Source organism: Amborella trichopoda, chromosome 1 (genome assembly GCF_054954075.1).
Source record: "Amborella trichopoda isolate Santa Cruz 75 chromosome 1, AtrichopodaSantaCruz75HAP2 v2.0, whole genome shotgun sequence".
NCBI classification, from domain to species: Eukaryota; Viridiplantae; Streptophyta; class Magnoliopsida; order Amborellales; family Amborellaceae; genus Amborella; species Amborella trichopoda.
The window spans coordinates 30,322,360-30,466,538 of record NC_142336.1 but is presented as its reverse complement, the minus strand read 5'-3'; the positions used below and the strand labels follow the sequence as shown (position 1 = coordinate 30,466,538).

At 37.7% G+C, this 144,179-nt stretch overlaps 2 protein-coding genes, 1 long non-coding RNA gene and 1 pseudogene across 28 annotated transcripts; 2 read left to right on the top strand and 2 right to left on the bottom strand.

The window, feature by feature from the left end:
* Positions 1-31,873: 31,873 nt before the first annotated feature.
* On the bottom strand, positions 31,874-45,015 carry LOC110007519 (uncharacterized). Of its 20 annotated transcripts, XR_016052113.1 has the most exons (8): positions 44,712-44,962; positions 43,698-44,521; positions 42,411-42,513; positions 42,173-42,290; positions 41,838-42,031; positions 40,976-41,049; positions 40,693-40,765; positions 38,951-39,530 (listed from the first exon to the last, which is right to left on the bottom strand). It is a non-coding gene; the product is annotated as an uncharacterized LOC110007519 (long non-coding RNA). The 20 variants fall into 20 exon arrangements; XR_016052112.1 differs by lacking the exons at positions 38,951-39,530; positions 41,838-42,031 and adding an exon at positions 31,874-32,082; XR_016052122.1 differs by lacking the exon at positions 43,698-44,521 and having other exon boundaries at positions 44,712-44,987.
* LOC110007520 (bidirectional sugar transporter SWEET3-like) lies at positions 35,942-40,535 on the top strand. 3 transcript variants are annotated; one of them, XM_088862030.1, is made up of 4 exons: positions 35,942-36,033; positions 36,378-36,436; positions 39,135-39,251; positions 39,983-40,535. In XM_088862030.1, exons 1-4 carry the CDS (start codon positions 35,997-35,999, stop codon positions 40,226-40,228), a joined length of 459 nt encoding a protein of 152 aa, XP_088718156.1. In that variant the 5' UTR covers positions 35,942-35,996; the 3' UTR covers positions 40,229-40,535. The 3 variants fall into 3 exon arrangements, 1 of the variants encoding a protein (XP_088718156.1); XR_002281412.2 differs by lacking the exon at positions 36,378-36,436; XR_016052088.1 differs by lacking the exons at positions 36,378-36,436; positions 39,135-39,251.
* Positions 45,016-58,261: 13,246 nt separating the features above from the next.
* LOC105420882 (uncharacterized) lies at positions 58,262-132,958 on the bottom strand (annotated as a pseudogene).
* On the top strand, positions 97,210-104,944 carry LOC148783774 (uncharacterized). Of its 5 annotated transcripts, XM_088854502.1 has the most exons (5): positions 97,349-97,546; positions 98,085-98,658; positions 99,699-99,755; positions 100,012-100,090; positions 104,585-104,944. In XM_088854502.1, exons 2-5 carry the CDS (start codon positions 98,626-98,628, stop codon positions 104,740-104,742), a joined length of 327 nt encoding a protein of 108 aa, XP_088710628.1. In that variant the 5' UTR covers positions 97,349-97,546; positions 98,085-98,625; the 3' UTR covers positions 104,743-104,944. The 5 variants fall into 5 exon arrangements, 1 of the variants encoding a protein (XP_088710628.1); XR_016046482.1 differs by lacking the exons at positions 98,085-98,658; positions 104,585-104,944 and having other exon boundaries at positions 100,012-100,273; XR_016046476.1 differs by lacking the exons at positions 99,699-99,755; positions 104,585-104,944 and having other exon boundaries at positions 97,210-98,658; positions 100,012-100,273.
* Positions 132,959-144,179: the final 11,221 nt, after the last annotated feature.

Genomic DNA, 144,179 nt, shown 5'->3' with positions numbered 1-144,179 from the left:
GTTCTAATGCCTGGTTGATCATAAGATGATTGTTTTCTTGTAAGGCTCGACGTGGCGATCAATGTGATATCAACTTTGAGCCATGGATTGTGCTTTTGGTGCATGATCATGTGACTTGAAGTTTGAGTTGATCATGAAACTTCAAATCGATAGTGTGCATTCTTAACATTTTCCTATGTTTTCTTCGTCGAATGACATTGAGCATGCTGCTACGATCACGGGGCACCAAACACAGCTTGATTATGTAGCCAAACAAAGATTTGCAAGTTTGGAATTTTGGCTGGATTCAAGGATTTTGGCGATGGAATTTGCAGCTTGTTTTTCGGCTTTGTGTGCAGAATCTGAACGTTCATCATGTACGGGGTTTAGGTCCGAGATGGCCCGAGACCTTACTCCCGTAATGAAACTAGTCGCGCATCGATCGGGCTCGTGAACGGCGTAATTTGGCCATTCGAGTGAGGCATTACGTTGCTAAATTTTGTGCACTTTCTTCACGGATCAGCAACTTCTTTCTAGCTTTTCTTCGCGCTCGGGTATAGTCACGGGGTGTGCCATGTATCGAATTGCTCGTCTTCACCAGACGAACATGCTCACCAAATTTGAACATGATCCGATGTGGGACGGTCGAGATAGGAGCATCAAAAGTCACTGATCGTGATTGTCCCTTTAGTGGTGTAGTGCTGCAGGGTGGCCGCACGGGAATAGCCTGCGAGTCCTCCTGTTTCACTCTTTCACTTGTAACTTCTTCCTAGAGTGTCCATTTGGGTTGAAACTTGACCCCTGGGGGTTTTCAACCGTAGCAGATCCAATGGTGGTGGTCCCACATAAAATTGAGATGCTGAAAATGTAGCTCTAGTTATAGGGGTCTGTTTTAGACTGCTAGAGACCGATTCTGCCAGAACTGTTTCTCAATCAGCACTGCCTTAGACATGTCAGAATACGATGAAACTTGGCAGGAGACTTTTGAGAGACCTCATGAAGATCTTGGCCAGTTTTGGGCCTGTTTTGAGACTTTCAAAATTTCCACAACTTGCTAGGCCTTTATTGATCGGGGGCCTTATGTTGATGAAAAATACCTTCCAACAATGAGTGCTATCCATTTGGCTAAGAACTCGTTTCACCACAAGAGGTCAAGGTATATATTGGTCTAATATCATTATATCCATCAAGTTGTTGAAGATGGAAGAGTTCGATTGGTCAAAATCATGACCGAAGACAACCTAACAGATATGCTTACGAAGCCCATCCATGTAGAGAAGTTAGAATGGAGTCTAAGCTCTTTAGGTTTCAAGAAAGAAATGAAGTGATGGATTGGCATGGCAAGGGTGTGATTTCACATCAAGGTAGAGATTATTGTGGCGTGATGCTAAATCACCCCCCATGTGGCATTTTCCCTCTTTATGAGTGGCAAATTTCGTTGTTTCGTTGAGACCCTTTAAAAGAGGTTATAAAGAGAGAGAGAGAGAGAGAGAGAGAGAGAGAGAGAGAGAGAGAGAGAGAGAGAGAGAGAGAGAGAGAGAGAGAGAGAGAGAGCCACATGGATGAGTTGAGAAGTAAAAGGAGGCATGCGGGCGTGAAGAAGAAAGAAGCGCGCAAGAGAGAAAAAAGGTGCGCGGGCGTGAGTAAAAAGGGGAAGAAAAAGAGGCTCATTGATGAGTGAGTAAAAGAGGAAGCCCGCGTGCGTGAGATTATAAAAAAGAAAAGGAAAGGGCGAAAAGATAGATATAGCGAGAGAGGTTTTGGGATGAAAACAGAGAAAGCAATTTGGGGTTGTTACTGTGAAACCTTAGCGCCACCATTGGGGTTCATCTTGAGCCATTTTGTTGGCATTTCTTCGCGGCTGCAGTGAATCGAAGAAAGGGATCGACTGTAGGTGGTTTTATGGTTGGAAGTTCTTTGTTTGAGCATTCCTTGAGATTGTATGAGGTAACTCTGTATAACCCCAATCCTATAATTTTTCCTCTTGATAGTGAATACACCTTTGTCGTCTTGCCCATGGACGTAGCCCATCTTGGGTGAACCATGTATTTGTGCGTGTCCCTCTCTATTTTAATTTGTGTTGTGCTAGGATGATTTCCCATATTGCTTATTTTATTGTTCTTATGTTTTTTTCATTTATATTGCACTTGTTATTGCATCTTGGGCATTTTATTTGAGTGGTGAAAGTGGGATTTGAGTTATCCCAATTTGCTCAAAGTGGAGATTGGGTTATCCCCATTTTACAACACTGCAAACCCGAACAAAATTTTATTGAAATTGTATGTGAAGAAACATAAGCATCATGAAAAAGGTGAAAATTCAAAAGCAATGGCAAGAAATGAAATAATATCGAAGAAGGTTAAATATTCATGAAAATTTTCAAAAAACATTTTTAACAGAGAGAGATTTAACACTAACACTGGGAACAGGGGAAACTGAGATGAACCAGAAAACCCTAGAGAGAGAGACCCCTGTGAGGCCGAAAGATAGACAGAAAACCCCTAGGCGAGAGAGACAGAGAGAGAGAGCCATGTGGGGGTGAGAGAGATGGAAAGAGAGAGCTGTGTTGGGGGAGAGAGAGGTATAGAATAGCTGATTTAGAGAGAGAGAAAGTGAGCTGAGAATAGATGAGAGAGAGAACGAGAGAGATTGAGAGGGAGGGGGTTAACTGGTTTTAGAGAGTGAGGTGAGCTGAGAATGACGAGAGAGAGAAGGCACGAGTGGTTCTAGAGATAGAGGGTGAGCTGAGAATGGGTGGGTGGGATAGAGAAAGAGAGAGATGGAGAGAGAGGGGCATTGAACGAGAGAGGTGTGTCAGATCTACTGCTGACATGGAGGAATTAAAAAAAGGCAGGAATTCAAATCTCACCTTGAGATTTCGATCGAAATTGATGGTGATGAGTTGGGGTCCCATGCTTGTAGGTGTGGGAGGATCATATAAGATCATTACTCTTACATAATATAGATTATATTATCTTATAGGATGTATTACTTTTCAATACTACATTAAAAGACAAGTCAAATCTACGTCGTAGATGGTGTAAAGCATCCTAACCTTACTTCTGAAAGTTAGGTTGCCACCTTATACTAGCCGTATTCATTAAAAAATTGAAAGAAAGTAACAAATAAAGTTATAGAGAGACTAATATTATTACCGATAATGAAGATATTTGAAAATATTAATTCGGTATACCATCATGGCATACACGAGTGAGGCTAGATCTAATCATTACTCTCCACCAAGGTGAGCACATCGATGCTCAGGGAGTAGGCATTTTACAACATTTTGATTAGTTTTTCATTTTGGTTTGTTTTGTGTAGTTGAATAAAGCTTGTTCTCTAAGTAGGAGAACGCTTTGTGGCGCTTGGTGGATTTAAGGACTAGAGTATTATTTCCAATGTTCTTAAGACTAGACCAGTATTTACGATGAAAATATGACAGATCTTCCGATGAAGATCCCTCGTTCTTAACACTTTAAACTAATGAAAATGAAATAAATAAAGTGGAACGAATCGAATTCAGATCTGAGGCCAAATCTTGCCCGGGAACAAGCAAATCTACTCTCAAATTTATGGCAGAGCCAGCATGATCCAAGACACTAAAATATGATTTTTAAAACAAATTAATAGATAAAAATAAACAAAATAGAATCAAAACAGTAAAAGAAGAAAAAATAAAGGAGAAGAAACAATACCAAACTGGGCTAGATTGGTCGGGACTCTCGAGCTTTCTAGGGCTCAGCCGTATCAACACCGGCGTCCTCTTTGCCTTTCTGATTCGAATGTTGATCAGTAGATCTCTCATGTACAAGGTTAGATCTAGGGTTGTTGTGCCCTAAGTCTAGTTCTGATCTAGGGTTGTTGTGCCCTAGGTCTGGGTTTCTTTAGGCTTTAGGGTTAGGGTTTCAGGAGGCTAGGGTTTTTTGAAGCTATCTATAGAGTTTCTGATTTCTATCAGGGTTTTGATCTCTGTCCCCATCAAATGGCCATGAAAAGAGGCTTGATAAGGGTCAAAATCCGCTAGGGAGGATATACTCACGTAATAAACTCATCCCCATCCAAAAAAATGAATTTTGAGGCTCACATATCTAGGCGACACGAGCCATGTCACCCAAATCTGGGTGACACTAGGCGTGTCACCCAATTCAGGCTGGGCAACACGGCTAGTGTTGCCCAACTCAAAAGTGATCTGAATTAAAATATTCCTTTTCAGGTGTGTTCCTCAGCCTCTTGTGAAGCTCTCAAAGAAAATTTGGGTCAAAATATATTTTTTTTATTATTTTTAATGATTGTTTTTGTAAAACAGGGCATTTACAAGAATCTAGGTCAAAACAGGGTTCCGAGCAGGCAAACTGATTTCCTAAGAATTTTTATAGGTCTAGGAAAAGAGAGGATAATGGAGACATTGAAAATTTGTTCCTGATGTCCCGTGGTTAGAGGGAACACTAACTATCCCTCCAAGTCATTGCGCTCACCGAGCTCACCCACCTAAGGAATTTTTCCTCCTACGTATTTTGACGTGAGATGTCGGTGAGTTACACAAGCTTGAAACTTGAATTAGATTTTCTAGCCATTGTTTGAGCGTAAGTTTCAGCACCTTGGTCATTGATTAGTAATAAGCAGGAAGCATGTCAATAAAGCCTACAAAATAGTGAAAATTCCCCAACCGTCGTAGAATAGCCCCAGAATCGGTCAAGATCTTCGTCAAAACTTCAAAAGACCACCTGCCAAGTTTCATCGCGATCATACATGTCTAAGAAAATGAACACAAGGAAACAATTTCAACGAAATTAGTCTCTAGCACCTTAAAATGGACCCTGTAACTAGAGCCATACTTTTGGTGCGTCAAACAGCTATGGAACCACCGTCATTAGATCTGGTACGGTCGAAAAATCCCTATGGGTCAAGTTTGGGCTTAATCAGACACTCTAAGACAAAGTTATGGGTAAAAGACTAAAAAGGGATAGGCTGCACACTATTCCCATGTGGCATTACTGCATCTAAACACCATTAAAGGTGGCTACTTTTACAGTCACTGGCAGTCATTTTCGGGGCCTATAACGCACTCGTTCTAAGACGGATCGCTCCCAAATTTGGTGAGTGTTCTCTTCTCATTTCGATATGTGGAACGCCCTGTGACAACGTCCGAGAAGAGAGAAAAACTAAATGGAGGTGGCTGATCTGTGAAAGAAGTTACAGAAATTCAACTGCAACATGCCTCATTCGAGCAGCCAGATCACGAAGCTCACACACCCGATCGGCACAAGACTAATTACATTATGTGCATGAGGTCCGAGGCTATCTCTGGTCCAAACCTCGTGAATGATGAATGGTTGGATTTCACACACGAATGTAACAAAGCTGCTGTAAATTTTGGCCATCGAATTTCAAGATTCTGGTAAAAAACTCAATACGCATCCAGACACGAAGTCAAGTTACGTTCGTTGAGACGTGATCGTGACGACATTCTCAGTGTGATTTAATGAAAAAGTCACGAAGAAACATCAAGGAATGAGCACACAATCGATCCGAAGTTTTCAAGATTCATCCAAGATTCAAGTCTCATGATCATGGCTCGAAGTTGGTATCAAAATGATCACCATGCCAAGCCCTACAAGAAAACAATAATCTTTCGATCAAACAGGCATCAGAAGGAACTGGGTCATCCATGGAAGATCATGCAAATTCTCATGCAGTAGCAGGGACTGTCCCTAATTCCACACATTGTTAGGCAGTGGCAAAACAGTCCTTTTGCACCCATTTTTAGAATTTCTTTAAATTCATTTCAATTGAAATTATCTTCAATTCTAGGTAGTTTTTTGGTGTACACCTACGTTTTTGCCCAATTCTATATAAACAGGCAATGCCTCATTGTACAAAAAAGGGAGAAAAAAAGGATTCATTCTTCTTGGATCAATCAATAAAATTTTGATTTTTTCTTGAGCTTGTGAGTACATCTTGGAGAGAGATAGAGGAAAGAGAAGAAAAGGGTCAGTACCCTTCGAGCAGGTAACTTTTTCTCTCCTCCCCTCTTTATCTCTCTTCTTCTTATCTATATCTCTTTCTCTCTCTTCAACTCATCTCTATCCCTTTCTCTCTTCTTCTCATCTCCATCTCTTTCTTTCTCTCTTCTTCTCATCTCCATCTCTTTCTCTCTCTTCTTCTCATCTCCATCTCTTTCTCTCTCTTATTCTCATCTCTATCTATTTCTCTCTTCTTCTCATCTCTATCTCTCTCTCTTTTGTCATAACCCACGAAGCTTAGCACAGTTGATTCTCTCTCTCTTCTGTCACAATCGGTGAAGCCTAGCACCAGTTGATTCTCTCTCTTCTGTCACAACCGACGAAGCATAGTGTCGGTTGATTCTCTCTCTCTTCTGTCACAATCGATGAAGCTAACACTGGTTGATTCTCTCTCTCTTCTATAATAATCAGTAAAGCCTAGCACCGGTTGATTCTCTCTCTCTTCTGTCACAACTAATGAAGCCTAGCGCTGGTTGATTCTCTCTCTCTTCTCTCACAACTGGCGAAGCCTAGCGTCGATCGATTCTCTCTCTTCTGTCACAACCTATGAAGCCTAACACTGGTTGATTCTCTCTCTCTTCTGTCACAACTGGTTAAGCCTAGCATCAATTGATTCTCTCTCTTCTATCACAACTGATGAAGCCTAGTGTTGATTGATTCTCTCTCTTCTGTCACAACCAGTGAAGCCTAGTGCCTATTGATTCTCTCTCTTCTGTCACAACTGGTGAAGCCTAACGCCTGTTCATTCTCTCTCTCTTTGCTGTCACAACCGACGAAGCCTAGCACTGGTTGATTCTCTGTCTCTCTTTTGTCACAACTGACGAAGCCTAGTGCCAATTGATTCTCTCTCTTGTGTCACAACCGATGAAGCCTAACATCAGTTGATTCTCTCTCTCTTCTGTCACAACTGGTGAAGCCTAGCACCAGTTGATTCTCTATCTTCTATCACAACCTGCGAAGCCTAGTGTCGGTTGATTCTCTCTCTCTTTTGTCACAATTGGTGAAGCCTAACACCGGTTGATTCTCTCTCTTCTGTCACAACCGGTGAAGCCTAGCACCGGTTGATTCTCTCTCTTCTTTCACATTCGGTGAAGCCTAACGTCGGTTGATTTTCTCCCTTCCATCAATCTGAAAAGCCTAGCATCGTTTGGTTTTCTCTCTCCACTTCTATTTGCTGGAGAATCCTAACATCAGTTGGTTTTCTCTCTTCTCTTCTTTCACAGTTGGCAATGCTTAGCACCGACTGTGTCTTCGCTCTCTCTGTCTTTCATCCTCTCGTCTTTTGTCCTCTTCTCTTCCTTCATTCTCCCTTCTTTCTGTTCCCTTCTTTGCTTCTTATCCTTCCCTCACAGTCCTCATTGGCTAAGAGGGATTAAGGTTATCCCCTCATGGTAGCCCTGTCGTCTAGCCGTAATGTTATTGTGTTAGGATTACTTAGCCCACTTTATTGCCACGACAGACTGACCATCGTGTCTAACTACTCGGTATTAAGAATGACGTCTCGTAGTAATCCTGTAAGCCGGTCTTAGTTACCGAGCCCTTTTTGCTACCATGTTAAGCCAACCACTCACCAGCTTAGTCACCGCTCTGATCCTCTCGCTTAGTCGAATTCTTCTCTCCCCCATCTTTCTTCTCTCCTTCTTTTTGAATGCGCATGCTTGTGTACGTTCATCAAAAAGGAAAAGGGTGAGGTCTGACCCACCTGTCTTATAACCTTTTCCATATATGTGAATGTGATTGCAGAAAAACAAGAAGAGTACGAGCCAAGGGAGACGATTCCAAACTAGTTTTATTACTGGGGGGGCTGTCTTCGTGATCCAAGAGGGTTCCCACGCGAGTCAGCCCAAAGTAAGTCCCGAACCCACCTCAATTTCCTCTCTCACCGGTTGGTAACACTTGCCCTTGTTCTCGAACGAGGTTCCCGAGAGAGAGATCTCAAAAATGTCTCGAGTCTTCCCTTGAAACTCGAGACGCATGCCGCTCGATCCCTAAAGGATCTGGAGGGCTAATTTCTTCTTTTATTATCTGCTTTCATTATCTTTTCACATTTTATGGCTTGCGGGTTCTGTAACCCATTTATTCGGATCCGGGATTTTCTTATCCCCATATTCGACAGTGACCCTAGGGAACAAGTTCCTTCAACTTTGTTTTCAACCATCCTCTTTGAGCACAAACCCCTTGTCTAGCTCCCAGGTCTTACCTTGGACCGGTGTGAGGCGGGACCTAAAAGTCCCTCACTCCCCATCTCCTCACTATGGCGGAAACTCCAAGGCGCCCTGCATCAGTAGCAGTTCCGTTTCCTCACACTAGAAAGTCACTTATCGGATATGTTCTTGAGGTACGCCAGAAGGTTTGCCCAATCCCTTTCTGCAAGAGGCAAACAAGTTGCCAATGCTTCTGTGGGTCGCCATAAGGCTACCCCCTACATTTTTGTGCCATTAGTCTTTATCCCTGTAGGCTTAACACGCCAAGGTGGAAACCCCACGGTCGCCACCCCTCACACACACCACAAGGCTTGTGGGTTACCCACTCGAGCCACACCTCAAGGAAACCTTTCTATTACTTCGAGCCTGTGTCCAGGATCCGACCTTCTAAGGTTAGGTCTTGCGCACGCTATGCATATGCATCTCACTGCTCAGGGCAACGCTATTGCTATGCCAACCCAAGTACATAAGAGATGACCTCCTCGTCCTCTTACTTTGCACACACAAGCACACCCTGTAAGAGACAGACTTACACCTGTTATCTTGCAGACACTCGCTCACAATTCTCAGCCTCTTAAGGCTGATGCACTTGCTCGAGCCCGAGTTGACCCCCAGGTCACCCGTGGCCCTTCTTCAGGGGGTGCACACAAGTCGCCATCGTAGACACCCTCTTTCCCTAGACTCAGGCCGTCTCATGAGTCAATCTTGCTTCAGCCCACTCCTCCTTCATCGAGCAAGCACCTTCAGCCTTGGCACTCGAAGGTTTTCCCCAAGAGTAACATCCTGAACTAGCCCCGTCACTTTGGTCCTGTCTCTAGAGCTCATAGGAGAACTCGGGGTGTTGACCTGATGGAAGATCGAGTCCTTCATCCTGCTCGGCCGAAGATGATTCCAGTTCCTAGCCCTCATCCATTGCCGCATCTGATGGAGACAGCTCTCTCTTGTGCAAAACGAGCTGACTAGTTGTGACCCAGATCACAATTTTGACGTGAGGTCCATCAAAACCTCAAGGCTAAACGCGATAGAGTTCTGTAAATTTTGACTAAGGCGGTGACCAAGGCAGTCAAAACAACCAACTCTGACGGCCCTCTTCACATAAATCCCTTCTACCTCCTTCAGATGATGAACCCTGAAGAAGATCTCCATGAGCCCTGTGCTATGGTTATTGTCGTGGAAGAAGACCCATCCGCTTAGCATCCATGGTCCCAAGACCATCGAGAACTGATCCAAATGCGATCAGCATACAAGAGTCGAGTTCAATCATTACATGTTGGCCCCTGCTAATTGACCTACGACATACGACGCATCAAGTTTGGAAGCCCTCAGTTGCTGCTAATGTTGACCTCCGTGGAGAAACGGTCAGCGTAATGGTTGTAAGCGAGCCCTGTGATACACAGAAAGAGCACATGACCAAATTTGAGGATATGGTGCGTGCAATGATAGAAAAGATCGATCGCATTGACGTCGCATGCCAGTCTGCTAACCATGAGGTCAATTCTCAGCACTCTGATGGTGCACCTCCACGGCAGCCCCCTCCCTCTACATCATAGGACAATTATGTCCCTCATATGGTCTCTCAGAGAGATATTGACGCCATGGTCATCCATAGCCTAAAGAATAGGCAAATTCCAAGGATACATGGTGCGACACCTTATCAAAGGCCATACCCTTCATATATTGATCAGGTCCCGTTTCCCTCAGATTATAAGAAAGGAAAGTTTCCTTCATTCAACAGAACCACATCCTCAAACCAGCATATCACTCACGTCTAGGCAGCATGTCGAGAAATAGTTGCTGATGGGAGACTTCTTCTCCGACAGTTCGTTGAGACCCTCGATGGCCCAGCATTTCAATAGTATGCCCGACTTCCCCCAAACTTAGTCCATACATGGGAGGAGGTGGAGAAGTTGTTTTATCAATGCTTCTATGAGGTCAAGAGAGAGGTTCAAACCATCAAAGTTCTCACCCTGACTTAAGACCTTGATGAGCCCTTCGATCAGTTCATATCAAGATGGAGAAATTTGGCTTCCTGCCATCCTAATCCTATGCCTGAGAAGGAAGCAGTCCAAACTTTCATGCGGAACAGGCAACTCAAGATCGCTCTACATGTCGAGGCCTTTAATCCGACCTCTATGTCAGAGCTGATCTCTAAATCTATTTGCATAGAAAGTCTATCACGCCACCATGGTGCGACATGATAACCATCTACAAGTGCAATGAACAACCGACGCAATGGTAACTCTTGAAACAACACACGGGGTAGCCAACAGAAAGGGATAATCAGTGCAGCCGTCATGGTTGCAGATTCAAAGAAGGCTCCCTCCCAAACTTTGGACCTCTCTAAAGGGGTAAGCACAACAAAGGTAACACCTTAGGTTGGCAAGCAATAATAGTCATACAATGGGGTACCCCTACCAGCCAACCTTGATCGAGGTGATTATTTTACCAGGCATAGGAATAAGGTCTACCCCTTCGAGAAGGAGTGGGTCTCTACGTTGTTTCGGTTACTATTAGAATAGAATATGATCCAAGTTCCAGAAACCAAATTCCCTAAGCAACCTGGCCTTGACACCCAGGTGAATTATTGTGCCTACCATCGGACGATCAATCATCCCACAGATGACTGGTACACGCTGAAGGATATTATCAAGGCCCTGATTCTGAAAGGTCAAATAAAACATGAAGACTTAAAGAAGGCCTTTAGGACATCCGAGGCCTCCCAAGCTGTAACTATCCAAGAGGAAGATGAAATGCCTGATATTCTTTACGCCTTCTTGATTATAATGCTTCGGGAAGGCATAATCATACTGAGGCAGGCAAGACAACCATGTCGCCTCTCTTAGGGGACTGAGAATCGTTAGTGGCCATACCATCAAATAAGAGGCCATAACCTGTCAGAATGCATGAGTTTCCTTGATATATTGGCAAAGAAAGAGCTGGAGTATCAAGAGTTTTACAATCTCCCTGTAAGTGATCCTCAAGTCACTTCTCCATCAGGGCAAGGAGATCTCTTGAAGCAGGATCTTCCTTTCAATAACTCAGATTCTGCAGAATCCTCGATTCCCCAGCTATGGATAGTCTACCATGGCTGAAGCAGACTCAAGTCCTTAAAACGAGAAGCAATTCGCCAAGCTAGGGCTGTTCGCCAGCTCAGCGAGATGAATCACATATCACCTCAGAAAACCAGAAAGAGACGGGCACCAAGGGCTACTCGCCGAAGAAACAAGACCGCTTAACCCACCATCGAGGAGAAATTTCTCAGGTCCCTTCCTCCACTACCAACTTTAATGAACTTCATCCCTGACATAAGACTTCTTCCTTCTCCATCCTGTCAAGAAGACGACCTCGTGCCATCCCTCACTCAGCATACGTCCAATGAGGGTGGCGATGTTAAAAGCACTCCCCAATGGTCTAAGCAAGGGAAAGACCTAAAAGCCCTCCGCACCGTCCAACCCTGCTGATGATGTAAAAAAGCTGCCCAGATCGATCTGATGAGGGGAACGACCTTAAAAGTCCCCGACCTTCTAACCCTTCTCCTCCTTCTTCTCCCTCTTCTCATTCCACCTCTTCTATATCCTCTGCAGGTATGGTCTTGATATGCTTAGACTTCGAGGCTCTCGATCAAGAATTCGAAAGAATCAATAAAAGCAGGACGCAACGGAAGTGATTGCGAAAGACCCTGGCACAGGCAGCAGGATTCTTAATAGTTGTTGATGCTCTAGTTGCTAAAGTCAAGGCAAAGCCACCTTTTCAAAGAAGCACAAGAAGTCGAAGCCAAAGAAACTCCAGTGGCCCCTTGAGCAAGACTTTGAGCAGAGATTGAGAGAATCAAATGGGAAAAGCTCTCATTCTCAGGGAACTTGCCACATGGTACAAATTTAAGGAGCAATACCCACCATGGGACAGATAAATCTCAGACCAAGAAGGACGCTACAGCCTTCACCGCAGAAGTCGGGCACCCTAAAGTTCCCCAGTCTGCCACTGCCCCCTAATCCAAACACTAGTCTGCCTATCTTATAGGTCCCTGGCCTCCTTCATAATGCCAACACTTCAAACAATCCACCTATTCTTCAATTCCCTAGGACCCCTTTGATCCCATGCGCTCAGCCTCTTCCAAAACCTTAAACTTCTATCACTCAAACTAAGCCTGTTGAGTAACCACGTCAGTCAGTCGGCCAAAATAAACCTTTTCTACCCAAACTTGCTCCTCAACCCAACGTACCACCCAAATCAGTGGCAGGACCAGGAGCACAAGCTCCTCATCAAGAAAAGGTGAAATATGATGTGATAGGGAATCTACATAAACTTTCGGCTCTTCTCAGTGTCTATGATGCCCTTCTGCCCTCGAAGGATTATCAGATGGCTTTGGTTCAAGCTCTCTTTAACCTAGAAGTGCGAAACTGAAGTTGAACCCATTGAGGTGGACCCGGCGATTCTACAAGGATGTATGCCAAACACCTTTTCAGAGGACAATCTGCAGCTAGGGGAAAAGTTTCATAATCGCCCTCTCTTTGTTACTGGTGAATTACATGCATGCCCCGTCAACCGAATTATGTTAGATGGAGGATCGGTAGTCAACCTCATTCCAAGGAGGATCCTTACTAGATTAGGGTTGGGGTCTGAAGAGCTTACCCCGACCCATGTCACAGTTCAAGAGTTCAATCAATCAAGAGAGAAGTCAACAGGCACGATACACCTTTGTTTTAAGATCGGTGAGTAGAACGATTACGCCTAGTTCATGTAATCGACACCGACACTTCCTACAATATTCTCCTCGGTCGGCCATGGCTTCATGACCAGGGGGTGGTTCCATCAACATTGCATCAGTGCTTCAAATATAGTCGAGATGGGAGACAGCATACGGTCTATGCTGATAAGAGACCATTTCCTGTAGCCGAAACTCACTATGCTGATGCTAAATATTACTTCACATATCTAGCATCGCCTCAGAAGTTGAATGATGGAGGTCATAAGTTTACAATCAAGACAGTGTCCTTATCTCATGAAGATGTTGAGGATGTTGGGAGAGCATTGGTGAACATGTTCAAAGAGGAATAAAGGTAGGGCAGAATTTTTACCCCTAACCACCCTTCATTCTAACGTCCCAACCATCATCCCTCAAGAAACTCCTTCTTCGTTTGAAAAGGAGTTTTTGCCTCCTGTTTCCAGTTTTGAGCCACCTTGGCCGGAAGATGAACCAGAGATTATTCATGAGATTGAGCAAGCCATGGGGATAGAATTCCTGGCTCCAAGGATCACTTATATGTCGGACCAGCAAAAAGTCATGCATATCCCCATTGCTCTCTTGAAAGCTGAAGCAGCGCGACAACCACCGTAACATGATTTTCAAAATCCGGTTGCTATAAGTATAGAGAATGCTCCTCTGACTGGCGACCAACTGAAAATTCTACTTTTCTGTGACCTCTCAGGAGGAGAGAAGTTCGATAAAGTGCAACTTTCTTCCCCTCAAGAGCAAGATGCCCTATCAAACTTGAGAACTGAAGTTCGCAATCTCCAGAGTTAGTTGGAGGTTATGCGTATCACTTCAAAACATCTCAAGGAGTTCGTGCCAAAGACTAAGGGCTATGATGAACTTGAGGTAAATGCACCATTAAGGGAGGCTGAGGCCGCCCCTCCTGACTGGACTATCTATAGCAACCAGGCTCACCAAATCATGAGGAAAATGAACTATGAGCCCTTGGCCAATCATACATTAAGAGCAGAAAAAGCAGCAACTCCCCACTTCGAAGCTATCCAAGCCACGACTGCCCACTATGGCGCTGGGGTATTAGCCTTATGGGGCAATAAAAGTGCCCAGAGGCATTCAAAAAAGAAAAAAAAGAGAAATAATATGAGGTGCAGCAAAAGCACGAAGAGAATGAAATCATGCAGCAAAGTCAGTCAAAAGAGAGAAGAGCTTTATTCATTAGTTAAAAACTTTTACAAGTACTGACAAAAGCAAATGACATGTTTAGAAACTATTAATCATTTTATTGATCTCTGCGCTGCACACTGCAAGAGAAGTCTCAATGCCCTGGACATGCTCCTTCAACTCCGCCACCATTTGAGTCTCCTCTGTCATCGCCACAGTTTCTGACTCAATTGCGCCATTGAGTTCGAATAAATCTTCGTCCAATGAGGCCTCCATGCCTCTCCTCTAGACCATCTCCGTCTCAATGCCCACGAATTCCTGCCTCAGTATTCGCATCTCTTCTTTGATCTCGATCATTCTCCTAAAGCTTCCTTGCACCTCCCTTTTGAGATCCTGTTGTCGGCTAATTATCAGGGCCTTCTTTTCGATGCAAGCATCTATCTTCTCGTGACGGCGCAAGATCGACTCCTCCAAAGAGGCTATTCTGCTAGTTCTTCTTCATGATGTAGCACTCTCAACCACCAACTCTCTCATTTAAAGTTGCATTAAAATGAGAAAGCACTGCTGGGGCACTCCCAGCCGAAGTACTAGTAGCAAAATCCGTTAGTTTTGTCAAAGCTTCGCCCAGCTCATTAAGGGGCAGCTCCCTCAAGCCCTGAAGGCTTGCTCTAAGCATGCCTGGAATCATGCTAGAAACGCCACTAAAAACTGGCCTAGATGGTGTTGTTGAGACCACTACTACTGTAGAAACCTCGACCTCAAGGAACGGGCTTGTTGAAGTGATAGTCATCTCAACCACTGGCTCCCTTGATACAAGTTCAAAGCCTAGAGCTTCTTGCTCATCGGACTCATAGGCAGCTCTTGCCTCAACCTGCTTAGGTCCTTCAATCCCAATTTCACTGTATTGATCCTCTCCTATGAGAATCTCTACATGCCCTTCATTCCCCTGAATTGTCACCTATGCATTAGCAAGTTCAGGAACTACCTCTTCTCCTTGGCCTCTTCCACCCAATTCATCTCTAGTCGTGATTTCTTCCATTTGGCTTGCACTTTCAACAGCCAGAACCTCGGCCACAAAAAGCTTGGTCCCCTCATATTAATGATCTAGGACCATGGGGGCAGCAACCTCTTGGTGCTCAGGCACGACATTGACTTCAGGCTCTTCTCCGTGACTCATAGCCCTTGCCTCGGTCGGGGCACTGAGCTCCTGATGCAGAGAGGCTACATCAACATCAGGGCCCCTATTTGCAGCAGTTGCTTCAGGGCCTTCATCCTTGTCAGTCTTCATTCGAGCCACCTCTGGTTCATGAACTACCCCTAGACTCAAGGGCATCTCCCCAAGATCCGGAGTCACCTCCCGATCAAAAGCAATGACGATGGGCTCAAAACGGTCAGAGTCGTCCACCTCGGTTTCTGAAGAAAAAGAAAACAATTTAGAAAAAGTAGAAGATGGTCCGGTGAGCACTGACGGTAATACCAGAGTAGTTTGTAAAAGATCAGAAGAGAAAGAGCTACCTTCTGATTCTGACACCATAGGAAGCTTGACACTCTTGCGCCTCCGAGTATGCCTGACACGCTTGCGCCTCCGTGTACGCCCACTAACTGAAGGCGGGGCATGAGTATCGACAGCGTTCGAACGCTTTCGTTTCATCCCCCTGTCGAAGTATGAGTTTCTGCTTCAGATCCACCTCCCAGAGAAGGCCCTCCAGTTAATTTACTATGGGGACCACTCCTAATAAGGGAATTCAAGTCTTGTGGGGGATGCTTCTCATAACCAGGGACTTGTCGCAGCCCATCCCACTCAAAGATGGAACTAAGATTGTCAAAGACACTCCTAGTCCTTGTCTTCATTCCAAGAAATTATGGTGAGGCCTCATCAGCTGCTATCTCATGCGGAAGCCCTAAAGCTCGCTAGTTAGTGGGATACTCTAAGACAAATATCGCACTAGGAGCAAGAGCATCCTCCAGTCTCCTTTGCCGAGTATCTTGGCGCCAGTTTCCATTCACCCCTTTCCAAGGGTGATCTCTATCCCAATATCCCTTACTGGTGATTCTCCACCAATTCACATAGGCCTTGGTCATTCGAACCCTCCTGTTGAAGTGAGGTATTACATACTTGCTGGTTTCCATCATCTCTAGACACATGGACCAAGTGGTCTATATATGCTTTGGTAGCTAGCACTATCGGAGAGTTCCAAACTCTTATGCCTTCCCGTTATTCACCTTACTCGAGCACTTTTCGATAAACACCGAGAAGGGGCAGCCTTGATCAAACCCGTGCTGATGGGCGAAGTGGTGGGGAAAATACGCCTCTAACCTGGTACTGTGCGGAGTCCGAATAGACCCCGAGCTTCCCCTGGGGTATGGAAGATAGCCCTCTGGTTCATGATCCTCATCAAGAAGGGCCACAGTTTATCTCCTAAGCCCTGATGCTTGATGTAGATGTCAGGGAAATAAGCCCCTAGCCACCTGTACACGTAATTCATAGGGAATGGGGTTTTAAAATCCTCAGGAAAAGCTTCTCCTCCTACGATGTCTTTCCCTCCCTCTTTGCCCTTGTAGGCCTTTCCACAGGAGATGGCCCTTAAGCCATGGTATATGTTGCACATGACTAGTTGAGCAGAGCATACTCACGCCCTCTAGCCATGTCGCAGGGAACATACAATACCCCTGGATGAATGTCGTTCCCCTACCTAGGAAGCATGAATTTGCACAAGAATAAGGCCAGATAGGCGGCCAAGAAGACACGATCGTCTCCGGACTCAAGTTGATATATAGGAGGCGTTTCCTTTGCAATCACGTTTCCTTTCCCCTTCGGAGTACCCTGACCACCCTCAAGATAATCCCCACAAAAGAATTTCACCCCCTCTATAAAGGTGACCTTGCCATTGTTAGATCGGCTGACAATCGACTGATAGACCTCAAAGAACTTTTGAAGGCTAGCTGGCGGCTCTTCATCCCCCAAGTCAGCACCACCAAAGAAGACTGAGCTCGGGGGCACAAACTCATCATACATAGCCTCGATCATCGAGAGACCTCCAATAAAATGAAGATGTAGTAAAGAGATTCCTGCCTCCACATGCCCAAGAAGTCAGGTATTATTAACATGGCTCCATGTCTCCAGCAAGACCTTTACCGTATTGGAGCAACAATCGTAGTAGCTGCCCCGAGCATTGGACCACTGCTAATAGTGAAGCACGTTCAAGAGTGCTTCTGTATGATGCCAATACCTTGGCAGTCCAGGAAGTGTATCCCTTAAGGTATTGGTGATCCCCCTGAATCTGGAGGCCTTTTATTGATCACCGTAGTAGTCCCTTTGTCTGTACCATTTGCTTCCCTAGGGTAGGCAAGTTCTTCCCGGAAGCTATGTTCCTATGCATGCAATGAAGAAGCGCCATCCCTTCTTCAGTATTGATGTTGCCATCATTTCTCTCGTGTTCTTCGAAGCAAACGGGGTCAGTAATAAAGGTGACACTGAGGGGCCACTCAGGTTCACATACTGGCTGGGTCAACCAAATGGGCACACCCCTTGATAAAACCTCGCTTCTAAAATCATAGAAGCCAATCTCTCTCTCCCTTGGAAGCCTCTTCGCATCAAGAATTTAGTAAGAAGAACCAGACATTATAAAGGGCTTGGTGGTTTACTCCCAAATGTTGCTAACACTGGATCAATGACGACTGAGTCCACCAACAATCAGCGTCGATTGAGTTGCCAACCCAACACCGGTTGCATACAAACGACTAGTGCCGGTTGAGTCTTTCAAGACTCAGCGTTGGTTGAGCTGCCAACACTCAACGTCGGTTGCGTGCAAATGACTAGCACCAATTGAGTCTTTCAGAACTTAGCGCCGGTTGAGATTGCCAATACTCAACGTCGGTTGAGCTTGTCCAAGGCCAGCGCTGGCTGTGATCGAATCTCTCACACGTACCATGAATCTTAGTCATGACACCTCGAACTTAGTTGCGCCGACTGACAAATTTCTCCACGTCTTTCTGTGCCGCCCCACACACGAGCAAATGCCAATCGTCACCTCGTCTCCATGGTCGAGCGATTTCCAAAGGTAACCATACACTTTCCATGTGATGGTTCACCTCCATGACGGTTCACCTCCTCCAATCGTACACGTTCCACGACAGTCCACCTGCTGTGACTGTTCGTCTCCAGCCAGAACTTCTCTTACACAATCCGAAAAACTACTAAAAAAACTTTCCTGCCTGAGTTTTTCACCTGGACATCATCAGAACCTCACCAAAAACTCCTACAAAATTCCACTAAGTCCTTGGGAACCTCTGCAACACCGTTAGCAATGTCGAAAAATTACCAAAAATCACTAGGAAACCTCTTAAAAATCCCTAAAAACTCCCAAGATGTGCATAAATGTTCACTACCCCACTTCCCTCCTCTTCTACCAAAGAGAAACTGCTGTCGGAATCTCCTCCGTTTCCTAGAACACTCCCTGGAGAACTCTCCTTTCCCACTCCTTTCCCTACAACTTCGCCAAATTTGTGGCAAAGTCTGCTCGCCGAAGGCTTTCCCTACAAAACCGTTGTTGAAGTCCCACTGCTTGCCGGAACTTCAACCGACCACCCTCTCCTTATTGTTTTGCTTAAGTTTTACCCTTGGTGAAAAGTGAGGGAAAACGGGATTTTCCCCCTTTATGTAGACTACACGACCCTCAAATGCCCCTTACAAGTTGGGAATTCCAGTCTTGTCCAAGGAAGGCCAAGCGACGATGAGCCGACGCTATGACTTGAGGCCCAAGTTAACTCTCATCGATCCTCGGTTTGTGCCGGGTGTGTTTTCAAACAACCCTAGCGCCGGTTGACTTAGCGCTGGGTGATAATCTTAACAACCCTAACTCTGATTGACTTAGCCTCGGGTGAATTTCTAAACAACCCTAGTGCCGGTTGACTTAGCACCAGGTGTGTTTCCAAACAACTCTAGTGTCGGTTGACTTAGCATCTGGTGGGTTCCAAACAACCCTAGCGCTGGTTGAATTTGTGCCGAGTGTGTTCACTAAATGAATTTAGTGCCGGTTAACTTAACACCGATTGTGTTCAAACAATATCACGGGTCGTTCACAGTGCCAGCTGAATTTCTAACAACCCAACGTCGGTTGTGTTCTTGAGAACTTAGCACTAGTTGAATACTCGCAAGAAACCTCTAGCGCTACACCTGGCACCGGCCATATTTCAAGCAGCCTATTGTCACCTACTTCAAGTTGAAGTCTTGTCCGTCCTACCACTTATCCTTAGTGGGGTTGCACCCAAGTCGTGACCTATCACCCCAGTGATGTTCCACCCGGCTGTTGGTCCCAAACTCTGGCATATCATCCCTAATGGAGTCAGGAGCTATCCCTCATCCCCATAAGAGTCACACCCATACTGTAGCCCATTATCCTCAGTGGAGTTAGGGTCATTCTTACCTCTTCAATTTCCAGTGGGTCTGTTTCACACCTAGCTATCTTATTCCCAAGGAGTCGGGTTACCTGTCAAAAGCCAATTCTCTATAGAGTCTCATCTTTCACCCCAGGGAGTCACACTTGCCCCCCTAATTCCCAGTGAAGTCCGCTTCTGTTTGCCATCCTTCATCAGATCACCATTTCCATTTGAGCTCTCAATTTGTGAATGATCTTAACCATTTTATCCCCAGGGAGTCGGATTTTTCATCCACAGACCTATTCCCCATGGAGCTCCACCTACATAGCGGCACCACTGAGCTACATGACCCTAAACTGCACAGCCTCGACTCGAGCTGCATGACCCTAAACTGCATAGCCTCGGTCCATGCTGCATGACCTTAAACTGAACAACCTCGGTCTGAGCTACATGAACCAAAATTGTGCAGCCTCAGTCTGAGCTGCATGACCCTAAACTGCACAACTACGGTCTGAGCTGCATGACCCTAAACTGCACGGCCCCAGTCCATGCTACATGACCCTAAACTACAGAGCTTTGGTCTGTGCTGCATGACCCTAAACTTCACAGTCATGGTCCGAACTATATGATCTTAAACTGTAGCAGAGGTCTAGTCACACAACCTTAAACTGCATGGTCCTAGTTGTATGACTTTAAACTGCATAACTACGGTCCAGCTATATGACCTTAAAACATAGTGCACGTCCTAGCCGCATGACGATAAAAGGCTTAGTGCCATGGTCCGAACTATATGACCTTAAACTAGAGCGAAGGTTTAGTCGTACGACCTTAAACTGCACGGTCCTAGTTGTATGACTTTAAATTGCATAACCACAGTCCAGGAGTATGACCTTAAACCATAATGCACATCCTGGCTGCATGACGATAAACTATTTCGCACAGGTCCTGGAAGCATGACCTTAAACTCGCCTCTACATACGTGCACACGCCTTTTACGTGCACTTTTATGATGCCTTCCCTAACCTACCTGTTAGTGTGCGTGCGCCACCGTCATTACCTCCCCAGTGAGTTCATTCACTTCATCACCATTCCTCATTTTCTAGTGAGTCTCACCCGCGCTCAGAAAAAGACGAACCATTCTGCCATCTATATTCGTTGTAAGTTAGTGGGTCACCATCGTCTACTCACATTTCATACATCATCCATCTCTCATAGGTAGCCTAATGACATTTCCCCAAGTGAGTCAAACCACCATCATACTCACTCCATGGCCTCCATGGACTTCCATTCATCACCACCACGGTTCAACTGTAAGACCTTAAACTATAGTGCACGTCCAGGCCGCATGACATTAAATTGTTTTGCACAGGTCTCGGAGGCATGACCTTAAACATGCCTTGACAAAAAAAAAAAAAAGTGATGATGAAATAACGGGCATGGTGTATACCTAGACAAGGGAACGCCATGAGTAAAAATGACGGACAGGCATGGTCATGAGACCATGAGTAAAAGAGTTCCGTGAATAAAAAACGGGGCATGGTTAAAACCCGAAAGGGCATCATGAGTAAAAATAGATGGAAAGGGTGGAAATGACCTAAAGCTCATGGGTAAAAGAGCCCCAAAATAAAAAGATGCTGGTGAAAACCGTCTCTATGGCACCGCTTCCCAAGTTCCAGCAGAAATCCGTAAAGGACGCTTGGACCAATAAACAGGTTAATGCAGCATTCGTCTCAACAAGCGGCTTCAGCCTTCACTCAACAGAAGAAAATCCCTAGTGTCACCACACCAGGACTCCAAAAATATGAGCTTCAAGGAAAAGATTCTAACAGCCGGAGTCCAGCTACAAAAAGGACTCGAAAGACAGAAGACTCGCCAAGACAGCAAGACAAGTCTCATGAGGAAGAACATTATTCCCATGATGTTAAAAACATGCTCTAGAGAAACATACTCTAAAAATACTCCAAAGGCAAGAAACTGAGAAAGCGAGGGGAGAACCTGCCAGAGATGTCAACTTGCCTAACGGGCACGATCAGACCTTCGGGATCGGCTAATAGAGCCTGCCCTCGATTGGACTCGACAGACGAGGCCCATAGTGGTACTTTAAACGTCAAAAGAAAACTTGGTGTAGCAGCAAACAGTGCCTACCAAAGAAAACCAACAAACCCAGATCAAATGGGAACAATGCCCTTCTACATGGCACTCAATTACCAAACGGGTCTGATTCTTGCTGACGAGGTCCGTACAAAATCATCATCTTCAGAATCACCAATACTCTGCATGAGGGTGAGGACTTCGACAAGATCCTTAAAGAAAGTCTCTTCTCCCCCTAAAGTCTCCACAGACGGACCCGTAAACAATTCATCCTTACGACTGTGCAGCCTAATTACACCATTACATGAATCTCCTTAGCGTTCAAGTGGTCCTGTGGCTAGGTAGAAAAAAAGTAAAAGCCGAAGGAAATTTTCTAAATGATTGTCCTTCTCACTTCTCTTGAAGCACAACATTCGACGAGACAAGCTATTTGAACATATTTTTAAGCACCTTGGTCCCTAATTAGGAATAAGTAGGAAGCATGTCAATAAATCTTACAAAACAGTGAAAATTCCCATCAATCTCAAAATGGCCCTAGAATCGATCAAGATCTTCATCAACACTTCAAAAGATCACCTGCCAAGTTTCATCATGATCAGACATGTTTAAGGCAGTGAACACAAGGAAACAATTTCAACGAAATCAGTCTCTAGCACCTTGAAATGGACCCTGTAACTAGAGCCATACTTTTGGTACGTTAAACAGCTATGGAACCACCACCATTAGATTCGGTATGATCGAAAACCCCTATGGGTTAGGTTTTGGCTTAATCGAACACTCCAAGATAGAGTTATGGGTAAAAGACTAAAAAGAGGTAGGCCACACACTGTTCCCGTGTGGCCTCACTGCATCTAAAGACCATTAAAGGTGGCTGCTTTTACAGTCATGGGTAGTCATTTCGAGGCTTATAACTCACTCGTTCAAAGACGAATCGCTCCCAAATTTGTTGAGTGTGCTCTTCTCATCAAGACGAACAATTCGATATGTGGAACGCCCCGTGACAACATCCGAGAAGAGAGAAAAACTAAATGGAGGTCGTTGATCCATGAAAGAAGTTGCAGAAAATTCAACAGCAGCACACCTCGTTCGAGAAAGTCAGATCACGACATTCGCATACCCAATCGGCATGAAACAAATTGCATTATGTTTGTGAGGTCCGAGACTGTCTTTGGTCCAAACCTCGCAAATGATGAACGGTTGGATTTCACACACGAATGCGACAAAGCTGATATAAATTCTAGCCAACGAATTTCAAGATTTCGGTAAAAAACTCAATACAACAAAATCTTCATCCGGACACGAAGACAAGTTACGTTCATTGCAACGTGATCGTGACGATATTCTCAATGTGATTTAATGAAGAAGTCATGAAGAAACATCAAGGAACGAGCACACAATCGATCCGAACTTTTCAAGATTTATCCATGATTCAAGTCTCATGATCATGGCTAAAAAAAATGATTCATGGCTCGAAGTTGGTATCAAAATGATCGTCATGCTGAGCCCTACAAGAAAACAACAATCTTTCAATCAAACACGCATCAGAACGACCCGAGTTCAGCCATGAAAGATCACGCAAGTTCTCGGGCAGCAGCAGGGATTGTTCCGAAATTCCACACATTGTTAGGCAAGGGAAAAATAGTCCTTTTGCATCCATTTTTAGAATTTATTTAAATTCTATTAAATTGTAGTTATTTTCAATTCTATGTAGCTTTTGGGCATACACCCATGTTTTAGCCCAATTCTATATAAACAGGCAATGCCTTATTGTACAAAAAAGTGAAAAAAAAGGGATTCATTCTTCTTGAATCAATCAATAAAATTTTGATTTTTTCTTGAGCTTGTGAGTATGTCTTGGAGAGAGAGAGAGGAGAGAGAAGAAAAGGGCTGGTACCTTTCAGGTAGGTAACTTTCTCTCTCCTCTCCTCTTTCTCTATCCTCCCCTCTTTCTCTCTCCTCCTCTCTTTCTCTCTCTTTTTCTCATCTCTATCCCTTTCTCTCTCCTCTTCTCATCTATATCTCTCTCCTCTATCACAATTGGCAAAGCCTAGCACCGGTTGATTCTCTCTCTCTTCTGTCCCAACCGATGAAGCCTAGCACCGATTGACTCTCTCTCTTCTGTCACAACTAGCAAAGCCTAGCTCCAGTTGATTCTCTCTCTCTTCTATCACAACCGACAAAGCCTAGCGCCGGTCCTTCTCAGTTCCTAGGTTTATGTCAATCGTCTCTTCGACGATAGTCGTTGGGTCACCGTCGAACCTCTTCTTGAATTGCTCAATATGGGAAGTGAGTTCCTCAGGTTGAGAGATTTCTTCAAACTCTTGATCTTCGTTTTGGTCGTCCAATTCATTGTCTTGGGTATTGTGCACCATTATTGGGCTATCTTGAGTGTTCGCCGTTTTTGAAAATTCTTTTTCATTATCAGTCTTATCATGTTTTGAATTTTTAATGGATTTTGAAACATTAAAAGAGGTGTCGCATAAGGGACTCGCGAGAGAAATGTTGGGGACTGGACGCGCAGGGTGGTTAGGTGGCCACCCTACGCTTATCCATTTTTTGGCATCAGGACTTGAAGGTACCGTTAGTATGCTTCCATCGATTCTCAAGATAGGGGAGTGATTGACCAGTTCCTTTCATAGGTTTGAATAGGTCGATGAGCATGCTTCGTTGGGTTAGAGCCGATTGTGCATTCCTTCAAATCCAGCTCAACAAAAAGGTCTTCAACTCCCAGTTCTTGTGTGTGCTGAGATGTGGAAGAAGAATTATTCACTGTTGGGGATTCAAGGATCACCTTTGGCCTTTTTGACGGACGGGCATCGAGAGGGTCGAGGCTTTGAATGCCTCTAGATACAAAACCTAGATAGCATGAAGGCTTCATCCGGTTTTGAAATAGTGTGAGAGAACGCCCAAGACCTCTTCGCTCCCCATTTTTCAGTTTTGGCTTAAAGTGATTCAGAAATCGCCTCAGTTACGCCTTACCCTTGACTCCTCAAGCCTTAGCCTGGTTGGAAGCCTTGAGAGAAGAGCATGTGCCAAGCCTTGATGGACCTGAAACCGTATCGATGTTGACATTGGATAATATCATCCATCGATGCAGAAGTTTGAAAATTTTGAGGAATAAGGTCATCGGCCTCACAATTGGTTTGCTCGAAGGAAACGAGTGGGATTTCTCCAAGCTCGACCCCTATGGCTAGCTTCCCGTTATGTATACTAGGACTGAGAAAAGCAGGGGGTTCAACACACACCTTCGCAATGCCATTTTTAGTAAAAAATTTGAGGCATTGATGGAGCGTAGAGGCGACCACGAGGTTTTCATGCAGCCACGTTCTTCCTAGCAGCATGTTCAATGAAGGTTTTATGTCCAAGACAGAAAACTTTATCACTTGGATGGTAGGACTGATCTTTATTGTGAGATGCAGTATGCCTTCAGCTTGTCACTTGGTCCCATCGTATGCGACGATAGTTAGTTGGCACAGCTTGAAGTCATTTGGGGTTTTGCCTGTATGCTTCACTATTTTCATAGGGTATATGTTGAAGGATGCGCCATTATCAATAAGAACTCTTTATATCTCATATCCTTGCATAAAAAAGGTGATGTATAGAGGTTGGACATGAAAGCTATTGAAGCTGGTTGGGATGTCAACATCCGTGAACACGATTGGCGTTGGTGCCATCAGTTGGTTGATCATTCCACATAACTCTTTTGGATGTGTGTTGCTTGGGATGTGTGTCTTAGCGAGAACGCTTTCGATCTGGGCTCTGTGGGCTGGTGAGTTGGGGAATAGCTCCAAGATGGAGATTTGATCTTGGATCTTCCCGAGATGAGCCAGTAGATCACAAGTGGTTGCATATCCTTGAGTTTCTTTATTCGGCATGTGATCCGCAGCTCCTGCTGGTTGTTTGGATTTTGAGGTGTTTCCCATTCTTTCATCGAGAGTGTCGGCCATCAATTGAATGAGTTTGAACACTGGGCCTCTTCTGGTTAAGAAATCAACCTCGTCAGCCTGAAGTTCGATAAAGTCAGCCCTAGCAAGCGTAATGGGAGACTTTGGGGTGTTGGTTGGAAGGTGACACCTTTTCATTGGTTCTGACCATATCAATTTCTAAGGTATCATCTTCGCCATACTGGTCCCATTCGGGAAGGTTATCGAGGTTTGGAGATGAAGGATTTCCTCTTAGAATGCTCAAGAGATCTTTTTCGGGATCTTGAAAGTGATGGTCACAAGCCAATATGAATTGACTAAGATCGTCTTCTGCTTCGTCTCCACTCTCAACCATGTGAATGACAATGTTCTCTTTTGCGTTTTCTTGAGCTCTCGGCTTTTCGGTCCTTGTGACCATATTTTTAAGGAGAGGGTTTGTGAAGATACCCATCTTTGATTAGGCTCTTCGATAGGTTGATTTCTAGGTGCGACAGTGATGTCCCCCCTATTGATCAACCCATGAATCATCCGTTTCAAATATATGCAGTTTTGAGTATCATGAGCATGGTCCCTTGCTCTTATCAATGACTTGAAACGGTGGTTCGGATGGTGGCGTGAGGTAAACCTTGTTTCTAGCCAGGAGTAATTTCAGCACTTTTTCTAGTGGATCTTTGAGAGGGGTGAAATTATCCTCTCGCATTTAGTTATTATATTGAGCATTGGCTCAAGGTTGACCCCTTCAATTTTGTTCTGATTGTTGTGCTGAGTGGCTGAACCTTGAGCAGGTCCGTTAACAACAATAAGCTTTCCCTTTGTTATTATTTTTTCTCTTATTTTGGTGAGTCGTTATTGGCTTATTGCTAGGCCTGGTGCTGAGGAGTGTCCCTCTTGCCCTTTCATGTCACGCCACCCGCTCGATCATGGAGTCGAAGGAATAGAGAGTAAGGCGTTGGCTGAAAAAGGTCCTATATTCCAGAGCGGCATTCTTCAAGGCCATGGAAATTTTGGCTGGGTCTGTAAGTGGACATTCTATGACCGCATCGCCGCCTCATGGAATCGACCGATGAAATCCTTGAAGGATTTTCCTGGCTTTTGTTTCGTTGCGCTAGCTCGTCCAGGGAGAGAGGTCTTGGTGTCGACCGGCGGTAGTGAGAGACGAATAGGTTGGACATTTCGTCTGGAGTGATGTGTGGTCGAGCAGACATTATTCTCCAATGCTAGTTCAAGGCTTCGCCGATCAATGTTTGTGAAAATGTGGCCTTCAATTGGTTAGGTATGTCTTGTAAAGCTCGAACAGAGAGGAGGTACGCGTTGACGTGATGTCTGGATCGCTCTTCCCATTGAACTTGTTTCTAAATTCTAGGACGACATATCCTGGGGGAAGGCCCTTCATGCCTCCAAGGGTCTCTTGAACATAAGCCTTTGGGGGTAGAATTTCATGCTTGCCCATCCTTACGAGCATATCCTGTATCACTTTTAAGGTGCCTTCTTATTGAGTATTTGGCCTGATAGTAGGCCCATCGGTCGATGGGTTCCCAAGTGTAGATTGGTAAGTTGAGATTTGGGGTACATGTTGGCCTCCTTGGGTCTAAGATTGTTGAACCGCAGTCACCGAGGCAGTTTGATACATTTGTGCCTGAGGGGCGTACTGACCGATAAGTGTTGCCACCGGTTGCAGAAATTACATGATTTGTTGAACAGGCTGAACAGAGGGACCGATTGGAGAATCGGCTGACTTGGTTGTGCTAGGTTGACCTATACCACTAATTTGCTTTGGGTTCGACCCTTAAGCTAAGGCATGAACAGTGTAACCTAGGTCAACTAGACTTTTAAGGGCAGCTTGGATGCCTATTTTGCCTAACGGTTGGTCTAGATTGATACATTTGCTTCGCACAATGTTCAGGACATCATGAGTTGTACTATGGTGAATCGAGGTTGGGTTTGATCCCCTAAACTTAGGTGGGCCTGGGTTTTGAGATCGCTTCTCCCCAGAGTTATCTAAGTTCGAGTTGTAGGGATTGGCGTTAGATGCTGCACGAATTTCTTCCCTCACTCGAATTCTACTTTGGTTACTTAAAATCCTTAGTAGGATGACGTCAGGTCAGACCCCTAGACTATTCAGAGTCTTTCGGGCTGAATTAGCTTTTCGGATCACACCGATTTCAGGATTAGAGGTGGACCCATGCGATTCTGCCTCTTATTGAAGACCTGGGCATTGGATAATAGATTGGCCTGAAGTCTGTTGATAATTCTAAGGGATTGCAGCATACTGGTCCTTAGGTTTGGGCAGGTTAGGCTTAAAATCGGTCGAGGAGTGATCATCATGGTCTCCTTGAGTGACTGACATGGTTATTGCTTTGGTTGGGTTCTAGAATCTAGACATAGGTAAGAGCTAGATTCGACGACTGAGGGCAGACCTGGCTTGATCCTAGGGGCAAAACTTTAACTAAAACCTAGGCTAAGGCTAGATTGGAACCTAGACTTGCTAGACTCAATGGGTTTTGAGTTCAGACCCTAAACTAGGGTAAGCCTAGTCTAGCTCTAGCGTTAACTCTATGCTTAGACCTATGCTAGAATCTAGACAAAGATCTAAACTAGATGGGTACGAGTCTCGGCTCGGACCAAGAATGGGGTCTCGGTTCGAACCTAGGTGTGATCCTGGTTCGGACCTGGACTGAGCTAGGTGCAAGCCTGGGCTTAGACCTAGAGGGTTATGAAGATCAGACCATGTGCAAACCCAGACTGAATCAAAATGAACTAGGAACGAGCCTTCGGCTTGGACCAAGAGGGGACTTAGGTTCTGACCAAGATGGAACCTGGTTTGGACCTGGGCTAAGTTGGGTACATGCCTGGACTTAGGTCTAGAGAGTTTTGATGATCAAACCAGGTATGGGCCCAGACTGGATTAAAGATGAACTAGGAACGAGCCTTTGGCTCTGACCAAGGGGGGGCCTAAGTTCGGACCAAGACGAAACCTGGTTCGAACCTAGGCAAAGTTGGGTACAAGCCTGGACTTGGACCCAGAGGTTTCAGCTCGAACCAAAAGCAGGTCCGGACTGGGATCTAAGATTAACAAAGAGAAATAAGCAAGCAAGCACACAAAATTTTTTGATCTAGTATGATTATAGGTAGGCTTGGCTTGAGAGTGGGTTCCTAACTATTGAAATGCGGCTAGGCTGATATAGGTCCCCACATAGGTCCTAGCCTCTTGTTATAGGATGTTCACCAGGTCCTGCTATAGCGGAGTTGCTTTGACGCCAAGGATTACGGACAGGCGCTCACAGTTAAAGTTATGTGAATCCTAACCGCCTCGACTCTCAAAGCTAGGTTCCCCTCACACCGTTAACGTGGATTTTTGGAGTTTTCGAAATCTTTGTTTGTTGGTTTCCTGGGCATTCCCAGTACGGTGTGTGCTGGAGTGTGTAAGGTAGCACGCAATCAAAAATAAAGTCAAGCACACAATGCACACAAAACAAGAAAGAAAATGAATGAGCACTCGGTACTAATCGTGCCTAGTGATGCTCGCTTTGAGGCGAGACTCGCTCCAAGAACATTATAGATGAAGGGGTAGGAAACCCCTAAGAAGGTATAGTCAAGGACAATGAGGCCAGGAACAATCCGTGCTAAGTCGTGCACGGCTTGAGTCGAGGATGACTCAAACGGGACATGGTTCAGGGATGGCGTAAGCAACCCTGATGTATATTTTTTATTTTTTATTTTTTTATATTTTTAAATTTGATGAACACAGTTAAAATAAGCATTTTCAAAGCAGGGAAAACATGGTTTCGGTCAAAATTAATAAACTAAAATAAAATAAAAAAAGGTCAGAAACAACACATACCTATCTGAAGTAAAATATATTTTTTTATATTTTTAAAAAATTTACTTCAAGTTAAAAATTAGTCAAAAGGGAGCCCAAAGTCCCTGGAATATGCCTGTGGGGTCCCAAAAATTTTATGGGACACTTGCAGTTGGGCGACACGGGTGGTGTCGCCCAAGTGGCACTATTGGCGTCTGCTAATGTTGCGCAAACGATTTCCTTTTTTCTATTTATTTTTGTATGTTTATATTGTTAATATTGATTAAATAATACTACTTTAAACTTGGAATAAGAAGTAAAAAAAATTATTTATGATGAAATAAATTAAAACAGATTAAACAGAGAAAAGTAGATAGGACAAATTTGTATCAAGTAAAATATTTTTTTGGTATTTTTAAAAATTTTATTTTGCTCTAAAAGTGTATGAACAGTCACAAAAGAGACCCTAGAACAGATTTTCAAAGTTTCAGAAGATTCTAAAACGTTTGAATTTTGGCAATAAGGGAAGTGTCACCTTGGATTCGTGTGGCACTGGTGGTGTCGCCCAGGCGACACGGCTGGCGTCACCTAGAAAAATCATGATTTCGTAGCATTGAAACCTGGATCCTGGTTACTGCCGACTTTTGGGACTTGTTGTGACTGAAAACAGTGGAAAACAATAAATAAAAATTGTATTTTGACGCTTGGATCAAGCTCGAAATGCCCCACGGAGGGCGCCACGCTGTTTACGATGAAAATCTGACAGATCTTCCGGTAAAGATCCCTCGATCTTAACACCTTAAACTAGTGAAAATGAAATAAATAAAGTGGTAAACAAAGTGGGACAAATCGAATTCAAATCTGAGGCCAGATTTGCTCGGGAACGAGCAGATCTACTCTCAGATATTTGGCAGAGCCAGCATGATCCATGACACTAAAATACGATTTTTAAAGAAAATTAACAGATCAAAATAAATAAAATAAAATCAAAACAATAAAAGAAGAAAAAAGAAAGAAGAAACAATACCAAACTAGGTCGGATGGCCCGGGACTCTCGAGCCTTCTACGGCTCGGCCGTATCACCACCGACGTACTATTTGCCTCTCTGATTCGGATGTTGACCAACAGATTTCTGGTGTAAAAGGTTAGATCTAGGGTTGTTGTGCCATAGGTCTAGTTCTAATCTAGGGTTGTTGTGCCTTAGGTCCGGGTTTCTTTAGGCTTAAGGGTTAGGGTTTCAGGAGGCTAGGGTTTTTTGAAGCTATCTCTAGAGTTTCTGATTTCTATCAGGTTTTTTATCTTTGTCCCCTTGTCAAATGGCCACGAAAAGAGGCTTCATAGGGGTCAAAATCTACTGGGAGTAACAAATGCATCCCCATCCAAAAAAATGAATTTTGAGGGTCACGGATCTGAGCGACAAGGGCCGTATCGCCCAAATCTGGGTGACATTAGGTGGGCGTGTTGCCCAGTCCAGGCTGGGCGACATGGCTAGTGTTTCCTCACACAGAGTTATCCGAATTAAAATATTCTTTTTCAGGTGTGTTCCTCAGCCTTTTGTGAAGCTCTCAGAGAAATTTGGGTCAAAATGGATTTTTTTTACTATTTTTAATGATTGTTTTGGTAAAACAAGGCATGTATAGGAATCTGGGTCAAAACAGGGTTCTTGCACCGTCCCGGGCAGGCAGACTGGTTCCAGGTCACAAGATAGGTTGTGTGAACTATGGATTTGGGTTTACTAGGTTAAGTGTGATCCTAAAGGTTCAAGAAACTATAGAATTTGTTAGATTTAAAATGGGGGATCTACAACCAGTGCATGAACCGACGAAGGGATTTGTCTATTTAAAATTGTTCTGATCGCCAATCAGGCTAGCCAGATCATTTTACGTATATACAAAATAAAATTTGATTAAATTTCAAATTTTCAATAAAAATAAGAAGATTATAAGGTAAATACATGAAAAGTTGGTTGAAAATTGGAGATTTTTCAAAAACTATTGTAAAAGTGCAACTCGTGCAAAAAATTAAATATGAGACTTTAAATTTTCATAAATTACATTACTATTTATAAATAGGAAAAGTTTACATAGAGCCTAAGCTATAAACAATCAAATTAGAGCCTATCACAAAAATTTCACTAGAAGAGGTTTTTTTTTATGCTCAAATATCCTCAAATTGATCATCTTGACATCATGCATGGACTTGAGAAAAAAAATGGATTTTAAGTTTTGGAAATAGCACACCTTGTAACACATTTTTTGACCGTAAATTTTTAAGTTACTCAAGTTTCCATAGACCTGCTCGATCTACCCTATTTTTGAAGTTTTAAATTTTATAATTAAAGATTAAAATATATATTAAGGCTAGTAAAAAATTTCCAGTATTAAAACCACATTTCTTGACACTATTTGAATGTGGGCTCAAATTTGATTGTTTAGAGCCTCGGCTCGACACAAACCACACCTTTTATAAATTATCATTGTCCATGCTCCATAAACATATATATAAGAAAATAAAAGTTATTCGACTTTTTGAACTAATAAAGAATATATAATTTATATTATAAATTAATAATAATTTAAAAATCATGTCAGATTCTCATGATATTATCATCCATCAGTCATTTCTATCTTCCCCTTGGATTTATTGTGAATTGGAGCTTACTCTTCTAAATCAATTACAGTGAAATAAATCTAAATTTCCTATTTCCCATTAGCACAATCGTTATTCGTTGAAGTAGATAACTAAACTCAAGCTTCTAATCAATGTCCTGTGGCCTCCATAGAGTAGTCATCTTCAACATTTGCCCAATCATCTACATTAAGACATAGATACAGTATGATACATGAGAGAGTGTTTTTTAGATAATAAGAAAAAAAGTGCAGCAAAACAGAAAAGAAAGCATGCCAAAATGGAACAAAATAAAAAGTTGTTAGGGTGATGGTTTTTTTCCAAAATCTCAAGATTTTTTGGATCACTGATTTTGGAATTAAAATATCATGTGCAATCAAAACAGAAAAGATGAAAAAGAAAGGTAAAACATTACACCAAACAATAGCAAGAAAGGTGGGGAAAGATTGAGTCCACTCATCCAAGGGAACCGGTAAGACCTATAGTCAAACTAGTTCAACCAATCAATCACAAGTTTCGATCAGTTCTCAAAAAATCTTAATTTTTTGCTTATGCTAAACTGAACAAGGGTCCATCCGTCAGTTCAACCGGTTAGACTGCCTGTCCAGTCTGATATTCTTAATTGTGATTATAATATAAGAAATATACATAAATACAATAGGTAAAAGTACGAAGTCCATTTACCTTTGTTCAAGGACACAATCGCCTTTAGTAGATTTGAAACCGGATGTGCTGCACTACAAAGTCGAAATGATTCTTATTAATCTTGTGAGACACCCTTGAGCACCTTAGTCATCTTGTCGTATACAATCCCAATAGAATAAAGTAGCATTTTAAAAGCCGGTTGTCCGGTTCCTATGGGTTCACATAGTTCCCGAAATTATACTTTTTTATTATTATTTTGTATTTTTATGGATTAATTCTCACACAGAGAATCAAAACTATTTGTCAATCCTGATTGGCAATTCGCTGATCCCAACTGGTTACCAAATGTCGCATTCACTCGGGCAGTCGAGTTTTTTACACAGGATAAAAGCACTCTAATTGGCATTCACTTCTCCTCTCAACCGCCCATTTTGAGATTGGACGGATGGTTGGCTAGCATCCTGGAGGAAAAACATGAAGCCCTAAATAGTAGACAAACTCACAGATAAACTCATGTAAAGATTACTTCATCATCATTATCGTCAAAGCCTTTTTCCAACTAATTGGGGTCGGCTACACGAATCCTGATCTACCATTCTGCTCTATTAAAGGCTATACTCTCAGTGAGGCTATAACTCACCAGATCTTTTCTCACTACTTCCAACCATGTCCTTTTAGGCTTACCCTTTGCTCTTTTCTAGCCTTCCACTTGAACTAACTCACACCTCCTAACAGGTTTCGTCTTGGGTTTGCGCCACACATGACCAGCCCATCTAAGTCTACTCTCTCTCATCCTGTCACTTATTCATGCCAAAACTAAATTTTCCAGAGTGTATTCATTTTCACTTAGATGAAGATTACTAAATATAATGATCGAGCAAGCTTTCTATGTTTCTCCTACAATATAAACCATATATACTTCCCCTTATCCAACCGTTCATTCTGAATGGAGGGCTAAGATTACCCCAATCACAATGTCACATCTTTACACTATTTTTTTTTTTTTTTTTATAAACTATTTTGAAACCAAGTTTTGTACATGCAATCTTCTATTAAACTCACACTAGAGAAAAATATAAAAATAATATTTTCAATACAATAAAATAACAAAATATTTTTAAGGGGTATTTTCATCATTATATTTTATCAAAATTTTTTTTTTAATAATGTTTATGGGTGTGCCCCAATGAGAGTATGGCATGTACCAAATTTCATATTCATACAATTTGTATAAAAAAAGTTAAAAATAAAATACTTTGAGATATCGGATCTAAGATCACACGGTGAGTGACTCTCTTGATCAAAATTGGACGGCTGGATGGTAGGGGAAGCTTCGATCTTCTATGCTATTGTTGAATTATAGAAACCTTTTCCATAAAAATCACTAGGTGAAATAAATTAATATGGGGTGTTTGTATGCATGGAACATGGAAGCACAGATGGAAAGTGAGGATCTTCGTCCAATTTTCCTTTAAACATATCAATGCAAGTAGACGGAGGCACATATAAAAAGTCTCAAATGACTTGCCCAAAACCAAGAAGAAGAAGCACAATATTGTGAAAATCACTTGCCCAAAACCAAAGGAGAGGCACAATGTTGTGAAAGGAACAGCAGGCATCTAAACAGTTAGTCTGTCTACTCGACAAAGGCAAAGAGAATTTAAGTCGTTGTGATATGGGTGGGTACCAACCCAATGTGCACAACACAAAGGCAGACCAAGGCGACAACTTTGAGATTCTGGGCACACACATTATGGAAAGTGAAGTTTGTTTTGGATGTGTTGGGTGGGGTGGGTGTGAAGCTTTCAAACAGCTACAATTGTGTAGGCAATGGAAAAAGCATTTCTTTATCTTTTTGCAACCATTCTTTTGTTTAATATGTTTACCAACACGGATCTCAATGCGAGATTGAAGGCTAACAACACGTTTCTTACTTGTGTTTTCGCATTGAGACCTGTCTTACCTCTACCTTTGCCCAAAATAAAATATCTTCCTGCCCAAGAGCAAAAGTGTGCCAACCAATAAATATCACTCTCATACTTTATGAATTTCAATAAAAAGAACAAATAAATAAAGAATAAAAAGTATATAATGGGACCATTTATTTCAATATAAAGAGGTCACAATTATTCTTAGCCACCGGATTTCAAATCGGGGCGTTGTGAACGCATCATTGACTAGACTCAAAGTTGTTAAAAAAAAAGAAAATTTAAGTTTGTGACACACCCGAAGACATCCAATTTGAGATACAATGGCTAGTAACACTTGTGACCTCCTTGTAACAAAGAAAAAACAGTCTCATAGTACACATTCCAAAAAAAAAAAGAGAGTTGGATGAAATGAAGGGAACGTGAAAGGACGAACAAAGTGAACTACCTCCTTGTTAGGTTAGGCACACGAAGGATATGGGTTAGTTTTTCTAAAGCTTAAAAAGAATAAAAGAATGAGCACGAGGATTACCTAAGAAGCAGGAAAATAGATGAGGAAGAATTATATAACAAATGATACAAGGTAACACATGATATATTGATCTCTCTCTCTCCACAAATTATTCTCATGTTTTAGTAAATTTCCGAATATTTTTGCAGTTGCTTTTCAACAACATGACAGTAGTACGAATTAAGGCCTCATGTCTTTGGCCGAATTTTGTATAATGACAAAACGCCAGACTGTTTACTCTCAAAATATTATGGATTCGGGCTGAATTTCAGTGAAATTTCGGTGCATTTTCCTTAAATATGTTTTTTGGGGCCATCCATATTGTGTTTCAGTTAAACTCAGCCATTCAAAGCCTAATTCCATCCCCTTCTATTCCCAGTATTGGAGCTTACACTTTCAATTATTTGCTTACTCTCAACTTGTAATATTCTTTTTCATTATATTTCTTCTTTTCTTTTCCTTTTTCCTTTTCTTTTTCCATCTTTTTTGGAATAATAGTACACTGCCTTTCCTTTGCAATTCCTCATGAATTCGTATTTTTGGTACCCTTCAACATAGATTCCAAATTCCATGAATTGTTCATTTATTGGAATAAAAGCAGATTATTTGTTCCCTAGATTAGAACCCTCACTACCACAACCTTCTCTCAAGTGGAGCATTGGTGGAAGCCATATTACATATTCCTCTATGCAAATCTCCTTCTCAACTTATTATTCTGTCCCTCTCTTTTCACAAATTTTCTAAATAGAAATAAAGAAAAGGAAAATGGTTTAAAATGTTGATAAGGCTATTGCTTGTCTTAGTCTAAGCCACTAACAACTATCTTGGATTTTTGGTAAATTTCATTTTTAGTCGAAGAATTAAATGCTTTTTTTTTTCTCTTTTTTTTTGCAATATAAACTACATAAGAGAATAAAAAGGGGCTATATAAAGGGATCCAATAGCCTAACCAGAGAGCTGTGGCCTTTTTTTCTCAAGCTTTTCCTTTTGTCGCCACCACTTAGTAGGAAAACCATGGGAAGTGACTTGCGGATGGGAGTTGGAATAATTGGTATTGTGTTTTTTTTGTATAGTTTTTTATTTTTGGCCTTATGAAATAAGCATTTAATGTACTTGTTGGGATAAGGCTCGGAAGATGATGATGATATTGATTGAATTTTTTGCTCAATTATATAAGTAATGCAGCTTCTTTATTATTGTACGCAGCACGAATGTAAGTATTAGGAGAAAGACGTAAGCTTTACGTGGTGATATTAACTGTCATAGTTTATAACTAATAAAATCTTATGTATACTAATAAGAGTATAATGCTCGGTTACAAAAGAAGACCACAACTAATGTTTCTCAGTGCCAACATATCGTAGGACCATAACTTATATTTCTCTCCTTTTTCAGGGGTAGCAAAGGACCCGGACCCAACCCAGGACCTGAGGGTAGACCCGATTTGGGTCGAGGTATGGGTTTAAAAATTAGACCCGATGGGTCGGGTCAGGGTCCAAGACTTGGACCCAAACATTATTCGAGTCTGGGTTCCATATCATTTTTTGGGTTTGGGTCCTACTGGATCCAACCCGACCTGTTGCCACCCCTATCATTTTTCTTTTTGATGTCATGACAAAAATATCTTATTGTCTTTCATCATTTATTCAATAAATGGAAGTATGGTTCAAGTGAGCAAAAACACAATGGAAAAATCATTAAAAATAGGTAAGAATCAAGAAAAAGAATAAAAAAAAATGATAAACAACATAAAAAGTAATTAAATTATGATAATAAACTTCAAAAAAATAGAAAGAAACTTAGAACGGGTTAAAGATCATTTTTTAAGACAACACAAAAATATAGAAAAAAATTAGAGAAATAAAACAATTTATAGAATGTTCATAATAAGTTAATTATAATTGATTAAGTCCAAGAGTAAATCAATTATACAATTATGTGTATCCCAGATTTGGAGGGTGTTCCGGTCTCAACAAGCAGTTTAGCAAGTGACTTAGACGAGTCCAAGTTGACTCACCCCACTCGTCAAAAAATACTAGTTACAAATCCCTTTGTAGAGATAGAATTTTGCTGGTTTCTCTTTTCAGTTAAACTGATGTATCTCACTCCAAAAGTGTTTTTGAAATCTCATTACCCTTATCCAAAAAAAATAAAAAATAAAATAAAATAAAATAAATAAATAAATATATATATATATATATATATATATATATATATTATGAGACCATTTATCTTTACTATAACATTGTTACTACTAGCTATTAGATGTCAAATTAGACGGCTTAGAATATTCACAAATTTCGAGTAATTAATTTTTGAATTTCGGGTGTAGTAAATGACACACTCATAACCACATGATTGGAAATCTGAAAGACGAGAGTGATTGTGACCACCTTGCATTAAAGGTGGCAAAAATTCCCACTGCGTCCCAGACAAAATTTTTATATGGACTTTATGCCCAATCAATGATACATCCTCGACTGCCTTATTTCACATCAAATTGGTCTTATATGTGATCTTCTTGTATCAAAAGTAAATAGTATCACTATAGACATTTCCTTTAATTATCTCTTTATCTATGATGGGTCATGGATGGTAGAAAGGTAGAAATTGCATCCTCCATATAGGACCATACTCATAATAGTTATGGACCATACTAGTTAATAAATTGAAAGGTGTTTAGTTGGAAATACAACTTTTAAAAATGTGGAGACATCGTGACCCAAGAAGCCCTCTTTTTTCGTCACTTTTTCATATTATTTTCGATATGTTTATTTGGGAATGGGTCCCTGTTTATAGGTGGTCCCATGGGACCAAATGTAAAACAATGTACATTTGTTCACGTCTGTGGAACCCACCTAATTTGGGTGAGTTGTTTGACATAGAACTTCCTAAACATGTTCCTTTGAAAAATAGGAGGTAAATGAGTTTGATCACAAATTTCCAGATTTATTTTTCATATTATTTTCGATATGTTTATTTGGGAATGGGTCCCTGTTTATAGGTGGTCCCATAGGACAAAGTGTAAAACAATGTACATTTGGTCATGTCTGTGTAACCCACCTAATTTTGGTGAGTTGTTTGACATAGAACTTCCTAAACATGTTCCTTTGAAAAAATAAGAGGTAAATGAGTTTGATCACAAATTTCCCAAGATTTGGAAGTCCATAGTCAGTATTGGAGTGCATTTTCACTTGAGGCACTTTCTCATCTACAAGTTCATTTGTGGTCCATCAGGAAATTTGATAGGAAGACGACCAAATAATGCCCTCAGAGGACATGAAATCTTGAAAATCTTGAAATTTGACGGTCCAAAATTGTGTTACAAGATGCACAATTTCTAAAACTTGAATTCTATTTTTTCTCAAGTCCATGCATCTTGATGACGAGATAATCACTTTAAGGATATTTGGACATCAAAACAACCTCTTCTAGTGAAAGTTTTGAGGTGGGTTCTAATTTAATTGTTTAGAGCCTCGGCTCTATTCAAACTTTTTCCTTTAGTTTTTAGGTGAGTTCTAAGTGTTTCAAAACTCAGAATACTATTTATTTTTTCTTGTAAATACTTACTTGTTGATTATGAAATGGATACCCAAAAATTCACATTCAGTATTTCTTCTAGTTTGCAAGTGAGAGCAAGCATACAGTGTGCACTCAGTGGAGTACGCTATACAAGCCCTTAATTAAACCCCCGCGACGTCGCTCATCTTCATAACGACAAGAGTCCCTGCTATTAAATAGTTCAAATTTTTAAATTACTCTTTACCTAAACCATTGATTTGAATTGAAGTTGTATCCCTTTATGCCTATACTTTATCCAAATTATGAAAAGTGCCAAAAGGGACCAAACCACGGTTTCTAAGTTGTCATACATTTACATTTGTGTAAGGTGCTCTCTTCATACAGTAGAACTAAGGTACATCTCTAAAATATTTTTGGAGATATAATTTCTGTATCGGAAACCTTATGATAACTTGAAGTTGGTATGAATAAAGCAAATTTATAAACACTCGAAAATCTTAAAAATAAATAATCCAGATAACTTGTTACAAGATGTACTATTTTAGAACTTGAAATTCTTTTTTTTTTTTATAGTATGCTAAATTTTATAGTACACTAATTCTGCCTCATTATGTTGAATGATTACACAAGAGGGTTGTAGAGATCAAGAGTGTGAAATACATGCCTTTCTACTTGTCCCTATTCTCATTTCTCGCAAGTTTACTTCGGATGACTTACGGCTTGCTGGGCCACGACATCATCCTTGCAGTAAAATACTAAAACCCAACAACTTTGTTCTTCATTTATCATTACTTCTTATTTGATATTTCCTCATAAATTATCGATACCTTGAATATCCCCAGGTCAGCGGGAATGGGTCCTCTACCCATGGCAGGAATGAAATCCAACACGTAGGAGTGGCAAGGGTCCAGTCTGGGTCTAGGTCCAAGTCCAAGGACCTAGACCCGACCCAAAAATATACACCGGGACGAGGACCTGGACCTGGACCCTGACCCCGACCCGAATTGTTTATAATGGACTCGGACCCTAATCAAAGAGAGGAGAGAAAGAGAGATCAAAACCCTAAAGATAAAGGGTTAGTTATAAGAGGATTAATCCTTACCGTTCATTTTATAAAAGAATAATGGTGGGGATTAAGCACATATAAATGTTATAACTGTAAATATATCTATTTAAACTAAATCAATAAATTCGGATCAGGTCCACATGTATGCGGACCCAAACCCAAATAGTATCCAGACTCAAGATTTGGACCTGGACCTCACCCATCAAGTCCAAATCTTGCCCAAACATGGGTGAGGTCTACCCATCAGATCTTAGGTCTGCCAGTCGCCAACCAAGACGTCATATTGTAGCACTAGAACCCTTTTGTGTTTTATAGAAAGCCATTTTACTTTGGACTGGTGCTTAAAATACCTGGATTAAAAGACGTATCTTCCTTCTTTTTGTTTTTCACCAATCTTTGATTATTTTTGCAGGTACCAAATTTTGTTGGCTGCCCACTGGCCCTTTTGCAACTTGTGATCTTCTTCATTTATAGAAAGAATAAGGGGTACATGGTGGAATCTCAAATATCGGATGTGGAGAAGAAGGCCGATATGGGGAACCCAAACATGACAAAAACTCAAAATGTGGACTTAGAGAAGGCAATCATAGATCTAGAAATGACATTCGAGGTGCGAGCCAAAGATGGAAACACATTCAATCAACCCACTAACTGTTAGTTGATAATGACTGTGGATAAGTGAGGTACAAGGGAATTCACTGAAAGGCAATGCATTGGGCAAGTGATCCCTTGGTTTTTCATTTTTTAGTATTATGAGAAATCGGCATAAGCTAAGAATTACAAGATAGAGAATCTATATTAGGGATGCAAAGTTGTTTGAGAAAATTGAGTTATGATTTGATAATAATAGGGCAAGTTCACGTAAAATATCAGTAGTCATGGAAAATTTTGCTGCCCCATCATTAAAGAGAAATTGTAAAGAGGCTGGACTGAAGGTATCATATAAATCAAGGAAGGGTTTGACATGGAACATACTGCTATAAAGTCCTGCTTAAACCATGGAGCTACATCCATGCACTTATAGCCCTGACTATAAGTTCCCTATTCGTGGCACGAAAATTTTGTACAGATAAGTTTAATGGTGTAAATATATGGTATTGCCTTTTGCAGCAAAGAACTAACCTCTGCAAATAGGAGCTTCTTGTAATAAACTGGAAAGCCACAGCAAAGCCCAAAAGCTGGAGTGCAGTTCAATCTGGTGTAAAAATCTTCTAATCAGAATATAATCCATGAATTGAAAAATCACATAAACTTAACTGATAAAACATCATTTGATGTGATAGTTATAAAATTAAAAAATGCTAACAAACAGAACTACCATATACATTGAAAATAGATCTACCCATGAGATGCATTAATTCAGAGTGACACTATACTAAAAGTATGCAAAACTAATTAGCCTCACCTCTGAAATAGCAAGTACACCCAATCCTGTAGCAGCAGCAAGACCAAGGCAACAGAAATTGCATTTGAATCCTCCTGTTTACACCAATTTGTTATCTTGAGTCAATTGAACATTCAGATGACACAAACACCACAGAGTTGATCATAGTGAGGCCAATAAAGAATGAAAAGAGTAAACTCAATCTTCTTTTTTAGATGGTATTGTATGTTTTCCAAATTAGAATCAAATCCTCAAAATGGAACAAAGTGGTACAATAAGTGACAGCTCAAAGAAACTTGCCTCCCATGAAACAGCAGTGTCACGTATGTTCCATAAAATATGCAAATAATTTAAGGAAAGTACTATGTAGAAAGATGATTGAATGTTGTTAATAGGTTGAGATATTTGTCACCAACGGTGAAAACATTTGCAACAAAATAATAGGTTTAAAATGTGGGAGAATATATGGGAAGGAAATTTCAAGAATAAGGGTGTTGTTTAAAATACAAAGTGTGTCTATTAAACAGTGGTTGAAAAGGATTACAGAACAGGACAATTGAGAAAGATCTATCATAAGAATTCTCAAGCAAAGGGTCCTATTAAAAAATTTAAATTATGAATATTGAAATGTCAATATCAAAAAAGAATAAATGGGCTATATGGTACACATTTCAATATCAAAAAAGACTAAATGGGCTATATGGTACAGAAATTCAAACTTGCTTGCATTAAAAACAAATGCTAAAAACACAGCTACATGGTCAAAAGGGAGTATTCAAAATTTTTGCTGATCATCACCTTTAATTATGAAAAATGAAAACACATGAGAAAAAAAATTCAACTTTGGAAATGGAATACAAAAAGAAACAGTGATGTATGGCACCTGGTACACTATACTTCACTGTCCATTCCCATGATAGAGATCAACGATACACAGGTGAATCTCTGTCATTGAAAATTTCAGTTATACTCTGACTGTCATTTGCCAGACAATGGATGCCCTTGTGGTGTACCATATACCATTGGTCTATGGTGTACTTCCCTTTTTGTTCTTTTTGTTCTTCAGATACTGATCAACTGATATTTAGAATAACCTAATCAAATACTTCAAAAGAAAGGAAAACATACACCAAACCCTGGCCTAACCTCATAATACCTGTGAGAAAAAAAAACAAGAAAAAAAAGGAAAAACATAATAGTAAGGAAAGTGAAACGTACTCCAAGAGAACCGTCGAGTGTATCCTTCAAATTGCTAAAATCAATAGGAAATGATTTATTGGGAGGTCACCAAGGAAGGAAATTATTTATTGGGAGGTGACCAAGGAAGCTTACTGTTCTGCAAGAGGTAGTTAACATATCATATTACTCTAAACTTTTCAAGTAAAACGCTATGGCATATGAATTCAAAGATTCATAGGGAGAGGACTATAAAAAAAAAAGAAGGGAAAATGAAGACCAGCCATCCTCGAGATCCTTCAGCACCATCCTTTAGAGCGAATGCAGCTTTGAATCCATTGGCAGTAACCAATTCTGCTACCTGTGTTGAGTTTCCTTCGAACCTGTCTTCCAACTTAGCCACAATCAGTCTCAATATGCGAGGAAGAAATACGAATATCAAAGAAATACAATGTGCATCAGATTCCAGAAACAGGGGAGAAAATGGAATTGGACTACACATATACAGTTCAAGAAACTAGGCCAGTTTGCAAGCACCACTAATAGTGAGTCAAAGTATTGTTTCTACTAGAATAATCATTGAACGCATTAGCGAGAAATTTGGTCCACCTCAGCCTCTCAGATTGAATTTTTGAACCACGTTTACTTGAGCGCAAAATGGTGCAATTCATTACCAATTTTACTAAAACAGAAAACCTGCTTTGCTTTAGTTCTTGATTGGAAGTACTCAAGAATGCCACTTACCCAAGAACAGGTGGTCTGTCCAAACTCACTCTAGTGGTGCAAAACTTCATAGGCAAAGGAACCCAATGCAAACCAGTAGGAATTAAGTTCTCGCATCTTGTAGATATTAAATGTGCCATCGAAATGGGACTTTCTCAGAAATAGCACAAGTAGTATTTTATAAACATGAAACAAGAACAAATAATGAAGAAATCAGAAGCAGCAAGCACAAATTACAGAAAAATGAAGAGCCATGTTTGATATTGCCCCAGTCCCCAATTAGAACAGTTAGGAGTACCAATCTAGTCCTTCTCAATGAACATAAGATTAGTATTGATTGGAATTATGGAACAAAACAACATCAACCCAAAAATCGGGAGTTCTGATTGCCTAATTTCAAAGACTGCCAATTTTGCATTTTTCATTTAAAAAGAAGGTGATTCTGAAAGAGCAATAACTAAAATAAATGGATATTAGAGGAATAAAAACAAATAGCACATGGAACACGCAACCAGGAACCTCAATCCACTCATCTTGTTCACTGATACAGAAGTTTCCCAGATAATTAAATTTCCACGCATTCTATAGAACCTTTTTAAACTTTAAAGGATGAAAAGATGATATGACAGCAGAAGCAGATGAAGTAGAATAAAAAAAAAGCTTCTTTAAGATGAAGGTTTGAAGTTATGAACCATTTGGATCTCCTTTTGGAACATGGAGTGTTCATCAATTCATGGTGTGTGTGTGAAAGAGAGAGAGAGAGAGAGGGAATTCAAATTACTAAATACCAAAAGAAACATACATAGAAAACTAAAGGGAAGAAGGATCTTGTGAAGGTGTTTACTTGTCCAAAATAAACAACGTAGTGCTAGGGACCTTGAAGGGCATATGATATGAGTGCCCATTTGGTAATTTACCCCCAGAGTGTAATTTCTTCAAGCCGCAAAATAAAAAAGACGGCTTCCACAAGAAGTAGAAATGATGCTTTTTTTGGAAGCCGCTCCTATACAAAAGCATGGAAGGAGTGCTCCCCTCTCCCACAATGAAACAGGCCCTTAGCGATGTGAGCTGAGGTCATATATAGTTCGGAACATTCTCTAGGCGTCGGCATAATGTTTCAGACCTGGATTATTTTCCGGCCACACGTCACATGACCCCTGTCTACCTTGACCCAACCACATATGATAGAAAAGTTCCCAGCCACATGTAATATAAAAAACCCCGGCCCAGGCCAAGCTTCTAGGCTGTTAGGCTGGGCTTAAGGCAAAATCAGTCCAGCCCAATCCAGGCATGTTGTTGACTCTATAGAATCCAAACGGAATTTTATCTCTTTTATTTTAAAATAATCCAAACGAAATTTTATCTCATGGCAATCCTTGCCGTTCAATCTAACTCAAGGAATCACATCTCTAAGGGGAAAACACAATGGAGAATCCAAGGCCAAGACATTAGATTCCAGTTGTTTTGAGGGTGATAACCAATCGATGAATTGGGGTAAGATAATCAATCAATGAATTACTGATGGAATTAGAAGAGACAAATGGGCCCCATTCTCTACAGTGATGAGTGACGACCCTCGTTAAGTCTGAACATTTTACTTCTCTAAAGTCATGAAGACTGTAGAAGATTTTCATTTCTTGTCATGAATATCCTAGAGGATTCCAGACCCTGCAAGGAATGTGTTGAATACATCAATCTTAGGTTTACAATGTGAAGTTACTGTTGAGAGCATAACGTCAAGAGTATTCAAGGTTAGATTTTCGATGCAGTTTGGCAAATCAGCAATCCAGTCTACTGAACTGATCATTAAAAAAATTACAAATTAAAAAACTTCAAGAAAAGTGGGGCCAGGTCTGACCTGTTCCTGATAGAACCGATCATGTTACGGGAAAAATGAACTGGTTCCCCATGTTTCAAGAAAAGCGGTTCATCCCCAAATCCGATGATAGATTGGCTGGTTGTGATCCAAATCAGCTTTTTTTTTTTAAACCTTGAATCAAGACAGAACCCAACCCGGACCAACTAACGAATTGGTTGATTAGATTTTTATGTAAACCCCAAAATTACTGAAGGACTCAGTTTGGTTCTCATGTAAAGTCACCAAAAACTGCTTTCATATGAAACTGACAATTTCATACGTTTATTGTGAATAGCCAAGGAAACATAGTTCCATGTGAATTCATTTCTCCATGAATTAGCTGGAAAGCATCTACCCACCCTAGGGTAAGAAGACCTTTCCGGGAAACCCTTTCCTAATCAGACCCAAATTAGGAAATAAAATTTAGCCTAAGAGTCCTCGCTCCCAAACAAAAACCCCTTCGTACTCTCTCCGGAACCCTCCTACTGTACCAAAACCCAACGGTCCCCTCACTTAAACCCTTCTCTCTCGAAAACGAAACCCTCCTCTCTCTCAACCTTTTTTTAAAGGACCTGGACCCGGTTTCTATGCGGCCAAGCCCACATATGAAAAAATATGGGCCTCTTAATAAATCTATTTTTGACATGAATGATAAGACTTGATTTTTAAGGACATGTAATCTCTAACATGGAGATCATGAATATGAAAATAATCAATAAATTTTAAAAACTAGAACTAATAATTCTAGTAAGAAAACATTTGGACCGTTAGTTTCCATTGTTTGTAGATAAACACCTACTTGCATCCATCTTTAAGATAGATGCTTTACACTTTTTAGAAAACATATGTATGTTAACACGTATTGCCATAAGGCCTCACGTGACTTTGCCTACAATTGTGGGCTGGGAAGTGTACAATTGTGGAAGGAATCCTATGTTTATCACATTCAACGTACATATGAATCAACATCCATATGAACGCTGGATGTATATCCCTGAGATTAGGGAACCCTTGTTTTCTCAGAGACCCGTTGAGAAATATAACGGATAGCTTTTCTTCTCCCTATAGAAAGGAAAGCCTGAGAGAGGAAGAATAGAGTTAGAAAAAAAAGTTATACAGAGTTTCATTTGTAAAACACAGATCTCCTCTTTTCTCTCTTAAAAGAGCAGGAAAAATTTTAGTTATGCGATTACCAGCCTCACGACATCTCTTCTCTGATCTCGGATTGGTCTCCCATTCGAATAATTTTTGCTGACACTGGTATCAGAGCTATCATGTTCCTTATTTGACCTCTGATCTTTAATTTTATTTTCTAGTTAATAAGTGCTAAATTAAATGGAGGAGATGAATCCAAAATTCATGACCATCCATGCTCACGATTAGGTTCTTTGAAAGAAAGACCGATGTGATCTTTTGTCGAGAAAAACAATTTTTTTTTTTTTAATAATAATCACCCCTTAAAAGTTTAGCAACAAGATCACTCATAGATGTCTTATTACAAACAAAAGAAATTCTAAAAAATAAATGACACATCAATAAAATAAATCTCAACAACTTGAGGCCATTCATACAACCTAACACTATGCTTGAAAATATAAAATAAAGAACAAACAAATAAAAGAAAAGATGTCGTAGATTATCTCAACCGGATTTTTTACACCCTACACCGAGTCACCACATCCAATGGCGAGGGATCTGTGGTCTAGCTTCAATCTCGAACCGGGATAGTTGATTTTGGCCAAACTATCTAACCACCCTTAAATTCTCTACTAAACCTTAACCCCCAAAATTAACTTAGGCGTCCCTCTAATTTTTCCAACCCTTAGTTTCTTCTTAGGTCTAGAGAAAAGAGAGAGTACTACCTAGGGTTTTGGAGAGAGAAATATAGAGGAGAGAGAGTGGGGCATGCCCCTCCAAGAGAGAGAGATTAGGGGAGAGAGAGAGAGGGTGTGTAGAGATGGGGGAGAGCACCCCTATTTATAGTGAATATTTAGGTTTAGGGTTTTTTAAGGTTTTCCCATAGTTTGCGTCTTTTATGAGATTGAATCTAGACTGTTAATCACTGTGACTTATGAGGTGAGAGATCTGAGCCATTCATTCTATAGATGGGCCATCAACATTATGGAAGGTGCTTTGACCATTATCCCCCTTTCCTTAAACCATTTTCCCATCAATATATTTAAATAAAATAAATATCATGCATTCTATAAAATTGCATGTTTATTTAAATATCATGCATTCAATAAAATTGCGTGATCCATGTCACATATTCCACAAAGAACAAATAAATACTACCAAATATAAATAAAATAAGGTCAATATTTACTATCTATCGAAATTGACCATATCCCTTTAAAACAAACTTGCTATAAAATAAATAAAGCCATGGTCAATATTTCCCTTCCAACATTTGACGACATGCCACAAAAACAAAGTTACCATAACTTAAAGACTTGAACACAAAGCAAACAAAGAATCCAAAGGGGTAGGGCGTGCCACCCCTATGTGGCACATGTGGCCCCCACCCACATGCCACACGGTGGGCCCATGTGCACTTTAGGCCCCCATGGATTTTTATAAAAATTTTTAAAATTAAATAAAACAAATTAATATATATTTGAATTTTTACAACTTTGTAAAATCAATAACTGTCATAATTAAAATATTGAGAGATTCATAAAAATTCAAATAATAAAACTAAAATTATTTCAATAATAAAATGAATACAATTAAATTAATATGATGGGAAAATGATCCATATGGTTTTAGGAATTAAATCTGTAATTATAGGGTACTCCACCTTCAACTGTGGACTACAGACCACACTAACTTTATCGAACCGACCCAGTGTTTTCCATGACCCACAGTCCAAGCAGAGGCTCTTTAGCGGGTCACCAAAGTTAGGTCGATGAATCAAGGGGTTGCAATCCTAGTCTGTAGATTACAGGTCGTCCCTTAGAGACGAGTCAAGGTCACCATGACCTGATAAGATCACAACTCTATGACGCATAGGGGTATCTCTCGATTATGCATACGCTTCACCCAAAGGTGGATATCCGGCTTTCCCGAACGATTTATCGATATGCATGCCGTGTGATAGAGCATGGATGAGGTTTTGGCCCTTGTCTTAGTAGGCCTACCATCACACACAATGGTCACACAGTCCCTCGGCTCATTCATCTAGGCATAAGCTCCGACCTCATCAAGGCCTAATTCAAAACTCTCATCGGTTAATTCTTTATGCCCAAGTACCTCAGGTTTTCCAACCGAGTGGCCTAGATCAATAAACACAGTCCGGTATAAGCAAACATTATTCGCTCAATATAGTCCTCAAAAGACCGCACTCCCACTAACTTTATGTTTTCAATACACACTCAAAAAGCCTTTAAAGACTATATAAACCCAACATCTTCTTTATCATTAATATCTTTATCTTGTTTAGTGCGTTTCATCTGCTGGTTGCTAACGTGTATCTCATCATGATCACAAAGTTACTCTCTGTTATTCCTTTGTGACTATTATCCATGTCATTAAACCCATCCTCTTCTATAAGAGTTTATCGCATTATCCATATATTTTGCATCAAAGCATTTATCTCGCCCTTCTCTTTTTCACGATAGTCACTACTCTCTCTCAAGGCTTTTGCCTAAGAGAAAAGCCATTACCCAATCAGTTGGTCTCAAGCCTTTTGCCCAAGATAATCGCTACTCTCTCTCAAGCCTTGGGCAAGAATGGTAGTGGGTTTTGTCCACTAAGGATAATCTGAGCACTGTGACTTCTGAATTTTATTTTCTGGTTGGTTCTCTGCAAATCAATTTAATTTATTTGGTTTCAGGAAATATGTTGCCGGTTTTGTATATGGAGGATGAGTAAGCTTTATAACTTTTGATTTGTGGTTATTCATTTAAAAGAATGAATATGTTTGTTCATTACCTGTGAAACACAGTGTTGATTTCATTTTTTATATAGGAGATATATTTATCAGTTCTGTTCATTGATAAGTATCAAAGCTTTGTAACTTCTTATTGTACTTTAATATATAGGAAATATATTTTAATTTATTGTTTATATAATCATTGAGATTTGAACTTAATTCTGCTATAGATTAGGCGGTGTCATCAAATTTGTAAAGAAAGTTAGCATAAATTGTATGTACTTGATAATCTTGTAATTGATTCAGATCACTGGTTGGGATTATAGTTTGTTTTCATCATTTGTTTGACTGAGTGAGACTAGTTTGATTGAGTGAGACTAGCTTGAGTCACTGTAAAAAAAATAAAAAAAAGTAATAATAATAATATTGGGTTATTCTTTTGGTGGACAATTTAGCAAGTATTAATCTTATTTTACCATCCGTTAACTTTTTGTTTTTTTTGCCTGATTTTATTAAAGCCCAATTTTAGGCTCCTGTTTGGTCATATTCCTGCTAAGATTGCTCGTTTATACTGCTAATATTGCTCACACGTACTTGATGTTGCTCATGCACCCCAAATAAATTATATTATATAAAGGGAAACTTTATATTATCTTGATAATTATAGTGTTTAGTTATAGATTTGAAGATTGCCTATTTCAATTTTTTTAAGGCATCAATTAATAACTGACATTGTTTATGAAATAATTACAGCTCTCTCTGTACAAGTATTGACCACATATTAAATTTTTTGGTGGCTTGTTTAGCTTCTTTAGAACTTAGAAAGAATTAGTTTACTCATACAAAACTTTGCAAATGACTAGTAGAATTGTAATGGCTGAACTTTCTAAAGTTGAAAAATTGAATGGAAATAATTTTAGGATGTGGAAGAGGAAAATTGAATATCTTCTCATCCAAGATATAATAATATATGTACTAAGAAAATATCTACCAGAAGTTAATGATAAACCAATTGAAGAAGAAAAAAAAAGGCTAGAAAAGTTTTTAGAAGATGACCTCATAGCAAAAACATCTATGTTAACTTTTATGCAATATGACCTTATTAAGGTTTTCAAGCATCATGAAACATTTAAGAAAATGCTAGAGGCGATAAAAACTAAATACGACTCAACCTCTGAAATACACCTCCAATTGCTATTAGAGCATCATTTAAGATGAATGAGGGTAATAATGTAGTGGAACATGTTAACAAGATGCTCATTATCGCTAAGGACTTAGCCATTGTTGGGAATGAAGTCCCCGAGCACATGCAAGTTTCTACTCTCTTAAATAGTCTTCCACCTTCATAAAGAATGATAAACTTGCACTTAGGTTGAATGCAAAATCTCCTACATTAGGAGACCTACCTATGCAACTAGCCTTAGAGCAAGAGCATATGAACAAAGATTAAAGGAGTGAACTCATGCTTGCTCAAGGACCTCACAAATTTATCCAACACAAGCTTGATAATCAGAAATTTTAAGAGAAGTTTAACAAGAGGAACAACAGGTTCAAAAATAAAGGAACTAAGCCCCACAACCAAGAAATTAAACATGGACGGCCAAAATGCTTCTAATGTGGTTAGCCAAGTCACTTCAAGAACCGCTGCCCACATAATAGAAACTCGTAAAATCCAAAGAATAATGGGAATGGAAGCAAGACGGGTGAAGTTGTTTGTGTGGTCTTTGAGTGCCTGCTGGTAGACCACGACATCAAAGGATGGTGGGTGGACTCAAGCGCTAATAGGCACATCACAAGTTCAAAAAGTCTCTTTGAGGACTTTAAAGAAGAAAAAGCCGGGGAGAAGTGCATCTACATGGGGAACAACACCTATTCTGATGTATTGGTGTACGAACTTATGGGCTTTATATAGGGATAATCGATCTTGTATTAACTGATGTTTATTTTGTCCTTTGTATGAGACGAAATATTGTATATGTTCCCTTGTTTATAAGAAAGGGCTTTGAAGTCCGCTTTTGATCATTGAAAGTATCAATTAGAAAGCGTGGACAAATTTCTGCTTGGGGCACTTAGTTGATGACCACAACGTATTCCTTCTTCATGTAAATGAAAAAGTTGATAATAAAAGTTCGTCTTATTCTGGTTATATTAGTTGTGTAATGGTTATGGATGCATATACTTGGCATCTTAGGCTTTGCTACCTAAGAAAAGACAAAATAAATAGGTTAATAAAATAGGGTCTTATTCCAAATCTAAGTAATGTTGAATTCCCAATCTGTCGACACTGCTTGTCAAGAAAAATGACTTGGCACTCATTCAATAAAAGGGACAAAAGCTAATGAGATATTGAATGTGGTCCACTCAGACATTTGTAGGCTCCTCAATGTTAAAACTCATAGAGGGAGACGTGCTTCATCACTTTTATTGACGACTTTTCTAGATTTGGATATGTTTATCTAATTCATCATAAATCACAAGCTTTAAAAAAATTTAAAATATATAAAACGAAAATAGAAAGCCAATTGGGTAGGAATATCAAAGTTCTTAGAATTGATAGGGGAGGTGAAAATACATCCGAAGCTTTCAATGCTTATTGCCAAGAATATAATATTAAAAGACATACCACTATGCCTTATAGGTAACAACAAAAAGGAATAGCTGAAAGGCGTAATAGAACCCTCTTAGAAATGACTAGATCCATGATAGCTCATGTTAATCTACCCAAGACCTTTTGAAGAAAAGTTCCAATTAAGGCAATAGATTATATCCCTTATTAACTGTGGGCAGGTAGAAAACCTGATCTATCTAATTTAAAGAAGTGGGGTTTAATTACGCATGTCCTAGTTTCATATCAGCATAGAAATAAGTTAGAAAACAAAACTCTAGTTTGTAATTTTATAGGATACCCCAAAGGATCAAAGGGATATTTCATTTTATCATAAAGATAAGGAGCTCATTGAAAGTAGAGATGTTGAGTTCCTAGAAGATTTTATTGAAGAAAACCTACATGTAGTGTATAATGACTATCTACTTAATATCATAAAGGACTTAGAACCACTACCTACAGTGGATATGGATAGCTCTGATCAACAAGATGATGTTGAAGTACCCACACACTTAATGTTAAGTGGTCAAAAGAGGTCTAGAGTTCCTCCATCATACCTTGATGATTTCTATATCTATATGAGAGAGGAGGCAGATAACCTTATTGGCCTAGATGAAATCCATAACCCTTTTGACTTCAATGATGCTATGAAGTCACAAGAATCTCAAGAATGGCTTAATGTCATGAGACAAGAATTAGATTTTATAGAGAAAAATAAAGTTTGAGATCTATGTGATTTGCCATCAGATAGGAAACCTAGAGGTTCTAAATGGGCACTTAAAAAGAAATTAAAATCTGATGGATGAATTGATAAATTTAAAGCTAACCAAAGGGGGCTTTACCCAAAGAAAGGGAGTCGACTATGTCGACACTTATTCCTCAGTTGCAATGTTTATATCCATCAGAATAATTTTGGAAATCGTTACATACTATGATCTAGAACTTTACCAAATAGATGTAAAGACTGCATTCTTGAATGGTGAACTAAAGGAAAGCATCTACATAAAGCAACCTGAGGGCTTCATAATTACAGGTCAAAAAAATAAAGTATACAAATTAAATAAGTCTTTATAGTTTAAAACAATATTCAAGACAATAGTACTTAACATGTCATGATGCCATCCTACATATGGGATATGTAGTAAATAGATTAGACCATTGTGTTTATGTCTTGAAGAGTGAGAGTAAATTCACAATACTCTCATTATATGTAGATAATATCCTGATAGCTGGAAATGACTTAGAAATGATTGATAAAACTAAGTCATGGCTTTCTTTTAGGTTTTAGATGAAAGATATGGGAGAAACATCTTATGTCCCAGGCATAAAAATAACTAGAGATAGAAAATAAAAAATATTGTACTTGAGCTAAGAGAGATATCTTGACTCTATTCTTAAAAGATTTCAAATGGAAAATTGTAAGCCATTGTCTACTCCTGTTGAAAAGGGAGTAAAGTTGTCTAAGAAGGATTGTCCAGTAGAAGGACAAGAAAAACCTAATGTTCCCTATGCACAAGCTATTGATAGCTTGGTGTATGTAGTAAGATATATAAGACCAAATTTGAGTTATGTTGTAGGACTTGTTAGTAGATATCAAAGTAATCTAGACATAGCTTATTGGAAAATAATAAAAAGAATTCTAAGGTATATTAAGGGAATAAATCATTTAAAATTGTGCTTTGAAGCAGATAAACTTGAAGTTATAGGATATTTAGCTGCAGATTTTGCTGAGGCTAAGGACGATAGTAAGTCCACCTCAAGACATATTTTCCTCTTTGGAGGGTAAACTGTTTCTTGGTCTAGAAAGAAACAAGGGTGTGTAGCTAGTGTTTATGATGCAAATCTGACAGATCTTCGGATGTTGAAGATCTCTTGGATTTGACACTTTAAACTAATGATAATGAAATGGTAAAGAAAGTGGGACAAATCGAATTCAGATTTGAGGCTAGATCTTCATAGAAACAAGCAGATCTACTCTCAGATTTGTGCCAGAGCTAGCATGATCCAAGACATTATAAGATATGATTTTTAAGTAAACCATCAGATCAAAATAAATTGAAAACAATTAAAGAAAAAGAGATAAAATGGAAGAAAATGATATTGAACTGGGCCGGATGGCCCGGGACTCTCGAGCCTTTTAGGGCTCGCCCGTATCAGAACTGGTCTTCTTTTGTCTCTTTGATCTATATATTAGCTAGCAAGTCTCTTCAGTATAGGGTGGTTGTTCCCTATAGATGGTTCTAGGTGTCTTAGATTTAGGCTCTCTCAGGCTTAAAGATTGAAGTTCCAGGAGGCTGGGCGTTTCCTGAAGCTATCCCTAGGGTTTCTCATCTTTCTGAGTTTTCTATCTCTATCATTCATCCTCCTTTTCTATCCCTTAATCTTTCCCCTCTAAATACCCATGAAAAGAGGCCTCATAGGGGTCAAAGCATGTGTAGATGGATAAACTTACGTAACAAACAAATCCCCTGTCAAAAAGTGCGAAGTTTGAGCGTCACTGATCTAGGCGACACAGGCCGTGTCGCCCTGGTGACATGCCTAGTGTCACCCAAGAAAAGTGTAAAAATCATCTAAAAAGCACCAAAATTCAGTTCGGGGCAAAAGGGGCTAGACAACACGGGCCGTAATTTGGGCGACACTAGGTGTGTCACCCAGTCCAAGCTAGGCGACACTGCCCATGTCACCCAATTCAAACTTGGTCAGAATCCAAATTTTTCACTTTGAGTACATTCCTTATCCTCTTGTGAAGCTACCAGAAAGAATTTGGGTCAAAACAACTTTTTTTACTTTTTTTTATGATTTATTTGGTAAAACAGGACATTTATTAGATGACTTGGGCGACACCAGTGGTGTCGCCCAAACCAAAAGTTGTTCAAATTGATTGTTTTCAATTTGTTTGTCTTCCTCAGCCTCTTATGAAGCTCTCAAAAAACATTTGGGTCAAAAAAGAAGTCATGTGGTTAGGGGGCACACTAACTATCCCTCCAAGTCATTACGCACATCTAGCTCACCTACCTAGGGCATTTTTCCTCCTAGGGTTTTCTACGTGAGCTGTCGATGCGTTACACAAGCTTGAAACTCGAGTTGGATTTTCTGTCCATGCCACTTAACTTCAGGGGTTTTCACAATTTGGTTTCTTTTTAACCATGGCATTTTTTTTTATCTCCTTATGGTTTCCTAATGTTGTATATAAGGAAAGGCTTTCTATAGGCAGAGACTTATTTGACAGAATCCGAAGTGAGAGACGAGGCAACAACGTGGCAATCACAGAAAATGCGATAATCATCATGTACGAGTGTCCACGCTCCTTCGTTTTTAAAAGCCTTTTAGCAATTTTGAAAGTAGGGGGAGATTTGAAATAGAACCTGGAGCAGGGACAATTTACGATTTTAACAAAGAAATTAAAGTTTTGGAAAACACAAGGCATATTGTCAAAAATTTGAAAAGGGAAAGATATTTCAAAAAACAGGGTTAGCTAGCAATTTTAACTCCTGCAACCATAGAGCCCTCTAAGCAGTTTAGCGTCATGCAGCGATGGACCATACACCCGACCCTTTTACGTCAATAAGGGGATAAATGGAATACACCCCCCTTTTACGTCATACAGGGATAAACGTTTTTCTGTTAACAAGGTGGTTGTGCTCTAAACACACCCGACCTTTTGCGTCATATGGGGCTAGACGGTCCCTACCTCGACTCTTTTACGTCGCAAATGTTTGACGTTGAACTGGATACACTCGACATTTTACAATATATGGGGATAAATATTTTTCCAGAGTGGTTGTGCCTTGGATACACCCGACTTTTTACGTCATATGGGGCTAGACATTACCTGCTTGGCTCTTTTATGTCCCATGAGTATGACATTTTTCCTGTCTCGGCTCTTTACGTCACACGAGTTTGACGTTTTTCCTGTCTCGGCTCTTTTACGTCGCAGGAGTTTGACATTTTTCCATTGAATAGGGTGGTTGTGCCCTGAATTGGAATTTGGTTGGCAGTTTAGGCTGCTCATGCCACCGAGGAGCGTTTTCTTTCTTATTTTATTTTTTTGAAAATTTTATTTTTGAAAAATTGGTTGGCAGTTTAGGCTCATTACACCAAGGAGTGTTGTCTTTTTTCTTTTTTTTTTAATTTTTGAAATTTTTATTTTGTTTGGGAAAATTGGTTGGCAGTTTAGGCTCATGCAACCAAGGAGCATTTCAAAATTTTGAAAAATTAATTAAAACGTTCGAAAATATGTTTATTTTTGAAAAATTGGTTGGTAGTTACGCTCGTGCTATAGAGGAGCGATTGAAAATTTTGAAAATTAATTAATATGTTTTAAAATGGTTGTAAAAACACATGACAACACCAAGAACCATACCCGGAAGACCCTAAAATCAAGTGGGGCCATTTTTGGGAAAAACGGTTTGGGCGACACGGGTAGTGTCGCCGAAGTTTGGGCAACACGGTTGGTATCGCCTAGTCAAAAGTTTTTTTTTTTTCTTTTGATGAAGTAAAACAAGGGGGAATAAACAAAAGAAAAATTTTGGCAAAAATATATGGATGACACTAATGGTGTCGCCTAGGCGACACGAGGAGCGTCGTCCTCATAGGTAGGCGACACGGATGGTGTCGTCCATAAAATTTTTTATTTATTTTTATTATTATTTTGAGCAAAGGAATGAAACAGGGACTTTTTTCAAAAAAATGTGTGGGCGACACGGGTGGTGTCGCTCAAGTTTGAGTACGAAATTGGGTGACACGGGGCTGTCGCCCAGACCTTCGACCCTCAAAAATTTTTTTTATGATTTTTCTTGGTTTTAGGGTTATCTAAACCCGCTTTTTGTCGAAATGGATAACTTTAGGATGCATTTTGGGTCGGGTTTCTTTTTTTTTTATAAATATCATCCCCCTCCCATTTTTGTCTCATTTTTCAAACTCAATTTTCTTCCTCTCACCTTCATTTATGGAGAGAAACTACCTGAAAATTTTAGAGAGAGAAACTATCTCAAAATTTAAGTTTTAGAGAGGGAAGCATCTTAAAATTTTAAATAGAGTATCTCTATCAAATTTTAGAGTGATAAAGTACCTAAAGTTTCTTAGGGAGATATCATATTAAAATTTTTAGAGAAAACTATCTCCAATTTTAAATTTTAGATAGAGAAAGTACCTTAAAATTTTAGAGAGAGAAACTACTTAAAATTGTTTAAAAAGATAAACTATCTAAAATTGTTTAGAGAGAGAAACTATGTCAAAATTTTTATAGAGAGAAACTAAAATTTTAAGGAGAGAAACTATATCATATTTTAGAGAGAGAAATACCTAAAATTGTTTAAAAAAAAACTATCTAAATTGTTTAGAGAGAGAAACTATGTTAAAATTTTTATAGAGAGAAACTATCTCAAATTTAAGTTCTAGAGAGAAAGTATCTCAAAATTTTAGAGAGAAACTATATCAATGTTTAGAGAGAAAGTATATAAAATTTTTAGACAGAGAAACTATCTCAAAATTTTTAGAGATAAATCATTTCAAATTTAAAGTTTTTGCAAGAGAGTGTATTAAAATTTTAGAGAAAATTTTGGAGAGAGAAACTATCTCAAAATTTTTAGAAAAAGAATTTGCATTTCCAAAAAAAAGATATTCTAGACAATCCAAACAAGGAATTTACATTTTCATGATTTTTATCGGGTGCGATTCAAACAAGGAATCGACATTTCTAGGAAATCTCAATTCCTAGAAACCTCAAATCCAAGAAATCAAGAATTGACTTTTCCCAAGATTGAAAAATCCAAGAATCCAAACGGGCCCTAAAAAGATTGTCTACAATGAGACTATTTACCTTTGATACAAGGTGATCACAATTGCTTGCAACCATCTGCTGCAAAATTTGATAGCTTGGATGTATCACAAATTTCAAAAAAATTTCTTTTGAAGTTTGAGCTTGATCAATAGAATAATTGCAGCCATTGAATTTCAAGAGCAGTTATTCCTTTTAGAAGGGCAGAATAAGACTTGCAAAGGTTTTTTGTTCTACGAGATTGAAAAAGTCGATCGACGGTCAGAGGCCACCCAAAACTGATCTAAGGAATTTTAGTTTTCAATTTAACAGTAACTTCACACGAACTAAATGGCCCTAACAATGTGGGAAACCCTTCATCTCGCAGGGAAATGACCATTTACCGTGGATCAGATATTTGAGACTGTTGCTCTATCGCACAATAATCACCCATTAAATATTTGATCCAACGGTTAGAAGAGCCCATTCTTACATGGCACTTTTTTGTTTTCTTTTTTTTTGTTTAATGAAGGGCTAAATGCAATGTCCGTGTGTAAATATACATATGTGAGTGTACCCATATATGTGCATGTATGTGTCGACATATTTTTTACATTAGAATGACCCCTTCCTCTGTCTTGCCCTTTTGGGCTTTATTCTAGGCCCTCCTTCCTTTTCCCTTTTACTTTAGTATTTACTTTAATACGCCTTTACTTTTTATTCTTGTTATGCTTCTTTGAGGTTCCATGTTATGTTCAACTTCTTTCATGCGTCATAATTTGTTCTTTAATTAGTTTTTGGGCATTTTTTCTAGATATTCTAAATTTTCTTATTTAGCTCATTTGTTGGAAAACAGTGTTTTAAAATTGGATAGATGGATTGAACATGTCATCCACCGATTCCGAGCTAGCTCGCTGGTGTTCTTAGGTGTTTTTGAATGAATAAATAGAAGAATCTCATGATAATACAGGGAAAAATTGGGGGTTTTAAAACCAGGACCGATACCCTTTTTTAACACTGTTGGAAGTAGTCATTAGTGATAACTGAAAGCCAGAAAGAAAAGAATGGATGTATTCTATATGCGAGCATTTGAGTCTCAAACAGTTAGCTACAGCCTTCCATACCATTATATTTCAACCGTTTGAAGCCCATAGGCTAGCATTGAAGGAACCCAAAAGACAGATGCATTGGAAAGCGACTACAACACTTCTTTGGAGCTCATAGAAGCATCACAATGAACATCTTACTCCTGGAAATGAAGTCAAGCAAGGTGACAGACATTTTATCAGACCCAAATACAATTAGAAACATTATCACAAAAGATTAAAGAAATAGTCCAAACCTTGTCCAATCTCCCAAATTGCCAAACCAGCTCCCCAAGCTCGAGCTTCATCCAATCGCTTTGAGATTGACATCAATGATGGGTAATAAACCACATGCTAATATACGAAAAGTAATGCTCTGCAATATCTTCCTTCCAATGCAACACAGGTTTGTACTTTGACAGCAGAGACAGATACTCAATTCCAGTTATAGGCCCACCACCTAGAACAAAAGTGAAGCGATCCATGTCAACCAATCATATAGAATAAATCTTAAAACAAAATTAAATTTACAACTAAGTGGAAAGAGGACTTCTTTGATGTGCTGATGTATACGTGCAATAGTAATTTTGTTGTTTCTACAATATGACCATCATTCATTTACTCATAGTCAAAATTTTCAGGGACCTATTTGTGAAGCATCCTAGCCCTTTTGGCCCAAGTCATCAAAGCTTGACAATTAGGGAATGACATGTTCAACCAATAACTACTCCTTCAAATTGGGATTTTTACAAGTCATCTTATTGAACAAAAATACATTCAAATAATGGCCATATTAGATGGAACAAATTTCATGATAATGTTAACATGAATTTTAAATAATTATAAGGTCCAAGGTAATAATGCAAATGTTTAGATAAGCACATAGAAACTTAAAAGCCCAAAAGCGGATAGAAGTAGTGAGAAGAGATGTAGTAACTTATGATCTGGCTGAGGGTAATGGCACTAGATAGAGCGCATTTGCATAACAGAATTTGAGTAACCAACCCCAAATAGTTGAGATACGGCTTGGATGATCATGATGATGAAATAAACTCAACAATTGATATCCTGGATAGCTTTTTACTACAAATAGGACAAGAATGGTGTATATATACTTTGAGGTATGCAATGTCTTCAACTTTTAAAGTTAGTTTAAGAAAAACAAAACTTTTAAAATTTAAACTACACTCTGTTCTTGTTAACACTTATCAAAAACAAAAAAAACAAAAAACTACACTTTGTTCTTATAAAAGGATGCCTATGTCACAAATAGCATTATTGTTAAGCAATGATTAAATCATAGTATAAGGCAAATAAATTCAACATTATACTATATTCAATATATAGGAAAACACTAGAAAATACCTATAGGTGAAGTTCTACAATACTTCACCTATGACTTTATCACCATTCAAAGTTTATCACACGGTCACAGATGTCTGATAATGTTTAAGTTTTAATTTTATTTTTTACAATTCATAATGATCTGAAATTTTATAGGTGTGTGCGCCTTAGTGAGATGCATATGAATAAAATATGAAACAAATAATTTGAATGATAATAATTCGCAAAATACCCCTATAAAGTTTCAAGGGTAATATTATCATTTTATTTTATGACTATTATTTTTAATATTTTATTTTGGTGCGACTTGGTCATATGTACATACGTCCCAAATTTTAGATAAATATGATTAGTAAAATAATTATAAAAATTCGAATACTACGAAAATTGTGACCATGTGATGAACTTTGGATGGTGACGAGGTGTAAGTGAAGTACTGTAGACCTTCACCTATAGGCATTTTGTAGATGCTTCCACACACACACACACACACACACACACACACACACACAAACATATATATATATATATGGGAATGAATGCTGTCAGCCCATAGGCTGACTACTACAATGCCAGTCAATGGCCCATATTGAATCTGGGCCAATCTGATGGTCACGACCTTATGTCATATTTGAATTTTTATTTTTTTATACAAATCCAAATCACTTGAAAATTGAGACATACATTCTAATCATCAAGACACATCTAATAAAAATATTTAAAAAATAAATGGACAAAAATACCCTCAAAATGGCTTTGGGGTATTTTGGTCAATTTATGTTTTTTGAAATATTTTTGAATATTTTTATTAGATTCTATTATTTTTTAATAGTAGACGCTCAAAATTTCAATTGATTTAGCTTTGTATTAAAAAACATGAAAATTCAAATACGAAATGATATTGTGACCATCGGATTGGGCCCAGTTTCAATCTGGACCATTGCCTGACACTGTAGTTGTCAGCCTATGGGTTGATAGGATCTTTTCCATACATATATATATGGGCTGACTGGACCTGTAATTTCAAGTGATTTAGCTTTGTATATATATATATATGGGTGCGGTTTATATAGAGCCTAGGCTCTAAACAATCAAATTAGAGCCTACCTTCAAATAGTATCAAGAAATGTGGTTTCAATATTGAAAATCTTTGTGATAGCCTTAAAATATATTTTCATCTTTATTTATAAAGTTTAAAAATTCAAAAATAGTATAGATCGACAAATCTATGAAAACTAGAAACTCTTGAAAATTGACGATCCAAAAATGCATTACAAAATACACTATTTCCAAAACTTGAAATCCTTTATTTTTTGATGTCCATGAATTGTCGAGATGATCAATTTGAAGATATTTGGGTATCAAGGCAACCTCTTCTAATGAAAGTTTTTAGGTAGGCTCAAATTTGATTGTTTGGTGCCTCGGCTTTATATAAACTTTCCCCTATATGTATATAGGGTTTCTCTAGCGTTAACAACATCTCAAAATACAAAGGGTAAAGTTAGAAGGTGTTGTGATGGGTGTATTTATTCCAAAGATAATTACTTTTTGTTTAAAAAATTATTTTAATAGGTAACTTAACCATTAAGCAAATTAGAAAGTTTTACAAAAGTACAATGACTTTTTGGAAGTTAGTGTCTGAAATTTTATTTGTAGAGTACCCTTGTATTTTAGTAAAAATTTTAACTTTACCTTTTATGAAGATGACAAAAGTACCCTTTATCTTGTAATAATATTTACAAAATTGTCTTTACTTAATGATGAAGATATGACAAAAAGTAACTTTTTTTAAAAAATAAACAATAAAATTAATAAATCCACCATTCACAACTCTCTCTATCTTTAACCTTTGTAATTTGAGAGATTCTGAAGTTTAGATTATCCCATATATATATATATATATATATATATATATATATATATATATATATATATACTATTCCAAAGAAGTATTGTCCCAATTGATAGGGCAATAGAATTTGCTAACAAATTGCAAAACATTATTTTGGATAAAACAAAAATTCAAAGATTTTTAAGATGTCTGAATTATATATCATATTTTTATAAAAATCTAGTCATTGATGCAAAACCTTTATTCAAAAGGTTAAAAAAGAATCCACCACAGTGGACTGAAGAACATATAATGGCAATTAAGAAAATAAAAAGCAAAGCTAAGGAATTACCTTGCCATAATCTCTCAAATCCTAATGCTTTTAAAAAAATTGAATGTGATGCCTCTGAAATTGGATTAGGAGGAATTTTGAAACAACAAATTTCAAATAAAGAACAATTGGTTAGATTTACATCAAAAGCATGGAACAAAACTCAGCAAAATTATTCAACGGTTAAAAAAGAGATTTTAGCCATTGTTCATTGTGTTATTAAGTTCCAAAGTGATCTTCAAAATAAAAAATTGTTTCGAAATGCCTTTTATTATGGTAAAAGGTCGAAGTCAAGCCATAATACTTGGAACGCCCTTTTAAAACTTATTATATCCATTAAAATTGATAGTTCAGGAATTGAATCGAATATAGAAGGACATAACATAAAATTTGAATTTGTGGATAAACCAAAAATAAAAGAAATAAATAATGTTAAACAAACTGTAGAAAGAAAAGAAAAGTTTTTATTTTATTTAAAAGAGGAAGTGAAATATAAACTAATGGAAGAAAAACTTTATCTTCCAGAAAATATAAAAAATATTAACGAAATTAAAAAGAAAATAGAAAATGAAATATGCACTGATTTGCCAAATGCGTTTCGGAATAGAAATAAACATATAGTAAGTTTACCATATGAAGAAGATTTTAATGAAAATAAAATACCAACAAAAGCTAGGCCTATTCAAATGAATCCTAGACTTCTTGAAATATATAAAAAGGAAATTGATGAGTTGCTACAGAAACAGCTAATCAGAAAAAGTTCATCTCCTCGGAGCTGTTCAGCTTTTTACGTTGAGAAGGCCTCAGAAAAAGAAAGAGGAGCACCCAGGTTGGTAATAAATTATTAACCTCTGAATAAGGTACTTAAATGGGTAAGATATCCAATCTCGAAAAAAAAATATTTACTAGACAGACTTGTAAATGCTTGCATATTTTCTAAGTTTGAGTTAAAGTCAGGATATTGGAAAATTCAAATAGCCAAAAAAGATAGATACAAAACTGCTTTTAACGTCCCATTTGGACAATATGAATAGAACGTGATGCCTTTTAGCCTTAAAAACGCTCCTTTAGAATTTCAGAATATTATGAATGATGTCTTTAACCCTTATATAAAATTTATGATTGTCTACATAGATGATGTTTTAATATTTTCAAAAACGCTAGAGCAGCATTTCAAACATATAAATTTTTTTATAAATGCAATAAAAGCTGCAGGTTTAGTCGTATCGGCTAAGAAAATTAGCCTATGCCAAACAAAAATAAGGTTTTTGGGTCATAATATATGCCAAGGAAGAATTGTCCCAATTGATAGGGCAATAGAATTTGCTAATAAATTTCCATACATTATTTTGCATAAGAGAAAACTTCAAAGACTTTTAGGATGTTTGAATTATATATCAGATTTTTATAAAAATCTAGCCATTGATGCCAAACCTTTATTCGAAAGGTTAAAAAAGAATCCACCACAGTGGACTGAAGAACAGACTATGGCAATTAGGAAAATAAAAAGCAAGGCTAAGGAATTACTTTGCCTTACTCTCTCAAATCCTAATGCTTTTAAAATAATTGAATGTGATGCCTCTGAAATTGGATTAGGAGGAATTTTGAAACAACAAATTTCAAATAAAGAGCAATTGGTTAGATTTACATCAAAAGCATGGAACAAAACTCAGAAAAATTATTCAACGGTTAAAAAAGAGACTTTAGCCACTGTTCATTGTGTTATTAAGTACCAAAGTGATCTTCTAAATAAAAAATTTATCATACGAACAGATTGCAAGGCTGCAAAAGATATTTTGCTCAAAGATGTAAAAAACCTAGTTTCAAAACAGTTCTTTGCCATATGGCAAGTCATACTATCCTCATTTGACTTTGATATCGAACACATTAAATGTACTTCTAATTTCTCACTGATTTTTTAACCCGTGAATTTTTGCAGGGGGACCGGGAAAGTGGCAGCAACAGCAGCAATAATTGAAAAACATAAGACACAGGAATACAAATATTTGCATATAGGATTAATCCAAATAGCAGTTAAACCTTTGACAAGACTAGGATTAAATAATTCTATACTATTATGCCTTCGTGACAGCAGACGTAATAAGTTTTCTGATTCCCTACTAAGAGTAGTCGAGTCTAGTTTGTGTAATGGTCCTATATACTTTAACTGTTTTTCTAATTTTTTTGTTTCCATAAAAGATCTCAACCTTCTAAAAGTCCGTACTTTAAACTTAAAAACACAAGGGTTTGATATGAACCCTGGATCCCAAAATATTGCTTTAATATACAGGATATGCTATAAAGTAATGAGTACCTTAAGCCCCAATGTTTTCCAGATGGATACATAATGACAAATGATGTTCTTCAAAACAAATATGGAGAAGTCTAATACTGTAATTCCTAGGTCAATAACATGGTCGTAAATCATACTTCCTGATAATTGGTCAATACAAAATGAGAATGAACACTATAGAACTCCAATTAATTGTGAACCAGATAAAATAATAGAATATCCTGACAGTAATATTGAAATCCAATTTAGTTCCAATCGTACGACTAGATTGAACCTATCAGAAGGATCTATAAGAAATCCCAATAGGATACCCACTCCTTCTAGGCATTCCACTTCTACCATTTATGAAAAACCTATAATAGAGCGATTATCTAGGACAAATAGTAATATTCATATACCAGTTTACAAGGTCTATGAACCAAGTTCATCTGGAAATGAACCGACATTTTCAGATTTAGATTTTAATGTTTTAACCCTTCAAAAAGAAGAAAATTTAAAATGGATACAGAGTTGCTTAAAAATGACTATCTTTCAAAAGATAGTAAACAAATAAAAGACGGGCATTTAGCAGAATTTCCAAATAAAATGCTAGATGCTATGCATAAAAGATATAATAAATTTGTAAAAAAGAATAAACAAAATATAAGATTTTTTATATTGTTAAAGGCAATTTTAAAAGAAAAAAATATTTCAATTCCTAATTTTGAACTTAATGCATTAGAAAACCAATACCAGGTTTTCCATACGACTGAGGGAGAAGAAATACATAGTATACAGCCTCCTGAAAGAAGCCTCCAAATAAAAGGAACAATTGCAGAAAAACTTGAAACAAAAGCTTCTCCATATAAATTAATACCAAGAGAAAATGAGAATCATAGTCATAAGATAAAAATAATATCTTATATAATTGAATAAAATAACTATACTAATTTGTGTTTACAATCTATTGGTAGACGGACCACTAGGATCGAGAACATAGTAAATAAATCCAATAGTATGCATAAAGCAGATGAGAAAAAAAAGGCTATTTGTTTAAACCCCCTCCAGAGATAAATGAATGAAAGTTCAATTTAGAAATAGCCAACAAGAAGGAAGAAAACATTGAAATTGATTGATGAATTAATAAAGAAATTGTCAAAGCTGAATATAAAGGAAGATAGAAAGGGAAAAGGGATTGTAGTTGAATCAGAAGCTATGGTCCTACAAGAAGATTCAGCTATTGAAGATATACGACAAATGGAAGAAGCCTTCAAAGAAAATAGTTTCGATATTAACCGAATAGACTATGGCAAAAAATGGAGACCAACTTATCATACAAGAATGTACCATACTAGGCCTACTCCAGTAGATATATAGTTCGAGGAAGATTTAATATCAAGTATTGTATCATATTCGGGTTGAACAATTGTCAATTGGAATATAGATGGTAGGTCTGACCATCAAATATTAGATAGTATGAAGCATATGACTATGTATGCTACAGCCTGTAAGATAGTTGGAAACCATGACCGGGAGGTAGCTAAAGCTATTGTCTGTGGTTTTACCGGATGGCTGAGAGGCTGGTGGGACTTTCATATGGGTGAAACCACCAACAAAAAATATTAAATGCCACCAAACAGTGGACAATAAAGAATGAATACAATCAAGATATACCTCAGAGTGAAAGTGATGCGGTAAACACACTTATTTATACAATAACTCTCCATTTTGTAGGAAGTACTTCCCTGTTAGATGCTAGGTCCGAAGATCTACTATCCAATTTACGATGCCCAACATTATCCCACTACAAATGGTATAAAGATGTATTCTTTTCCTGTCAACTCTCTCAGGAAGATCGTAGTGCTGATCACTGGAAGGAAAAGTTTGATGGAGGACTGCCATACCTATTTACAGAAAAAATAAAAACCACGCTAACAAATATGCATGGAGGAATATTCCCATATTCCCTTTACACCTTAGGAGAACTATCTGTAGAGATAAGTTCAGAAGGACTTGTCCTTTGTACTGATTTGAAACAGAGAAAACAACTTGATAAACAAAGAATGACGGGCAAAAAGGAACTAGGTGATTTTTCTGAGCAATTTGGTTATAATACTATACCTTTATCTGACAAACCCTATAAAAGAATAAATAAATAAAAGTCAAGCAATAAGGGTAACAATAAAGAAAGACTCACCAAGAAATTTGCTCCAAGAAATAATTTTAAAAGAACAAATGGAAAAAGGAAAACAACAGTATGCTATAATTGTGGAAAAGTAGGACATTACAAGAATATGTCCAAAATAAAAAGGAAAATAAATACTTTACAAATTGGAGATGGTATTAAACGACAATTATATCATATTTTACAAATTGATGAACATTTTGAAACTAGTACATCTAGTTCTACTGAACCATTGAGAGGAGAAATAGAAGATGAAGATTTGATATTTAGTAGCTCAGAATCTGACAAAAATATGGAAATAGAGAATTGTTCTTGTCATATTCTTACTGAAGAAGCTAATCTGATAATAGAAATAATAGATAAAATAACAGATCCAGAAGTCAAAATAACAGATCCAAAAGAGGCTTTAACCCAATTCATTCAAATAACCAAAATAAAAAAGAAACCTCCCCCTCTTATAAAACTTCAAGAAGAATATAGTCTAGCAGAGATTTTAAAAAGAATTAATAAAAAAGAAAGTATTCAAAAGGAACCTTCTATAGCTGAGCTAAAACATGAGATAATAGAGGTTAAGAATGAATTGATAATCCTCAAAAATGGAACGAGAGTTCTAGAATTAATATCAAATCCCCAAAATACTTCTAAAGATACAGATGAAGAATTAGACTTTGATAAAATTATAAATAACTATAATATGAAACCACTAGGAGAAAACCAGAATCCTCTAACTCAAACCAAACAACTAGTATCTTACCAACCGATAGTCATGTAAATTTACCTAATAAAGTAATAACATAGAAATGGTTTACTCTAATAAAAATAATTGTAAATAAAGAGTATAGATTTCAGTCCTTAGTGTTAATCGACTCACGAGCAGACTTCAATTGCATAAATGAAAGGTTAGTTCCGACAAAATATTTTATCAAAACGACACAAATATTAAATACATCAGATGGTAGCAAACTAACGATAAATTATAAATTACCTAATGCCGCATTATGCAATAATGGCAATTGTTTCGAAATACCTTTTATTATGGTAAAAGGTCTGAGTCCAGCCGTAATACTTGGAACGCCCTTTTTATACTTATTATATCCACTAAAAATTGATAGTTCAGGAATTGAATCAAATATAGAAGGATATAACATAAATTTTGAATTTGTGGATATACCAAAAGTAAAAGAAATAAATAATGTTAAACAAACTGTAGAAAGAATTTTTTTTTTTTAAAATTATTTAAAAGAGAAAGTCAAATATAAACTAATGGAAGAAAAACTTTATCTTCCAGAAAATATAAGAAATATTAATGAAATTAAAAAGAAAATAGAAAATGAAATATGCTCTGATTTGCCAAATGCATTTTGGAATAGAAAGAAACATATAGTATGTTTACCTTATGAAGAAGATTTTAATGAAAATAAAATGCACACAAAAGCTAGACCTATTCAAATGAATACTAGACTTCTTGAAATATGTAAAAAGGAAATTAATGAGTTGCTATAGTAACAGCTAATCAGGAAAAGTTCATCTCCTTGGAGCTGTTCAGCTTTTTACGTTGAGAAGGCCTCAGAAAAGGAAAGAGGAGAAACCAGGTTGGTAACAAAATATAAACCTTTGAATAAGGTACTTAAATGGGTAAGATATCCAATCCCGAATAAAAAAGATTTACTAGACAGACTTATAAATGTTGCATCTTTTCTAAAAGATAGATACAAAACTACTGTTAATGTCCCATTTGGACAATATGAATAGAACGTCATGCCTTTTGGCCATAAAAATGCTCCTTCAGAATTTCAGAATATTATGAATGATGTCTTTGACCCTTGTATAAAATTAGTGATTGATTACATAGATGATATTTTAATATTTTCAAAAACGCTAGAACAACATTTCAAACATATAAATGTTTTTATAAATGCAATAAAAGTTGCAAGTTTGGGAGTCTCGACTAAGAAAAGTCGCCTATGCCAAACAAAAAAAAGGTTTTTTGGTCATAATATATTCCAAGGAAGTATTGTCCCAATTGATCGGGCAACAAAATTTGTTAATAAATTTGAAGACATTATTTTGGATAAAACAGAACTTCAAAGATTTTTAGGATGTCTGAATTATATATCAGATTTTTATAAAAATCAAGCCATTGATGCCAAACCTTTATTCGAAATGTTAAAAAAGAATCCACCACAGTGGACTGAAGAACATACTATGGCAATTAGGAAAATAAAAAGCAAGGCTAAGGAATTACCTTGCCTTATTCTCTAAAATCCTAATGCTTTTAAAATAATTGAATGTGATGACTCTGAAATTGGATTAGAAAGAATTTTGAAACAACAAATTTCAAATAAAGAACAATTGATTAGATTTATTCAATCATGGAACAAAACTCAGCAAAATTATTCAACGGTTAAACAAGAGATTTTAGCCATTGTTCATTGTGTTATTAAGTTCCAAAGTGATCTTCTAAATAAAAAATTTCTCATACGAACAGATTGCAAGGCAGCAAAAGATATTTTGCTCAACGATGTAAAAAACCTAGTTTCAAAAAAAAATTTAGCCAGATGGCAAGCCATACTATCCTCATTTGACTTTGATATCGAACACATTAAAGGTACTTCTAATTTTTTCCCTGATTTTTTAACCCGTGAATTTTTGCAGGGGGACCGGGTTAGTGGCAGCAACAACAACAATAATTGAAAAACATAAGACAAAGAAATACAAATATTTACATCTTGGATTAATCCAAATAGCAGTTAAACCTTTGCCAAGACAAGAATTAAATAATTCTATACTATTATGCCTTCGTGACAACGGACGTAATAAGTTTTTTGTTTCCCTACTAAGAGTAGTCGAGTCTAGTTTGTGTAATGGTCCTACATACCTAACTATTTTCCTAATTTTTCTGTTTCCATAACTGATCCCAACCTTCTAAAAGTCCGTACTTTAAACTTAAAAACACAAGGGTTTGATATGAACCCTAGATCCCAGAATATTGCTTTAATATACAGGATATGCTCTAAAGTAATGACTACCTTAAGCTCCAATATTTTACAAGTGGATACCAAAGGACAAACGATATTCTTTCAAACAAATATGGAGAAGTCTAATACGGTAATTCCTAGGTCAATAACATGGTCGTAAATCATACTTCCTGATAATTGGTCAATACAAAATGAGAATCAACACTATAGAACTCCAATTAATCGTGAACTAGGTCAAATAGTAGAACATCTTGACGGTAAGTTTGAAATCCTATTTAAATCCAATAGTGGGACTAGATTTAACCTATCAGAAGGATCTATAAGAAATCCCAATAGGATACCCACTCCTTCTAGGCATTCTACTTCTGCCATTTATGAAAAACCTATAATCGAGCGATTATCTAGGACAAATAGTAATATTTATATTCCAATTTACAAGGTCTATGAACCAAGTTCATCTGGAAATGAACTAACATTTTTCGATTTAGATTTTAATGTTTTAACCGTTCAAAAAGATGAAAAATTTAAAATGGATAAAGAGTTGCTTAAAAATGATTATCTTTCAGAAGATAATAAACAAATAAGAGATTAATATTTAGCAGAATTTCCAAAAGAAATGCTAGATGCCTTGCATAAAAGATATAATAAATTTGTAAAAAAGAATAAACAAAATATAGGATTTTTTATATGGTTAAAGGCAATTTTAAAAGAAAAAAATAGTCCAATTCCTAATTTTGAGCTTAATGCATTAGAAAACGAATACCAAGTTTTCCATACGACTGAGGGAGAAGAAATACATAATATACACCCTCCTAAAAGAAGCCTCCAAATAAGAGGAACAGTGATAGAAAAACCTAAAACAAAAGCTTCTCCATATAAATTAATACCAAAAGCAAATGACCATCCTAATCATAAGATAGAAATAATACCTCATATAATTGCACAAAAAACTATACTAATTTGTGCTTACAAACTATTGGTATACAGACCTCTAGGATTGAGAACATAGTAAATAAATCCAATAGTACGCATAAAGCAGATGAAAAAACGAAGGATGTTTTGTTTAAACCCCCTCCAGAGATAAATAAAGGAAAGTTCAATTTAGAAGGAGCCAACAAGAAGGAAGAATACAACGAATTGATTGAAGAATCTAAAGGACGATAGAAAGGGAAAAGGGAATGTAGTTGAATCAAAAGCTATGGTCCTACAAGAAGATTCAACTACTGAAGATATAAAAAAAATGGAAGAAGCCATCAAAGAAAATAGTTTCGATATTAACCGAATAGACTATGGTAAAAATTGGAGACCAACCTCTCATTCAAGAATGTACCATACTAGGCCTACTCCAGTAGATATACAGTTCGAGGAAGATTTACTATCAAGTACTGTATCATACTCAGGTAGAACAATTGTCAATTGGAATATCGATGGTATGTCCGACCATAAAATATTAGATACTATGAAGCATATGACTATGTATGCTACAGCCTGTAAGATAGCTAGAAACCATGACCAGGAGGTAGCTAAAGCTACTGTCTGTGGTTTTACTGGATGGCTGAGAAGCTGGTGGGACTTTCATATAAGTGAAACCACCAAACAACAAATATTAAATGCTACCAAACAGTGGACAATAAAGAATGAATACAATCAAGATATACCTCAGAGTTAAAGTGATACGGTAAACACACTTATTTATACAATAACTCTCCATTTTGTTGAAAATACATCCCTATTAGATGTTAGTTCCGAAGACCTACTATCTAATTTAAGAAGCCCAACATTATCTCACTACAAGTAGTACAAAGATGTATTCTTTTTCCTTTTACTGTCTCGGGAAGATAGTAGAGCAGATCACCGGAAGGAAAAGTTATTGGAGGACTACAATACCTCTTTGCTGAAAAAGTAAAAACCAGGCTAAAAAATAAGCATGGAGGAATAATCCCATATTCCTTTTACACCTGAGGAGAACAATCTGCAGAGATATGTTCAGAAGGACTTGCCCTTTGTACAGATTTGAAACTGAGAAAACAACTTGATAAATAAAGAATGACGGGCAAAAATGAACTAGGTGATTTTTGTGAGCAATTTGGTTATAGTACTATTCCTTTATCTGACAAACCCAATAAAAGAAAAAATAAATATAAGTCAAGCAATAAGGGTAACAATAAAGAAAGATTCACGAAGAAATTTGCTCTAAGAAATAATTTTAAAAGAACAAAAGGACAAAGGAAAATACCAATATGCTATAATTGTGGAAAAGTAAGACATTACAAGAATAAGTGCAAAATAAAAAAGAAAATAAATACTTTACAAATTGGAGATGATATTAAAAGGCAATTATATCATATTTTATGAATTGATCAACATTATGAAACTAGTACATCTAGTTCGACTGAACCATTGGTAGGAGAATTAGAAGATGAAGATTTCATATTTAGTAGCTCAGAATCTGATAAAAGTATGGAAATAGAAAATTGTTCTTGTCATACTCTTATTGAAGAAGATAATATGATAATAGAAATAATAGATAAAATAACAGATTCAAAAGCCATAAAAGAGGCTTTAACCCAATTCATTCAAATAACCAAAATAAAAAAGAAACCTCCCCCTCTTATAAAACCTCAAAAAGAATATAGTCTAGCAGAGATTTTAAAAAGAATTAATAAAAAAGAAAGTATTCAAAAGGAACTTTCTAGAGCTGAGCTAAAACATGAGATAATAGAGGCTAAGAATGAATTGATAATCCTCAAAAATAGAATAAGTGTTCTAGAACTAATATCAAATCCCCAAAATACTCTTGAAGATACAGATGAAGAATTAAAATTTGATAAAATTATAAATAACTATAATATGAAACCACTAGGAGAAATACCAGAATCCTCTAACTCAAACCAAACAACTAGTATCTTACCAATCGATAATCATGAAAATTTACTTAAAAATGTAATAACACAGAATTGGTTTACTCTAATAAAAATAATAGTAAATAAAGAGTATAGTTTTCAGTCCTTAGCGATAATAGACGTAGGAGCTGACCTCAATTGCATAAATGAACGATTAGTTCCTAGAAAATATTTTAGTAAAACGACACAAATATTAAATACAGCAGATGGTAGCTGACTAATGATAAATTATAAATTATCTAATGCCGCAATATGCAATAATGGCAATTGTTTCGAAATACCTTTTATTATGGTAAAAGGTCTGAGTCAAGCCGTAATATTTGGAACGCCCTTTTTAAACTTATTACATCCATTAAAAGTTGATAGTTTAGGAATTGAATCGAATATAGAAGAACATAACATAAAATTTGAATTTGTGGATAAACCAAAAATAAAAGAAATAAATAATGTTAAACAAACTGTAGAAAGAAAAGAAAAGCTTTTAAATTAAAAGAGGAAGTGAAATATAAACTAATGGAAGAAAAACTCTCTTCCAAAAAATATAAAAACTATTAATGAAATTAAAAAGAAAATAGAAAGTGAAATATGCACTGATTTGCCAAATGCGTTTTGGAATAGAAAGAAACATAGAGTAAGTTTACCATGTGAAGAAGATTTTAATGAAAATAAAATACCAACAAAAGCTAGGCCTATTCAAATGAATCCTAAACTTCTTGAAATATGTAAAAAGGAAATTGATGAGTTGCTATAGAAACAGCTAATCAGGAAAAGTTCATCTCCTTGGAGCTGTTCAGCTTTTTACGTTGAGAAGGCCTCGGAAAAAGAAAGAGGAGCACCCAGGTTGGTAATAAATTATAAACCACTGAATAAGGTACTTAAATGGGTAAGATATCCAATCCCGAATAAAAAAGATTTACCTGATAGACTTGTAAATGCTTGCGCCTTTTCTAAGTTTTGACTCAAAGTCAGGATATGGGCAAATTCAAATAGCCGAAAAAGATAGATACTAAACTGCTTTTAAAGTCACGTTTGGACAAGATGAATGGAACGTGATGCCTTTTAGCCTTAAAAACGCTCCTATAGAATTTCAAAATATAGTGAATGATGTCTTTAACCCTTGTATAAAATTTATTATTGTTTACATAGATGATGTTTTAATATTTTCAGAAAGGCTAGAGCAGCATTTTAAATATATAAATGTTTTTATAAATGCAATAAAAGCTGCAGGTTTGGTAGTCTCGGCTAAGAAAATTAGCTTATGCCAAACAAAAATAAGGTTTTTGGGCCATAATATATTCCAAGGAAGTATTGTCTCAATTGATAGGGCAATAGAATTTGTTAATAAATTTCCAGACATTATTTTGGATAAAACTGAACTTCAAAGATTTTTAGGATGTCTGAATTATATATCAGGTTTTTATAAAGATCTAGCCATTGATGCCAAACCTTTATTTGAAAGAATAAAAAAGAATCCACCGTAGTGGACTAAAGAACATACTATGGCAATTAGGAAAATAAAAAGCAAGGCTAAGGAATTACCTTGGCTTACTCTCTCAAATCCTAATGCTTTTAAAATAATTGAATGTGGTACCTCTGAAATTGGATTAGAAGAAATGTTGAAACAACAAATTTCAAATAGAGAACAACTGGTTAGGTTTACGTCAAAAGCATGGAACAAGACTCAGAAAAATTATTCAACGGTTAAAAAAGAGATTTTTGCCAATGTTCATTGTGTTATTAAGTTCCAAAGTGATATTCTAAATAAAAAATTTCTCATACAAACAGATTGCAAGGCTGCAAAAGATATTTTGCTCAAAGATCTAAAAAACCTAGTTTCAAACCAAATCTTTGCCAGATTGCAAGTCATACTATCGTCATTTGACTTTGATATCGAATGTATTAAAGGTACTTCTAATTTTCTCTCTGATTTTTTAACCCGTGAATTTTTGCAGGGGGGACCGGGATAGTGGTAGCAACAACAACAATAATAGAGATAGACGCAATACAAATATAAATAAAGGAAAAGGACAAATGGGCACAGTTCCATCTCCATCAGAGAGTTCTTTAATAAATGCTCCAATAACTCCAAATTGTCTAATAACAAGACAAGCTCGAAAACTTGTCTCTTCTCCTAGCCCTGTTAAAACCCCAGCTTTAGAAAAATCTTTATTTATAGAAATGGTTTTCCTGACTGATATGGTAATAGAAGATGAGCATCTGGATATGGATCTAATCAATTTAGCCAATTTATACTTAATAAATTACCTGAAACCTTCTAATAGCAATAAAAGTCGGGAATGGTATGAAGCCATTCTTCTTGAAACAGGCTCTATAACCCTGGTTCATTTCTGCCAAAAGAATACTAATACAGTTGCATATTCCAAATTTCAAACAAGAAAAATAATATCCTATAAAGAATGGGGTATGGACTCTATGAGAAGCAGAAAGCTTAATGCACCTGAGTTCAATAATAAATATTACAAGTATGCTGAACACATTGATGCTTGGCACAAAGTTTTTTCACTCCAAAATAACAATAATTTTCACACTTGGTTTCTAGAAATTAAACTACCAGTAGTAACTGGATTTCCAAGCTGGTTTTAGAACTGGTTTCAGATATGGGGTTCTGGATCGGAGATTCTACCAGACAAAATATAGTTATCTCAATAAAAATTTGCTGAATGTAATGATAAAAATCCCTAAATAGACCTTCATTTATATTTTATGGCCTATTATCAAATTCCCTGGATCATGAAGTGGTCCTATGCAATACTAGATGACTATATCAAAAACTGTGAATACATCCCAAAATTGGGAAAACAAATATATATTAAGTGGTGGGATGAAAATGAGAATACAACAATAGACTCTGAGAATATTAAATTAAGAAAAATCCCAACTGTGGTACAAGAGAAGAAAGAAAGTAACTTTGCCGACCACATAAGCAAGATGAAACAGCAAAATCCAAATGCTACAAAGGAACAATTAAAAAACCGGCTACTGCAGATGTTTGAAGAAGAAGCAGAAGCAATGTCAACTTCAACAAACGATGAAGATTTTGATATAGAAAATGAAGATTGTGAGTTGATACAACCAAAGATAGACTTTTCTTGAAGACCCGAAATATAGGCCCGACAATAAACAATAATAATACCTTCCAAAAGAAAGCGATACTCTTTGTCCGCCGCTTGCCAAAAGAAGATACTATTTGTCTGCCATCAAAATAGTGATACTCTCTGTCTGCCATATGTTTGCCACCAGTCAAGAGCTAGTGAAGTCCCCGACACATCCAACTATTCCAAGATGCTGATGCCGAAAATAAACACTGTTTGAGATGCTGCCGACACCACTTTCACTGTTCAAGATGCTGCCGACACTACTTTCACTGTATAAAGATGTTGCCGATAGACCTTTTCCTCGGTTCCTGTTCAGGCTATAGTCCTCTCAGACTACTTTGACAAACCTTTTAGTCATTCCAAAGAACTGCTCATCCTTTTGACGTGGCTCTCAACTACAAAAAGGAATTGATAAAATTTTAGGTTCCGACGCTTATAAAAGGAGGGCTCAGCCATTCCAAGAGGCATCCGAGGAAGGAGTTCGAGCTCTCTCTCTTATTTCTCTCTGTCAGTCAAAAGTCTCTCCCCTCTTGCTCTTACTCTTAAAATGATCTCTATTCCTCTGATATAAGCTATAAGCTTCCACTTGCTTCAACAAGGTATTCCATTTCTTTTCTCTTCTCCTCTCTTGTTTGTTTTAAAGTATTATCCTCTTCTCTTTATCATTTCGTCTTGCTCCAACTCGGGTAATATCAAATACTTTTGAAATACCCTCTTCTTGATATATAGAATTTCTGTTTCTGTCACTTTTCTGTTTATTATATCTCTGAAACCTCTTTGTTCTCAAACCCTCACTGGTTCTGTTTCTTTGAATTCTTCCTGTCCATTCGCGATTCAACCTGCTCTCTATTTTCTGTCTGTAATAATACTGTATGTCGGATGCTGTGTCTAAAACCACTCCGAAATTGAGTGATTGTGAGTATATGTGTGACTGTATTGTCAATAATATACCGGATCACCATCTTGAGGACTGGAAGCTTTTCACAAGTTATTGTATCTGTAATATGTAAGTACTCTTTATATTCTAGTGAAAAGTTTATATTTTACTTCATGCAAATAAAATTTATAGTTTGTATAAAGATTAGTTCTGTCACCTATATTAACTGCGTTGTTCATGATATTTCTCCTATACTATTGTTTATTCTGCTAACTGTCTTTCTTATAAGTTATATTAAATTCATAATTACTTCTTCTTAATTGTTTTTTCCCAGATTAGTTACCTTTACAATTCTCAATAATTCTGAAAAAGTGTCTCGCAAAAATAGATCTTGGGTTTATTGGTATCAAAGCCATGTTAGTTACAGTGGTAAACTGTAGACTGATAATGTTATCCTAAAGGCAAACAACTTATTAAAATTTACCATCTAAGATAAGTCCAAGAGTTGAGACCAAAGTACTCCTAACCTTATTGACGTTAAAGGCCAGGAGAGCCGCTGAGGCACAAAGGTCGTTAGAGATTGACTCATGTACTCATCCGTTATCTAAAAATGGAAAATTTTATTAGGACGCTATCCAATAGGACAGCATCATCATCTAGCAGTACTCTTAGAATAAAAAATAAAGTGGAGATAGTAATTGATAACATTGAAAAACAAATACAGAATTGGAACATACCCAAGGTTTCTATTACTGATATATATAAAAGAGGTACATTCGAATTTAAAACTAGCTATGCTATAAAAACTGTCGAACAAAGTATATCGATGAACGAAAATCTGGAAAGATTTCAATTATTATCTGAAAAATGATTGAAAAACATAAGATAAAGGAATACAAATATTTGCATATAGGATTAATCCAAATAGCAGTTAAACCTTTGACAAGACTAGGAATAAATAATTCTATACAATTATGCGTTCGTGATAGCAGACATAATAAGTTTTATGATTCCCTACTAGAAGTAGTCGAGTCTTGTTTGTGTAATGGTCCTATATACTTTAACTGTTTTTTTAAATTTTCTGTTTCCATAACTAATCCCAACCTTCTAAAGTCCTTACTTTAAACTTAAAAACACAAGGGGTTGATATGAACCCTGGATCCCAGAATATTGATTTAATATACAGGATATGCTATAAAGTAATGACTACATTAAGCCCCAATGTTTTACAGATGGACACCAAAGGACAAATAATATTCTTCCAAACAAATATGGAAAAGTCTAATACCGTAATTCCTGAATCAATAACATGGTCGCAAATCATACTTCCTGATAATTGGTCAAATACAAAATGAGAATCAACACTATAGAACTCCAATTAATCATGAACTAGACGAAAAAATAGAATATCCTGACGGTAATATTGAAATACAATTTAGTTCCAATAGTAGGACTAGATTGAACCTATCAGAAGGATCTATAAGAACTCCCAGTAGGATACCCAATCCTTCTAGGTATTCTACTTCTGCCATTTATGGAAAACCTATAATAGAGGGATTATCTAGGAAAAATAGTAATATTCATATACCAGCTTACAAGTTCTATGAACCAAGTTCATCTAGAAATGAACCAGTATTTTCAAATTTAGATTTTAATGTTTTAACCCTTCAAAAAGAAAAAAAATTTAAAATGGATAAAGAGTTGCTTAAAAATGACTATCTTTCATTAGATAATAAACAAATAAGAGACTGGTATTTAGCAGAATTTCCAAAAGAATCGCTAGATGCCTTGCATAAAAGATATAATAAATTTGTAAAAAAGAATGAACAAAATATAAGATTTTTTATACGGTTAAAGGCAACTTTAGAAGAAAAAAATATTCCAATTCCTAATTTTGAACCTAATGCATTAGAAAACCAATACCAAGTTTTCCATACGATTGAGGGAGAAGAAATACATAGTTTACACCCTCCAGAAAGATGCCTCCAAATAAAAGGAACATCGAAAGAAAAACGAAAAACAAAAGCTTCTCCATATTAATTAATACCAAAAGAAAATGAACATCATAGTCAAAAGATAGAAATAATACCTCATATAACTGCACAAAATAACTATACCAATTTGTGCTTACAAACTATTGGTATACAGACCTCTAGGACTGAGAACATAGTAAATAAATCCAATAGTACGCATAAAGCAGATGAAGAAAAGAAGGATGTTTTGTTTAAACCCCCTCCAAAGATAAATAAAGGAAATTTCAATTTAGAAGGAGCCAACAAGAAGGAAGAAAACAACGAATTGATTGATGAATTAATAAAGAAATTGTCAAAGTTGAATATAAAGAAAGATAGAAAGGGAAAAGGGATTGTAGTTGAATCCGAAGCTATGGTCCTACAAGAAGATTCAGCTACTGAAGATATACAAAAAATGGAAGAAGCCATCAAATAAAATAGTTTTGATATTAACCGAATAGACTATGGTAAAAATTGGAGACCAACTTCTCATACAAGAATGTACCATACTAGGCCTACTCCAGTAGATATACAGTTCGAGGAAGATTTAATATCAAGAACTGTATCATGCTCGGGTAGGACAATTGTCAATTAGAATATAGATGGTATGTCCCACCATAAAATATTAAACACTATTAAGCATATGACTATGTATGTTACAGCCTGTAAGATAGCTGGAAACCATGACCAGGAGGTAGCTAAAGCTATTGTCGGTGGTTTTACCAGATGGCTGAGAGGCTAGTGGGACTTTCATATGAGTGAAACCACCAAACAACAAATATTAAATGCTACCAAACAGTGGACAATAAAGAATGAATACAAGATATGCCTCAGAGTTAAAGTGATGTGGTAAACACACTTATTTATACAATAACTCTCCATTTTATCGAGAGTACTTCCCTGTTAGATGCTAGGCCCGAAGACCTACTATATAATTTAAGGTGCCCAACATTATCTCACTATAAATGGCTTAAAGATGTATTCTTTTCCCGTCTACTGTCTCGGAAAGATAGTAGTGCGGATCACTAGAAGGAAAAGTTTATTGGAGGACTATCATACCTATTTGCTGAAAAAGTAAAAACCAGGCTAAAAAATTAGCATGGAGGAATAATCCCATATTCCCTTTACACCTGAGGAGAACTATCAGCAGAGATATGTTCAGAAGTACTTGCCCTTTGTACTGATTTGAAACTGAGAAAAAAAACTAGGTGATTTTTGTGAACAATTTCGTTATAATATTATACCTTTTTCTGACAAACACTATAAAAGAAAAAATAAATATAAATCATGCAATAAGGGTAACAATAAAGAAAGATTCACGAAGAAATTTGCTCCAAGAAATAACTTTAAAAGAACAAAGGGAAAAAGGAAAATACCAATATGCTATAATTGTGGAAAAGAAGGACAATACAGGAATAAGTGCAAAATAAAAAAGAAAATAAATACTTTACATATTGGAGATGATATTAAAAGGCAAGTGTATCATATTTTACGAATTGATGAACATTATGAAACTAGTACATCTAGTTCTACGGAACCATTGGTAGGAGAATTAGAAGATGAAGATTTCATATTTAGTAGCTCAGAATCTGATAAAAGTATGGAAATAGAAAATTTTTCTTGTCATGCTCTTATTGAAGAAGTTAATCTGATAATAGAAATAATAGATAAATCAACCGATCCAGAAGCCAAAAAAGAGGCTTTAACCCAATTCATTTAAATAACCAAAATAAAAAAGAAACCTCCCCCTCTTATAAAACCTCAAGAAAAATATAGTCTAGCAGAGATTTTAAAAAGAATTTATAAAAAAGAAAGTATTCAAAAGGAACCTTCTATAGCTGAGCTAAAACATAAGATAATAGAGGTTAAGAATGAATTGATAATCCTCAAATATAGAATAAGAGTTCTAGAATTAAAATCAAATCCCCAAAATACTCCTGAAGATACAGATGAAGAATTAGAATCTGTCCTTAGCATTAATAGACTCTGGAGCTGACCTCAATTGCATAAACGAAGGATTAGTTCCTACAAAATATTTTCGTAAAACGACACAAATATTAAATACAGCAGATAAGTTATAAATTATAAATTATCTAATGCCACAATATGCAGTAATGACAGATGTTTCGAAATGCCTTTTATTATGGTAAAAGGTCTGAGTCAAGCCGTAATACTTGGAACGCCCTTTTTAAACTTATTATATCCATTAAAAATTGATAGTTCAGGAATTGAATCGAATATAGAAGGGCACAACATAAAATTTGAATTTGTGGATAGACCAAAAATAAAAGAAATAAATAATGTTAAACAAACTGTAGAAAGAAAAGAAAAGTTTTAAAATTAAAAGTGGAAGTGAAATATAAACTAGTGGAAGAAAAACTTTCTCTTCCAGAAAATATAAAAACTATTAATGAAATTAAAAAGAAAATTGAAAATGAAATATGCGCTGATTTGCCAAATGCGTTTTGGAATAGAAAGAAACATATAGTAAGTTTACGATATGAAGAAGATTTTAATGAAAATAAAATACCAACAAAAGCTAGGCCTATTCAAATGAATCCTAAACTTCTTGAAATACGTAAAAAGGAAATTGATGAGTTGCTACAGAAACAGCTAATCAAGAAAAGTTCATCTCCTTGCAGCTGTTCAGCTTTTTACGTTGAGAAGGCCTCAGAAAAAGAAATAGGAGCACCCAGATTGGTAATAAATTACAAACCTCTTAATAAGGTACTTAAATGGGTAAGATATCCAAACCCGAATAAAAAAGATTTACCAGACAGACTTGTAAATGCTTGCGTCTTTTATAAGTTTTGACTCAAAGTCAGGATATTGGTAAATTCAAATAGCCGAAAAAAATAGACACAAAATTTGCTTTTAATGTCGCTTTTCGACAATATGAATGGAACGTGATGCCTTTTAGCCTTAAAAACGGTCCTTCAGAATTTAAAAATATTATGAATGAGGTCTTTAACCCTTATATAAAATTTATGATTATCAACATAGATGATGTTTTAATATTTTCATAAAGGCTAGAGCAGCATTTCAAATATATAAATGTTTTTATAAATGCAATAAAAGCTGCAGGTTTGGTAGTCTCGGCTAAGAAATCTAGCCTATGACAAACAAAAATAAGGTTTTTGGGTCATAATATATTTCAAGATAGTATTGTCCCAATTTATAGAGCAATAGAATTCGCTAATAAATTTTCAAACATTATTTTGGATAAAACTGAACTACAAAGATTTTTAGGATGTCTCAATTCTATATCAGATTTTTATAAAAATCTAGCCTTCGATGCCAAACCTTTATTCGAAAGGCTATAAAAGAATCCACCACTGTGGACTGAAGAACATACTATGGCAATTAGGAAAATAAAACGCAAGGCTAAGGAATTACCTTGCCTTACTCTCTCAAATCCGAATGCTTTTAAAATAATTGAATGTGATACATCTGAAATTGGATTAGGAGGAATTTTGAAACAACAAATTTCAAATAAAGAACAATTGGTTAGATTTACATCAAAAGCATGGAACAAAACTCAGCAAAATTATTCAACGGTTAAAAAAGCGATTTTAGCCATTGTTCATTGTGTTATTAAGTTCCAAAGTGATCGTCTAAATAAAAAATTTCTCATACAAACAGATGGCATGGCTGCAAAAGATATTTTGCTCAAAGATATAAAAAACCTAGTTTCAAAACAAATCTTTGCCAGATGGCATGCTGTACTATCATCATTTGACTTTGATATCGAACACATTAAAGGTACTTCTACTTTTCTCTCTGATTTTTTAACCCGTGAATATTTGCAGGGGGGACCGGAATAGCGCTAGCAACAACAACAATAATAGAGATAGACACAATACGAATATAAATAAAGGAAAAGGAAAAATGGGCATAGTTCCATCTCCATCAGAGAGTTCTTTAATAAATGCTCCAATAACTCCAAATTGTCTAATAACAAGACAAGCTCGAAATCTTGTCTCTTCTCCTAGCCCTGTTAAAACCCCAGTTTCAGAAAAATCTTTATTTATAGAAACCATTTTCTTGACTGATATAGTAATAGAAGATGAGCATCTGGATATGGATCTAGTCAATTTAGCCAATTTATACTTAATAAATTACCTAAACCCTTCTAATAGCAATAAAAGTCGGGAATGGTATGAAGCCATTCTTCTTGAACAGGCTCTATAACCCTGGTTCATTTCTGCCAAAAGAATACTAATACAGTTGCATATTTCAAATTTCAAATAAGAAAAATAATATCCTATAAAGAATGGGGTATGGACCCTATGAGAATCAGAAAGCTTAATGCACCTGAGTTCAATAATAAATATTACAAGTATGCTGAACGCATTGATGCTTGGCACAAAGTTTTTTCACTCCAAAATCGCAATAATTTTCACACTTGGTTTCTAGAAATTAAACTATCAGTAGTAACTGGATTTCCAAACTGGTTTTAGAACTGGTTTCAGATATGGGGTTCTGGATCGGAGATTCTGCCAGACAAAATAAAGTTATCTCAATAAAAATTTGCTGAATGTAATGATAAAAATCCCTAAATAGACCTTCATTCATATTTTATGGCCTATTATTAAATTCCCTGGATCATGAAGTGGTCCTATGCAATAACAGATGACTATACCAAAAACTGGGAATACATCCCAAAATTGGGAAAATAGATATATATTAAGTGGTGAGATGTAAATGAGAATACAACAATAAACCCTGAGAATATTAAATTAAGAAAAATCCCTACTGTGGTACAAGAGAAGAAAGAAAGTATCTATGCCGACTACATAAGCAAGATGAAACAGCAAAATCCAAATGCTACAAAGGAAGAATTAAAGAACCGACTACTGCAGATGTTTGAAGAAGAAGCAAAAGCAATGTCAACTTCAACAACCGATGAAGATTTTGATACAGAAAATGAAGATTGTGAGCTGATTCAACCAAAGATAGAATTTTCTTAAAGACCCGAAATATAGGCCCGACAATAAACAATAATAATATATTCCAAAAGAAAGTGATACTCTTTGTCCGCCGCTTGCCAAAAGAAGATACTCTTTGTCTGCCACCAAAATATTGATAGTCTCTGTCTGCCATATGTTTGCCACCAGTCAAGAGCTAGTGAAGTCCTCGACACATCCTACCATTCCAAGATGCTGATGCCGAACGCAGACACTGTTCGAGATGCTGCCGACACCACTTTCATTGTTCAAGATGCTTCTAACACTACTTTCACTGTATAAAGATGCTGCCAACAGACCTTTTCTCTGGTTCCTGTTCAGGCTTTAGTCCTCTCAGACCACTGTGACAACCTTTTAGTCATTCCAAAGAACTGCACATCCTTTTGACGTGGCTCTCAACTACAAAAAGGAATTGATAAAGTTTTAGGTTTCGACGCTTATAAAAGGAGGGCTCAACCATTCGAAGAGGCATCCAAGAAAGGAATCCGAGCTCTCTCTCTTATTTCTCTGTGTCTCCCTCTCAGTCAAAAGTAGCTCCCTTCTTGCTCTTATTCTTAAAATACTCTCTATTCCTCGGATGTAAGCGATAAGCTTCCACTTGCTTCAACAAGGTATTCCATTTCTTTTCGCTTCTCCTCTCTTGTTTGTTCTAAAGTATTATCTTCTTTTCTTTATCATTCCGTCTTGCTCCAACTCGGGTAATATCAAATAGTTTTGAAATACCCTCTTCTTGATATATAGAATTTCTTTTTCTGTCACTTTTCTGTTTATTATATCTCTGAAACCTCTTTGTTCTCAAACCCTCACTGGTTCTGTTTCTTTGAATTCTTACTGTCCATTCGCGATTCAACCTGCTCTCTATTTTCTGTCTGTAATAATACTGTATATCGCGTGGTGTGTCTAAAACCACTCCGAAATTGAGTGATTGTGAGTATATGTGTGACTGTACTATCAAGAATCTACCGAGTCACCATCTTGAGGAGTGGAAGCTCTTTACAAGTTATTGTATCTGTATTATGTAAGTACTCTTTATATTCTAGTGAAAAGTTTATATTTTACTTCATGCAAATAAAGTTTATAGTTTGCATAAAGATTAGTTCTGTCTCCTATATTAACTCGGTTGTTCATGATATTTCTCCTGTACTACGGTTTATTCTTCTAACTGTCTTTCTTATAAGTTATATTAAATTCATAATTACTTCTCTTAATTATTGTTTCCCTGATTAGTTACCTTTACATTTCTCAATAATTCTGGAATAGTGTCTCGCAAAAATAGATCTTGGGTTTATTGGTATCAAAGCCATGTTAGTTACAGTGGTAAACTGTAGACTGATAATGCTATCCTAAAGGCAAACAGCTTAATAAAATTTACCTTCTAAGATAAGTTCTAGAGTTGAGACCAAAGTTGTCCTGCCATATTGACGTTAAAGGCCAGGAGAGCCGCTGAGGCACAAAGGTCGTTAGAAATTGACTCGTGTACTCCTCCGTTATCTAAAAATAGAAAATTTTATTAGGACGCTATCCAATAGGACAACATCATCATCTAGCAGTACTCTTAGAATAAAAAATAAAGTGGAGATAATAATTGATAACATTGAAAAACAAATACATAATTGGAACATACCCACGGTTCCCATTACTGATATATATAAAAGAGGTACATTCGAATTTAAAACTAGCTATGCTATAAAAAATGTCGAACAAAGTATATCGATAAACAAAAATCAGGAAAGATTTCAATTATTATCTGAAAAAAAGATTGAAAAACATAAGATAAAGGAATACAAATATTTGCATATAGGATTAATCCAAATAGCAGTTAAACCTTTGATAAGACTAGGATTAAATAATTCTATACAACTATGCCTTCGTGATAGCAGACATAATAAGTTTTCTGATTCCCTACTAGAAGTAGTCGACTCTAGTTTTTGTAATGGTCCTATATACTTTAACTGTTTTCCTAATTTTTTGAATTCCATAACTAATCCCAACCTTCTAAAGTCCTTACTTTAAACTTAAAAACACAAGGGGTTGATATGAACCCTTGATCCCAGAATATTGCTTTAATATACAGGATATGCTATAAAGTAATGACTACCTTAAGCCCCAATGTTTTACAGATGGATTCCAAAGGACAAACAATATTCTTCCAAACAAATATGGATAAGTCTAATACCGTAATTCCTAGGTCGATAACGTGGTTGCAAATCATACTTCCTGATAGATGGTCAATACAAAATGAGAATCAACACTATAGAACTCCAATTAATCGTGAACTAGATCAAATAATGGAATATCCTGACAGTATTATTGAAATCCAATTTAATTCCAATAGTAGGACTAGATTGAACCTATCAGAAGAATCTATAAGAACTCCCAATAGGATACCTAATCCTTCTAGGCATTCTACTTCTGCCATTTATGAAAAACCTATAATAGAGGGATTATCTAGGAAAAATAGTAATATTCATATATCAGTTTACAAGTTCGATGAACCAAGTACATTGGGAAATGAACCAACATTTTTAGATTTAGATTTTAATGTTTTAACCCTTAAAAAAGAAGAAAAATTTAAAATGGATATAGAGTTGCTTAAAAATTACTATCTTTCATTAGATAATAAAAAAATAAGAGACTGGTATTTCGCAGAATTTCCAAAAGAAATGTTAGATGCCCTGCATAAAAGATATAATAAATTTGTAAAAAAGAATGAACAAAATATAAGATTTTTTATACGGTTAAAGGCAACTTTAGAAGAAAAAAATATTCCAATTCCTAAGTTTGAACCTAATGCATTAGAAAACCAATACCAAGTTTTCCATACGATTGAGGGAGAAGAAATACATAGTATACACCCTCCAGAAAGCCTCCAAATAAAACGAACAATGAAAGAAAAACAAGAAACAAAAGCTTCTCCATATAAATTAATACCAAAAGAAAATGGGCATCATAGTCATAAGATAGAAATAATAGCTCCTATAATTGCACAAAATAACTATACTAATTTGTGCTTACATACTATTGGTATACAGACCTCTAGGATAGAGAACATAGTAAATAAATCCAATAGTACACATAAAGCAGATGAAAAAATGAAGGATGTTTTGTTTAAACCCCCTCCAGAGATAAATAAAGGAAAGTTCAATTTAGAAGGAGCCAACAAGAAGGAAAAAAACAACGAATTGATTGATGAATTTTATAAAGAAATTGTCAAAGCTGAATATAAAGAAAGATAGAAAGGGAAAAGGGATTGTAGTTGAATCCGAAGCTATGGTCCTACAAGAAGATTCAGCTACTGAAGATATACAAAAAATGGAAGTAGCCATCAAAGAAAATAGTTTCGATATTAACCTAATAGACTATAGTAAAAATTGAAGACCAACTTCTCATACAAGAATGTACCATACTAGGCCTACTCCAGTAGATATACAGTTCGAGGAAGATTTAGTATCAAGTACTGTATCATACTCGGGTAGGACAATTGTCAATATAGATGTTATGTCCGACCATAAAATATTGGACACTATGAAGTATATGACTATGTATGCTACAGCCTATAAGATAGCTGGAAACCATGACCAAGAGGTAGCAAAAGATATTGTCGGTGGCTTTACCGGATGGCTTAGAGGCTAGTGGGACTTTCATATGAGTGAAACCACCAAACAACAAATATTAAATGCTACCAAACAGTGGACAATAAAGAATGAATACAAGATATGCCTCAGAGTTAAAGTGATACGGTAAACACACTTATTTATATAATAACTCTCCATTTTGTCGTGAGTACTTCCCTGTTAGATGCTAGGTCCGAAGACCTACTATTTAATTTAAGGTGCCTAACATTATCTCACTATAAATGGCTTAAAGATGTATTCTTTTCCATTTTACTGTCTCGAGAAGATAGTAGTGCAGATCACTGGAAGGAAAAGTTTATTGGAGGACTACCATACCTATTTGCTGAAAAAGTAAAAACCAGGCTAAAAAATAAGCATGGAGGAATAATCCCATATTCCCTTTACACCTGAGGAGAACTATCTGCAGAGATATGTTCAGAAGGGCGTGCCCATTGTACTGATTTGAAACTGAGAAAACAACTTGATAAATAAAGAATGACGGGCAAAAAAGATTTAGGTGATTTTTGTGAACAATTTCGTTATAATACTATACCTTTTTCTGACAAACCCTATAAAAAAATAAATAAATATAAGTCAAGCAATATGGGTAACAATAAAGAAAGATTCACGAAGAAATTTTCTCAAAGAAATAATTTTAAAAGAAAAAGGAAAAAGGAAAATACCAATATGCTATAATTGTGGAAAAGTAGGACAATACAGGAATAAGTCAAAAAGAAAAATAGAAAATAAATACTTTACAAATTGGAGATGATATTAAAAGGCAATTGTATCATATTTTACGAATGGATGAACATTATGAAACTAGTACATCTAGTTCTACTGAACCATTGGTAGGAGAATTAGAAGATGAAGATTTCATATTTAGTAGCTCAGAATCTGATAAAAGTATGGAAACAGAAAATTGTTCTTGTCATACTCTTACTGAAGAAGATAATCTGATAATAGAAATAATAGATAAAATAACTGATCTAGAAACCAAAAAAGAGGCTTTAACCCAATTCATTCAAATAACCAAAATAAAAAAGAAACCTCCCCCTCTTATAAAACCTCAAGAAGAATATAGTCTAGCAGAGATTTTAAAAAGAATTAATAACAAAGAGAGTATTCAAAAGGATTCTTCTATAGCTGAGCTAAAACATGAGATAATAGAGGTTAAGAATGAATTGATAATCCTCAAAAATAGAATAAGAGTTCTAGAATTAATATCAAATCCCCAAAATACTCCTGAAGATACAGATGAAGAATTTGATAAAATTATAAATAACTATAATATGAAACCACTAGGAGAAATACCAGAATCCTCTAACTCAAACCAAACAACTACTATCTTACCAACCGATAATTATGAAAATTTACCTAATAATGTAATAACACAGAAATGGTTTACTCTAATAAAAATAATAGTAAATAAATAGTATAGTTTTCTATCCTTAGCGTTAATAGACTCAGGAGCTAACCTCAATTGCATAAAATTAAGGATTAGTTTCTACAAAATATTTTAGTAAAACGACACAAATATTAAATACAGCAGATGGTAGCTGACTAATGATAAATTATAAATTATCTAATGCCGCAATATGCAATAATGACAATTGTTTCGAAATGCCTTTTATTATGGTAAGTCGTAATACTTGGAACGCCCATTTTAAACTTATTATATCCATTAAAAATTGATAGTTCAGGAATTGAATCGAATATAGAAGGACAACATAAAATTTGAATTTGTGGATAAACCAAAAATAAAAGAAGTAAATAATGTTAAACAAATTTTAGAAAGAAAAGAAAAGTTTTTAAATTAAAAGAGGAAGGGAAATATAAACTAATGGAAGAAAAACTTTCTCTTCCAGAAAATATAAAAACTATTAATGAAATTAAAAAGAAAATAGAAAATGAAATATGCGCTAATTTGCCAACGTTTTGGATTAGAAAGAAACATATAGTAAGTTTACCATATGAAGAAGATTTTAATGAAAATAAAATACCAACAAAAGCTAGGCCGATTCAAATGAATCCTATACTTCTTGAAATATGTAAAAAGGAAATTGATGAGTTGCTACAGAAATAGCTAATCAAGAAAAGTTCATCTCCTTGGAGCTGTTCAGCTTTTTACGTTGAGAAGACCTCAAGAAAGGAAAGAGGAGCACCCAGGTTGGTAATAAATTATAAACCTCTGAATAAGGTACTTAAATGGGTAAGATATCCAATCCCGAATAAAAAAGATTTACCAGACAGACTTGTAAATGCTTGCGTCTTTTCTAAGTTTTGACTCAAAGTCAGGATATTGGTAAATTCAATTAGCCGAAAAAGATAGATACAAAACTGCTTTTAATGTCGTGTTTGGACAATGTGAATGGAACGTGATGCCTTTTAGCCTTAAAAACGCTCTTTCAGAATTTCAAAATATTATGAATGAGGTCTTTAACCCTTATATAAAATTTATGATTGTCAACATAGATGATGTTTTAATATTTTCAGAAAGGCTAGAGCAGCATTTCAAATATTCAAATGTTTTTATAAATGCAATAAAAGCTGCAGGTTTGATAGTCTCAGCTAAGAAAATTAGCCTATGCCAAACAAAAATAAGGTTTTTGGGTCATAATATATTCCAAGGAAGCCTTGTCCCAATTGATAGGGCAATAGAATTTGCTAATAAATTTCCAGATATTATTTTGGATAAAACTGAACTCCAAATTTTTTTAGGATGTCTCAATTATATATCAGATTTTTATAAAAATCTAGCCTTCGATGCCAAACCTTTATTCGAAAGGCTATAAAAGAATCCACCACTGCGGATTGAAGAACATACTATGGCAATTAGGAAAATAAAACGCAAGGCTAAGGAATTACCTTGCCTTACTCTCTCAAATCCTAATGCTTTTAAAATAATTGAATGTGATACATCTGAAATTGGATTAGGAGGAATTTTGAAACAACAAATTTCAAATAAAGAACAATTGGTTAGATTTACATCAAAAGCATGGAACAAAACTCAGCAAAATTATTCAACGGTTAAAAAAATGATTTTAGCCATTGTTCATTGTGTGATTAAGTTCCAAAGTGATCTTCTAATTAAAAAATTTCTCATACGAACAGATTGCAAAGCTGCAAAAGATATTTTGCCCAAAGATGTAAAAAACCTAGTTTCAAAACAAATCTTTGCCAGATGGCAAGCCATACTATCCTCATTTGACTTTGATACCGAACACATTAAAGGTACTTCCAATTTTCTCCCTGATTTTTTAACCCGTGAATTTTTGTAGGGGGGACTGGGATAGTGGCAACAACAACAACAACAATAGAGATAGACGCAATACAAATATAAATAAAGGAAAAGGAAAAATGGACATAGTTCGACCTCCATCAGGGAGTTCTTTAATAAATTCTCCAATAACTCCAAATTGCTGAAATCTTGTCTCTTCTCCTAGCTCTGTTAAAACCCCTGCTCTAGAAAAATCATTATTTATAGAAACCATTTTCCTGACTGATATAGTAATAGAAGATGAGCATCTGGATATGGATCCAGTCAATTTAGCCTATTTATACTTAATAAATAACCTAAACCCTTCTAATAGCAATAAAACTCAGAAATGGTTGGAAGCCATTCTTCTTGAAACAGGCTTTATAACCCTGGTTCATTTCTGCCAAAAGAATACTAATGCAGTTGCATATTCCAAATTTCAAACAAGAAAAATAATATCCTATAAAGAATGGGTATGGACTCTATGAGACGCAAAAAACGTAATGCACTTGAGTTCAATAATAAATATTACAAGTATGCTGAATACATTGATGCTTGGCACAATGTTTTTTCACTCCAAAATAGCAATAATTCTCACACCTGGTTTCAATAAATAAAACTACCAGTAGTAATTGGATTTCCAAACTGGTTTCAAATATGGGATTCTGGATCGGAGATTCTGCTAGACAAAATATAGATATCTCAACAAAAATCGTTTCAGGTAAAATTAATTAATTCTAAATCAATTTGACGTGATTTTGTCCAACTATGTTACGGAATATCAAAATTATTAAAACATTTCATCTTCTAACAGGTACTATAATCTACACCCACTTTCTCAAACTAATCCAATAGTTTCCATGACCCACAATCCATCACAGGTGTTCATAGTTGGGCTGTCAAATCCTAGTCTATGGATTAAAGATTCTCCCTTAGGTACATGTTCAAGGTCATATAAACCTATCCACATACAATGCATATAGTGCATATGGGGGTTATCTCTCACACATGTACATAAATTTCCCTCCATGGTGATTTGCTTCCTAATATAGCTACCATGTGTACATGCTTGGTCGGACCTGATTTTTCTTTGAGTGGATGGCGGGAAAAATCCTCTCTTAAACAACTACGGAGGGTTCACACGCGTTGCATGTGTTCTCTCTTATGTGTGTAGGAACCAACAAAGAGAGATTTTACGACAGGTGACGTTTTGACGCTTACCTCATCGTTCTCAAGTTCAGGACACACTTGAGCAGTATGCCCTCTTAGAACAATTACGAAGCTCTCTGGCTGTCTGTCATTACTGTTTAGACACGGACTCTCCTCAGGCTTTTCAACTCACTGCTTTATTCTCTCTCATTGGAAACTACAATATGGTCTTGGTTGTACTCCTCTATAGTGGCTCTCTTTGAACGAGGGCTGGAGAAGGAAAGGAATAGATAAGGGAGAGAGGTGATAAAGATTCCCCTCTCAAAAGCCCGAAATAGACCTTCATTTATATTTTATGGCCTATTATCAGATTCCCTGGATCATGAAGTGGTCCTACGCAATAACAGATGACTATACCAAAAACTGGGAATACATCCCAAAATTAGAAAATAAATATATACAACAATAGACCCTGAGAATAATAAATTTAGAAAAATCCCAACTTTGGTACAAGAGAAGAAAGAAAGTAACTTTGCCGACTACAAAAGCATAATGAAACAGCAAAATCCAAATGCTACAAAGGAAGAATTAAAGAACCAACTACTGCAGATGTTTAAAGAAGAAGCAGAAGCAATGTCAACTTCAAAAAACGATGAAGATTTTGCTACAGAAAATGAAGATTGTGAGCTGATACAGCCAAAGATAGACTTTTCTTAAAGACCCAAAATATAGGCCCAACAATAAACAATAATAATACCTTCCAGAAGAAAGTGATACTCTTTCTCCGCCGCTTGCCAAAAGAAGATACTCCTTGTCTGCCATCAAAATATTGATACTCTCTGTCTTCCATATGTTTGCCACCAGTCAAGAGCTAGTCAAGTCACCGACACATCCTATTATTCCCACATGCTGAGGCCGACAACAGCCTGTTCGAGATGCTGCCGACACCACTTTAACTGTTCAAGATGCTGCCGACACTACTTTCACTGTATAAAGATGCTGCTGACATACCTTTTGCCCTGTTCCTGTTCAGGCTTTAGTCCTCTCAGACCACTGTGACAAACCTTTTAGTCATTCCAAAGAACTGCTCATCCTTTGACGTGGCTCTCAACTACAGAAAGGAATTCATAAAATTTTGAGTTCCGACGCTTATAAAAGGAGGGCTCAGCCATTCCAAGAGGCATCCGAGGAAGGAGTCCAAGCTCTCTCTCTTATTTCTCTCTGTCTATCTCTGTCAGTCAAAAGTCTCTCCCCTCTTGCTCTTACTCTTAAAATACTCTCTATTCCTCTGATATAAGCTATAAGCTTCCACTTGCTTCAACAAGGTATTCCATTTCTTTTCTCTTCTCCTCTCTTGTTTGTTCTAAAGTATTATCCTCTTCTCTTTATCATTCCGTCTTGCTCCAACTCGGGTAATATCAAATACTTTTGAAATACCATCTTCTTGATACATAGAATTTCTGTTTCTATCACTTTTCTGTTTATTATATCTCGGAAACCTCTTTGTTCTCAAACCCTCACTGGTTCTGTTTTTTTGATATCTTACTGTCCATTCTCTATTCAACCTGCTCTCTATTTTCTGTCTGTAATAGTACTGTATATCGGGTGGTGTGTCTAAAACCACTCCGAAATTGAGTGATTGTGAGTATATGTGTGACTGTATTATCAATAGTCTACCGAGTCACCATCTTGAGGAGTGGAAGCTCTTCACAAGTTATTGCATCTGTAATATGTAAGTACTCTTCATATTCAAGTGAAAAGTTTATATTTTACTTCTTGCAAATAAAATTTATAGTTTGTAAAAAGATTAGATCTGCCACCTATATTAACTGGGTTGTTCATGATATTTCTCCTGTACTACTGTTTATTCTGCTATCTGTCTTTCTTATAAGTTATATTAAATTCATATTTTCTTCTACTTAATTGTTGTTTCCCTGATTAGTTACCTTTACAATTCTCAATAATTCTGGAATAGTGCCTCGCAAAAATAGATCTTGGGTTTATTGGTATCAAAACCATGTTAGTTATAGTGGTAAACTGTAGACTGATAATGCTATCCTAAAGGCAAACAACTTAATAAAATTTACCATCTAAGATAAGTCCGAGAGTTGAGACCAAAGTTGTCCTAACCATATTGTTGTTCAAGGCCTGGAGAGCCGCTGAGGTACAAAGGTCGTTAGAGATTGACTCGTGTACTCATCCGTTATCTAAAAATGGAAAATTTAATTAGGACGCAATCCAATAGGACAACATCATCATCTATCAGTACTCTTAGAATAAAACATAATGAGGAAATAATAATTGATAATATTGTAAAACAAATACAGAATTGGAACATACCCAAGGTTCCTATTACTGATGTATATAAAAAAAGTACATTTGAATTTAAAACTAGCTATGCTATAAAAACTGTCGAACAAAGTATATCGATAAACGAAAATCAGAAAAGGTTTCAATTATTTTCTGAAAAAATGATTGAAAAACATAAGACAAAGGAATACAAATATTTGCATATAGGATTAATCCAAATAGCAGTTAAACCTTTGACAAGACTAGAATTAAATAATTCTATACTATTATGCCTCCATGATAGCCGACATAATAAGTTTTCTGATTCCCTACTAGAAGTAGATGAGTCTGGTTTGTGTAATGGTCCTATATATTTTAACTATTTTCCTAATTTTTTTGTTTCCATAACTGATCCCAACCTTCTAAAAGTCCTTACTTTAAACTTAAAAACACAAGGGTTTGATATGAACCCTGGATCCCAGAATATTGCTTTAATATACAGGATATGCTATAAAGTAAGGACTACCTTAAGCCCCAATGTTTTACAGATGGATACCAAAGGACAAAGAATATTCTTCCAAACAAATATGGAAAAGTCTAATACTGTAATTCCTACATCAATAACATGGTCGCAAATCATACTTCTTGATAATTGGTCAATACAAAATGAGAATCAACACTATAGAACTCCAATTAATAGTGAACCAGATCAAATAATAGAATATCCTGACGGTAAAATTGAAATCCAATTTAATTCCAATCGTAGGACTAGATTGAACCTATCAAAAGGATCTATAAGAACTCCCAGTAGGATACCCACTCCTTCTAGGCATTCTCTTTCTAAGCATTCTACTTTTGCCATTTATGAAAAACCTGTAATAGAGAGATTATCTTGGACAAATAGTAATATTCATATACCAATTTACAAGGTCTATGAACCAAGTTCATCTGGAAATGAACCAATATTTTCAGATTTAGATTTTAATGTTTTAACCCTTCAAAAAGAAGAAAAATTTAAAATGGATACAGAGTTGCTTAAAAATGACTATCTTTCATAAGATAATAAACAAATAAGAGACTGGTATTTAGCAGAATTTCCAAAAAAAATGCTAGATTCCCTACATAAAAGATATAATAAATTTGTAAAAAAGAATAAACAAAATATAAGATTTTTTATATGGTTAATGGCAATTTTAGAAGAAAAAAATATTCCAATTCCTAATTTTGATCTTAATGCATTAGAAAACCAATACCAGGTTTTCCATATGACTGAGGGAGAAGAAATACATAGTATACACCCTCCAGAAAGAAGCCTCCAATAGGAGGAACAATGAAAGAAAAACCTAAAACAAAAGCTTCTCCATATAAATTAATACCAAAAGAAAATGAGCATCATAGTCATAAGATAGAAATAATACCTCATATAATTGAACAAAATAACTATACTAATTTGTGTTTACAATCTATTGGTAAAGAGACCACTAGGATCGCGAACATAGTAAATAAATCCAATAGTACGCATAAAGCAGATGAGAAAAAGAAGGCTATTTTGTTTAAACCCCCTTTAGAGATAAATAAAGGAAAGTTCAATTTAGGAGGAGCCAACAAGAAGGAAGAAAACAACGAATTGATTGATGAATTAATAAAGAAATTGTCAAAGCTGAATATAAAGAAAGTTAGAAAGGGAAAAGGGATTGTAGTTGAATCAGAAGCTATGGTCCTACAAAAAGATTCAGCTACTGAAGATATACAAAAAATAGAAGAAGCCTTCAAAGAAAATAGTTTCGATATTAACATAATAGACTATGGTAAAAAATGGAGTCCAACTTCTCATACAAGAATGTACCATACTAGGCCTACTCCAGTAGATATATAGTTCAAGGAAGATTTAATATCAAGTACTGTATTATACTCGGGTAGAACAATTATCAATTGGAATATAGATGGTATTTCTGACCATCAAATATTAGACACTATGAAGTAAATGACTTTGTATGCTACAGCCTGTAAGATAGTTGGAAACCATGACCAGGAGGTAACTAATGCTATTGTCTGTGGTTTCACCGGATGGCTGAGAGGCTAGTGGGATTTTCATATGTGTGAAACCACCAAATAACAAATATTAAATGCCACCAAACAGTGGACAATAAGATAATGAATACAATCAAGATATACCTCAAAGTGAAAGTGATACGGTAAATACACTTACTTATACAATAACTCTCCATTTTGTCGGGAGTACTTCCCTGTTAGATGCTAGGTCCGAAGACCTACTATCTAATTTAAGATGCCGAACATTATCCCACTGCAAATGGTATAAAAATGTATTATTTTCCCTTCTATTCTCTCGGGAAGATAGTAGTGTCGATCACTGGAAGGAAAAGTTTATTGGAGGACTACCATAGCTATTTGCAGAAAAAGTAAAAACCAGTCTAAAAAATAAGTATGGAGGAATAATCCCATATTCCCTTTACACCTTAAGAGAACTATCTACAGAGATATGTTCAGAAGGACTTGCCCTTTGTACTGATTTGAAACTGAGAAAATAGCTTGATAAACAAAGAATGACGGGCAAAAAGGAACTACGTGATTTTTGTGAGCAATTTGGTTATAATATTATACCTTTATCTGACAAACCCTATAAAAGAAAAAATAAATATAACAAGTTTAAGTCAAGCAATATGGGTAACAATAGAGAAAGATTCACCAAGAAATTTGCTCCAAGAAATAATTATTAAAGAACAAAGGGAAAAAGGAAAATACCAGTATGTTATAATTGTGGAAAAGTAAGACATTACAAGAATAAGTGCAAAATAAAAAAGAAAATAAATACTTTAAAAATTGGAGATGATATTAAAAGACAATTATATCATATTTTACAAATTGATGAACATTCTGAAATATGTACACACACACACACGTAATCAACATCATCAAAGCCTTTTGTCAACAAATTGGGATCGACTACACGAATCTTGATCAGCTGTTCTATTCTATTAAGGGTCGTACCCTCAATGAAACTATTAGTCCCCATATCTTTTCTTACTACTTCTAACCATATCCTTTAGGCCTACACCTTGCCCTTTTTGAGCCTTCCATTTGAACTAACTCGCACATCCTAACAAGTGTTGTACTAGATCTACGCCACACGTGGCCGGCCCACCTAAGTTTACTCTCTCTCATCTTATAGCCTATTAGTTCCACATATCCCTTCTTGTCTTGCCACTTATCCATTTCAACATCATCATCTCAGCTATGTTCATTCTATGGGTATTTTGACTGCCAACAATCTGCCCTATAGATCAAAGCTGGTCTTACAACTATCCTATAGATCATGCCCTTCAGCTTCATTGGTATATACGGCGATCACATAAAATTCCAGTTGCACATCTCCACTTCGCTCACCTAGCTCTAATTCTATATGCGATATCTTCGTCAATCTCTCTATTCTCTTAGATTATCGACCCAAGATATTGAAAGTGCGCTCTTTTTGGTGTTTCCTAGCCGTCCATTTTAACTGCTTCCTCGTCTCTACTCCTATTATTAGTAAACTTACAATTCATATACTTTGTCTTAGTCTGACTAATTTTAAAACCTTTAGATTCTACAGCCCTCCAAAGTTCTAACTATGTGTTTATATCGTTTCGGGTTTCATCAATCAAAACTATATCATCTGCGAACAACATGTACTATTGATACGTTATCTTGCAGGTGCCTAGTGAAGCAGTCAACACAATATATTATTGTTTAGGACAATATGGTACAATCCATATACTACATAGAATAAACTATATATAATACTTTATATAAGTATATGTTTGGATGTACCCAAATTTAAAATATTTTTAGATGCCAAGAAAAAAAGATCAAGATAGAAGGTAAGAACCGTTTGTATAACCTCATAGGGATTTCAAGTTCATCCAATCAGTTATCACTTTGCCCCAAAAAGCCTTGCGTCAAAAATTTTTAAATGGGACTCAAATCTTTTTGGCTTTAGTCGCATTTCTCTTGAATGTTTTTACTTTAGTCCCTCCTGTGCCTCTCTCTCTGTTTAGTCTCTCGTCCACTTTGTTCCATCTCTCAAACCCTCTCTCTCTCTAACGGCTTCTCAAAGATAGGTTTTTTATTATGGTTTTGTCGTGTCATGCTCTTGCAACTCTTTCTAACTTGTTACATGGTTTTATTATTTGTTAGATGGTTTCTATTTCAAATTGTAAATCCCTACAATCAAGGGATCTCATTTGGCATGTATAATTATCCTCTTTTGGATCAATGAAAAAAAATTGATTCTCCTAAACTAATATGGTATCAGAGCTGTTCTAAGCCTATCTTGCAAAACCTAACCCTAGCCTCCGTTTTCCTGAGCTTCGTCCATCTGCAAGTCAGGTACACGCCCAATCCTCCATAGATGACAATATATGAAGCTCACAAATAAGGATACGTCTCTGCGTGGTCTCTATCTTCTTGTATCTCTTTTCCACGCTGTTTTTTGGTTAAACTCTGCAACTTCTAATATTTGCTTTTCTTTCCCTTTATGAAAGAGATCAATAATGCCCTTTCCCTTTTGTTTTCTTCTCTGTGTACTTGTGTGTGATGGACAAACATGCCCCTCTCTCTCCTACTTTCTCTCTAGAAACAGCCGCCCAACATTATAACCTCTATCTCCTTTTCAAAAAGCAGAGTGCATTTGGGCTGGAGAGAAGCTTTTCCTCAAACAAATGTATTGTTTGGTGGAAGAGAAACATTAAACTGAGATGAGAGTTTTGCTTCTTGTTCCATTTCATAAGGAGAAACAATTTTTTTGGGAGGATCCACTCACCTGCTTCTCCTCCATAGCACAACTGCCAACAACAAAACTCATACAGAGAACCGTCTTAAGTTGGAATTTGACAATGGACTTTGTCTCATTCACCTTTGCCTACAGTGATCCCTGGTGAGAAACCAGTGTGGGAAACTTCCCTGCCTTGTTGAGACCAGGACCCAAACGCCTTGGGTTCTACTTGATGACTATTTCTGATGCAAGAAAGGCATGGCATTTCTTGGCGAGTTTCTTCATCAGCTTCTTATTCTCGTTCATCTTCTTCAACCCTTCCTATATCTGAGATATAAAGCGTCATTGAGAGAAGATAAAGTAGGGTTTTTTGGAGTTTTGGAGTGCCTTATGGAAATTTGGAGTGCCTTTGTGCTATCTCTCTCCCTCTCCTTCTCTCTCTAAATTCTCTTGTGCCTGTCTTTTGGCATGAATGTGCCTCCATGTGAGAAGTTGAAGTCTCCAATAATAAAAGAAAGAAGCTCCTATGAGAAGCAACGGAAAACACTTGCTATTCTGGTGATTTCACCGTGACACCAGACAACATTTGATATTCCGACTACTTGTAATCCTTTGACCCAGTTCCGTCAAATTTTTCTATTCGTTGCTATTGCCATGGACAACCAAATATCTCATCTTCCTGAAGACTCAACCAATGTCGTCCCTGATGGGAGCACTATGCCCTATGGTAATACTTTTTCTTCCTCTGTTATTGATTTCACTAGCCCTTTTCATTAGACCAACAATGACAATCCTGGAAATATTCTTGTCTCTCACATCCTTGAAGGTAAGAATTATCCACAATGGAGTCGAGCTATGACCACTGCTTTGAGTGCCAAAAATAAGCTCTCCTTTGTGGATAGTTCTTTAATCATATCTCCCATCTCTTCTTCTAATCATCTTTTATGAAAAAGATGCAATGACATGGTCCGATCCCGTATCCAAAATTATGTCAATAAAGAGATTACTGATAGAATATCCTATGAAACCACTGCTCAACGCATGTGGGAAGACTTAAAAGATCGTTTTTCTCAAAGCAATGCACCTTGTCTCTTCAAGTTACAACGAGACCTTGCACTTGTTTCTCAAGGTTCTTCCAAAAAGTCAGCTTATTACACAAAACTTAAATCTCTTTAAGAAGAACTTGCTTCTTATACCCCTCTTCCACCTTGTTCTTGTGGGTCTTCTAAGGCCTTGCATGACTATTTACAATAGGATAGATTAATTCAATTTCTCATGGGACTCCATGAGTCTTATCATCCAATTTGAGGTCAGATCATTCTCATGGGCCCTCTTCCGAATGTCAATAGAGCTTATTCTCTTCTTCTTCAAGAAAAAAGCAGCGACAGGTGACTACAAAAACAACTCCTTCAGAGGATTTAGTTGCATTTGCAGCCAAGACTACTACAACTTACTACAAACTTCCAGCCTCGACATCCTTTTAACAATACAAACAAAACAAAAGGTCCTTGCAAACAGCAGCCCAAATGTGATCATTGTGGCTGGGTAGGCCACACCATTGACACCTATTATGTTCTTCATGGTTATCCACCGGGCCATCGATTGCACCAACAAGGCAAAGGGATATCTTTAAGCCTATAATAAATGCGAAAAACACCATTGCTGCAAATTCAAGTCAAAGTAGCCCACAATTTACACATGATCAATATCGTCGCTTACTTACTATGCTAACTGAAGGTAATGCACAAACAATGGTCAACTTTGCAGGTAACTCCACATCCTCTCCATCTTCCATTCCTCTCCATACTTGGATTGCAGACACAGGTGCTTCTGATCATATGACTTTTGACACATCTTTGTTCCATTCATCTACACCTGTTTCTCACATAGCACCTGTCAAACTTCCAAATGGCTCATTTCCTTCAGTAATCATATTGGTTATATCTTTTTAACATATATACTCTGCTTACATCAAGTATTGTGTGTTCCTTCTTTTGGATTCAATTTACTTTCTATCAACAAACTTACTGCATTCTATCTTTGCTCAGTGATATTTTCTCATGATATGTGCAATTTTCAGCACTGGTACCAAAAGACGACGATTGAAACAATTAAGAAGCTTGGTGGTCTCTACTATTTTGAAGCCCTTCTATTGACTCGTACTGCTCGTTCGTCTATTTCAGTTGGTTTTGATTTATGACATAGACGTTTAGGACATGTTTCTTCTACTTGTTTGAATTTGTTAGCTAAGACTGTTGATGAGATCTCTGTTTTCTCTCCTAGTCATTGTGATGTTTGTCCCTTAGCTAAATAAACATGATTACATTTCGTTTCGAGTTCTATTTCATCTACTGCACTTTTTGATTTGATTCATTGTGATATTTGGGGAGGTTATTCCACTCCTTCTCATTATGGAGGTCGTTATTTTTTAACTCTTGTTGATGATTTTTCTCGTTCCATGTGGGTATTTCTTATGCAAAACAAATTTGAGATTTCATCCTTATTAAAATATTTTTTTGCATTTGTACATACTCATTTTAAATGCATTTTTAAGCACACAAGGACCAATAATGGCTCCGAATTCTTTTCTAGTTCTCTTCAACATTTTTTTAAAGAACATGGGGTCACCCATCAATATAGTTGCTTTTACACACCGCAACAAAATGGTGTTGTCAAACGCAAACATCCCCATATACTTGAAATGACACGTGCTTTGTGCTTTCGAAGTAATTTTCCTCTTACCTTTTGGAGAGATTGCATTCTTACTGCCACATATTTAATAACCGTTTACCAACACCTTTATTATCGAATAAATTCTTGTTTGAAGTCTTATTTAACAAGCAACCATCTTACTCCCATTTGCGAGTTTTTAGTTTCCTTTGTTACGCTTCTACCATTACTTTAAATCGAGATAAGTTCGACCCTCGAGCACGCAAATGTGTTTTCCTTGGTTATCCCCATGGTCAAAAGGGCTACCGTCTTCTTGACCTTTCCATCAATTCTATTTTCACTTCTCGTGATGTAGTATTCCATGAGAACATTTTCCCTTTTCAAAATATCCCTTCTAATGAATCCTCTGTCATTTTACCTTTACCAATACCCGATGACTCCCCACCCCTTGATTTACATGATGCCCTAAACACTATTGATCCCATCACTTCCCTACCCAGTTCCTCTATTTCTCCTCATCAAGATTAATCTCATGATTAGTTCCTCCATTCGACGTTCTCAACGTGCTTTTCAACCACCTTCTTATTTGAAAGACTTTCACTGCTCTCACGCCAAGCTTGGAACTGCTTCCATATCTTCTTCTGGCACTGGTTCCACCAAAGGTACACATCATCCTTTGTCCTATTTCATTTCTTATCAACAATCGTCTTCCTCTCATCAACATTTTGTTTTAGCCGTCTCTTCTATTCAGGAGCCTACTTCCTATTCTCAAGCTGTGCAAAACCTCAAGTGGCAAGAGGCAATGCAATGTGAGCGCTTGAGGTGAATCATACCTGGATCCTTACAGCTTGACCTCTTGGGAAAACTCCAATTGGATGTAAATGGGTATATAAAGTTAAGTACCGATCTGATAGTTCCATTGAACGCTACAAAGCCCGCCTTGTTGCCAAGGGTTACACCCAACGTGAAGGATTGGGCTACCATGAGACCTTTGCACCAATTGCAAAATTGGTCATTGTTTGTTGTTTATTAGCCATTGCTTCAGTTCGTAACTGGCTTTTACACCAATTAGATGTGTAGAATGCATTTCTTCATGGTGACTTGGAAGAAGAGGTATATATGAGTCTTCCTCCGGGATTTTCTCGACAGGGGGAGACTTTCTCGACAGGGGGAGACAAGGGTTTGTTGGTTACACAAATCCATATATGGCATCAAGTAGGCATCCCATCAATGGCTTACCAAGTTCTCCTCAGCCCTTATTGATGCTGGCTTTACCCAATCTAAAACGGATAATTCCTTGTTCACTAGCAATCGTCGTGATGGCTTTGTGATCATTTTGGTTATGTTGATGATATCATTATTACGGGCACCAATTCACATGCCATACAGTCTCTCAAATCCTTCTTACATCGCTACTTTCACCTGAAAGATCTTGGCCAAATATTTCCTTGGTCTTGAAGTGGCATGGTCTAAACAGGGTTTATGTATCTCCCAACACAAATATACCCTTGAGATCATTGAAGAAATTGGTCTCCTTAGTGCCCGACCTGTTCACTTCCCCATGGAGCAAAATCTCAAACTGCGTCATGATAATGGCATACTTATTTCTGATCCCACCATGTACCGTCTCCTTGTGGTTCGTCTCATTTATTTGACTCTAACTAGACTAGACAATGTTTATGCTGTTCATTTCCTTAGTCGGTATATGAGTCAACCACGGCAGTCGCATTATAAAGCAGTCATATGCCTTGTTCAATACTTAAAACTTGCACCGAGACAAGGTTGATTTTTTCCCTCCGACAACCCTCTTCAGCTTCGAGTTTTCTGTGACTTTGATGGAGCAAGTTGCCCTGATACCCGCTACTCTACCACTGGATATTGTGCTTTTCTTGGTCATTCTCTTGTACCTTGAAAAACCAAAAAGCAACGTACTGTTAGTCGGTCTTCTGCCGAGGCTGAATACCGATCTTTAGCTACTGCCAGCTGTGAGATCACCTGGTTACGCTCTCTGTTGTATGACTTAGGAGTTCCTCAATCACCACCTGTCGTTCTCTATTGCGACAATCAAGCTACATTATGTATTGCTGCCAATCCTATGTTTCATGAACGGACAAAACACATTGAGATTGATTGTCACTATATTCGAGAAAAGATCCAAAATGGAGTTCTTCGGACCTCCTACATTCTAACAACAAGACAGCTTGCTAATGTATTTGCTACAGCTCTTGGCCGAGACCAATTCAATTTTTTGATTCGCAAGTTGGGTGTTCTCGATATTCACCCTCGAACTTGAGGGGGAGTGTTAGACGATTTTATTAATTGTTATCAAATTGTAAATTCCTACTATCAAGGGATCTCATTTGGCATGTATAATTATCCTCTTTTGGATCAATGAAAAAAAAATCTATTCTCCTAAACTAACAGAACACTCCCTTTCTATCACAAATTTTTGAAGGTGACGGGTGTTTCATAACAATCTCCTATCCATTTTTCTTTCCCAATTATGGATATTGTTTGATGAAATGGGGTAATGGGTGTTTCAAAACGATCACCTCTCAATGTTTCTCTCTCTACCCACCATATTTCTTCATCAAAATTTCACCTATGAATTCCAAATACTCAAATTTTGGGTAAGGTTTTCGAGAAAATAAAGCAGTAAATCCTAAATCGGTTTGAATGGGTCATATATTCGTAGTTTCTTAATTTTTCTCTGTATTTTTATTATTTCATAGCTAATGTATCTCCTTTATAATTGCAAAAAAACAATGTTGTGTGACACCCGTTTTAGATAATGTTAATGTGCTGTCATCATAGTTAGCTTGGGGCTTCCTGATTGTTGCTAGATTTTTTGCACATCTACAAACTAGTTTGTAGGCAATCTCTTTCTTGATTGTTGCTAGATTTTTTGCACATCTAAAAACCAGTTTGTAGGCAATCACTTTCTTAAATTTCATCGTTTTGTAGATAACTTCCATTTCTGCACATCTTAAACCAGTTTGTTGAGAAAATATGATGTATTAGAATTGTTTGATTAATTTCTTGTGAGAAACTTTTACATCACTGCTGATTATACTGAGCATAAGAGTAATGCTAGTTTTGATGATGTTTATGCACTCTATTTTTTATCAATGTCAATTCTCTTATGTTGCTTGGTTGATAGTGTATTTGACTCATACAACAAGTCAAACTTTATTGCAACGCATCCAAACCGACATATTTGGCAAATAAAATTTTCTTCTCATATTTTAATAGACGTCCAAATAGTCTACCAAAATAATAAAATAAAATGATATTGTTTCTCAATTGAAGAGGAAAACGCTTGCTATTTTATCTCAATGTGAATATTTTTCTTTGACATCCAAACAGGCCCTAAGTTATATACTACATAGAATAAGCTATATATAATAGTCTATATCTACTTACTTCAGATAATCTACTATACATACTATTTCATACAACCCTATATTATCAATTATGGCCAATATAATGGTGTTTCTACCATGGTATACAAAACCTTTGATGCCAACTACGAGATCACACTGCTAGCAGATTATATGATATTTTAAAATAGTCTCTAGAGTATGTGTGTATGGTTAGTACTGTTAGAATTCGGCCGAGGAACTCGGGCTTGGGCATTGGCTGAGCCTGAGTTTGCCCAAGTTGGAGGTCCAATTCGGATATCTTAAAAAAATTAAAAAAAAATTAAAAAATAAGAAATATATTTGTAATGTATTTATTAGTATTTTCTATCATTTCAACAAATATTGAAAAGTATTTTGGAAATGAATATTTATTTTTACATTTCCCATCTTTTTTTGAAAAAATCTCAAAACTACCCTCGGTAACAAAATCATTTTTAAAAATCTATTTTTTTGCTACTTTTTAATCAAAATTAATTGTGTTTTGTTTAATTTTTCTTTGAATATATTTTTCTTATTTTTTGGATTTTTTATATTTTGTTAATTATTTTTAATATTTTTCAGCTGCTACATCGCTCAACTCGGGGGAGTACTCACCTGGGGCATTGAGTCGAGTAGTCGGCCCGAGTCATCTTTTCAAACATTGGGTAGAACAAATTACTGAAATGACCCACCCCAGATATTCAATATTCAAGCTGCCAGCCGAAAAGCAAGCCATGTAAGCCATATGGCTTGCTCTACACAAGTGACTTTGAATGGACCCAATGAACTGAACTGCTATGAACCAAAGAAGATTCTCTTTTCTTTTCTCTTTTTCTTTGTTCTTTTCTTTTTTCTTTTTATTCATTTTTTAAAGTTAAAGAAAATTTTGTTCAAGAGAAACAATGTTTCAATTGGTATCTGAAAAGTACATACCTTGAGGAAGCACAAAATCATTTCCATAGAAATTGATTCCTAGAAAAACTTTATGCTCAAGGCCCCTCAGACTTTCATTGTTTCCTGCCAGAAACTGTACTGCATCCTGAACCCAGTACAACGGTGCATTGGACCAACATAGAAGGCACTTGAGAAATGATAAGTCATCAATGAAAATCCATCAACAGCTTCAATGAAGAACTCAAAATCCTCTGATGAAAACATTAGCTCGTTAGGGGAATGCTCATTTGGAGGACCAATAACATACACCAACTGCAAGTTGCAGTCAGAGCCCTGCTTTAGACAAACTAAATGCAGTGCTAGTCCCAATTGTTTGATGAACTCCAGTGCCTATTACGACAACAAAAAATGGGTATGTCAAACATTGCGTTTAAATAAGTACTGATGAGAGAACATAATTGAGAAACGATCATGGGATTCAATTTAGCCACGCACACTGAACTTGGCAGCGAGGATCGCTTTTAATGCATTATGGCAATGTTCATTTTGTTTCAGCTGTGTTTATAAAAAAAGTGGTAGTGTTTATGAATCAATAGACAGAGTGTAAAGAACTCAACTGACTTGACATTCCTCTGCAGTTCTCAATGGATCAGTTGTTAATGTTAATTTAGACATACGAGATCCCACTAGGTCCTCCAAGTCTAGACCGAAAAAAAGAAAATGAACCCTGAAGGTCAAAAACAGCATGAAGGAAACATCATCAGGCCAGTTCGACCAGTTATGTGTATTCAGAGATGAGTCCTAAAACTGGATTTAACCAGCAATTTTAACCAATTCAGATTGAACAATCACGATAACATCAAAAAACTTGAAATGGCTGCAACCTAGTAGTTAATTTCCCTTCAAAATAGATCCTCCCTAAACAAAGTTAACTAAACTCACCTGAGACCCCAAATTTTACATTTTCAAATTCTGGTAAGAAAACAGCCTGAGCCAGTGGATTGGCCAGGTCCCACTAGATCAGCATCTGATATGATATGGTTTCAAGATCAAAGTTAAGAGCATTGCTATGGACATAAATTCGTAATCCGAGCCTCTTAAACATCAAAGATAGAACCAGACATGCAGTATCCACATCCATCAGACTTATGACAAAACTTCATTAGCTGATGAACACTAGCAATGCTTTCTAACTCCAATATCTAAGGGAAGCTTAGGCATGCAACTCCATATGCATAAAGCCATAAACCACCTTTCAAAACAAGAAGGTTCTTGTATGATCAATTACCAGATGTTGGCATGATTTTGCAAATTTGGAAAGGACATAACCATTAGAATACTTAAGAATATTAACATATATTGAAAAAACAGAAAACATTGGACACATTAAATGGGAACCCGTTCTCTTTTAAAATTTTGTTTGATTCAAACATATAATCCTTCAAAGAATCATAAAGCTCTCAAGAACTCAGTATGACAAAACCATTGTGCTCTAAAAAGAGTCTAAAATCCACCTTTTATCAGCACCACAACATTTAAATTCAGGTGTAAAGGAAAAGAGAGACCAGTTCAGATTATCAATGTTTTACACATTGGATTGGAGGTCCGACTAGAGAGGCATCCATTCCCATACAATCCAGTTTGGGAAACAATACAACTTTATTAGATTAGTTGGACAGAAGCTTAAGAAATGAAAAGGAAAATACTATCACATAGCTTGTTCACTGGTGCAACCAGCCAAATCAGAACAATCTAGCCTGGTTAAATCCAGTTTGAAAGGATTTTAACGTCTTATTTATTTTGTTTAGCTGGACACGGTTTAGGTCCAAAAAGTTGAACAGGGCATCGACACCAGTTTTCACAACACATTTGAATAATATTATCTCTCACACTTTGAAAATGAGAGAGACTAATATGGAGGCTGGTTAGGTGCCTTGATCTCGCCTCCCTGGATCTAGGTGATCGGGTGACATGTGTCTCGGGTTGGAAGACCTGGGATTTGAGATTGCTCTCTCGGGAACCTTGTTCACAGAACAAGGGCAGGTATCCAACTAGTGAGAGAGGAATTTTAATGTGAGGTGGGGACCAACCTCACTTGGGTTTGTGACTTACTCGAGCGGACTCGCGCGGGCACCCTCTTAGATCACGACAGAAAGCCCCCCAACTGCTTCAGTTGGTTCAAAATCAGCTCTCTCGACCTGCAATATCCTTGTTTTTTGCACAACCTTATCATGGTTAACTTGTAAGACAAGTGGGCCGAGGGACCCACCCTTGTCTTAGGGCAATGCACATTCATGAGTGAGGGTGATGAAGCGGAAGGTTCGAATGAAGGCAGAGAAAGGAACTTGATATGGGGATGAGACTAGTACGATAGCTGGACTCGTGACTGACTCGGAGTAGTAACAAGACGGGCATGATACTCAGGACCAGCATAATGACAATATTACTTGAAATCGAGGCTGATATGACTGTCCTAATCTGGCCGCCATGCATTCTAATTGGCCGGGAAAATTTTGGGTCATCACAAATCTTGCCGGATCCAATGGCGGTGGTCCCACAGCAATTTAACACACCAATAATATAGTTCTAGTTACAGGAGTCCGTTTCAAGATGCTAGAGGTTAATTCTGTAAAAACTGTTTCTTAGTGTGTACTGCCTTAGACAAGTCGAAATGCGACGAAACTTACCAGGAGATTTTCAAGAGTCCTTATGAAGATTTTGACCAATTTTGGGACCATTTCGAGACTGTTGGAATTTCCACTATTTGTCAGGCTTTATTGACCGGCTTCTCTTTTATTCCGCATCGGGGACCCATGGTGATGAAAAATGTCTTCCAACAGCATGCCCCGCTAAATGTTGTGCTTCGATAGAAGCGAGAAGAATAATCATTCGAAAAATTTCCTCTGGCTTTATTTATTTTTTCTTCCTAGCCACAGGACTACATGAACACCGAGGAGATTCACGCAATGCTGTTACTAGGATGCTCAGACGTTTGGATGCAATGTACAGGTCCATCCAAGGAGACTTTAGGGGGAGAAGAGAGTTTTTGAGGGATCTGTCGAAGTCCTCACCCTCAAGGGACTATTAGCGATTCTGGCAGCTGAGGATTTTGTGTGGACCTCATAGGTCAGAATCGGGCCTATGTGACGACCAAGTGCCATGTTTTAGAGCACTATTGGATTGACAGCCAAAGAACCTTCGGACGGCGTTTGTATGCTTCTACAATAGGTTTTCTTTTGACAATCAGGGTACCTCTGTGGGCCCCATCTACCGGGTCTAGTCAGGGGCTTTTTTGTTTGTCCTGAAGTTCTGGGCCTGTCAGTTAGAGGGGATTTTGGAGAGGAGGCCTGAATTTCTGGGCCTATGTGATGACCAAGTGCCATGTTTTAGAGCACTATTGGATTGATAGCCAAAGAACCTTTGGACGGCGTTTGTATGCTTCTACAACAGGTTTTCTTTTGACAATCAGGGTACCTCTGTGGGCCCCATCTACCGGGTCTAGTCAGGGGTTTTTTTGTTTGTCCTGAAGTTCTGGGCCTGTTAGTTAGAGGGGATTTTGGAGAGGAGGCCTGAAGTCTATGGTCTGCCCTGGCTTTGTCAGTTTCTTGCCTTCAGAGTCTTTGGTTTGTCATAAGGGTTTTTCTTGTTCTTGTTGCTTGGGAGATCTTGCGAGGCTCTCACTCCCGGGTGAGCCATTTTTTGTTGTGATTGGATGTCGGCAGTTGAGGATTTTGTGTGGACCTCACTAGCCAAAATTGTGCCTTTTTGGCAATTAGGTGCCGGCTGAGGCCGTTATGCTGCGTCAACCTGCTTTTTGTTGGTCCAAGCACCCTTTATGGGTTTTTACCTGGACTGGGGAAGTGATGCCGTAGAGATGGGTTTCACCAACTTCCTTGATTTTCGGGCTCTTTTACCCATGACCTTTCGGACATGTCCACCCTTTTCATCTGTTTTTTTCTCACGGTGCCCGTTTTGGGGTTTTCACCATACCCAGGTTTTCGTTTTTACCAAACTCTTTTACTCAAGGTTTCGTGACCATGTCCTTCTATTATTTTTATTCATGGCGTTCCCTTGTCCAGGTATACACCATGCCCATTACTTTTTGTGAAGGGCTGTTTAAGGTCATACCTTTGGGACCTGTGTAAAGCCTTTTATCGTCATGCGGGCCAAGACGTGCACTATAGTTTAGGGTCATATAGTAGTGATGATAGATGGCAATCTGTGGAGGCCATGGAGTGATTTTGACTCACTTTGAGGAGATGGCACAAGGCTACCTATGAAAGATGGATGATGTATGAATGATGGGTGAAAAATGGTGACCCATTAGCTGATGAAAAGTATGGATGGCGAGATAGTCTGCCATTTTGTGAGCATGGGTAAGACTCACTGGGGAATAATGAATACTGGTAGTGAAGTGAATGGGTTCACTAGGGAAGCAATGAAGGTGGTGTGCTCACACGGATGGGTCGGTTAGGGAAGGCGTGTGTGAAGATGCACATAAAGGGGGTGTGCGCATACGTGAGGATGTTTTTAAGGCCATGCCTCTGTGACTTGTACAAAGAAGTTTAACGTCACGCAGCCAAGACATGCACTATAGTTTAAGGTCATATAGCTTGGACCGTCGTTATTCAGTTTAAAGTCATGCAGCTAGGATCATGCAATTTAAGGTTGTGCAACTAGACCTTCGTTATAGTTTTAAGGTCATATAGTTTGGACCATAGATGTGCAGTTCAAAGTCACGCAACTAGGACCATGCAGTTTAAGGTTATGCAACTAGACCTCTGCTACAGTTTAGGGTCATATAGTTTGGACCATGGCTGTACAGTTTAAAGTAATACTGCTAGGACGAGGCAGTTTAAGGTCATGCAACTAGACCTTCGCTACAGTTTAAGGTCATATAGTTTGGACCATGATGTTGTGCAGTTTAAAGTCATGCAGCTAGGACCATAGAGTTTAGGATCGTGCAACTAGACCTCCGCTACAATTTAAGGTCATATAGTTTGCACCATGGCCGCGCAGTTTAAAGTCATGAGCTTGGACTTTTGTGTGGATCGCCATGTAGTTGAAGCTACATGGGAGTTAGGTCTGTGGATAGCAATCTGACTCTCTAAGGAAACAGTTCAGGCTATACACAAGTAGAGAGCTTATGATGAGGATGGTGGTCCTACAAGGAGTGGCAAACAGAAGTGAACTCTATTGGGAATTAGGAGGGGAAGTGTGGCTCCTCGAGGATAGTGAGTAATGGTATAAATGTAACTCTGCTAAGGATGACATGCCAGAGCACAGATGCAACCCCACTGGGGGTGGAAAAGATAAGAATGACATTGTGAATATAATAGGTCGTGGTACAAATGCGACTCCTACTGGGGATGTTGGTGTGAAACAGACCCATCAGGAATTGAAGGGGTAAGGCAACCCTCTTTTTATTTTTCATACACCTAACTCCACTGGGGATGTTGATGGAATACATCGAGCGAAGAGCTGCACTTATTTCATAGTTTAGAGTCATGCGTATGGACTATTTGTCGCATCATTTATCATCTTGCTATAGGGACATGCGTTACAGTTTTAAGGTCTTGTTGCTCGGACCATGGCTATGCAGTTTAAAGTCATGCGGCTAGGACCATGCAGTTTAAGGTCATGCAACTAGAACTCCGCTACAGTTTAAGGTCGTAGAGTTTGGCTCATGAAGTTTAGGTTCGTGCATCTAGACCATGGTTGTGCTAAGGAAAAATGATTCTCTTGGGAATAGAGCGTAACTGGAGACTCGACTAGTGAACAGTGAGACTGGGGTGCAGGGAATGTACTTCCTAGGGATGCAGAACGAAAGTCCAGATGAGAGTGCCATGATGTGCACAAGGAGCTAAGTTTTGGGTGGCGCACGTGGCGTTAGTGCCCAGAGGAAGCACACACGACATTAGGCGCTTGTGAAGCGCTCGCAGTGATACCTTCTGATAAAGTGCAAGGTGATGGCTTTTGGATGAGGTGCGTGTGTCGTTAAGTCTTCACGAAGCGCGTGGTGATATCTCCTTGGAGAAGCACGCCGTGATAATCCTTTTGGGTCTCAGGCTAGACCCGCCCCGGCCTGGTCTTATTGTCGTCTGAAGATGAGGACTAGAGCATCATTTCAAATTTATAAGGGGCAGTTTGTGGCACCACTGAGTATAAGAGAGGGAAACCCTCATTTTACTGTTTTACAGAGAGGTAAAATAGTTGAAGAGATTTTTTTAGAGAGAGAGAGAGCAAGAGCTTCCATCAAAAGACCTCCGGCAAGAGTTTCGCGGCCAATACTTGCAACATATAGGCCTTCAGGAGTTTTCTGGCGAGCTCGAGCAGGTCGTGGGTCTTCGCAGCGTGCTTGTGAGTGTTTTTGAAAAGTGTCAAGGTTTTCTGAGCAGGGAACAGAGGGTACTCAGAGTTTCACGAGAACGTTTTCGGTGAAACTGCAAGAGTCGCAGTAGTGCTCTACCGGAGTTCTAGTGCTCTTCCGGTAGTTCTGCAGTTGCTGGCAGATTACAGAAGGGTCAGGGGGTTCTGACGGTCCTCTGGCTATCAGGAGAAGAAACAACAGACTCACTAGAAACACAGTGAAATTCTAGTGACTTGTGGTGAACCGCAGAAGTGCGAAGAAGGGAGGAGGGAAACCCACAGGGCCATAGGGGAGGTTTTTACGGAATTTCGACTGTTTTCTTGATATTTCTGACTATTGGATAGGGGAAACAACAGGGATAGAAGGGGATTCTTGGTGAGGAGAGGAGACACCGATGAGAACTCGAGGCGTCGTGAGGAGGCAAAAGGTTGTGAGAAGGTGGACCATTTGCGACGAGCGACGGCTTGAGGAAACCGAAGAGGCGTGGGAGTTAATGCCTCTCAGGAATGGGAAATGGTGGGAACCGGGGCATTTCATGGTCATGCACATCATTAAGTCGCATGCAGCACTCCGTTCGTGTGGCTTTAAGCTGCGCAAGACAATAGCCATGCTTGGCAGTATGCCACTTACAGCAATGGTCATGGATGGTGTTGACTTGCCCACGGTGATAGTGGAACGCGGCATTGAGTTGCGCACGTCGATGGCTGCTCATGTTGTTGGGTCACACGTGACGATGACCATGGACAGCGATCTCTCGCAGGGCCAAGAGTGATGGAAAATGAAAAGTCTAGTTGTCATGATCTGTTGGAAGCCAAGTCCTCCAGTACAACAGTGAAGTCCATGTTGTTTTGGAGGAAGGGAATCCATCATGGGCCGGCCCCTTGCCAAAGAAGTCTGCATTGTATGTCTGACGAATTGAGGCTAACTCGGAAATGGCTGGCTTCCTCTTTTGGCTTGTAACCATCCTCTTTGAGATCTTCCGACAGATGAATTGAAGCCGACTTACAAGTGGTTTTACTTCTTCTTCATGATGAGGGTATTTCTTTTTGTCTTGTAACCATCTTCTTATCCTCAAATGCAAGAGCTTTGTAACTTCCTTAATAATGGGCTTTCGATTGTAGCTTGTAACTTTTTCTAATGCAATAAAAGAAATGAATTTCTTTCGAGCCAGCTTAATGTTCTTCTTTTTCATTTCTTTCTTTTTACCGCATGCGTCGCACTTTAAGAGCATATCAGGGATATTACTTCTTTAAGTATCACCCATTGATAGGGGCATTGCCTCCTCTCCATCAAAGTTTGTCAGTACATAGGCCCCGTTTGGTGTGACCTTTTTTACTATGAACAGACCCTCCCACTTTGGTTCGAACTTTCCCTTGCGGCGTCCATGCATGGAAATCGGTCTCTTGACCACTAAGACTAGATCCACGCGAGCAAGTGAGCGAACCTCGACAGACTTATCAAAGGCTCTCTTCATTCTTCCTTGATTAAGCTCGAGGTTTTGCTGGGCCTCTAGTCTCTTTTCATCAAGGGCATCCAACTTTTGGTAACGGATCTTTATCCTCTCATCTTAAGTCAGTCCCTGATGTATCGCTACACAGAGTGAGGGTATTTGACGCTCGAGGGCTAAAATCACCTCACCTCCATAGACCAGGGAATAAGGAGTAGAGTTTTGTAGCATTTCGGGTGGTGGTGCAATAGGCCTACTGAGCTTCAGGCAACTTCTCATGCCAATTCTTCTTTGACTTTGAAACTGACTTCCGGAGCATCTCGCACAGGGTTTTGTTGAACACCTCAGCTAAACCGTTGGCTCGAGGGTAGTACATGGTCTAGAATTTCCACTCGAAACCGAACTGGTTGACTAAGCGATCAGCGTAATGGCTTTTGAACTGAGGGCCATTATCAGAGATTATTCGGTCTGGGAACCCGTACCGATATATGATGTGGTGAGGGACTGCTTCAGCCCACTTGAAAAAGTAATTTGTCGTTGCTAGAATGAAAGTATGGCCCAAAGCAGAAGGCTGATGAATGAGGCTCACTGGGAAAAGGGTCCTACAATATCCATACCCCACTGAGAAAAGGGCCATGATGTCACTGTAGGATGGAGAGGCTCCGAAGGCTGATGAATGCTGCTTGACTGCATTTGACACACCTGACATCGTTTAGTATAGTTTTGGGCATCAGCCACCATTGAAGTCCAATAATAGCCCAGTCTGCATATGCACTCGTAGAGCTTAGGGTGGACTGATGCCGCCCGCAGATACCAAAATGCACTTCTTCGAGTATTTTGCTTGCTTCTTGTGTATCGATGCATCTGAGGAGGATTCTGTCAAATGATCATCAAAAGAGAACATCCTCATTGAGAAGGGTGTACTTGGTAGACATCCATCGTATGCCGTTGCGTTCCGCTCGATTCTGAGGTAGCCTTCCATGCTTTATGAAGTTCATGATAGGCTCCCTCTAGTCTTCTACTTGTTCAACCTCTACACACATCGGGTCAAAGAATTCACTCTCTTGCATCGTAGCCTTGGATTCTTTACCTCGAGACATTTCCTGCTCTGCCTTAATGATGTCCTTGGCTGCAAGGAATGCTCCAAATGGGTTTGGAGGGCATTCAGGGGAAATATCTCTCTCATCATTTGCATCAAATTTGGCTCTCAAGTCGACATGTCTCCATTTTATTACCTAAATAGGCGTAGGCCCTGATGAAGACAGTTGAATGGTGTCCCCGAGCTTTGAGAGCGCATCGACCCGTGAGTTTAGCCTTTAAGGGATATGACTCAGGGAGAAATCTTTGAACTGGGCCATATAAGATTTGGTTGTCATAATAATGCTTGAGAGTATCCTTCCTTATGTCATAAATCCCCTTAAGCTGTCGGATGACCAGCTCAGAGTCGCCGAAGATGTTTAGCTGCTCCAGGTCTAGTTCTTGGGCGATCTTCAATCTGATTATGAGGGCTTGATATTCAGCTTCATTATGAGAAAATGCCTCTGCAAGTGAGAAGGATAGAGGAATCATTTCACATTTGGGAGTCAAGAACACAACTCTGACACCGCCTCTATCAGACTAGAATGCTCCATTGAAATACATCTCCCACGGCCGAGTTAGCACCGTATAGAAAACTTCTTCATATGGGAGATCACTCGACACGGGAGACTCCGAATGAACTGTGTGAGCCGCGAGAAAGTCTACTAAGGCTTGACCTTTGACTGCCTTATGTGGTACATACATGATGTCGAACTCCATCTGCAATAATGCTCACTTGGCCAAGCGTCCGGGCAGGCATGGCCGGGTCATAAGGAACTTGACCAGGTCCGCCTTTGAGATTAACTTGACCTCGTGTCGAGCAAGTAATGGCAGAGCTTCTATACCGCAAATATCAAGGCTAGGCACATCTTTTCGATGGGAGGGTAATTCTTCTCGGCCCCCTGAATCCAGCGACTGAGATAATAGAGTGCTGTTTCTTTTCCCCCATCTTTGTTATGTGCTAAGAGTGCCCCAAGTGACTCATCAAGGGTGGTCACATATAAGATGAGAGGCCTTCCTAACACTGGTGTAGAGACTACTGGAGGATTCAACAAGTATTGCTTGATGTCATCGAGTGCATCTTGGCACCCCTCATCCCATATGAAGGGAGTGTCCTTCTTCAGGAGGTGTGAAAAGGGCCTGCATTGTCCTGAAAGGTTTGAGATGAACCTTCGAATGTAGGCCAGCTGCCCTTGGAGAGACCACAGTTCATGCATGGTTGTAGTCGAACGCATGTCCTGAATTGCCTTGATTTTGACTAGCCCGATCTCCAGCCCACGGTACCTCACGATGAACCCTAAGAATTTTCCTGAGCATACGCCAAAGGCGCATTTCAAGTTGTCATCTTGAGTTGGTGATGCCACAGCCATTCAAATACCTTTTTAAGGTCTTGCATGAGTCTTTCGTTTCAGATTTCACCACTAAATCATCGACATAGCACTCGACCTCCTTGTGGATCATATCCTTGAAGATGGTTGTCATGGCTCGCTGGTACTTGACGTCAGCGTTCTTCAACCCGAAAGACATCATAGTATAGCAAAAGATAGCTTTTGGGGTCAAGAATGCAGTGGCCTCTTCATCCTCTTATGCCATTTTGATCTGATTATAACCAGAATACCCATCCATAAAGGAGAAGATTTGGCAGTGGGCCATGGAATCGACAAGCATCTCGGTGAACTGCATGAGGAAGTCGTCCTTGGGGCTGGTGGTGTTCAGGGAGTGAAAGTCGATACAGACCCTGATTTGTCCTTTTTTCTTCTTAACTAGGAGAATATTTGCAAGCCATCTTGGGTATGTGACTTCACTTATGAATCCAGCTTGCCTGAGGCTTATTCACCTCAACATCGATATGCATCTCGAGGTCAGTTCTAAACCTTATTGATTTCTGCTTCATGGGTTTGATGGTTGGATCGATACCAAGGCGATGGACAACAATTTGAGGGTCCAGACCTGACATCTCATGATAATGCCAGGTGAAGACGTCCCTGTTTGCTCGGAGGAGGGAAATATAACTTTCTTTCTCGTTTGGGGACATTTTTGCCAAGATGAAAGTTGGTCTTAGGTCAGCCTCATCCCATAAGTTTATCTCTTCAAGCTCATCAGTCGTGGCTTGGCTACCATCTTCCCACTCTTTCGGAGCCTCTTGCAACTCTTCGTTTGGGGATTCAGGATGCTACTTATCAATCTCGAGCACAGGGACCCACGATCTTGACTTTTTTGTGTTTAAGAGGGACCCAGTGTGAGAAACAATTTCCAGTCCCCTGCCGGACCAGACAATGAGAGGGTCAACTTCGAATGTGTGGTTCATGGCTTCATGACTAGGGTCACTTGGTATTTGCCCCGAGCTGGGTAACTATTCATGAACTTGATTCATGTGTCAAGCCTCATAGGAGTAGGAGCCCAAAGATGGCTCGGTCTTGGCTTGGGCTAGGGCATCGGCAACTATCAAGAATCCAGCTGCCTGAGCCAGCATCTTTCTTAGGCACTTCCGCTATGACCTGCTGCGGCTGGTGCCTCCAAGCTCTCTGTTTGGAGCATCGAAGCCTGGGCGCTATCGAGCTGCACCTGTAAAAGAAATAGAAGAGGAGGGTGGAGAAGAAGAAGAGGCGGGGTTAGGAGGTCTTGTGCTGCTTTTTACATCGTCAGCAGAATTGGACATGTGCAAGGGGTATTTTAGGTCTTTCCCCGGCTTTGACTAATGTGGGGTGCTTTTAGTGTCGTCACCCATATTGGACGAGAGCATTATTTCAGCTTGTGGCCCCATACTTGGTGATATGGCCACCAGAGGTTTTCTGTACCCTAGGCAAGATGCCTAGGCTGCCTGGCGGGCTTGGGAATGACGAGACCCTGTTGGAGCATTACCTCGAAGAGGGCCTGCAGAGGATCTGGCTCAGAGCTTTCCTGGGCTTGTGTCGGGAGCTCTTGCACTGGTGGAAGAGGGACTTGAGGGTGTCCTTCTGGGTTACCCTGAACTTCCTGGTATGGCTGCATCTTCCTGCCAAGAGTTTATGGAAGCCATTGCATTTGCTCAGGTCATTGCCTCATATCAAGTGATAAGAGCACCAGAGGTTCTCAGTTCCAGGGGGTAGGAACTTGGGCTGCCTTGCCGGCTTTGGTGTGACAAGTCTTTCCTCAAGCATTATGAAAAATAGTGCACGGAGGATAGCGGGTGCCTCGTCATCTTCTTGTATTGACACTATGTGGGCAGCCTCAGTTGCCCCGAACGCTTTGTCCTTGAGCATATAACAATCTTGAATGGGGTGGCCTACTCCTCGGTGATAAGCGCACTACCTCTTGTGTGTCTCCTGCCTGGCTAGCTTTGGGGGGACCTCTGGTAGTTGGATCATGATCAACTCTAGCAGTAACCGAAGCAATGCAGGAACCCACTCCCTCTCGAAGGGGTACACCTTGTTTTGGTGCTGGATCCAGAAGTCATTTCGATCTATATTCTTAGAGGGCTGGACCCTGTTGTAGGACTGCTGCCTGCCCCTGGCCTGTACCTTGGATAGGTCCAAGATTTGAGAGGGGGCTTTGTTAGTGTCAGTCACAGTGACAACCACACTAATCACTACTTTTTGTTGGTTGCCCTAATTGTTGGAGCGAGGATTGCCCCGGTCATTTTCAAAGATAGAGGGCTACTAACAAGATCCCCCATGGTGTTTGGACAAACCTTCTATACGAACTGCTTTAGAGATGAACTTTGACATGGAGGAGTCTCGATGAACTGGAGGAGGAGTTGCCCATCAGTTGCCGTCTCTCGACAGGCCGCTTGGAAGTGAGCAGTATGCTGATGCGGGGATGTAGTGTGGTTGAACAAGGGAAGCTTACCTTTTTGGTAGTTTGGGGAAAATGACACTTGGTCAATGTACGAGGGGTACAAATTTTGATAAAGCGGCGCCTCTTGCATGCCCGGGACCTTGTTCTTGAGACCGTGGGCCACCATGGCATCTATGTCGGTTTGGGAAACCACGCGAGAAGCAGAGCTGTCTTGGGAAACCGGGGGGGAGTTTACCTGGGAACTGTGTCTTCACCAGACGGGGAATCGATCTCATGTTGAGAAGAAGGGAACCTGGAGGCTTCTAGGCGATCCATTTTTTCAAAGATGGACTGCATCATTACCTCAAACCTGTTCATTCGCTCTTCTTGAGCGTCATTCGGCTCAGTGATCACCATGACGCTGACCATTTCTTCTGAAAGGTTAGCATCAGGTTGAATAGTGGACTACCTGGGTTGGCAAGTCATACGAGGCAAGTTGGTCTGCAGGGGCTCAGCATGCCCTGATTGGACTCGATCCTTATACATCGATCGTATGAGGACCGGTTCTTAACAACCTTGGTACCGTGCCTTCTTGACGATAATCATCAAGCAATAGTCTCAGACTGGCTCAGGTTCGGGGATCCGAAGAGGGAAGAAGGGATTGTGAGGTAGGAGGTCATCAAAGGTGTAATCTCAACTACCTTAGGGGCTTCTCTAATCAGGATTTGCAAGCCTCCCTTCTGCTTGTTCTTGAGGTTGCTATGGACTCCACTCCAGAACCGAGTCTGAGACTTGGACTGCCCCGACTTTCCCGAGTATGCAAGGTTGTGTCTATTAACTAGGGCAGAGAGTGGGGTCTAAGGATAGAGGGCAACTTGGGCTGCTACTTTGGAGGCTACAGGCTTTTGCCCGACATCAGGCCATTGCCTCGAATTCCCTTGTGAAGCCTAGGCACATGTCTGACATGAGGCGGTTGACTTAATATGGTACTCTTAGGGAAAACCTTTGAGTATCAGGTCTCGAGATGCTTGCCTGGTGAAGGAAGAGTGACAAAAGAAGGAACTGGTTTAAGACTCCGCTTGAGTCGAGAACTGGGTGGAACCTGCAAAATCGGTGTGTGTGCACCTTTAGGGTTAGCCATCCAGGTAACTTGGGGTCAGCCCTAGCTCGGTCAGCTAGTTCAACCTTAGGAAGTCGAGACCTACGAGCTTGTGTCTGTGAGGGATCGGGTAAGAGCCTATCTCTCACAAGGTGATGCCGTGTGTGCTGAGAAGGAGGGTGAAGTGGTCGACCCTCATGTGCTCGAGCTGGTGCAGAACCGGCGCTGCCCCGAGTTGTGGAAAGCAGATGCATAGTGCGCGTAGGGTTTGACCCTAGAAGACCTAGCCTTGTACGTGAACTCGAGGCAGCATGAAAATTGCCCTGAGGTGTGGCTCGAGTGGATTGACCATGAGCCTTTAGGTGTGTGCGAGAGGGGGAGGCTGTAGGGTCTCTGCCTCTGTGTGTCGAGTCTCTAGGTGTAGAGGTTCGGGGTAGTGAAGAAGCTCGGGGGGTGGCCTTGCAGCGACCCTCAGGGGCGATAGCAACCTGCTTGCCTTTCACGGAAGCAGACAGGGCAGCCTTCCGGCGTGCCTCAGCAATATTACCTGCAAGGGACCTACCAGTAGCAGGGTGCGTGCTGTGTACGGCAGCAGCTGTGCTACCAATGCATGGGGCGTTGGTGGAGGGTCCACCAAGGAGAGGAAGCGAGAAGTCAAGGACCTTTAAGTCCCTTCTCGCACCAATCCAGGAGAGCACCTGAGAGCCGGCCTATGAGTCCTGACTAAGAAAGAGTGTAGGAAAGGAAGCTTGAGCAGCTCATTTCCCTGAGATGGTCACGAGTTCAGGGATGAGGAGATCCCCAACTTGGATGAATGGGTTGAATAACCCATATGCCATAGAATGTAATGCAGAACGTAAAAGGAGTATTGATTGAGCAAGAGAGAAACGAAAGAAGGGGTAATAGGTCCCCACTGGAGTCGCCAAGCTGGTTAGGTGCCTCGATCTCGCCTCTCCAGATCTAGGTGATCGGGTGACACGTGTCTCGGGTTGGAAGACTCGGGATCAAAGATCACTCTCTCGGGAACCTTGTTCACAGAACAAGGGTAGGTGTCCAACTAGTGAGAGAGGAATTTTAATGTGAGGTGGAACCAACCTCACCTGGGTCCGTGACTTACTTGGGTTAACTCGCGCGGGTGCCCTCTTAGATCACAACGGAAACCCCCTAACGATTTAGTTGGTTCAGAATCGCCTCCCTCGACCTGCAATCTCCTTGTTTTCTGCACAACATTATTTTGGTTAACTTGCAAGACAAGTGAGCCGAGGGACCCACCCTTGTCTTAGAGCAATGCATATTGATGAGTGAGGATGATGAAGTGGAAGGTTCGATTGAAGGTAGAGAATGGAACTTGATAAGGGGATGAGACTAGCACGATAGCTAGACCAGTGACCGACTCAGGGAGGTAGCAAGACCGCCATGGTACTCAGGACCAGCACGATGACAATACTACTCGAAACCGAGGCTGATATGACTATCCTAATCTGGTGTGGAAGTAAGACATGCATGGTACTCTGGATCAGCACTGCAGCAATACTGCTCGACAGCCAAACCGCTATGACAATGTTAGGCCGAGTCTACTCTCAATTAAGTGAGAAGAGAAGAGAATGAAGAGAAAGCGCAAGATTGTGAAGAGATGTGGTCCCGACGGCATGTCGACATTGTCATTCACAGTAGTGGAGCAACAGTATCATGGCCCTTGAACAGCGCTAGACACTACTACTCACGGCTGGAGGGTGAGCAGTGAACTACGGACGATGCTAGGCATCACCATCGGCAACACGAGAGGGCAACACACCCTTCACGGGCGACGACAGCCTCTTATGAAGCGCTCTGCAATAGCCACTTGTGAAGCGTGCGGCGGTAGTTCCCTTTAAGGCACACGGCGATAAGCTTGGGACGCAAGAGAAACCTACGGATGGCGATGGGCACCGAACGCCTGAAAGAGGCTCGCAGACGGTGATAAGCATCGAGTGCGCGAAGGAAGCTCCTGGACGGCGATAGGCACCGAGTGCTCGAAAGAAGCTCATAGACGGTGATAGGCATTGTTGTGACCCTACGCAAGCGGCAATAGGGATCACCGTCTACGATAGGGGTGCAATAAGGGAACACTCATGCAGACGGCAATAGCTTCGCTGCGTGTGCTCCTCGCTGAGACGTCTAAGGCACATTTGCGAACAACGATGAGCAGCACTGTTAGCGAGTCTCGTCGAGAGATGGAGATGGACGGAAAGAAAGAGAAGACCTTTTGAACAAGAGCCAAGAGCTGTGAAACCACAGAAGAAGAGAGAAAGAAAGAGGCAGGCACAACACTACCACTGCGGTGCATGGCCTCTGAGAAGAGCCCAGACCAAGGAGACGAGTGAGAAGAAGCGAGGGACGAAAGAAGAAAGGAAAAGAGAGAAAGATTTATCTTGAGCTTAGGGGTACCGATCCAAAAGTTTCTCTCTCCTGTCTCTCTCTCTCTCAGATCATGACCCAACAGTAAGAAGAAATAGCGATTTTATTAAGCAAAAGTCTCTTTGGCTAAGGGCCTTCGTACAATGGTAGTATGTGGTATATGTAGAGTTTTTCCCAAAAATGGGTGGATGATCAAAATTAACCTAATTTCAAAAAATTAAGATTTAACTGAATTAAATAAAATAGGACAATAGGGTGCAAAATGATAGATTTGCCCCTTCCTAACAATTCTTGAAATTTCAAAACAATCCCTACTGCTGCCCTAGAACTTGCGTGATCTTTCATCGATGATCCGGGGTTGCTCTGGTGCTCGTTTGAATGAAAGATGATTGTTTTCTTATAGGGCTCCTCATGACAATCAATTTGATACCAACTTCGAGCCCTGGATTGTGATTTTAGGCCACAATCACATGGCTTGAATTTTGGATGAATCATGCAAACTTCGGATTGATAGTGTAGTCGTTTCTTAATGTTTTTCCATGATTTCTTCGTTGGATCACACAGAATGTTGTCATGATCGTGTGGCAACAAACATAGCTCAATTTCGTGTCCGGACAAGAATTTTGTAATGTTGAAGTTTTGGCCGAAAGGCGTTTGAATTTGAAGTCACTTCATCGTCTTCATGTGTGAAATCCGACGGTTCATCATCAGCGAGGTTCGGACCGGTGATAGCCATGGTCCTTACGCAAGCAGTGCAACTTGTTCTATGCCGATCAGGTTTGCGAGCATCATGATTCGGCCGCTCGAATGATATATGTTGCTGTTGATTTTTTTGCAACTTTCTTCACCGATCAAGAATTTCTCTATAGCTTTTCTCCGTGCTTGGGCATTGTCATGGGGCGTGCCACATATCGACATGCTTGTCTCAATGAGATGAACACGTTTCAAGAAGTTTGAGTACGATCCGATCTCAGACGAGAGAGATATAAGCATCACAAGTCACTGTACGTGACTGTCCCTTTAATGGAGTTTAGTTGCAGGGTAACCGCACGGGAATAGCGTGCAGCTCCTTCTGTTGTGCTCTTTTACCTATAACTTCCTCCTGGAAGGTCCGTTGAAGCTGAAATTTGTCGCCAAGGGGTTTACCATGCCAGATCCAATAGAAGTAGTCCTATAGTAATTTGACCCACTGAGAATATAGTTCTAGTTATAGGAGTCTGTTTCAAGATACTAGAGGCTAATTCTGTGAAAACTGCTTCTCGGTCTACACTGCCTTAGACATGTCGGAACGCGACGAAACTTGGCATGAGACTTTCGAGAGTCCTTATGAAGATTTTGACCAATTCTGGGGTCATTCTGAGACTTTCAAAGTTTCCACTGTTTGTTAGGCTTTATTGACCGGCTTCTCTTTTATTTCGCATCGGGGACCCATGGTAATGAAAAATGTCCTCCAACAGGGGCTACTATAGAAACACACTTGGAACCATTGACCAGAGGCATCATTTTTGCTACATTTTTGCTACATGGTGAGAGAGGGATTATCTTTTGCAAGTTGTCATTTTAAACAAGAGTATCATTTTCAAGAAACAACTAGTAAACCGGATCAATTTTCAAAACCCCTATAACTAATGAATTGTTTTTGGAAAACATTAGAGTTATTATAAAGTAGTTTTAGACAAGTGATATATTTGAAGTTTCCACAAAGCAAACCAATATTACGAAGAATCGTGATAGATAATTCCATCAAGAATACCAAGTTAGACATAATATGCAGGAACAAAAAATATCATCGGTTTATACCCTTTTTCCTATTAATTATGGATGCAAATGTCCAGTCAACCACCATATAAATGTAATGAATGGCTCACTGGGAATTACCTTATTGTGCATGTCCTGATCTTGCAATACTCCATAATTTGCCCATAATGACCAGGATTCCAACACAATTCCGTCATAGCCCAAGTCTCTACATTTACGAACAATGACACATTCAGAAAGAAGGTAAAATCATGTGAATTGGTGCAGTAAGAAATGGTATGACACCAGATGAATCAAATGGGGGAAAATGTAGTTACACTCTGAAACTGTAAGATCAATTGCCTTGAGCTACTGTTTCTTCTTTGTTAGGAGCTTAACAGATGATGCTTCCAACGCAACTCAAGGTAACACGTGAAATACAATATCCTCCAACAGTAAGTACAATCATGAACATGGGCTAAACATTTGGTGAATGTTTGCAAATTTCAGACTCACAAATAGAAACCAATAAAGTTGAAGATTCCTGAACATCCAAACATTTTTTTTAAAGCTACTTTAGATTACAATGAATAGAAATTCAATTTGAATCTGCTGAAATCAACTAAAATAAACAGAGTAATGATATTTCTTGTTTTCCAAACTTCAATCCAATTTAGTCATTCCGAGTACGTGATTTCCATTGAAATTTAGAAATATTTTGGAAAAAATGAATTTCGGCATCTCCATCCCTAGAGTAACCATTTCGGAATTCAAAACTTCAAGCCTTTCTCAGAAACTTATATCTAATGATCTGCATTTAGCATAAAAGGATATTATAAGAAGATAACTCTCTTTGAAATTCACAATTTGAAGAAGAAACAGAGTAGGTAGATACGTGTAAAAAGCCATTGAAGGGATGGAAAGAAAGTATTGAATTGAACGCAGGAAATTGAGCACTGGAAATATCCTTGAAGTGTCGAGTGACAAATTCTTCAAAAAAACAAATGAAAACAGATGGCGGGTCTTACCTTTATATATATATATATATATATATATATATATATATATATATATATATATATATATATATATATATATATATATATATATATATATATAAAAGGTGCGGTCTTAAACAATCCAATTCTTAGGATTATCTTAAAATCTATTTTCATATTTAATCGAAAAATTTTAAACTCCAAAAATAGTTAAAATCAAGGAGATATATAGGCATATGAAAATCTTGAAAATGGACGTCCTAGATAATGTGTTGTAAAATGCACTATTTCTGAGACTCAAAAACCTTTTTTTTTTATATTCATATATCTCGATGTCGAGATGATCAAATAGAAGGTTTTTCAACATTAAAACAACCTTTCCGATAGATTTTTGAGGTGCATTTGTAATTCTACATTTTAATGTTGCAAAGTTATATAAAATTTTCCCATATATATATATATATATATATATATATATATATATATATATATATATATATAAGTCTTCTCAATGCCTATAGGCAAAAATGAAGAGTGATTTTGCCTACCCTCATCACCATCCAAATTTCATCACGCTGTCACGATTGTTTAGTAGTGTTTTATTTTTCATTTTTGTTTTACAAATCGGAATGACCTAAAATTTGAAGGGTATGTATATCTTATTGAGGCGCATCAAATAAAAATATAAAAAACATTATCCACGAAAACAAATTGATCAAAACACCCCCAAAATATTTGAAGAGATTTTAGTCTTTTCCGTTTTGCAGATAATTTTTAAAATATATTTATTAGATGCGCCTCAGTAAGATGTACATACCCTCTAAATTTTAGGCCATTCTGATTTGTAGAAAAATAATAAAAAATAAAACACTACTTAACAATCGTGACCGCGAGATGAACGTTGGACGGTGATGAGGGGTAGGTGAAATCACTGTTCATTTTCACTTATAGGCGTTACGTAGTGTTTTCTTTTATATATATATATATATATATATATATATATATATATATATATATATATATATATATAAGATACTACAAAATGTCTATCGGTGAAAATAAATAGTGATTTCGCCTACCCTCATCACCATCCAAACTTCATCGCACAGTCACAGTTGTCCGATAGTGTTTCAATTTTTATTTTTTTATTAATGGGAATGATCTGAAATTTAGAGCGTGTGTACATCTTAATGAGGGCTCATTTTTTTATGTGATCTAGTGGGCTCATTCTAGCATCTTCTTATATATATATATATATATATATATGAAAACTCTTCCCAATGCCTATAGGCGAAAATGAAGAGTGATTTTGTCTACCCTCATCACCATCCAAAGTTCATCGTACAGTCACGATTGTCTAGCAGTGTTTTATTTTTCATTTTTTTTACAAATTAGAATGACCTGAAATTTGGAGCTGTGTTCATCTTAGTGAGGTACACCTAATCAAAATATAAATTTTTTTTTTTGCAGAAACTAAATTGACCAAAATACCCCCAAAAAATATATAAGGCCTAATGAATTCAAAATCAATTTTTTTCATTAAAAATTGTTAATCTAATCATAATTAAATTATCTGAAAATTTTGGAAAGAAAAATGATCCTTTTAAGGCCTAGATCTAAGTATCGCACTAAAATGGATGGCCTATGTTAACCGGCCGAAAAAACACTTTCTAAGTTGTGTTTTAAAATTTTTATTGTTTTTGTGATAGTTCATTAGAATAAAAAAATCATATTTTTTAAAATTTGCGCCGAACAAATGGCCGTAACATGGTTTTTGAAGATTGTTTCATTATATTATTTTACAATCATTGCATCGAATCACTCCTTTATATATATATATATATATATATATATATTGAAAAAAGCTGGGATTAGCCCACTAGCTCATATGAACATATAAGCCCATCAGCCCAGATTGAATCAAGGCCGATCTTATTTCGTGTTTGAATTTTAATGTTTTTTCTACACATACAAATCAATTGAAATTTTAGAAGTGTGTTCTTCTCATCCAGGATCACCTAATAAAAATATAAAAATAAGTATTTGTGAAAAACAACAACTAAAATACCCTCAGAAATTTCCAGGGGTATTTTGGTCAATTTATTTCATATAAAATATTTTTTTGATGTTTCTCGAAGATTCAACTATTTTGATGAACACATTCCTAAAATTTCAAATGATTTGAATTTGTAGAAAAAAATTAAAATTCAAACACTACAGAACATCCGTGATTAGATTGGCCCAGATTCAATCTGGGCCATTGGGCTCATATGTTCATATGAACTAGTAGGCTAATCTCACATTTTTCCATATGTATATATATATATATATATATATATATATATATATATATATATATATATATATATATATATATATATATATATATATATATATATATATATATATATATATATATATATAAGGGTGTGGTTTACATGAGGTACAAAGTAAGGTGCACCTCCAAATTTTATCATAAGATGTAATTTTGGTGTAAAAATTCTTAGGATGGATTTAGAATCTATTTTCATCACTATTTATAAAATTTTAATCTCCAAAAATGGTTCAAATCAACTAGATCTATAAACACATGAAAATATTGAACATGGACAGTCCAGATAATGTATTGCAAGATGCAGTATTTTTGGGCCTTGAAATCTTTTCCTTTTTCATATCCATGCTTCTCAATATTGGGATGATCAATTCAAGGGTTTTCCAACATTAAAACAACTCTTTTCAAAGGATTCAATGAGATAATTTAAGGTTGGAACCTTATATAAACTTAGGTGAAATTGTAAATAAATAAAATAAAAACAAACGATTCATTTTATAATTCTATGTACACATGCACAACAGAAATTACATATTGAGATTCTCCCATAAAAAATATGAGATTATAGGGCCATAACAAGAAAGAGAACTGGAATTTATCATTAAACCACCATAGTCTTTTCACGGTAGTTATGAAATCTTGAGATCTATCTCTAAATTGACATAGACAAACACATGCATATACACATTCGTATAATGAGCTAGTGATTATAATTATCTTTATAATGACAATTCATCTATACTATAATCCGTGTAAATAGTCAAACACAATTACAAAAAAACCAACCATACAGTAAAATGTTGTAACAGAGTATGACCATTATTTCGAACTTCCCGAATCTAATCTACATCAGCATTATGGCGTCCCTCGAGATATAACTTTGCCCCTTCACTACAAGCAAAGTACTTGAGAATCATTGAATCTGTTATAGCAAACAGGGACTAATCAGTCACATGGTTCTGCTAGACCTTTTTAGCTAATACCACATAGGTGAGAGATGGGTAAACTTGAAATAGAACCTCTTTGCGAACTTCAAACTCTTGTATTCTCCACCTCTTGTATTATCTACAAATACCCATTTTTGAGTAGTATTATTGGAAAATTAGTTTCTGATCAGATCACTCCAAATATTCATGGGTGCCTGGTGCTCCGACCAACTTCTCGCCACCCCGGTTGATATTCCAGCCACGAACACTCCAGAAATTTCTTACCATGCTCTGCCTTTGGATCGCAAGAAAGCCGCTCTAGATTAGCTGCTCTTCCATGCCATTTTCTGGCGAGTTTTTGACATTGGCGAAGCCGACTCCATCTCTAGGGCACAGCTGTATATTGATCTCATGGATATAGTGCTTCATGCGTCGCTTGCTAAAGTCATTGGAATAGGAGCAGAAGAAAGGGTTGTCCTCTTCATTGCTTGAGTTCTTTGTGCCTTTTAAGTGTCTATGCCTTCACGTGACTATGCCTTCATGTCACGACCCCGCCCCCTGACCCCTACCGAAGGGCGACTACACTTCACGTGAACCATCATCTCATTTCTTCCTTTTAATTGATTGTGCCTTCACGTGAGAAGGTGAAGCTCTCCAATTTCTGACGAAGTTTTTTTTAAAGAGCTTAATTGATCCAAAAGATTTCTCAATTGTTGCTTTCTATGGAACTTTCTTTTCGTTTCAGCCATGTCCACTACACCGCATGGAGAAGTCACTGATCTATCTTCTCCCTTCTATCTTCATCACTTGGACAACTTGGGAATATTGTTGGTTTCTCAACAGCTCACCAGAGAAAATTATCCACTCTGGAAGAGAGCCATGAAAACTGCTCTCGATGTAAAGAACAAACTTGGTTTCATTAACGACACTATTGCTCAGTCGAAGGAATGTGCATCCAACCACGCTACCTAGAATCGCTGCAATACCATGGTCTTGTCCTGGATTTGGAACGTTGTCTGCAATGATCTAACGTTATCTACTTTGAAACCACGTAAGAGCATGGGAGGACATGCAAGAACGCTTTTCACAAGGTAATGCTGCTCAGATTTATCGCATTACTCGTGACATTTCAAATCATGTTCAAATCATGTTCAAGGATTTTGGGATGAGATTGATTCCCTAACTCTCACCCCAAAATGCTCTTGTTGTGTTATCCAAGAAATCACCCAATTGAAACAAAATGAAAGGGTGTTTCAATTCTTTATGGGCTAGAAAGACTCTTTTTCCAATGTGAGGAGCAATATCCTCACTATAGGTCTATTGCCTTCCATGAACAAAGCATATGCTTTGATTCTTCAAGATGAACGACAACAAGCAGTTCAAATTCATTCCACACATCCCTTAAAGGAGCTGTTATGACTGCGGGTAACTTTCGTAGAAATGGTCGTGGCAGAGCTTGTTCAGACAACAATTACATCAACCAATTCTACGGAAGAGGCAATGGACGTGGAGGTTTAGGATGTGACATGCCCCATTGTGATCACTGCGGATATTTTGGGCATGTCCAGGATCAACGTCGCGAACTCCATGGATGACAAGCTCCTCGTAACAATGCCACTGCTGCAAACGCTAGGAACAAGGACATCAATAGATCTGCCGAAAACTCTATAGTTGTTCACCTCCCTCTAGAACAACATTCTCAACTTATGTCCTTGTTGAACATTGACAATAGCCAATCATCAGCCAACTTGACAGGTATGACTATGTCTTGTGCTTCTTTACCGTCTCTTTCATCATCATGGATCATTAATATAGGGGCATCTGATCATATGGCATCCTCATTAGACCTTTTGTTAAGCAAAAATACGATGCATCCAAACTAGAATATCAGACTTCCAAATTGTGATATAGTTAACGTTTCTCATAAAGGAAATTGCTCCCTTTCACCATCATTACAACTTACTGACGTTTTATATCCACCTTCTTTTGACTTGAACCTGTTATCCGTGACTAAGCTAACCAAATCTCATAATTATGTTGCGATTTTTTTCCTTGATTACTGTGTATTCTAGGACTTAGCAACGAAGACGGTAATTGGTCTGGGTGAAGAACATGACAGCCTTTATTTCTACAAGGATTCAAGAATAAAAAGTTTCTGCAATCAAACCTCCTCTTTTCAACTCTGGCACAACAGCCTTGGTCACCCATGCAATCAGCGCTTGAGGAAGTTATCCAAAGACTTACCTTTTTCTTTTTCTTTTTCTTTTTCAAGGAATAGTTATTGTCCTTGTGAAATTTGCCCTGTAGCCAAGCAAACTAGAGATCCATTTCCTTTAAGTTTTAATAAAAGTTCCATTCGTTTTGAGCTTATTTATTGTGATATTTGGGGAGCATACTCAACACCAACACACACTGAAGCACACTATTTTTTAACCATTGTAGAAGATTTTAGCCACTGTGCATGGACCTTTTTAATGAAATTCAAAAGCAAGACCTTTTGCCAAATCAAATTTTTTTATGTTATGGTTCAAAACCAATTCAACTCGACCATTAAAACCCTTAGATCCGACAATGACACCGACTTTCTCTCTCATCAAATGCAAAGGTTTATGAGTGAAAAAGGCATCCTACACCAAAGATCTTATATAAATACTCCCCAACAAAATGGAGTGGGTGAATGCAAGCATAGAGATCTACTTGAAAAGCAAGAGGCCTTCGCTTCCAAGCTGGCCTACCCATCATTTTCTGGGGAGAATGTGTTTTAACCGCCACATACCTAGTAAACCGATTACCTTCCTCTGTTTTATAAGGATGTTCATCCCATGAGGCCTTGTTTAACACTGAACCTTTCGTACCAACACCTGTGTATTCGACTGCTTATGTTATGCTCACACCAAAGTACATGATAAATTTTCTCCTCGTGCACACAAGTGTATCTTTATCGGCTACCCTTACGGTTAGAAAGGATACAAGCTATTTGACTTAGATGGCCACAAATTCATTGTCAGTGGAGATGTCACTTTCCATGAGAATATCTTCCCATTTCTTATTGAGAAAGGCAAAACCAAGGACCTCTCTCTCTCTTCGTCTATACCCCTCCCACTTATTGAGGACATTGAGATAAATCATCTTCCTTCACCTCCTCAACTAACTTCTGTTGTGCCTTATTCTCCTTGCCCTAACCCTTTCACTCAACTTCTCGAATTTCCACCACCTACCCCAATTACGGATTTTCCATCTGCTGAACTAACACCATTGGATCCAATCCCTCCTACCAATGAACTGCCTCGTAAATCCTCAAGAACATCTCGTTCGCCTATTTGGCTTGCAGATTATCAATGCTCTCCAGCACTTTATTCACCTACAACCAATACCACATCTTCGCATGGTCAACCAACAAGTATCACCTATCCCCTTGCTCATTACATCTCTTATGACAAATTTTCCTCCTAACATCGTGTCTTCCTTGCTTCCATATCATCGAACCATGAGCTCAAAAATTTTACCATAGCCATGAAAGATGCCCGTTGGAGATATACCATGACTGCAGAGATAAGAGCGCTTGAATCCAACAATACTTGGACCGTCACACACTTACCACACGGAAAACATGCCATCAAGTGCAAGTGGGTGTGCAAAATCAAATACCATGCAGATGGAAGTGTTGAACGCTACAAAGCACGTCTTGTAGCAAAAGGTTACACACAAGCCGAAGGCATTGATTACCACAAGACATTCGCTCTTATGGCCAAACTTGTCACCACCTGATGCCTCCTTGCCATTGCAGCTGTTAAATCCTAGCGTTTGTTCCAATTAGATGTCAACAACACGTTCCTCTACGGGGACCTAGCTGAAGAAGTGTACATGCAATTGCCTCCTGGATTTCTTCGAGAGGAGGAGCATGGAGAACAACTTGTTTGTTGCCTAAAGAAATCTCTATAGGGCCTCAAACAAGCATCTTGAAACTGGTTTTCCAAATTCTCTACTTCCTTTATTCAAGCAGGTTTTCAACAATCTAATACAGACTATTCAATGTTCATTCTCAGAACTCAAGACCGGATTACAGTCATTCTTATCTATGTTGATGACATCATTCTCACCGGGAATGATCCTTCTACAATTGATTCCATAAAACAAATTTTTACCGTCAATTAAAATTAAAGGATCTCGGATTCCTTAAGTAGTTTTTTAGGAATCGAAGTAGCTAGATCGAAAGAGGGAATATTTATCTCCCAACAGAAATACACTTTGGACATTTTGGAAGAAACAGGCTTATTTGAGGCAAAACCCGCCGCATTTCCCATGGAATAAAATCTGAAACTCAATGCAGACGATGAAACTCGTCTTTACAACCCAAGCTCTTATCGACGACTTTTTGGGCACCTGATTTACTTGTCTCGGTGTTTCAACATGCAAACACCGAGACAACCTCATATGGATGTAGCTATGCGTGTTCTTCGATATTTAAAATCAAATCCCGGAAAAGGCATCCTCATGCCATCGTCAAATTCCTTGCAGCTCTTTGCATATTGTGACTTAGACTGGGCCAGCTGCCCTACTACCCGTCATTCTGTAACCGGATACTGTACATTTCTTGGAAACAACCCCATATCTTGGCGAACCAAGAAACAATCCACTGTATCTCGCTCATCTGCCGAAGTCGAGTATTGGGCCATGGCCACCACTATGTGTGCACTCATTTGGCTTAAAAATCTCCTTCAAGATTTAAGAGTTCCACATTTACAACCCATGCTCATCTACTGCGATAATCAAGCTGCCTTGCACATTGCATCCAACCCTGTGTTTCACGAATGCACCAAACACATAGAGCTGGATTGTCATGTTGTTTGTGAGAAGTTACTTGCAGGCATCATCCAAACTCAATATCTCCAAACAAGTAATCAACGAGCAGATATATTAACCAAGCCTCTCAGAAAGAGAAAGTTACTTATTTACAATCCAAGTTGGGTCTCATCAACTTACGCACACCAACTTGAGGGGGAGTATTACGGCTAGAGACTCGGTAAACGTCAGTTTACCATTTCCTTCCCAGCCCACATTTGAATGAGTCCTATCTCATTCAATTTGTATTGATGTATAGATCCCTACAATTAATGGATTGCATCCTTTAGGATTTGTATTGTTGTATAGATACCTACAATTAAGGGTTCTCCACCTCTTATATTCTTGACAAATACCCATTTCTGGGTAGTACGTATTATTGAAATTTTTGTTTCTATTCTAATCGCTCCAAATATTCACAGTATTCGTGCATCATGGATTCAGATTAATTGTGATAAGGAACATTATTTTCCATTTAATTGATTTAGGTATCACTAGAGGATTAGCAAATTGATCTTATAAATTCTAGTAGTGGAAATGAGGTCCTCGTCTATATCGGAATCGAGTTCCTTGACTTGTCTTTCAACGCCTTGTATTGGAATCGAGATAACCATTGACCATAAAGGATGTTCCTCTAATATTAGAAAAATAGAAAGCAATTCAAGAGACTATAACCAGAGTTACCTAGGATTGTGGAGGATGGGAATTTTGAACGAACGCTATGTGAGGAGTTTTATCAGAAAACAAGATATATTTTTATTTGCTGAGTTCACAAGGGGCTTGACCCATTGTATTAATGTGTGAAGATACCCATTGTATTAGTGTGTGAAGAAGACATATCCTCATATCTTTTTCCTACCCCACCTATTTCAGCCCAAATGTTATTTTAGAGCTCTAACAGTGGGACCATTTTAAAGGGAAGAAAACTATGAAAAAAATCAAACTATATAGTCAACTACAAATTACAAACTATAAGCCACAAACCCATTTTTTGTTTCAATGGTCAAGGTCCATTACTGAAATTGGGTATTTCATCTGCATCTCCACTATCCCTAGTGTTTAATATAGCTATAATCGCCATCATCAGTTCAGATTATTCATTCTTTGAGGGAGCTGAATGGAAGCAACCATAGTCTCTCAACCGAAAAGAATGGACTTAGCTTATTTGTCTCATTACGAATTTAAAATCAAGAGAAATCTTTTTTCAAATATGGTTTTAGTTACCTTATTTTGTGTTATAGCTATTTTGCAAGCTAGTCTAGACTAAGCATTTCCTAGATGTGCATCTTCCTTTATTTTCTAGAGGAAGATCGATTTCTCAAAAATGTTCTGAAATGAGGAGATGGATTTCCATCTCCGATAATGTTCACAGCCCCTAAACAGGGAAAATAGCTGACCTTCCTGGAAATTCATTCTAGGATATGAATTTCCAAGGAATCAAAATCGGCCCAAAGATTTAGCGGATGGCGCATTTACAATTACATCCACCTTATTTTGATCACAGATGTGCAGATTTTGAAGTTATCTGTCACAAATGTGCATATTTTGAAGTTCACATAGAACTTGTCTTGCCTCAACACTCGCGAAATGTGACGAAGATGAGTAGGGTGCAATTCATCATCAGTACTGCACACAATGATGTCATAAAAATAAACAACAACAAATTCATTCACCAATATCGGGAGAAGATACAAAGATACAACAAATTCACCATCCGTATCGCGATTTGATGTACCCACTCCTTAGAACTATTTTGAAGAAGATATAAGCATATTATAAAATGTCAAACAAATGATCAAGGAGAAGTATAGGAAAGCAGTTCTTTATGGCTATTATATTCCATATTATCAGATTCTATTTTTTCCCCCCTGAAACGGCTGAAGTCTTCGACTTCAAGTCCTAAACCTGAAAGGAATATATCAGTAAAATTTTACAGTAGCCTTATATACATAAAATAGGCCATAATATACAATATTTCAGAAAATATAACTCATTATATTCAGAATTTTATTGAACAATCCAAAGACTTTCCCCGAATCTTTTGAAGCAATGAAATGCTCTGTAACAAATCTGATAAATTATCTGATAAATTGATTCTATTGATAGTGCTATTATCCATGCACATACACCATGAAAAATATTCAAAAAATCGCAAGAGGGCGCCTAGGCGTTTAGAGGACCTGACCACCTAGGCGGTTGGGCAGAACATGGACGGTAGGGATGCCCCAAAACATAATACATTATAGGAAAAAAGTCAAAACCCTTAGAATTTTTTTATAAAATATAATGACTAAAATACCCCTTGAATCTTTCAAAGGTATTTTTATTATTTTATTTCATTGAAAATATTTTTCTATATTTTTCGTAAGTGCGAGTTTAAGAGATGAGTGGATGTCCAATGTTTGGTGTCAAAATAATTTGTATAAAAAAGATTAAAAATAAAATAGCATAAAGAGATGACATTGTGATTGGGGGGTCATCTCAACCGTCCATTCAGAATGGACGGATGGATAGAGGGAACTATATAAGTTTTATATAGTAGGGAAAACATGGAAATCTTGCCCCTAATTTAATAGGATAAGAATGAAACTCAAGACATTGTGTTGTTGTACCATATCCTCCATGCTCACCACTTAACCCTTGGGCTTGTTCCAATCTTTTCTTATGTGTTTTTTCTATTCATTCAATGAATGAGCTAGACGTCCAATGTGGTTTTGTCTTTCATTCTTTTTTTTTAATTTTTAAATTTTTTTTAAGTCAAAGACATGTCTAGGTGTGAAATATTTGAACCAATCTTTTGCTTAAAATTGACAAATGGGGCTCGGGCTTTCGATGTAAGAGCCCCACCACTTGTCTTTACTTTGAATCTAAGACTAATTCTAAAGTGGCTCGGTTCAACCATCCAATGTCGGAACCCATATTTTATTAAAAAATTAAGCTTGCTGATTTAGATATTGGATGTTCAAATTAAAAGTAATTTTGAAAATAAAAACGAAAAAGAAGCACTTAAGTGTAAAATATAAAGCTAAAAGATTTCAAGATTCGAGGTAGCATACCGTCCATTCACTCACTTGGGCAAAAGCCAACCTAGGAGCATTTTTAGGACCTCAAATTTTGGAGATGTAACCTCTTCAACTTACATGCTATGTGCTCAATAATTTGTTTTTGAAAATGCATTCTCTAAAGGCTTGAAAAATAATGCCTCAAGATTCAATAGAAGCCATCCAATTTTTTAAGTGTGAGATCCTTGAGGCAATAGAAACCATCCAATTTTGGAAGAGTGACATCTAATTGTTGGATGACTCAAAATTAAAAATTTTCTTTTGAATAATATCATCCTGTGTGTTTTAGGTGGTTCCCAAAATTTCGTATGAAAAAAATCTTCCCAAGTCAGTCTTCTAGCCAAGGGAGTAACTCTATAATACGCACTTAAATCTAAAATCCTCTGGACAATGAGGAAAAAATTATATAAGTTTGCAACCTTATGCCACAGAAGTAATATGAGCCTCAAAAAAGTGGCAAAACAAAGTGTTTCAAAGTTGAAAAACCTTCCAATTGGTCATCAGCCTCGAGATGTATAGATATAAAGAACAAAGAGAATTTCATGTCTTGAAAATAGTGTATCTCGTGAAATTTATCAAGATAGTTTGTTTTCTAGATTTTTCAGTGTTTATAAATCTACTTTATGTGCACTATTTTTTAAATTTTAAATTTTATAATTTGGATTAAATATAGATTTTCAAGTAGTAATAAGGTTTCTCTTCGGACAAAATTTAGTTGTGATTTTTATTTTTGTAGTATAAGATGTGCAGCTCATACAAACCTCACTCCCTTTTTATAAAGTTTTGTAGTAATTATTTCATTTGTTTTGCCATTTTAGCTGATGACATTGCATATGGGAGCAAGTAGCAGCCATTTCGTTGCAATCGTCTTTGTGGTGTGGCGTGTAGCCTTTCATTTATCAATGCAAAAATGAAACGACTCCCTCTCTCTCTCTCTCTCATTCATGGAGCATGCCGCCTCAATCTTCTCATAACCCCCATTCATAAATAAACACCAGACCAGTTCTAAATCCCCCACTACCACTCCCAATCCTCCATTAATCTCTTCCCTTTCCGCCTCTCTCCTCAACACGAAACTGCTCTTCACCCCCTATAAAACCCGATCACAATCTAAAGAAAACCAGGCTCTCTCTCTCTCTCTCTCTTCAACAACCCAAGAGTAAAAATGGCGAAGTCTCACGTTCTATTCTCAACCTTACTCATACTAACTGCACTCTCTCTCTTAACCTGTGCAAAAATGGCGGTTGGGCGTCCCATGGGTGTAGAAGAAGGGCAAGTAGGGAAAAGGTCTAAGGAGCAATGGCAAGCCATGCTCAGTGGAAGTGTAGCAGGAGGGTTAATGGAGTGCTGGGACGCTCTTAGTGAGCTGAGGGCTTGCTCCACTGAGATCATCTTGTTCTTTATGAATGGTGAGGCTTACTTGGGCCAGGGGTGTTGCATGGGTGTCCGCACCATTACGCACCACTGCTGGCCCTCAATGTTCACGTTACTGGGCTTTACTGCCGAGGAAGGCGATATTCTCAGGGCCTATTGCAACGCCGAGGCCCCGCCGCCTGCCCTGGCCTAGGGTGAGGAGGACCGCCAACCACACACTTGATGCCCCCAACTTGGTTTTTGTTGTTGATGTACTTTTTTTTTTTTTTTTTCCTTTTATTTTTTTTTTGGTGTTTTGGGCAGTGTTTTCTAGACTCCTCGTGTTTTTTGTTATGCATGTCGAGAAGTGCTTAATGTTTTTTCTGGATCGTTTTCTTTTATGGAGGGGTTTGGTTTTTTGATGGGGTTTGCTGGGATCTTTAACTCCAGTTTAATGAGGCTGGGTCTCCAGGTTGTTGAGAGGGAGAAACTTTTGTTTGAACTTCGAAGTTGTAAGCCCATGGCATGTATTTTGTGTGAAAGTGAATATAGAATGAGTATTTGCTTGTTGAAAATTACTATATTGCTTTGAAGTGGGGACGTTCTTCTCTTTTTTGTATTGTCTCCATTAATCAAAGGATGCGGTGAGCATGAGGGCAAGCCGGCATATGTAGCAATGAGGGCTTGGCAATAAATATGTGTTAAAAATATAATTTTCAATATTTAGAGAATATATAATCTTTAATATGGACATCGTGAATATGAAAAAAAAAAAATTAAAATCTAAAAATAATAATTATATTAAAAAAGCATTTGGACCGATAGTTGCAATTGTATTTAGGTGGATCACCTATTTGCATCCATTTTTAATATGGATGCTTTATACCTCTGAACTGCATATTGTATAATTGCGGTCTAGCCCGCATAAAACAATTGTCCTTAATTACATTGCAAACTCGACTTTACAAATTAAAACTACCTGGTTTCATGGCTGGCATCTTTGGGCTTCTTACTCAACCATGTAAGGGTGGCAATGGGGTGGGCCTGAGTTGGGCCAACCTTGGCCCGACCATTTTCTTATGGGGCAATCCAAGCTTGGCCTATTCCTAACAAAGTTGGGTCAGGATGGGCTGGGCCAAAATAAATAAAAAAATAAAAGAAAACAAAAGGCCAGGTGGAACTACCCTGCCTAGGCCTCAAGCTACAAAATGTGGCTCAAGCCGTACTTTTTAAGGGCCAGACCAGGATGGGATGCTTAGCCCATTCTTTTGAGTAAGTGTGAGCTTCATATTTATTGGTAAGGAGAGAAAAAAGGAAAAACAAAAGAAAAGGAAAGGAGAGAAAAAAGCAAAGACAGTCCACAAAGATGTTGGTATGTGTGTGTGGCCATGAGGGAGGCTTCTTAGAGAGAAAGAGTGCTGTTATCTAACGACTAGAAATTAACCACCCATTTTTCAGGATTACAGGGCCACGTTTTCTCAGAGATTTAAAAAGGAAGCCGAACGTTGGAGAACGGCCTCCTCCATCCTTCTTTAAGAAGGGTTTCATTGCTATGGAGAGGTACACAGAAATTTACAGAGTTCTCATAGTTCTGGTAAAAGCCCGATATCTACAATCGATAGTCTCATGACACTGCCTTTAATCCTGGGAGTGGGTCCATCTCTTCCCTCAAGTTTTTCAGCATTGGTATCAGAGCAGGTTGTGGAAGCATGGTGGGCTCATAACCTACAGTTCCCAATTTTTTTTGGTATTTTATATCTTATTTTTTTCTTAAGTTTAATTTACAGTAACTTTGATATTGTGCTTTGTTATTCACGTATATCTTACTGTAAATTTTTTCTAACTTTAAATTTAATAGTTTGAATTTATTTATTTTATTTTATTTTATGAATTTCTCTCTCTTAATTTACTGCTCCTCATTTGCGATTCAGTGTTTGCTATTACTAGTATTGTTGGTTTTAGAATATGTTCTCTCCGTAAATTCTTTTGCCATATTTTCTCTCTGTAGATTGCGTTTAGCTTTCGTGATCATAGCGTACTCGGATAAGTCCTCTGTTTAATCTATTCTAGAGAAAAGTTAAAGAGATAGAGACGCTAGAAGAATCATCAAAAGAATAGGAAGAGAGAAAAAATAAGTTTAAGGTTGTTGCAGAAGAGTTATCTTGACTTAGCATACACCTCAATTTTAGGTTCTCTCTCTACGCCTCAATAATAGCATACACCTCAATTTTAGGTTCTCTCTACGCCTCAATATTAGGCTCTCTCTAGAACAAGTTGTATAGTTATTTTATCTCTCTATAAGATCAAGTTGCTGATACAGTACATACTTGAGCCCACGGTCAAGTAACAGAAAATAAGGCAAATAATTCTTCTCTTTATTTTTCTAATAAAATTAATAATAATAATAATAGTAATTTGTAAAGACTGCCCAAAAATTTTCTTCTCCTCTATGAACGGTAGCTGAGCATCTAAATTTGCATATTGTTATATACTTTTTTACTAACCATGGACTGCTGAAAATCAGACAGTTGGCATCTTCTTTCTTCCATCTTTTTGTTGCTGAAAATTAGTGCATATTTTTTTTATTATTGAATCTTATTATGCACGCGCTAATTCTATTGGAGTAAAGGCTTACATAGCAATTGCATGTTTTTTTTTTTTTTTTTTTTTTGTGATCTATAATTCAGGGATTTTCGACATATTTTATTTGCATAATAATTGTCACTGCATTACATAATCATCCTATGCTTTGGTCTCTTTAAGCTAGAAAATTTCATGATCTTGATTTTGTGAATTTTTTTTTTTTTTTTTTGTGATTATGCAATGCCATATTTTTTGTTGAAAAATATCAAATACCATTGTAGACTCTCTATCTTGTGCTAAGACATATTCACATATTTATGAAAATTATTATTATGCAAGATTTGACATAAAGTAGTTGTTGTCTTACTTTATTACTTTTTTGTTGCATCACAGCAGTGCAAACATAAACTGTTCGAGAAAAGAAAAATTGGATATATTCTTTTTCAAGATAGGGTAGATTATGTCCTAGAAATAGAAACATCAGTTTTAGAGCCTAATGCCAATCGTCTAGCCAGAAGGTGACTTGAAAAATAGTTAGAAGATGACAAAGTAGCTAGGACTACTATGTTGAGCTTTATGGAAGATGATTTAGTTAATGTCTTTGAGGATTACACCACAGCTTAAAGTTTGATAGGCGCCTATTTGAAAAGTATGGGACCACTTCTGAGACCTATGTACAATTGTTGTTAGAAAAATATAATTTTTACAGAATGAAAGAAACGGACTCAGTGACCGAGCGTGTCAATAAAAAGACAGTGCTCGCAAAGGACCTTGCTGCAGCGGGGAATCCAGTTCCCGATCGCATCCAAGTGTCCATTGTCCTTAATAGTCTCCCTCCATCTTGGGTGTCTGTTGTAATTGCATTGAACCATTATGCACAAGGGATAACCATAATAAATCTTCTCATGCATCTTAGTATTGAAGCTGAGAGAAGAATGATGAAGAAGTCAAATGAGCTCCACTTTGCCCAAAGTTCATCTTCTCAGATCCCCAAGAAACCTTTCAATTATCAGAAAAATAATAGGTATAAGAGAAATGGGAGAAATTTTAAAAATCAAAAGAATAAAGTTGAGAAGACCTATTTTTATTGTAAGGAAATTGGGCACATCAAGTTTAATTGTCCTAAGCTAAAACATAAAAATAGGAACAAAAATAACAACCTTGTTTGAAATAATCAAAATAAGAGAAAGGACTTGATCTATGTAGTCTTAGAATCAATAGTTGCCGATCATGACCTGAGAATTGGTGAGTCGACTTAGCCTCCACTCGACATGTCTCGAGGTCCAAGGATGGATTTATAGAATTGAAAGAGATTGCAGCTGGTAACCAGCGGATTTATATGGGAAATGACCCCTAGTGCGATGTACTAGGTGTTGGTACTTTCAAGCTGTGTTTATCAGGAGAAACAAATCTCTTATTGACTGATACATTGTATGCGCCCAATATGATACGCAATTTGAGTTTTGTCCCAAGGCTAGATGACAAGGGTTATGAAATAAGGTTCAGGTCTGGTCGGGTTACCATTGGGAAGCACTCTAAAGCTTTGGTGTACGGTACTAAAGTTGAAAATTTATACTAACTGAATATTAAGGAAAGTTCATCATTTTCTGGTTATATTGATGCTTCTTTTGATGCTTGTATGTGTATGGATGATCTATATTTATGGAACTTAAGATTAAGATATATAAATAAAAACAAAATGAATTAAATGGTTAAAAGAGGCTTGCTCCCTAATTTAGAAGAAATTTGTGTTCAAAACATGCGAGCCATGTATTTATGATAAATTAACTAAGAAGCCTTTCCCTAAAGGGAAAAGGTCTAATGAACTACTTAGTATTGTTCATTCTGATATATGTAGCCCATTAAATGTGAAAACACATAGAGGTATAAAATATTTCATAACATTTATAGATGATTATTCACGTTATGGATATGTATACCTAATTAGCAAGAAATCTGATGCATTAGAAACATTTAAAGAATATAAAGCAGAGGTAGAAAATTAGTTAGGTAGACATATTAAAATTCTTCGAACAGATAGGGGAGGTGAATATTGCTCCGTCTTATTTTCTGAATTTTGTAAGTAGCATGGTATAATTCACCAAACAACTATACCAAATACACCACAACAAAATAGTGTAGTTGAAAGGAGAAATAAAACTCTAATGGACATGGTTAGTTCTAGGATGAGCCATTCAAATTTATCACCTCATTTTTGGCGTGAGACTCTCAACACTGTAATATATATCATTAATAGTGTTCCAAGTAAATCTCTAGACTTCACCCCATATGAATTATAGACAAGTAGGAAATATGACCTTACTATAGTGAAAGTTTGGGGTTCTTGGGCATATATGCTTATACTACCACCAAATAGAGATACATTACAAAGTAAAACTATAAAATTCTCCTTTATGGGCTATTCAGAAAATTCTAAAGGGTATAGATTCTATAACCATAATACTAGATCATTAATAAAGAGTCGTGATGCTCATTTCTTAAATAATATAGATAATGAAAATATTTTAAATAAGCCTATTGACTTACATGAAATTGATAAAGATAAGGGTCTGGAAGACCCTGTTTCTCAGACTCCCTCTACATTTGATGAGAATGATTCAATTGAATCAAGTATACCAAATAAGCCTAAAAGAACTAGAACCCCATCTACAACTTTAGAAGAATTTATGCATTTATGATTGAAGATAATTACTCTTCAATGAGTGATGATATAATAGATGAACCTCGAAGCTACAGTGAAGCTATTAGCTCACATAACTCAGCTGAGTGGACTCAAGCCATGGATGATGAACTTGATTCTATTAAAAGAAATCAAGTCTGGGAGTTAGTTGACCTCCCTAAAGAGAGAAAAGTTATCGGTTGCAAATGGGTCCTAAAGAAAAAGCTTAATGAAAATAGATCCATTGATAAATAATATAAAGCTAGGTTAGTAGCTAAAGGATTTACCCAAAAGGAGGGCATAGATTATGCAGAAACTTATTCTCCAGTAGCCAAATTTTCATCTATTAGGATCATCCTTGCATTAGTTACATATTATGATCTAGAATTATTTCAGATGGATGTCAAAGCAACTTTCTTAAATGGAGAATTAAAAGAGGATATATACATGAAACAACCAGAAGGATATGTAATTAAAGGCCAAGAAGACCAAGTATATAAACTTAAAAAATCTTTATATGGTCTAAAACAATCTTCTAGGCAATGGTACTTTCTTTTCATAATTCAATCACTGAAATTGGTTATATAGCCAATAGATTATACCATTTTGTATATGTCTGGAATAGAGGGAGCAATTTTTCTTATATTGTCACTATATGTGGATGATATTTTGATAGCCAATAATGATATTGGCATGATTAACCATACCAAATCATGACTAAGTTCTCATTTTGAGATGAAAGACATGGGAGAAGCCTCATATGTATTGGGCATTAAGATAACAAGAGATAGAAGTTCAAGACTTTTACGTTTATCTCAAGAAAATTATTTAGAAAGTGTTTTAAAGAAATTTAAGATGGATAATTACAAGCCCATAGATATACTTGCTTGTCAAGGCTTGAAATTATCAAAGAAAATGTGTCTATTAAATGATAGTGACAAAGCTGAAATGGAAAGAATTTCATATGTTTAAGCTGTAGGATGCATAAATAATGCCATATTGTGTACAAGACGCGATTTGAGTCATGCATATGGTCTTGTAAGTAGATTTCAGAGTAATCATGGGATGACTCGTTAGCAAGCTGTAAAAAGGATACTCAGATATATTCAGAAAACTAAAAGTTACAAGTTGTGCTTCTAAGCTGACAACTTAGAGGTTACTGGGTACTCTGATGCAGATTTTGTAGAAGACTCAGATGATAGAAAATCAATCTCAAGAATTGTATTCCTCTTTGGAGGTAGATGTGTTTTTTGGTCTAGCAAGAAACAAGGTTGTGTAGCTCAGTATACTATGAAAGCTGAGTATATTACGTGTAGCATTGCTACAACTTATGTCGTCTGGATTAAACGCTTCATAAATGATTTGAAGCTGGATATAGCCGACGGACCTGTTAAATTTTTTTGTGATAATCAGGCTGCTATTTCATCAATTAGAAATTGAGCTTATAATTCCAAGGGTAAGTACATTGAAATTGATTATCATTAAATTTATGATACTATTGGAAAGGATGAAATAACTGTAAGTTATTTGCCATCTTCAGATAGGATTGCAGACCCTTTAACAAAGGGATTGAGTGCAGAAATATTATCAAAGCATGTAGCTTTGATGGGACTTAGAAATATTTAAGTCAGGAACTCCCAAATGGGATAGTTTTTGATGTCTTGGTCATGAGAGGAAAAACAACATTAGGGTGAAAAGCCATGACATGACTTTGGATATTTTTTGTTATGAGATGTATAACCATACTTGCGTGAAAGCCTCATGATAAAAATATGCATATAAATGTTAAATTCATTAAGTGGTAAAGACTTTATGACATTTCAATATATCTGGCCCTCATGGCCAAGTGGGAGATGTTGGTACGTGGGTGTGACCATGAGGCCTTTAAACGTGCAATATTTCTCTCTCTTATAATTTAATGCTTATTGCTAAAAAAAGAGAGGCTTCTTAGAGAGAGAAAGTGTCATTATCTAATGGCTAGAAAGTAACCACCTACTTCCTAGGATTACAGGGCTATGTTTTCTCAAAGATTTCAGGAGGAAGCCGAACGTTGGAGAACAACATCCTCTATCCCTCTTTAGGAAGGGTTTCATGGCCATGGAGAAGGTACACAAAAATTTACAGAGTTTTCATAGTTTTGGTAAAAGCCTGATCTCTGCAATCGATAGTCTCACGACACTACCCCTAATCCTGAAAGTGGGTCAATCTCTTCCCTCAAGATTTCAACAAAAGAGACTGAGAGGGAAAATTGGGGGCGTTAAGGGTAAATGACGAACGGTGGCCACAGCTTAAGAAGTCGCAAGTTAGCTAGGTGGTCAGCATCCTAATTGAACCCTCGAGATACAAGCGAGAAAGGGACTTGGAAGTCACCTTGCCCATTGCCAGCCTTGCCGGGAGACACTAGCCCTAGCCTAAGCCTCGGCCCAAGCCCTGCTTATTAATGGTAAAAGATGGAAATTAAAATGACCGCTGCAATGCTAGATTTTCGTTAAATCATAGAACAAGGAAATGTTTACTTATGCACAGGGTACAAAACACACGGCCCTTACTATTTCGGTGGTGGGTGTTCTTGGCTTTTTGATCGCCACTGACCGATAACTTTTCATTATTTTTTAAGAGTACTA

Bases quoted from the DNA above. Each gene is read 5' to 3' on its own strand.
- LOC110007520 (XM_088862030.1), top strand. From the start codon at position 35,997: ATGGGAAGTGACTTGCGGATGGGAGTTGGAATAATTG. The intron at 36,437-39,134 runs GTATGGGTTTAA...TGATTACACAAG, and splicing joins TAGACCCGATTTGGGTCGAG to AGGGTTGTAGAGATCAAGAG. The intron at 39,252-39,982 runs GTAAAATACTAA...TTATTTTTGCAG, and splicing joins GCCACGACATCATCCTTGCA to GTACCAAATTTTGTTGGCTG.
- LOC148783774 (XM_088854502.1), top strand. From the start codon at position 98,626: ATGTCGTCCCTGATGGGAGCACTATGCCCTATG. The intron at 99,756-100,011 runs GTGCTTCTGATC...TGCAATTTTCAG, and splicing joins TACTTGGATTGCAGACACAG to CACTGGTACCAAAAGACGAC. The intron at 100,091-104,584 runs GTACTGCTCGTT...AATATTTTTCAG, and splicing joins TGAAGCCCTTCTATTGACTC to CTGCTACATCGCTCAACTCG.